General features: G+C 41.3%; 1 protein-coding gene across 2 annotated transcripts; it reads right to left on the bottom strand.

Annotated features, from left to right (window-relative positions):
• Positions 1–31,165: 31,165 nt before the first annotated feature.
• Positions 31,166–109,893, bottom strand: LOC148023070 (uncharacterized). Of its 2 annotated transcripts, XM_087696057.1 has the most exons (20): positions 109,618–109,893; positions 109,171–109,244; positions 108,598–108,681; positions 108,214–108,460; positions 108,014–108,094; positions 107,713–107,901; positions 107,212–107,592; positions 105,820–105,891; positions 105,294–105,641; positions 103,882–103,947; positions 103,724–103,771; positions 50,364–50,432; positions 50,085–50,252; positions 49,850–49,987; positions 37,633–37,701; positions 37,220–37,516; positions 33,923–34,078; positions 32,676–32,761; positions 32,451–32,562; positions 31,166–32,188 (listed from the first exon to the last, which is right to left on the bottom strand). In XM_087696057.1, exons 1-20 carry the CDS (start codon positions 109,774–109,776, stop codon positions 32,018–32,020), a joined length of 3,015 nt encoding a protein of 1,004 aa, XP_087552183.1. In that variant the 5' UTR covers positions 109,777–109,893; the 3' UTR covers positions 31,166–32,017. The 2 variants fall into 2 exon arrangements, with proteins under 2 accessions (XP_087552183.1, XP_087552184.1); XM_087696058.1 differs by lacking the exon at positions 108,598–108,681.
• Between the last annotated feature and the right edge of the window lie 34,286 nt (positions 109,894–144,179).

Raw genomic sequence — 144,179 nt, 5'->3', positions numbered from 1 at the left:
TTAGGACCAAACTCTCTAGGCTTGGGTCCAATATCCTGTGTTGTCATTTTGGATTCCAGCAAGTTGAATCGTGCGTCTTCTTCCTTCCTTCTCCTATCATGCATCTCCTTCAGAGAGCAAACATCCTCTGTATGGTTCTTCCGCAAACAGTAGGAACAGAAGGCTCCAGGAATGGTTGGTTTTCGTGTACATTCAGTGGCTAAATGGCCTGCTTGATGACACTTACCACACCAAGTATTTGATCGCATCACATCTCTTCCTGCTCCTGCAACGTTGGATATGCTAGCTGTATTCACTTTTAGCGTCTCTAGCTGCTCTGTAATCACATCCATCAACTCCTTTTTGATATTTGCAACTGAGTTGGATAAATAATCCTTCAAGCTTTCTCCTCTTGAGGCACTGGCAGGAGAGTTTTGAGGAGTCTCTGTAATCACTGCATAAACAGGTTGGGCTGGTGCAGAGGGATCTCTGTTCTAATTCTGATTCAGAGCTCCTGTTTGAACTGTTGGCTGTTGGCTCCAGTTGGTAGGGTTCCACTGTTGCTGCTGATTTCGCATTGGGGAAATTGGTTGGGACCATTGTTGTTGTGGTTGAACCATCATTTGAGGCATTGATTGTGGCCACTGTGGATTTGGTGCACTGTACTGTGATACTGGGGGCATCTGTTGGTAAGGGTAGGGGACAGTCCTTGGGACTGCGTTTGGTGGGTACATCATTCCTGGCATCAGAGGAGGTAGGACTCCTCTTCCTGGATTCATCGCTAATCTAGCTTCCACTTCATCGTACAGTCTTGCACCTTCTGTTGCAGCTTGCAGTGTGGCTGGTCTTTGCAGCTCTACAAACTTACGAACTTCTGGTTGTAATCCTCTGAGAAACACCCCCTTCTGAATGCCATCATCTAGATTATGGTTAGTCCATCTCTTCAGGATGGATTCCATTCGTGAGACATAAGCTTCTACTCTTTCTCCAGAGGACTGACTTAAATTCATAAATTCCTCTCACATCCGCTCTTCAAAACCTTCACGCCTGAATTTAGTGAGGAAGGCCAACTTCAGGTCTTTCCATGTGCCAAAAGTTCCTGATGCTTGTCTCTCATACCACTGAAATGCTGCGCCCTTGAAAGTGGCGGGGAATATTGCTAACCAATGCTCAAGGGTCTTGGCATTGTTAGCCACACATGCTACCATAAACTCTGCTACATGAAGATCGGGGTCTTCATTGTACTCTCCCTTAAAAATTGGAAATGGGGCTACATTCACTGGCCTATCATCAATATTTCTAGGACGGATCTGGCTTGGAAGTGGACCTCCAGCAGGAGGCGGAAGGGCTTGATGTGCCATTGGGACTTCTGTAAAGAGTTCCGCAAGGGTGTCAAAGGCGGCTTCTACTGCGAGCTCGTTCTCGGCTCAGATTTTTGCTTTCTCTCTTCTCACATACCTCTGGACTCGTTCTAACGCTTGCCTCTTTATTGCGTCATTCATCAGGGGGTTGGTTCCACTATGTTGTTAGTGCTCCACAGAGGGTTAACAGAAGGCTTCAGTCTCTGGAGGATTGTCTTGCCAACATTTCTTCCACTTCTTCCTTTTCAACGTCTCTGAATTCTACTTTCATGCCACTGCACAGAGGAAGGTATTCGGTTCTGAAGGTGTCAAAATGCATCCGTCTAAGCATTGTGGTGGTGCCATCATCATAGTAATGCCAGCTTCTGATAGTTTCAACAGTGTATATTGTGAAAAACACTCTGTCTACCAACTTCCAGTGGGTTGCTAATTAAACAAACAAAAGATTATCAGTACACCAAGCATCCCACGTATCTTGCTGTTGAGCATCCACGAACAAATTCCAACTCTTTTCCTTCTTGTCTCTGTGAACCTCCACAGACCAAGACTCCTGAAGCTTCTTCACAATCTCCCACTTGATGATGTCTGGAAACTTCTCAATGAATGCTAAATCTTCCATGTATGGTCATTCTCTCTGTTTCTGCTCTTCAGTTTGTTCCCAGTAGTTTGCCACCAAGATGCAAGTTTCTGCTGCTTCAACAGGAAGAGGAAACTGTCCACCACATAGAGCACGCATCATGATAGTGATATGTTTTCGCTATCGTGGGATAAACTTATTGTGGAAAGTGGCTCTGATTATGAGAAATTCCAACTCTTCAGTGGAAGAAGGAACTTTACAAACATCCATTGAATTCTTCTCTTCTTGGCAATGCCATTTCCTTCATTTTCAGCCTCTTCTGGTGCTTGTTGATGGCAAGATTCCCCGGCTGCGCACCAAAAACATGGAGCCCCAAGAGGAACACCAAGGAAAAGGGAATTCTCTTGCAAGAAAATCTATCTTGTAACATCAACAAGCTTGTTTATTAGGTTTTATATTATCACAATGAAGAAAAGAACACCAGGCACAACAAATCTTCATACAGCATCATGTAGATCTCCCACGGATTTGATAGAATCAACCATATTCTTCAATATCTTCATAAAATCCATCAATATAACAAAGAAAGCAAAGGAATACACCATCTTTGAATGGAAATACATCACATAGTATTCATCTTCAATATCTTCATAGTCTTCTCTCTCAATCTCTCATATACAATCACTCTGTTTTGGTAGAATTGGGTATCTCTGACTCTCTCTCTCTCTCTCTCTCTCTCTCTCTCTCTCTCTCTCTCTCTCTCTCTCTCTCTATCAATAATACATCATATCCTCACTACAATCTCTCAAAATCACTCTCAATAATCCTTCTTAGGTCATGGATACCTCTCCCAAGAGGTATGTCTGATATGAAGAGTCACCAGAGCCACTACAGTGTCTTTTCATAGCTCACTACTGTCACTTCACTCCAGTCTTCACTTCAGTCTTCAACAGCTACTTCTTTCACTTCTTTCAGCTCTTTTGCACTTGTATTCACCTCTTTCCAAGGCTAGAAAACTTTTCCAAGCTACACTCTCATCCATCAGAACACATACAGAAGCATACAGAACAGTCACAGAACAGTACCAGAACAGCTACAGTACAGAACAGAACAGAGACAGAAGCTCTACAGAAGACCTACAGAAGGTTACAGAAGGTCATCAAAACCTCATAACTCATACTCAAACCATTCCAAACTCTCAAAAACCATTCAATAAGCTTTCACAAGATCTCAATATTCATCAATCATCAATCCATCCCTCCTTACAGAAGACAATCAGAACAAAACAGAACAAAACAGAAGCTATACAGAAGGTATACAGAACCAATCAAAACCTCTCAGAACATCACAAAACCTCATATCTCTACTGATAAACATCATGAACTTCCAAAACACAATCAATATCATCCAAAACACTCTCAAACCACTTCCAAACCAATCAATCATCTCATAAAATCAACCATTCAGCTCTCAAAAACAACAAAAATCAGCCAAAAAATAAGTCATTTCAACACTCAACACTCTCATCTCTCTCTCTCTCATATTATAATATGGTGTCTAGTACATATATTCTCTCTTGTGAAGTTGTGTCTTGGTTCTTTTGATTCTCTTTGAGGAAAGGGATATCCTAGCCCATCCTCCCTTTGGCTAGGTGGTGTCCCTCTTTAGTTCTCTTAGTGAGGATTGAGATTGGATAGGTAAGAGGCAACCCATTCACCATTTCAGCCCTCACATAACACCTCCCTTGGTACACAAATTAGGTCCTCAAGTGTGGGGGACAGCACCTCCCAGTTCCACTAGCATGACGAGGTATTTTCATTGAGTCCGACAACCCATGCCTAACCATTGCCTTCGGAGGCCCCCATCACCCGCTCAATATACCCTCAATCTCCACAACCTCAACCATTTTGACATGCTTCTCTCCCATGTCCAATCCGCACAAAGGTTCCATCATTAACTCGCATAACCACCCTTCAATCATCCCAGACCTCATCAACAAAGTCTCGTAAGTGCCATGGGACTGGCACTTGACTAGGAGGGGGGTAATGTTAACCCTAGTGCAAGAGACAGAGAAAAAATGAAGCAAAAGAAAATTCAAAACTGTGGAGCAAAGCAGAAAAAGGTGGCCAGATAGAAGGATAACAAAAGGAAAGGCCAAAAGCACAAAGGCAACCTTTTAAGTTGAGGCAAAGGCAAGGGCACATTTTAAAATGTAAATGTGCCCCCAAATTTTTGTAAAAGAGCACTAGGCTCCCTCCTGTGCAAGTTGTAAAGAGTAGACATGCATAGGTGAAGGTATAATGTAAATAAAAGGGAATAGGAAAAGAAGACCTTGGCAAGATGGTTGGTCATGTAAAAAAGGGGATGGGTGCCCAAAGGGATGAGAGCATGTATAAAAGCCAAAAAGTGAATAGAGAAGCTCATTCTTAGTGTGTGGCAAAAGTGGCTCTTCTTCTTCTTCTTATTCTTCTTACTTGCTTATGCTTGAGAGAGGGAGTGTGAGGGTGTGAGGGAGTGAGTGTGTGGGGGTGAGGGACCGTGGTGGAGAAGCTCTCCATCTTCTTCTCTCTTCTTCTTCTATTCTCTTCTCTTCTCTTCTCTTGTCTTGCATACGCGGCTATGGAGCATGCAGCTTGAAGGTGGAGGATTGAGCTTGCTTGAGCTTGCATCACGAATCGTGGAGCTACTAGTGTGCTTGAGAGGGGAGGGTACTCGATCAAGCATTGAGGTAATCTCACCACACTTGTAGGCTTGAGAGTATGTATGGCGATGTGAGAGGTAGCCATTAGAATTCGGCTTGAAACACTTGAGCAATAAGCAATCCGTGGGTCTTGGCCTTCTTTGTCATCTTCTTCTTTTTTCTCTCCTGCTTCTTCTTTCTCTCCTCCTTCCTCTCCTCCCTCCTCTCCTCCTCCTCCCTCTTTGTCATCTTTGCGCCCGCTTGCTAGAGTCACCTCACCAACTACACCACTGTGGTTAATTGTGAATGCTACCACAATGTTGCCTATTAGACAATGTTGCCTTGGCCGGTGCCACTTTGCATTTATAATGCCATGCCTACCACCTATTTGTGTGCCTTCCACCACTAGCATCAAGCCACCACTTGACTTGCACCCCCTGCCAGTTGACGCCACTAGCATTGCCACTTAGAGATGCCTCCCCATAGGCCATATACTGCCTCTCCTTCTTCCTTCCTTCCATTACTCCTCCTCCTACTCCTCTACTCTCTTCCTCCCCACCACATCTCCTCCTCCCACCGGCCCCCACCATCCCCTCTCCGAAACCCACCAAACCACCCTCTCTCTTAAAACCACCCTCCCTCCTAAATCACCATCCCTCCCTTAGCCCCCATTTCCTCCCCCCACTATATCCCCCTGTTTAATCTCCTTTTCCCCCTTTCCCCTTTGTAACCCCCTTCTAAACCCCCATTTCTATGCAAACATCTTGTGCATTCATGCACCCCCCATAGATGCGTTGGAAGTGCCTGTTCCTACGCACGTTTGTATTTACCCCTTTTTGGCCTTTGTGATTGCTATTATTTGTACGTGGAATTTTCGTGCACAACTTGCATCATTTTTATAGATGTTGTTCATGTGGCAGTTGTTGTGTTGCATGTGTGTGTGGATTCGTCATCGCTATTCATGTGTAAGGATATGCATCTTGACTAGCCTATGCTACGAAGCCTGCATTCATGCATCATTAGCTTGGGTAGCTGCCATTAAATCCTATAATTCACATGCTCATTTTTAGAAAATTATTAAGCACATAAAATATAATTTAAAAACCTCAAAAATGAGAAAAAATAGAAAATAAAAAATTAAAGAAAAAACAATTTTTTCAAAACTAAAAAACCAAGCCTAAAGAAAAAAACAACAACAAAATTAAACTCATTTTATTTAAAAACAAAAAAATACTTTAAAAAATAAACCAAACCAAAAAATCAAACACAATCTAATCGATATTAAAAGCATAAAATTCTCTCAATTTAAGAAAAAACACAAAAAATTTCCACAAACACCTAACCACACTACATTTCTAAAAAAAGAGAAAGAAAAATACACAAAACAAACAAATAAACAAACAGATCCCATAAAAATACATATACAATGTGTTTGTCAAATTATACAAAAAAAAGTAGAAAATAGAAACAAATAACAAAAACCCCATATTTTTCCTTACATTATTATTTCATAGATTTTTTTGGTTGATCTTGTGATCTTCTTGATGATATAGTTGTCCATTGATCTTTTCCATTGTGCCTTTCAAATTAGGGTGCATTCACACACCCTATAGGTTCTAATTTTTACCTTTTTTCTTGCACATCTAAACACACTTTTAATTTCTAAAAATTAATCCTAATGATTATCTTATCCACGTGCATCCACATTCAATACACATTTAAAATATAAATTAAAAGGAACCAACTATTCAAATTGCACATGCTTTGTGCACTAAACAGATCTTTTTATTTTTTAATAAAATCAACCAGCTGCATCACTCATGCACACACTAGCAAAAAAGTGCTCCACACACCATTAATTGTAAAAATAAATTTCACATTTAGAGATTAGCCAAGTTTGAAGTTTGAGGTGCGTTTATGTACCATGCTGAACTAAATAAAAATTTATGGGTAATCAAGGAACCACCATTTTCTTTTCTAAGATTTATCACCTAATATAAAAATTCATTCCTTTGTAATATTTGATTCAAATCAACCCGACATTTAACTTTAATCCATCCACACTTCATATTTATCACCTAATTTATGAATGGGCTACAGGGGATTATGGGTGACATAGTCTTTCAATGAGTCTTTGTCATCATGTTCCCGTGATATCAAGGTGTTATGGTCTAATTGATATTTGGTCTTTTGATGGTTACGATTGAGTTATCAGGGGTACCATTTGTAGTTTCTTTTGTTTTTATTGCCTAGTACAGGGATAACAGTGCTTGATTGGATGCATATCATGAAGCTTTCAATCGCATATCTGTGTAGGTCATGTTGATTTTTTCTTAGGATGTGATGGTCTATGATATTATGTATAAGTAACTCCTTGGTGACAATCTTATCTATGTATTGTTGGCTCTTTTAAAAGCATATTTTGTGTCTATGGTGTGTGTGCTTTGTGATCATCTGAATGACACCCTAATCTTCTTACCTCTCACTTGCTCAGTATGTTTCCTTGGTTTCCAGGGATTACTCTAGATTTTTTCATTCAGATTTTATCCAAAAGGCTAATTTATCCACTTTTATAGGTCGCACCTTGCTGCTTGTTCCTCCAAATCTTTCTTTATGTGATACATTTCTCTCCTCATATGGCAAGTATGCAAATTCTATTGGTGATACTACTGTCACGATGACCCCTAGAGGGTTGGGTAAAGCTCCGTCTCTTCCCTACCATGGGGACTCCTTTCCAATAGCTCGTAATCTCTTGGCCAATGAGAAAATTATGAAGTTGCTATAAAAACAAACCAACAACACATTGGACTCAAATCAAGTTATCAATACTTTGGGTGTCTGTGTTTCCATGATTTTGGATCCCTTTTGGAAATAAGTTTGCCCATTTCTTCATGATACATTCATGCCAACCAAGATTCCTACAAACTACCTATCTAAGGAGTTATTCGTTGCTTCTAGAATGGTTCTTAGGGGTGTGACCATTTCATGTATTATCAGTAGTTTGCCCATAGGTTTGAAGTTGACTTTTCACTTCTTCAATCCAAACCTCAGATCATTCCTTCTCTTTTATTCCAACCACAATCTGATCCTCAAATTTCTATATTCAATTATTTCCCTTTCATCATAAACCATCCTTTTTCACAACCTACTCCTCCTGATCCTATGACTTGCCCTCTAGTCTTATCTACCTTTCCCCCATATTTGTTAACCCCATTCTTGTCTAATTTAGTTCCTATTTTTGATTCTCCATTATTATCTTTTTCATCCTTTTATGACCTTTTCTCTCCACCATTCCACCCCTTATTCCTTATTCCTCTTCCTCTATTCAATTTCCTTGTCCCTAATCCACCTTAGTTGGTTAATGGCTATTCAAGGTTTGATTCTCAAATTCCAAGACAAAGAGGTTGGAGCCAGAATGATTTGTTGACAGGTCCTCAAATTAATTGGCATGTTATTCTATGAGATTGGACAATTTCATGCAATGCCTATCATAACTATCTTTAGTTTGCAAATATATATTATCAATCAACAGAACCTTCAATGAGATTGACTGCTCACTTTACTTGGTATGTGGCTTCTATGCACAAATATTCCCATGCTAATGGAATGGCAATACCTAAGTTGTGTGTCAATCCAAATGTGGATATTGATATTCAACAGCTAGATATTTTGTATGATCATACTTACTTCTTCCACCCTACCAGATTTATTATCCTTGTGGAGCAAATGTGTTGTTTTCAATTCTTACAAAATCCTCCCAAGATTTTTGTGGATGAAAATCTATCCATAGATAGATTCAAACACCCATAAACTTTTAAGAGGGATCATCTTGATTGATGGATCTTTCAATATTATCCTTGTGGATCAAATGTGTTGTTTTCAATTCTTACAAAATCCTCCCAAGATTTTTGTGGATTTTGGCTGATGGCCACGTAGATGCAAATAACACCTTGACCTTTTTGGTTTAGAATGGTATCCGTAGCTATTGAGGTCTTACCTATCTATCTATCTCTGATAATCAACTCGTGCTGACCTCATCCTACAGGGATGAAAATATGTCTATAGATAGATTCAAACACCAACAAACTTTTAAGAGGGATAATCTTGATTGATGGATCTTTCAATGATTGTATCTTTTCGATGAGCTCTAATGGAAATCTCTCTTTTCTTTTTGGGGATGTCATTTAGATGTGTGTTCTGTTATTTATTGTATGAGTGTTTGTGGTAACATATAATGGGGTCATGGTTTGGGACTTTGAAGTTGATCATGATTGCTAGAATACCAGTTATGAATGGTTTGAGGTTTTGAATTATTACTGTGGCATTGGAGAACCTCTTATATCCTTTAATAGTTTGTTGGATTTTCTTTGCCTAAGTTAAGGATTGGTTAATGGTTAAGGTGATTTTTCTTTCATATATTTTCTTAGATCTAGGTTAACTTGAAGACTAGATGAAGTAGTAGTCTATTCGTGAGTGCTGGTTGTTGCAAATGAAGTCAAAGTGATTAGCTAGTATATTGAGATTTTATTCTCTTTTTCTAAGGTCATGTGACAAGGACGCTACCTAATAAAGTGTGGGGATATATTGAGGACTGAAATGATAGAATTTTTTGTTGTTTTTTGGGTGATGAATGATCGATTTGGTAATGGAATTAACGGTTTTGAATGTTGTTTGAAGTGTGATGGGATAGGTCGAATATTTTGATTAGCTCAGCTTCTTTAGTAGATTAGTCAGAGGGGCTGCAATCAAAGCATAATCTTTGATGAAAATTCTGTACAACCCTATCAACCCAAGAAAACTATGTATTTCTTTGACAGAAGTTGGTGTTGGACATTCTAGAACGTCTCTGACCTTAGCTGGATCTACTAAATTCCTTCTCTTGATACAATGAATCCTAGATATTCAATCTGTCACTTGAAAAATGCTCACTTCTTCTTCTTGGCATAAAGCTTGTGTGCTCTCATTATTTTGAGAACAATGAGAAGCTGGGGTTCATGATCCTTTCCCTGTTTTGAGTAGACTAGGGTATCGTCAAAGAAGACGAGTACGAAGTCATTAAGATAGGGCCTAAAGATATCCTGCATTAACTTGTTGAAGGTAGCAGGAGCATTCGTCAGCCCGAATGACATCACTAGGAATTCGAAGTGTCCATACCTTATACTGAATGCAGTCTTTAGAATATCTTCTTCTTTGATCCTTATTTGATAATATCCAGTGTTGAGATCTATCTTTGAGAAGATCTTTGCTCCTTGAAGATGGTCAAGTAATTCATCTATTCTTGGGATGGGGTATTTATTTTTTATGGTTGCTCGATTCAACCCTTTGTAGTCAATGCATAGGCGAAGTGTTCCATCTTTCTTCTTTTGGAACAATGCTGGAGCTTCCCATGGAGAACTGCTAGGATGGATGTAGCCTTGGTCTAACAGTTGCTTGCGTTGCTCTTTCAGTTTGATAGCTTCTAGGATGGACATCTTATACGGCCTCTTTATGACCGGTGCAGCTCCTGGCACAAGTTTGATTTTGTGGTCGACTTCCCTTTGGGGAGGAAGTTCCGTCAGATCTTCAGGAAATACGTTTGCGCATTCCTTTAATCATGAAGGTTCTTCTCCGAATTCCTGATTGTGATCTAGCTTATTCATTTTAATCAGATAGACATGTAGACCCTTTTGAACACCTTTTATTATCTGTGTTACTTTTGCCAACTATATTTTTGGCTTACCAGCCTCACCTTGAGTCGTGACTAGTTCCCCTTCAGAATTTTGGGAGGAGACTTGGCCCTTCCCACAGTGAATGTGGGCATCATTGGGTATTAGCCAATCCATTTCGAGTAAACATTCATGGACACCTAGGTTCATTACCCTGAATCTCACAGAAGTTGGCTTCCCACCCAATAGGAATTTCACCTTAGCAGTTTGCCTAGTACAAGTGACCTCAAACCATTTGCTAATTCCATAAGTAAAGTAGGTGCATCCATTGTGGCTATCCCTAATCTTTTTGCACAGATTGGTGAAATGAAGGAGTGTGTACTACCACAGTCAATCAAGGTTTTGAAGCTTTTACCTTGATCTTCTGATGGAGTTTGAATCACCGAGAATTGGCAATTTGGACCCTTCTTATGAAGAGTGGTGTGAACCATTGCCCTCTCAATGTTAGCATCCATGGATGGATCTTCTTCATTGTCCAGCTCCTTGTTGAAAACACTGGAGGTTCTCCCTCTGGCCATAACGGTAGTTCCTTGGCCATGAGGGGCTCTATTTTGACCTTGGAATTGCCCCTGGCGATGCCCTCTGCTAAGCTTGGGACACTCCCTCTTGAAGTGTTTGGGCTCGTTGCAATGGAAGCAATGTGGGTTGCGATCATTGCTTTGTGTTGGAACAAAGTTGTTGACAGCATTGGCCCTAGCTTTATTTCTTTGGCCCTGATTCTGACCCTGTGCTTCCTTAATCTGAGCCTTAGACATACCCTTATTCTGATCTCTGTAAGGCCAAATCTTGTTGTTCCTTGGTTTGGTCTGCACTTCCTGTATTATTGGAGCAGCTCGAATGAGTGCGTCTTGTAGGTCCATTGGGCGCATTGATTCTAATCGAGTGTTTATGATTGGATTCAACCCAACACAGAATTTTGACACTTGTTGTGTCATATCCATTGGAGGTACATACTTTAGGAGTGAAACGAACTTCGAATAATATGCTTCCAAGGATAATCCTAGCTCCTTCAAGTCATAGAATTCATTCATCTTTTGTGTGCGGTAAGCAGGTGGTAGATACCTCTCTCGCACAGCTTCCTTAAGCTTATCCCAAGTGACTGTCCCCTCCGAGATTGCTTGATCTCTAAACCACTATTTCCACCAAAGTCTCGCTTCGCCTGTAAGCTTAAGTTTGGCGAGCATGGCTTGGTTGGCAGGTGCAGTTCCTGCTGCCTCAAAATAGTCCTCCATGGACTCAATCTAGATCTCGACGTCAGCTTAAACAGTCCTTCCCTTGCTATCCAACTTGGGTGGCTTAATTTGTTTGAGAAGGAATTTCTTCTCTTGAACCACAGTTGGACTTAGTGCAGGAGTCGGATTTGAAACCTGCACTTGGAGTTGCGTCTGGACAATAAAATTCTTTATGTTAACATCTTATCATACGTTCCCATATTATGTTAATATGACTAGCACAGCCTTTTGCTAAGTGATTTAATCACTTAACACCACAGTTAACATTTATGATCAAGATAGACAATTGTAAAAAGTCTTATTTATTCATGAAAGCATAACCCCTTGAGTACACTTATTTTGGATAAGTAGGATAGGCTGATTGATACATCAGTTTGGGAAAAATAGGATTGTGTTACAATCGGCTACATGAACGGAATAATAATATGGAGTGGGGTCATGGATTTTCAAGAAACAGTAAGTCATAGGAAGCTTGGGGTATCCCTTCCTTTGATACATGTTCTTCTCATAGTGCCCTAACACCTTGATCCTGTCAGTAGAGATCACGCGGGTCATTTCTTCATAGACATACTTGTTCTGCTTGACTTGCCGACCGCTAACGTGCAAAGTTGCGTTTATGCAAGCTTCGACAAAGATGAACAGCTTCACGATCTTTAAATCCTCCATCCACTTGATTCTCTTCAAGTTGGTTTGAAGGTACATGAGTCGGTGGGCTGCTATGTAGTATATTCATGAGTCTCCCGTCCATCTCCGCTCCGCATACAGGGGCGAAGGATTATAGATGTAGTCCAGAATATCCATCATACCAAGCCTCTGGCAATAATTTGAAGCATGCATCGCAGTCATGAACATGACTTGGAACACCAAGAACTTGCTCCATGCTTCGTGACTCTGCAACCCAGCATCCATAAGTGAGTAAAGAAATGTTTTCAACAGAAAACACTACTCTATTCTACTCACCTTCCCCTGTTTATCTCCTTATTCCCTTTATTTTCCTCCGTTAAGTTCCCTTGTAATCCTTGGATCTCGTTGGTTTGCTCCGATACCAACTGTAACGTGTCTGCTCGTCCACTTGTGGGACACGTCTTAGCAGCCCATCGGGAAGAGAGTTTAGAAAGTGCCACCTGGCACTCGCAAGGAATGTCATAGGGTTTGTAGTCTAGGTCTTCATGAGTCTGCCGCGAGCGAAAGTATCCAGCCGTTCCCACTTAGGACCGGACCTAAAGTCAGGGTTTCTTTCCTATCAGCAAAGTCTCTAGAAAGTAGCTAGCGTCGAGCTCCAGATGAACCACTTTGCGTAGGAATAACAGAGTCGCAGCGGACTATGCTGCACTTGGTTCATGGAGAATGGAAAATGAGAGGGATGCGAAGCTCAACTTCTCTGCCCATAAGGCATAGTCCCATTCCGCTCCCCTAAAACAACATAAATCGGGATTCTAACTCTACTAACACTAGGTCTTCATAGTCTCATTATCATGTCTTTTGAGAAAAGTTCCCAGCTAACTAGGACCACCCTTCCGCAAGATAGACCCAAGTCTCATCCACTGCACTTTCCTCGGTTTCTAGCATTACAAAACTAATTGTCTTACCAACAAAATGCAATGGTATAAAGGTTACAATAATATTAAATAATAGTGTACATAAGCACATACAATAAGTTTTCACAATAACATTGAAAGTAATAAAACCCACATACCAAATGCACTTCACTAGAAAATTTTCACAATAAGAACCCAACAATACAATGTATAAAATAAATTTCCACAATAGCACCCGATGTAATAAAACTTGCACATCAAATGCACTTCGCTAGTAAATAAAAAAAGTATTGCATCTACATTACTCTAACTATTAATATATCTCCTCACATTAATTAAAAATACATTAGTTATATTCCATCTATCACTAGGCACAATGTAATTAGTATTATTGACGGCCCTCTAGAAAGCCTGTATAAAATACATAGGAAAATGACTATGTGTAAAGCCATTGTATTAATTAAGGTTTAAGGTGGATATTTATATATTATTCATCTTTAAATTATCATCATAAAATTCATATTATCCTCTTTCTTAATAGTCCAACTAATAACCTTATTTGCATACTTACAATTTACTAAACATCACTTTTTAACTTTCATTTTGAACTACAACCTATAATATATAAATTCCATTATCTTCAATATTTCTACCAAAGAAAGAACTTAATTAAATTTTTTTATCTATACTTAATTTATGTTAATACTTTAATAGTATCACTAATATTTACTAATTACTATTTCAACCCTTAACTATATTTAAGAAAGAAAGTACATAAAATGAAGTTCATTCTTAATAAAATTTAATGAGCAAATTTTGAATTCAATCTTTCTTCTAAATCACGCATTATTAAAAGTTATTGATTTTTCATTACTGCTATTTTAAAAAAAACATTTGATCATACTACATCAAGCCCTATTAACCAGACATTTCTTATACTGAATGTAGTTTCAGTACCAATTTTCATCTTTTCCATTTACTCTTAATATTTACTAATTACTATCCAAAAACAGCAAAAAACTATAATTTTTACAATTAAAATTCAATAACTTTAATTTCAAAAGTGCGTTTAAGTTAATATTTAGTAGATAAATCCATCATGACCTAATTTAACTCTATTTTTGGTCCTCATCCTTAATCTTTTACTAATACTCTTAATGATCACTAATTACATTAAAAATATTTTTAATACTAAAATACATATATATTTAAGTAGATTCATCTCCAACATATAAAACTTTATTTTTAGGTTCCTTTCAATGCATTCTAACTCTATTTTTATTTACTTCTCATCAACATTATACAAAACTCTTAATTTTTTCTAATTATGGCTTAAAAATATAGTTTTTACCTCAATTTCAACCATTTCTCTACCATTTCAATCATTCTAATGCAAGAACTTTAACTCTTATCTTCCATTTTACCTTAAGAGATCATAAAATGAATGCATACAACCATAAATCATACATTCTATTCCTTTCTTATTCACTTTTTAATGAAAACGTTTATACCTAATTAAGAAGATAATTAAGGATGTTCCATTATATTTGAGAGTGCTGGTGCTTGCTCCTCTTCTCTTTTCACTTTTAGCAATATTCAAAACCCTTAATCTTTCACTTCTTCCTCCAATAAGCACTAATCTCTCCTTAATCTTGCTAAAAATTTCTCTCTCTACACTCAAGAATCATGATTAAGAATGATATAAGGCTAAAGGAGATGTAAGAGAGGATCAAATGCAGCCAATCCATGCAAGAAAATGGGGTAACACCTACAACAAATAAGCAAGAAACCCCCAAAATAATGGTGCCTACTTTTCTTGTCTCTTTCTCTCTCTATAACTCCCCTCTTTTCACTTAACAACGCCCTAAATTCTTCATCTAAAGATACCCCGACTCTCAACTTCTAATTATTTAGTACAACCCAAATACGACTTTACAACCTTATTTTTAATTAAATTTTATGAAAAATAATGCATAATATAGAGCCAAAGCCCATCAGTTGTTTTGCCAAAAAATAGTGTAAAAATGGCACACAATAAGCAATTATCATTCCTCCCTCACTAGCTTGAGTGAGCTCCCACTTAAACTAAAAAAATGACAATTATTCAAGTCTTCAAAAACAACTTCAACAGCAACATCATGCAAGAAAGCTTCAATAGGTCATGTGAAAAAATAATTATTTTCCCTTGCAAACTGCGAGCGTCCCTGCGAGCACAGCTACATTTGCAACAATCATGCAAGGAACACAAAGGAAAAAAGTATATTCCAACAAATAATAATCTTTGCCTTTTATAATTAAGAACTAACTTAATGTGACAATAAAACCAATCCCTAAACCACTATGTCCACTCACGTGCATGACATTGCAATTCCCAAGCAAGAATCCAACAAAAAAGAAAACCATAAGAGCTGCTAAGAAACACAAAACCTCTCAAAGCAAAGAAATGCTACGCTACTCTCCTTCCAGATATCCATAACAAAGACTTTGCTTACTCTTGCAAGATCAACACTAGACCTCAACAAAACTGAAATATGACACTCCACAAGATAGAGTCTCTATGGTAGAACTGCTAACCCTCCATGAAAGTAGAGACAATGTGTCTAGCTACTAATTGGTTACAATATAGAATATAAGTATTAGTACGCCTCTATCTACTTTTATCAGAGTTTTTTTTTTTCAAAGACTTGTTTTTAGCCATGCTCAAAAGGTTCCACCCCAAAGAGATGCGAGGCATCAGACACAGGGCACTCGTCAAGGAAATCCCTATAGCTTACCAGGACCTCATAGGTGATGGATATCTTCTTTTGAGAGTTTTTTTTTCCTTTCTTGTCATGACTTTGGTTTTTTTTTTTTCAAGTCTTAATGTAGGGGGTTAAATATATGTAAGGGTTTTGTTTGTTTTTTTTTTTAAATAGTACTTACGTGGCCACTATTCAACATTGAATCTTCAAACATTTTAGCTCAACAACCCTCCTCAAGAAATTTAATTAGGAAAGCTATACTAACCAATCAGTTGACAATGAGGCTAATCTCACAAGGCTCAACAAAAGTAACTTAATCACAGACAAACTAGTCAAAATTTCATAGAGAGATGGTTTGTGACTCAGCAAACCCAAACAAGAAATGAAACAAATCCATATGGGATATACTCAAGTGAGTTTCTAGTTAGCCAGTTCAAAATGGAAAATATGCAGTCATGCATGAGTCAAGACTCCCCCCCTCTAGAGCTTAGCATTCATGAGTACAACATTCTTTATCATAACAAAACAAAACAACTAAAAAGAGAAAATGTAGTAACAAAAAACTCAAAAAAAAGAAAAAAGAAAAAGGAAACATTTGGTAATAATGCAACATAACTTTGTAGTGCCCACATGCAATTGAAAAGAAAACTTGCACTGAAAGGTAAACCCAAGCGTGCGTGCATCTAACTACTGAAGTAAGTGAAAGTTAACTAAGCTAATGTGTGAAAAACTAAAAACAAAAAATGAAACCTTACATTAAAAGTGAATCTTTTTTTAAAAAATATTTTGTTGTTATTTTGGTTTGGTTTTTGTTTAAAATTCATGTAAATCAGAACACAAACTAAGTAAACTAAGGAAACAAAGAATCTAAACAAAAAGCATCACAATCCCACAAATCCTCTAAAACAAAAAATAAACGTAACCCGAAATCATCTAAACTATCAACATAAAATCTATCAGGCAAATCACAACATACAAGATGATCTTGAAGAATCCCTAGCATCCTCACATCAAATATATCAGAAGCATCATCAACAGGCGCATCACTAGAATTCTCCATCGTCTCATGGAGGGGAGAATCGACTACCAAACTGTAAGGTAGTATATGTGCCACATGCAAATTTCCTAAGGTACTACCCTCAACCAAATCAATGTGAGCACAAATATAATCCCAGTATGGACAACTATCGTCCAACTCAAGATAAAGATAAGAGGGAGTAAAACGATAAACATCAACCTAATAATGAGTGAACTCCTGTTGCTCTCTATCCACCCTATATTGAGCGCACCATGCTTAGAAGAAAATAAACTAGCATAATCGTGGCGTTGATAAGTGTACCCAATAGCTTGCTGCATGGTAGTGGTACCATAATGCCAGAAATAAGTTTGACACTACCAACATAGTACTTGGGCGTGCACATAAAGATGCCGCTGACAAGGTCGACAACTAAACTGAGGATGATATTGTAAACAAAAGAGAACCACAAAAGATGTACCACAACATGCCTCACCTCTTAGAGCATACAAAAACCTGTTCTGCGTCTGAAAATGAGGAATGCTATGAGGCCCTGAATGCATAGGGTCAGGACTATCATCATCAAGATGAGGTCTAAGGGCATCCATCCACAAAATCTCCATACATGTATCTCATAAAGAATATTTTCCCCAATAAAAAAAACAAAAAAAACTAAAATAAGCAAGAAAAATATTTTAATAATTTATCTACACCATTCAACCCAAACTTCTTAACTAAGTCACAAGAGGTTTCAAATGAAGATCATTAACTCGAAAAGATTCATGCACTACGTCTAAGTCTTGAATTTCCACATAACCATTATCATAACCTCTTTAACTTGAAATGGACCAACCATTGAATACGAAGTTTCCCTAGAAATTTATAATAACGGCTATCATACTACTGAACTAAATCATTCTTCTGGAAAGCCTTAAGCTTCAAATGTCCATCATGCCAAGCTTTGCGTCGGTTATAACAAGCTTCAATACGTTGTAAAGCAAACATACAATCTTCATGAAGCTTAACTAACTTACGCAAGTGATTGGTAAGAGATTCCTGCTCTCCAAGGTGATTAGACAATGCAACACGCAAAGTGGAAACTTTCAACTCAATAGGAAATACAACATCAGTCCCATAAACCAAACTAAAAGGTGTATTATTAGTGGTCACCTTGTAGGCAGTCCGATATAGTCAGAGTGCCTCTAGCAAACGCTCATCCCAATCACACCTATTCTCAGCTACAGTCTTGGTTAGAATTGTGATCATGATTAGTAAATTCTATAGCACTGTTGGCTCGTGGATAATAAGGAGTAGACTTTTGATGTTTAATTTTATGAAGATTCATCAATTTCCTCGGGGAAGTTACTATATGTATATCCTCTACATCACGTGCGTTCAAGGCCTATTTATAAATATCCTAATCTGTGAATTTTTCTTGAATAAAACATAACCCTTTTTTATTCAATTTGTAAATAACCCCTTTATATTACACCCTTCTGTATGTAAACAATATATAAAAATGGTATTTTAAAAATACCTTATTTTGAACCCACATGATGCACACATATATTCATGAATAACTTACCCGAGTCAATTTCGAAACTAAATTATTCAAGAAAATGAGATCCACGATTGCTAACCAACTCTAGGGGACAGCCAAAGCGAGTAATAATATTCTCATAAAGGAATAGAGTGACATCCTTGCCTCGATTAGTTTTAAGCGCTTTAGCCTCTACCCATTTAGTTAGATAATTAGTACACACTAAAATATATCTATTAGAATGATACCGTGTAGGTGGATCAATTGGACCAACAAAATCTATACCCCATTTCTCAAAAGGTGCCAATGCCAATACAAGAGTTAATGGCATTGCAAAGTGCTTAGTCGGTCTCCTAGTACGTTGGCATTTATCACACTTTCTACAATGTTCATATGCATCCTTGTATAAAGTAGGCCACCAATAACTAGCAAACAATACTTTCTTTGCTGTCAAATCTCCTGCAAAATGACCACCACAAGGTCCATCATGTAATGCAGTTAAGATCCATGGTACCTCATCTTCTCGAACATACGTTTAGTAAATTTTCTCATGAGGAAAATACTTATATAAATAGCCTAACATCAAAACATAGGACTGTGACTCAATAAAATACGATGGCATTCATGCTTTGGTGCAATTGGTGGATATGTAGATGTGCTAAGAAAATTAGTAATATCAGCATACCATGGTATTGTGATAGAAAATTCAAACAATTGAGCATCAGGTAGGTCATCATCTACACCTTTCTCTGTATCATCAGTAATTAATTGAGACATATGGTTTGGACTCCACAAGGATTGGCCCCGCACAAGTAATTACTTCAAATCAAATTCTTGAAAAAGCAACATCCATCTGGTAACTTGGCCACTAAGTTTGGGTTTATTTAATAAATATTTTCATGCTTCATGATCCACATAAAAATAAACTTATTGCCCAAAAAATAATATCTAAACTTAGTAATAGCAAACACCATCGATAAACACTCCTTCTCAATTGTTGTATAATTTTTCTCATCATCACTTAAATTCTGACTAGCATAATAAATTGGATGATCTATATTCTTATCATTTGACACAGAACAACTCCCACTGTATCCATAGAAGCATCAACATGAATATGAAACTCTTTAGTCCAATCAGGTGAAACCAAAATTGGACCTTCAACCAACTTAGCTTTCAATTTCTCAAATGCAGCTTGGCATATTGAATCCCAATCATAAGGTTGATTCTTCTTAAGTAAAGCAGCTAGAGGCAAAGCTACCATTGCAAATGACTAAATAAAGCGTTCGATAAAAAATTAGATGGCCAAGAAACCCTCGTAATTGCTTCAAATTTTGTGGTGAAGGTAAATCAACAATTCGCTGTATTTTTTCCATATCCATTGCAATACCATCACCTGAAACTACATGGCCTAATAATATTCCACGTGATACTCCAAAAACACACTTATTAGGGTTTAAAGAAACACATGTACTCTCACAATGTTGGAATACCTCTTCCAATAGATCAACCATATTATCCTCATCACCACGCACACAAAAGTCATATAAGAAAACTTCCATCCATTTAATAAAAAAATCTTGAAAATTTGCCATCATTGCTCTTTGAAAAGCAGCTAGGGCATTACACAAACCAAATGGCATTACTTTATAGGCAAAGGTCTCCCACTCTGTAGTGAAAGTAGTTTTGGGTTGATCTTTAGGGTTAATTAGAATTCGATTATAGCCGCTAAAACCATCCATAAAATAATATAGTTGATGTCTTGCCACACGATCTAATAATTAATCGGAGAAAGGCAAATAAAAATTATCTTTACAAGTGTGCTTATTCAGTGTGCGATAATCCACACATATGCAAATTTTATTAGAATTTTTCTTAGGAACAATGACTATAGGTGAAACCCAGTCACTGTACGCAACATGATAGATAAAACCCACATCTTTTAATTTAGTAATTTCAGCATGTACTTTATCTACATAGTTAGGATTTATACATCGTTGACGCTAGCATATAGGTTTAACACCTGGTTCAATATCAATATAGTGTTGGCACAATTCAAGTTTCATGCCTTTCAAATCTGCATAGCTCCAAGAAAACACATGAGAAAATTTCTTTACAACATTCTGTAACTTCTCCAAAGCAACTCCTTGCAATTGATTGCCCAATAATAAAAATTTATTAGGTGTCACTTCAAAATGTGTTGTTTCAATTTTTGAATTCCACACATAAGCTGCTTGAACCCTATTAGGTTTAATAACTGGTAGATTGGTGGATCTCATCATGAGTATATGACATAGCTGATTACCCACTCCCACATTTTTCCCATCATTAACTTTAGATCGTGGATTGTGAGATGGCGATTTTCAAGATGTTTGATACACAAATAATGTACTGGAAGGTTCCTCTGGTGGAGAAAACTCAGTGATTTCAACCATATAATGATCCAGCACATCTTGCTTCCTCATTAACTCTTGCAAGTCCTTTGAATAATACCATGTACTTTTTTTAAAATTCTTACTTTGATCATGTAAACCTTGGAGATAATGTCGCAATATTTGATTATGAAACTCAATACATTTTTTATCCTGAAAAGCCCACATCCATCTCTTACATTTTAGCTTAAGTATCAACAAGTGAAGATTTTAATTTTCTTCTCCTTTTATGCGACAACCTAAATAGTGAATAATTCTCTTTAGCTCTATAATTTTTTTGGAGCCACTGGTTCATGCCATGGGAGGTGTAGTTCAATCCCATCACCATAAACTATGAAGTCCATAATCTTTTGGGTAGGATGTAGTAAAATCTTTCTCTTGCCATACTCGGCATTTACATGTGAAAATAAATTTCCCATCCTAGATCTCAAAGGCACTCCCCCTTTTGGATGATCTATTTGACGTAGTTGATGATAGAGCCAAGGGACATTTGTAGCCCCCTGGCCCTAGTAGACACTAGGACACTTTCACTTTTTCTCTCTACAGACAAGTTTTTACGAGATGTCGAGCTCGCCTCTACCTACAAAATACTGATGGTTGCATCCCTCATAGTTAATTGTTCTATCAATTGAAATTGTACTTGTTCTATATGTCTCTTCTCCTCCTGTAACACCTACTCGAAAAAGTTCTCAAACTTACAATCTCCTCTAGATAATTTATCTCCTTGCTATAATATAATTGTAAAGATTGAGCCAATTTATTATTCTTTAATGCTTCACACTCTGCACTAGCTTTATCTATTTGTAGTTGAGTGATTTTATTCAGCAATGGTTGTATGAGATCACTATCATCTGCTACCTCACTAGGACACTTTAACTTTTTCTCTCTGTAGACAAGTTTTTACGAGATGTTGAGCTCGCCTCTGCCTACAAAACATTGATGGTTGCATCCCTCATAGTTAATTTTTCTATCAATTGAAATTATACTTGTTCTATATGTCTCTTCTCCTCCTGTAACACCTGCTCGAAAAAATTCTCAAACTTACAATCTCCTCTAGATAATTTATCTCCTTGCTATAATATAATTGTAAAGATTGAGCCAATTTATTATTCTTTAATGCTTCACGCTCTGCACTAGCTTTATCTATTTGTAGTTGAGTGATTTTACTCAGCAATGGTTGTATGAGATCACTATCATCTGCTACCTCATCTTTATTACATAAAATTTCCTCCTCCAATGCATCCACTAAGTAAAACTCATTCCCTTGAGGCATCTCTATAGCTTTACTGTGATAACTGAGCTCATCCTCACACTTCTCTTTCCAATCTATCATGGTAACATAATAGGAGACAACTCCACCATAGGAAGAATCATCGTCATCTTCTTTACAAGATAGAGACTGGAAAGACCCACAACTCCCATTACCATGAGATTCTTGTATTCTTTTTCTCCAATAATGGAAGTAAAATTGTTGAATAGACAAAGGTAATTGGTCAAACCCAAATGGAATCTTATCCATCCCCAGAGAAGAAAAAGTAATAGGTAGGCTCTTTGTTTCCCTTTTCATTAACCTCCAACATTGGTGTAAATTCTTCAATGTCTGGTTCATCACTCATCTCCTCTATTCCATCCTCTGATTCTTCTTCATGCGTATTGACTCGATAATTAAACTCAAATAAGAAATCTTGAAAATGATTGTGCTCTTGTATTCCACTGACATTTAACCTTGGGCTCTCCCTCACTAAACTTCTAGCATCTAAACTAGTAATCCCCCATTCATCTCTAGCATTTTCCTCATCCACAGAAACTGCCAATAGATAAGATAAACCACTATCAAAGGTGGTCAACCAATTAGCTATATCACTATCACTATCATCTTCTGAAGAATAATGCACAGAATATTCCCCCATACCCAAGGGAATTTCCATATTCTTTTGATGCACCATATTGACTGTTGACTTATCCCTTGTCTTATCCCCGTCTAACGAGGCACGATGACGTAAATCTCTATATAACCAAGCATAGTTTTGCTTAGCCTTTGAGCTCTCATTAAATTCATCCTTTGTTCTAGGGCCTTCAAAACGATTCGTATTCGTGCTTTTCTCCATAGGTTCATGCAAAAACTCCCTAGCCACAACTTCAATTGTACCCTAATATCATGCTTGGGTCTTATCATTATGATGCCTTTGTGCTAGCTTTGGTTGCACCGTGCTTGCAACAACCAAGGTCTCCCCAAAAGAAGTGGATATGAAGTAGCTCCTTGGATAGGTCGCACTACCAAAAAATTAATGCTAAATTCCAATCCTACAATCACAGTTGGAATTTTACGTAAGAGACCTAAAGGAGTCACTTTTTGTTGATCAACTAATCGTAGAACACTACTTGTAATCTCCTTCTTATCATGCAACCCCAATTTAAGCATTATCTCTTCTATCATTAAATTCACTGCTGCTCTGCCATCCAACTGAGCCCCAAATATCATGTGCTTCATCACCTCCATGTCTACCATTGGAGGTCCGGGATCCAATAATAAATCAATGATTCTTATAGATAATCGAAAACACGTATTTTTAGTATCACTTCTTGCATTAGGCACAAGACAATCGTGGGATCGCTCCTTTTAGCCCTTCGTCGTACTAATCTATGATATATCTCTCTTCTACAAGTAGGAGCAATTTCAAGTAATTGTCTCAAATTAATAGACAAGTGTAAACTTTCCAGTTCATCCCATACATCAAAATATTTTCCTCTATCCTTGTCATTGTCTTTAGTCACTTTTGATCCTCTCAATCTTTGAGGAAATGGAGCCACTCATTCCTTTATCTTTGGAGAAATTAAAGGAATGGGAAAAACAAGTTGATCTTCTAAATTGGGTGGCGAATCTGTTGCATCTTTTTCTACATCATGATCTTCTAAATGTTTCAGTAAAGATGTTCCTTGTTCAAATGTCTTAGCCTTGGCACCAATAGTTTCATTCAGCCCCAAACCCTATTCATTCTCCAAAATAATTGCTGAATTTTATTGTGAATGCGTGATTGCCCCAATCATTACATTTGAGTTAAAAGTGACATGTTTTTTCTTCATTGGTCTCACCTCCAAATCCTCTACGATTTCTACTAAGCTTGTTGTTGAGTCAGCAATGCCTTTACCCTTTTCTTGTCTTTGTGAAGATGTACTTCCTCTTGGACAATCCTTTTCATAATGACCCTCACGGCCACACTTGGCACACAAAGGGGCATAATCCTTCCTCTTCTTCTCATTTGGGCAAAATCTAGCCACATGTCCAGGTTGTTCACATATCCAACAAACTACACTTGTTCCTGCATTATTTTTCCTTCTAAAATTAGGATTTCTATATGGTGAGGGCCTCCTCTCATTCTCTAAATATCCTCCTTGGCCTTGATTCCTTGGAACAAGAGATGTCCCTTGGTTCGGCATGCCTCTTGGCATAAATGGCCTATTAGGAGGTCCTATTGGATAAGTCACATTTTGACTATCCATATAATTATAATTTGTTTGCATTTGGGCTGCTTGCTATCGTAGATGAGTTTGCTTAACCCAACATTGATCCTCCACATGATTGTTTCTCAGACAATACCCACAAAAAAATTTCTCGGTTGATCAGGAAATACTCTACTTGGTGTGGGGCATTCTGTTGCTAAATGACCGAAACCATGGCATTTTTTGCACCAGGTATCAGACCTTGGTGGTGTGGGATTCCTTTGACCAGATACTCGAGTTGGTCCTCTTGTACTAGCAGGTTGGCTAACATTATAAACACCCTTCACATTGGGGTTCACTTCAGATAGAATCTCTTTCTTCATATCTACGAGGGATTTGGCTATCAACTCAGCCACCTTAAACTCATGTAAACTCCGTACTATAGATGCAGTTACTGTCGATGGTGGTGGATATATAGGCGGTACCAGATATGGATTTAATCTTGAATATGGCATTGATGATGGTGCTACGCCTACATTTGTCATGTAAGCAGCCTCTGAGGAGCTACAGGGGCTCCTACATATGGAGTACTAGCCATCATGGATGGTGACATATCTAAGGAAACTAATCTAGGGTTACTGTATAACCCCTTCCTCCTCAATTGTCCTAATTGTACTTCCTCCCACCATCGTGCTTCTGTATTTGCATCTACTAAATTAGCTGGTCGCTTTAGGCTCACATGTTCCCTCACAATTTCTCGCAATCCTTCAATAAATTTTCATTTTTGCATATCCTCTGAGGGAGCATTTTGTCTCATCATCCTAATTAATGTCTCCATCTTCTCAATGTAATGTTCCACAGTTTCCCTTGGATTCTATGCTAAATAGTCAAATTCCAATCCTAAAAGGTCTTGAAACCCTTGCCACCTAAACTTAGTTAAAAATGCCTCTCTTAAAACTATATAAGCTACCCTTGTGGTAGCAGGAAGGTTCCCATACCACAAAGCTGCTTCATCCTTCAAAGTTCGTGGAAATATATGAAGTTTTTGGTCATCATCTATGATCTCATTTGCTATGCATATAACCTCGAATCGCTGGATATGCATGTCAGGATCATCATCCCAATGACCAAAGTATTGCATGAAATTTGTAAGTTGCATAGGTGCTCTCACATCCATATAGAATATTCTTAAGACTTCCTCTAAATATTCAAAGATTGGAACTTGCTCTTTTGGGTCAGCAAATAATCTACTAAGACCCCAATATTCAGCAAAACTATCTATTTTGTTATCTTCTATCGTATGATCAACATGAGTGTCATATGTTCTATCTCCTACCATTACCGTGGAAGTGTTATCAAAACCCACAGAATCGTCGCTATATCTTCTTCTTTCTTCTTACTAGCAGTTGACCCCTTCTTCGAGCTACCCTTATTGGTACCACTTGTTCCCTCGAAACTTCCTGCTTGCCTCTCCCAATTGTAATTTGACTCAGTTCCAATAGAAGAAGTATTTTCAGTGACTTTTCCAATTTCTAATGACAAATCCAACCCACCTTGCAAGGTATTTTGCAGCTCAACGTTCAATTGTTCTAATTGCTCCACTATTCGCTCAGTTTTCTTTTTCGATCTTCTTCTAGCTCTCTCTTCCCGTTCTAACTTTTGGCTTTCACTCATTCACTTTGGTGTGCGATGATTTTACCTATCAAACACATCCTTTTATCAATCTCTACCATAAGAATCCCTATTTGTGTAAACTCAACTTCCAAAGAATGTCAGGTAGTTCCTTATCCTCAGCACCATAGGGTATGTCCTCTCACTAAGCTTTTCTACTAAACCTAAAATTTTAGCCACTTTTTGCACTTCTTTTGTATCAAACGTGACGTTAACTCCCTTCGTTATTACTACCACTGAGACACTTGAGCCCAGTCTATTCTCCTAAAAGTCTTATACGAATCTCTGGTAAACCAATCGTAATGGTGGTTCACACCAATGGCATTAAGTTGTATTTCATCGACTAACTTAAGGTGTGATGCTAAGAGGACAATTCCCTTTGCTTCATCTTGAAACATCCAATGCCAAGTACATATTTGCTCGACATCAACCCATAGTTGAAGTCCGAAATGCTTACCCCCATCCACCAAATCACTGTCCCGTGCCTTATTGATAATAATGCATTTTATATCCTTTAGTAATTCAGGAAAGAAACTATGCAAGAAAGCTTCATTGTATCGGTACATCAGAATCTTGTTAGGTTGGATCGAAAATTCATTGGGTAGGTCTCACAATCACAAGTTAAATCCCACTGCAAGGTTAAATAGGCGTAAGATTCTAATCCTAGGCTCTATAGCTTCTCCCCATCTCTCAGGGAAGACTCCTTATGTGTTGCTCCTGCCATACTTGTGGCAGGTTATTATGTGCCCCTTTCGGGATGTTGAACTTTTGAAGAGAATGTGATTTTCAAGTGATTGAAAGATCTATTAGATCTTTCCTCCCCATTTTTGTTCCTTGTTAATATCTTGTCTTTGACTTAAAATTTATTTCTTTTTTAGCTTATGTTCAGATTTAAAACTAGCCAAGACCACCCCTGCTTGCCTCTCTCAGCAAATGCACCAAAAATAACAGCCCTCTTGAAAGTCCCCAGCTACACAGTCAAAATGACTCTGTATTATATGTACAATTTGAAATGCTTATTTATGATAATTGGTAAGTTCTTATGATTATGGCTTCCTCTACCATCCATTTTTTAGTTTGCAAATCAAAAATTTATTAGTTATGATTATTTCTTAAATTGAAGAAAAGAACCAAAGGAGGATCAATATGAATTCAATGTGTAAACTTAACAACCCTCTATTGAGGTTTTAAATTACTCCTTTTAATAACAAAGAATACTATGGCATATGTGCTTTTGTATTCTCATTTAACTTTCTTAAAGCAATATTCACGTGGCAGCTAAGAGTAATTAAATGTATAATACATTTTCTTCATTTTCTCATTTCCATCAAGGTGGATGCACATATCTTGTCCACTTAACATTTGGCCTTAAAAATGATTTCATTTCCTAAGTTGTCATGTTTAACCCTCTATGGTATTATACAATTTTTCACAAAAGATGACTTCATTTCTCAAGTGTTGCTATATTTTTCACACTATGCTATTATAAGTTATCCTCTAATATGTTAAAATATTGAGGATGCATGCTAGGGTGGATCACTAATGAGCAAGTAGACAATCATAATGAGACATAAGTAATGACAAAGAAAAAGAACGGATATTATCCAAGCATAATGCAAGTACAACTGAATGAGAATGATGGATTAAATGTGTGGCGATGAGGGCCTTTTATAGACTTACAGTAGGTGGTATTCATAGGTTGAAAAAGGTGGAAAGGGACCATTGTATTCACTAACTATGGTTTTAATAAACCATGCATATATGACCTAGTCTAAGGCTTTATTGGCAATGTGATCCTTTGCCTTGTTGTTCATTACAAAGAGGCTATAGTGGATGTGATTGCACATTTCTCAACACCCCTCCTCAATCACAACCAAGAAAGACATTGAGTATACAAAGGCTGTCATGAGTAGAACCTTGCTAAGTGTAAACATGGAAAGAAACAACCATATAAAGCTAGAGGTTGTCACAAGGCCTCACCAAGTGTGCAAGGGTTACATGAGGAGTACAAGAGCTTATGGTAAGAACATTAGGCAAGTACATATTTAAAACCTAAAAAAGTATATCAAAAAAAGAGCTACAAAGGAGGGACTGGTGAGTCCTATCCTGTTGTTCTTGGGTGTCTTCTTCTTCTTTTTCTCCATTGTTGTCTTCATCTTCTTTGACTGTTGCAAGATATGCTCTTTAAGATCTTTTCCTAGAATGACAAAACTTCTTAATATGCCTAGTTTTCTTACAAAAATCACAAACTATGCTCTTCTTCCCTTTGTCCTTCACATAGAGGAGGTGTTTGTCTTCTCTTTGGATGCTTGCTTATCCCTTGCTCTTGATCTTCTTTTTCTCTTCAAGGAGAGAGACTTTGATATCCACAAGCTTCAGCTTTGCCATGTTAATTAATGTGGTGGACACATTATCATACTCAAGTGAAAGATTTTTGAAAAGTACTCCAATGCAAATGTCTTCATCCATCTTCAAGTTGATTCTTGCAAGTTGTGTCAACAAGCTTTTCATATGATTCAAATGAGTTGCAAGTGAGGTATTAATTTTCATGTCAAGCCTAAAATTTTCAATTAGTAAGCCATACTTGGAGGATTTTGAGTGAGCTCCAAAACAAGGTTTCTAATGGATCCCATGTTGCTTGAGAGGTTTCACAATCATCAACATGATGAATATATCTATCATTAAGTTCAAGCCTGATATTAGCTTGAGCCTTATCATCATTTTTATTCCATATTACTGAGAGTGCAGCTTCCCTTGGTTTCTTCTTTTGACCACTCATGGTTGACCACAAGCCTTTCTTTATCAAGATTAATTTGATCCTAGTTTGCCATGTGTGGAACCCGACTCCAATAAATCGACATGAGTATGAACCTTTGCCTATTTTGTTGGCAGGAGCAACAATAATTAACTGAGAATAAACCAACAAGAGAGTTGAAATTGAGTATATTAAGGGATACAAAAAAATTAGTGTTAACCAACACTAGGTAGTAGTAAGAGAGATTATGTAATTAAAGCACTTGATATTGATCTTGATGTTGAATCTTCTTCTTGGTAATTTGAAATGGTAGCTCTACTAGAAATGAGTGTAATAGCACATCAGAGAGTCTGTGGCATGATTGAGCCTAATGGGAGTGAGAGAGATGAGAGATATTTGAGCTTGAGCTCAAAGGCTATGGCTGCACTCTTTAGGGTTCTAATAAGCAATTGGTTTTTTTCTCTGTGCGACTTGATACAGCATTAATTCATTGTGATTTGTGGTGAGAAAGGAGCTCATACACAAGGCTTTGAAAGCCCTATGGTCGTCATCTCAGTATTAGTGTGTACGGACTGTGCAGGTTATATACAACATGAATGCAAGCGAAAACAAGTAGCGAGCTGCAAAATTTACAATGCTTGAGCAAAGAGACGACGATGTCAAATCGTGATGTGATAAGGAGCGCTTGGAGCAAAGAAAGAGTTCTCCAAAAGAGAGTACGGGCTGATAATACCTGGGAGGAAAGATTCAAGCCCTCTAATGAAGGTGGGTAGCTATGGAGGTCAGTGAGATTCATGGAAAAGTGGAGGAAGCCAAAAATTCAAACTGAAATGACCTAATTAGTGGCCTAATGACTCATTAGCATTAAAATCCACTCTCATACCATGTTAAAATGTTGAGGATGCATGCTAGGATGGATCAGTGATGAGCAAGTAGACAATCATAATGAGACATTAGTAATGACAAAGAAAAACAATTGATATTATCCAAGCATAATGCAAGTACAACTCAATGAGAATGATGAATCAAATGTGTGGGGATGATTGCCTTTTATAGACTTACAGTAGGTGGTATTGGTAAGTGAAAAAAGGTGGAAAGAGACCATGGTATTTACCTACTATGGTTTTAATAAACCATGCATACATGACCTAGTCTCAAGGCTTTATTTGCAATATGATCATTTGCCTTGATATTCATTACAAAGAGGCTGTAGTGGATATGATTGCACATTTCTCAACATAATAAACCAAAAAATGATTTACAGAACTAGATCAACCTTTCTTAAGAAATGACATTTCCTACTAAATGTGCACATAAGTTATGTACATAAAATTTAAGGTTATAATTTAACAAGAAAATTAGTGAAATGTCCTGGAGTATCACAAAATTTCAAAATGACCTTGATTTCCTAATGATTTATCATCATGACTTTAATATAAAAATCAAAACCTACACTTTGATTTTACTTCAGTATGAATTTATGAGAAAAAATACAAGGATCATCTTGGAAACAAGGGGATACTCTTAAGGACATTTTGTAGTTACCCCCAATTTTAAGCTCCCTCTTGAGCAATCACCAAGGACATCATGCAAATCTCTATAATTTCAATATGGGTATTTAAGTAGGCAAAAAGAGCTCCCTCTTAAGAAATCACAACTATAATGCATTGGGAGAGGTTGGACAATACCTCTTTACTTTGCATGGTCCTCCTAGCTTCAATCAATCTTCTTAACAAATGACATTTCCTAGAAAACGTGTATATAAGTCGTGCACATAAAATTTAAAGTTAAGCTTACCCCAAGATATAATTTAAGGAAAAATTAATGAAATGCCTCTGAATATCACAAAATTTCCCAAATGACCCTCATTTTCTCACAAATTGTCACACTAATTGTAATATAAAAATCAAGACCTACACTTTGATTTACTTATGAAAGCATGAATTCACAAGGAATCAATTTGGCACTAAGGAAAATACAAGGGCCATCTCAAAAACACGACAATAATCTAAGTTGCAAACAAAGCCTTGGAAGCTTCAACAATCTATGCAAGGTTCCTTGTTAATCAACACCAAGTGCATATTTCATAGAATACAAGCCATGCTCGCTTGAAACCTAACAAGAATATGTGATGTGAAGCCTCATATCCCAAATCACTAAATCGACGTTTGTTTGCGTGGTAGTGGTGGCCATGGTAACCATTTTTAAAATCCTTTTGCATTGCATTAAACATGTGATTGCACAAGTTAATTTACAACAAAACACAACATTCTGGACTTTCAAGTGATGCTATCCCTCCCTATTGGGCCTACTTCCGCTATGATAGGTGTCAATAAACAAAGCACCCCCGAAAAGTAGATCAACACATCTTCAATCAAAGATCACTTCTTTCCCATTTCTAAGTCCTTTTTTCAATTGCAAGCCAATCAAAGGACTTGCTTACGACTGATTTTTCACACTGCTATGCAACATCCTTTCAATAGTTTATTGAATCAAAAAATGTTACTAACATACCTACCCTAACAAAAGTCAAGATATTCCGACAAAGGTGAGTACTTATGAGGAAAAGGTTGGCAATGAAAAAAGCAAGGTGCCAATGGGGTTGTAGCTCAAGTGGTTTGAGTGTGTGGGTGTGTACATGGGTGTAAGTTCAAACTTGGGGTCACCCTTGTGACGTCACATCTTTCAAATTTTCAAGCCTCTCAGAAGAAAATGGCAAGGGAGCTTGCTCTTGTTATTTTGATCTTGTAGATAATCGGATCCTGCCTAGTGCCTTCCCCCCACGAGTGTTAAATTTTTTGCTACTTTCTGGGCTGTTGTATTACAACGGGCTCTTTTGATATAACTAAAAGTCAAGTAATGTCTTACTTCAAAGTGTTTTTTAAGCTCAAAGTTTTCTGTTTACGTGCTCAAGTTGCAATTTAGAAACCATGTCCCATCCCATTGTTGTAGAATGTCATACAGTGCAATTTCCAGGGAGCAAGTTAGGTGCCTGGCATCAGCCACCTAGCCTTGAAGAAACTTCCCGAGTCTGACAAACTAATTTTACAAGGACATCGTGTGGATGAGGAGCCCTGCATTGAAATGACCCAACCTTGGCAGTGGAGCAAAGGTAAGGTTATTGCACATTGAACTCACACTAGACTTCTCGGCTGAGCCTCTGAAGTTGGAGCAGTGTGGTTCGAAACCATGAAGATTTTACACCTGCACACTCGTGCACAGGCAGGAACAGTGTTTTCTTGTTCCTCTGCCATTTTGATATTTGATGCTGCAAGCCTTTGTACAATTTTCATGGTACTTCTCTGATACGTACTTCCAGACTGGTCTGTTAGTAGACAGCCGGACTTGTTTCACTTTTTCTTGACTATCTTGGGCTGAGTGGAGGGGCATGTAGGGGCAGGCAAGTCATTGCTGGGTGACAGTATTTGCCTAGAGTTAGTGCTCATTGCTTTGTTCTGATTATCCCAGGTTGGGCTAGTCGCTCTCAAAGGAAACCTCGGGCTTTCGACCTCTCCATCTTTCTGCTCACAGGAAAAAAGAACAAAACAACAGCACTTAGCTGAAACATTCTGAAATTGTCAGAACAGTCATGATTGTAGAAGATTCACATTGAAGATGTGTCTTCATCTGTGGCGTGTATGGAGAACGCATTACTCTCATTCTAGGTGCATCTGCATTTTTGAAGACATGCTAAATATTTTAGCTCACTCTCATGCAATCTCCTTTGCTTATGTGACTTATCAGTCTTTCTTTGTGCAGTTGGGGGGGAGAGTGATTTCCTACATTATATAATCTCTCAGCTGCGTGCATGGGAAGGAGCTGGCGAGGCATGCAATTCGTGGGTACGAACTCTGCTCGGTTTGGATTCAGCTTCTCCAATCTATGAGCACAGGACCTGCAGTGCAAGCATTTGTCCTGTCAGTTTTACATGTGTTTTTTAATTTAAAACCCTGTGGAAAAGTACAGAAGATTTTGAAGTGTTAAATTTTCAAGAAACAGGACCCTTACATGCATTTGAAACCTGGAAGGCCCTTTCCACTGAACATTGCAGTCTCTGCACGCTCAAGTTGCTGCTTTACATAGTTTTTCATCCTCTGTCCAACACAATGATACAGCCACAATACTGTTAGCTATGTCACTAATCACTTTATGCAACTGAAAACTCATTGTCACATTGTAGTCCCGATATCTTCATGCAGAGCATGCACACCCACCACCTGGAATTGTCAAATGACAACCTGAAAGTCACATCGCACCTGCACCCAGGCTGAAATATGTTTCTCCAGCTGTGGAGCACATCAAGAAACCTCAAGAGTGTTTCAACTCTGACAGTATGCCTCATGTTTTAGTGTCTTATGTTTAGGTAGATAATTGCTAAACAATAGGCTCACAAACATATAAAGAGCCAATAGCTTTAAAAATAAGCCGATAAAGATACAGGAGAAAGAGCCGATCGCTTGTGAAAGCTCACCAAGAAGCAAACTAAATACTGGGACACCTGCCTATAGCAATGGTGATAATTAAACTACAACGTTTGCTCCAACATCAAATGGTAAGGGGTCCTGCCTCAGCAGCTAGACAGATAGTTACAAAACAAATGCCGAAACCTAGACTTCACTCTGCAAAATTGATTATGGAGCTTCAACTCCCACCTAAAATGGCTTCAGGCTAGATAGCGAACCCCTGTATTCCTGCCAAACAACAAGAGGCCAGCTACACCTAGTTCTTACTTTGTCTCTTTCTCTGCATCTGAATGGAGCTTTCTATAAACTAAACTCACTGTAAGCGCGTATTGTATTGAATCGAATCATATTTGACTCATACAATTCAAGTATGATTCAAGTCCAAAGCCTCCAACACACGTGGCACTGACAAACCATGACATCTTTTAACCAACCTCACATGGTTCAAGGCCCAAATATTGTCAAATATGGTTCATCCATTTCATACATGTGTGATATGGCGCAAATATGATAAGTATGTTCAACCGACCACACAAGTATGATTGCGTGTACGTGCACACATACATTTACCCAAAAGGATTACCATTAAGATTGTAATTTGGCCATTTGAGAAAAATCCTAAACACTGGTTGACTGCGTCAAATGCTTCAAGTAAATTAGCTCTCCTTACATAAGCTTAATCATAATACAGTATGTGTACCCTTTTCTCAAATATGCAAGCTTAATCTATCACTCAAAAGAATAAAGGGAACAAATAGCAATACTCAACCAATTACTAATGAATGGCCCAACCTGAATTTCATCTTTTTCAGCTGTATTATCTTGTAGGTTACGAATCGTGTCATGGAGTTCCTTCAACTTCAGGGACAGAGGTAAGAAGTCTTCTGCCAACTTGTTGACAATTTCTGCATCTCCCTTAGGTTTGATTAAGTTCTCATGCAAAGCCTCCTGTAAAACCAAGCTGTCCATTGCTGTAAGTTGCAGCGCAAGAAAACATATTTATTTAAGCTAAAGGATAAAAAGAATGTCCAATCACATATTTTAAGCTCTCAAAAACAGCACTGCCGTTTGCATTGGCATTAAAAAATAAGAATGTCTAACAAGGACACCTGCGGAAATTCCAAGCTTTTTACATGTCAAGGCTCAAGAGACTGTCTGTGTTCCTTATACTCATTATTATAGGGGATGTAAGACCTGTTTTAAATATTTCAAATCCACAAGGATCACTAGTTCTCCTCTTTTGGGATGATTGTTGCCAGGAGACATTTTGTGTTTCATTCAGACACTCTGTAAGCAATCTGATCTTCACATCGGCCCGTTGATACTTTAAGCTTTTCAAACTGAATGATCATAAGGTGGTTCATAGTAAAACAAAGGGAAAACTAACTCACATCTGTACAGGTTAAGGTGTTCATTTCCAGACAGGCATACCCACATATGCCTACGCATGATCTGAGCTGCACAGGATCCTTAGGCACGATATCTTCCAAGCCAGGAAATGGGCAGCCACAGGGGAACCCCTGCGGAAGCCATATAGCGGCCGTATGGCTGCAGCAGGCACAGGCCATGCTGTCAGCACTAATGGCAATTGGCCGACAGGCATGAGCAGGCAGTTTTGGCTGTAGGTCAAGCAGGCAGAAGGACAATTCTTCCCTAGTCTATAAAAGCAGTTCTGGATAAGCCTCTTGCAGCACTTCACAGCAGCAAGGGCGTATTAACAGCAACTACAGTTGTGCCTGGTTCCACTACACGGAAGGTATATGTGTCCTAAGGTGGTTACAGAAGTGATGCAGCAGGTTTTCCAGCCTTGCTAGAGTTTAGAACAGCAGTCTACTGTTAGGATTGAAGCACCATTCACTCTCCTGTATCTCACATTCATTCCCACATTTTAGTGCTCCTGTGTAACAGATTTTGAGGGGAATAGATATTTTGAGGGTTATATCCAACTTTGTTTTTCTCACTCTTGTCAGAGTTTGCATACTTGGTAAGTACCTTAGAGTTGGTATCAGAACCAACTTGTGACATTCCAGTCAAGAGATGATCTGGTGAACACCAAACCTGCAAAGTTACGAGGCACTACAGAGGCTTTCCTTTGACCATCTTGTGACACACATTGGACTACATTTGGAGCAAAGAGGAGACATTCAAGGTGGAAGTCCAGATTATAGACATGGAAGCATCTTCCACTGCAAAGTGACCTATTTAGCTTAGAAGATTGATAGGATGTTCTTTCTCTACCATGGGTTATAGACATGATATTGCCCTTCTGCAAGCTACGATTGTGCATAAGACTGCAAATTGCTTAGTTGGTTTAGAATCACAAGATTGCTTCACCATACACCATTATTTTCAGAACTAAAGGCTACTGTGGCTCAACTAATGAAGCAGGCATTCCTGCCAAAAGAAAGACTAAAGATGACTCAAAAGCACCATCATAAGGAGCATATCTTCATGTCAAAGTTGGCATTCTTTTGCACAAGCAGACAGCCTTGGCTACAACACAGTTTCAAACAAAGAGGCTTATTTCTCATTTCCCATTTCATGCTTAGGTGGTTGGAGGATGCACGAAGATGCTGCTTCCACAAAGGAAAACTACAACATAACCAACATGAAATGTGCAAGGTCACTGTCACATAAAATCAGCTGCTGCCACCTCATTAGTTGGTCCAAGTAGTCGGACTTCAAGCCCCAGGGCCAGTCAAAAACCACTGGGAAGGATGGCCTAGAATGTAACCGGTCAGATGCAGGGGTTGCAGGCGCTCATGAATTCATCACATTTGCACCAGATTAACTCCACTGATAGCACTGCAGCCCAAAAGATATTTGTGGTCAGCATCACAGCCCACTCAGTATGGTTCAGTTCTCCAAATTTGGTCTAAATAGTTGCAGCAGTTTGTACCGTCATTCCAGACCATCAAAGCACCGCAGCCCTGGTGGTTGTTTCACTTCCATATTAAGATGTCTCCATTCCATTTCAGTTGCTGATTTCTTGTTATCAAGATCAATTCCACACTGAATATCACTTCCATCAGTTAGCAAGGTACTAACTGACCAAGCATTGTAGAATATATTTGGGTAAATTTGCTGTGACCCTTTGATAATCAGCTGAGCAAGTATGATTTCCACACGCAACACACTAGTTTGCATTGGGAACAATAAATCAGACTTGTGTATTTCCATCTGGTTTGTAATTGATGCAGCCAAACACAACAGGAAAGTACACTATGTTTGCAATGTAGCCTCTTGTCATGTTTGCTTTACTTTGCAATGTAGCCACTTCTCAGGTTTACTTTACAATAGATACATCTGTGCAGTGGGCATTTTGCACTTTGATTGGGCATGTGAATTCAGCAGAAGCAGAGTCCTGTGTTTGAGAAACACGACTCCATTTTTAGTCACACTTCCACTCTGGGCGTTTGTCCAGTAATGGACCCTATATGCATATTATAAATGGTCTCTCTGTACATAACTCTAACCATAGCCTGTACAAAATTCATGTTTAATTGATTCATGGTCTACATTTTTCCTGTAACTTGAGGTGAGAGTTCATTTGTCGTTTCTTTTGTCCATTCATGTGTTTCAACATCAGGAGGAAGTTAGGTCAGTGTGCATAAGTGCTTTATATTTTGCTTGGTGCAGAAGGCTGATAACTATCCGTGACCCGCTTGCCATGTGATCATGTTGCCCAAGCTATCAGGGTGCTGTCAGACATGTTCATCGTAAAGATCATGGTATGCAAAAGGTCATGACTATTTGAGATGAATCATGTTTATGAGCAGTAGAAGGCTATATTGTTGCTAGTCAAGGTATCTAAAAGTTGTATTTGAGGGTCAAGAACAGCAGAAGGCTGCATTTTCAGCTGAACATGCTTAAAGGCTGTGTGTTTGCTGCAGTAGCAAGTAAATTCCTTTGTTGGGATATACCTGTAGACAGAGTTTTTGTACAATTATTTGAGACCATTGCCTTGTTAGTTCACTGAACGTATGTGGTAATGGATATAGTCCATTGGATAGAAAAACAACCTACTCACTGTATACAACTGGGTCTAATCTGATATTACTTAAGAGAAAAGAATCGTGATCTCCTTGCCTCAAGCTCATATAATGTGTTATGGTTGTGCCCAGAGTTCTCTGCAACTGGCACCTGGCTTTCCGTCTTACTTTCTTGCCTGTGTTGATCATGTTCACTCACTGGGCTGCCTACTTGAACAGGCTGGTTGTTATCCAAACCTTCTATAACAGGAGGAGAAACTGAGCTGAGTAATTCTTGTGGATCTTTTTCTCCAGAGAGCATGCTTTGTTGTACTTCATAGCTTTTGACATCAGGAAGATTGTGCCCTGACAAAGTCAGTATACCAGTTCCAAGCATCTCCATGTCCTTGAGCAGCTGGCAAAGATAAGAACCATTTGTTAGAAGCTTTGTTAATATCTGACCGGTAAGTGCCAACAACCTCCACTTCTCAACTAGCTTGGGCTCAATGTCACAGAAATGAACATGTTTACCTTTGCTAACATCTCTTCATGCTTTTCAATCTTCTCAGCTGCTGATAAAATTCGAACTGGTGGTTCAACCTATATCCCAAGAAATAGTATCAGAGTGCATTGTGCAGACATGATCTTCAATTGTTTCTTCAAGAGCACAAATTTGGCAGGGCTGCTTGATTCAGAATTTTGCTGAATTGGAAACATGCAAGTACAGGAAGTTTATGACATAAACATGGAAGGGAAAATAACCATGTATAGAAAGCATGGTTTAGAATGCAAAGACTGTCCAGTCAAGGCAATCATTTAGCATGTGTACTTCTATTAGGCTCACCATGAAAATGAACATTGTTAATAAGTCCAACTCTCAAAATTTTCTTTTGGTTAGAGCCATTGTTTGTATTTTTTTAAACAAAAGATTAGGAGTTCCCTAGTTTGGAAGGAACTCCCCATTTAGCACAAGAAGGAATACTCAAAAAAATTAGAAGTTCCTGATCCTCAATAAGGTGAATTTGGTGACCAACAGACATGAAAGCCACAAAAACTGAATGAGTGATATTTGTCGTGCCAAGCAGTTTGTGATCCTCCATAGAATTTAGAGTGCCCTGAATCGTGTCCAGGCAAGAAAATAACCCAAAAGAAGTAAGGATCTGCATAGCACTCAAACCATCAAGAAGCTTCTTTACAAGGTACAATGAGGAAATCTAGCAGCTAGCTGCATAGAAAGATAATGCAAGAAGCCTTTAGTGCCTGCCATCCCAGTTGACATCCAAGGCACCTATAGTGGGGCAAAACAGCTGATGCTATGGGAAACTTAGTCAACAAGTCAGCAACCCATGAATGCACCCTTGTAGGTAACCCATGAAGGGTTACAAACAAAATCGGTTGCACATTTTACAGCTTTACATGACAAGCCAAATGGACAGCTTCCAATTAATCTTGCATATGCCCATTCTAATTTCTATGCACGTAAGTCAGACAGTCCCAACTACAACAGAAACTGAAAACCATTGACACCTACCCCATGTCTGAGCCCATCCCTACAGTTGATAACGGATCTTCCCAACATCACTCCGCTCTATGGGACTGGATCAATGTCCATACCAAGTCATTGTTTATCTTAGTTGGACATATTCTGTTCATGTTCATTTTCAATATCTATGCATGCTACCCAGATTTGGGAGAACTTTGCCAGCCTCTCTGAGGTCACAATTCCACCCACCATCTTGCCATGAAGATGTGGTTTCAGACTATGTTATTGTCGATTCAGATCCATCAAAGATCATATCATCTTGATGAATGAAATTTAAGATAGCTTCTTTGGGAAGGAGATTAGCTTGCAAGACATGCCAATCACCCTGCCGTGCCATCTTCCTTCTCTGATGTATGAGATCTTTTTTATTTCAGCTTGCTTGCTTCTCATCTTTCCCATAGTTTGCATTGGAAGTGTTGAGAAACCACTTCTTCAATTTACATACTTCACTTAGGGTTTCACAGTGACAACCCCAAAAAGGGCTGGTGTCCACATTTTGGCCACTTGTGGACGCCCACACACTGGTGCGCCACCCTAGACAGCTTAAGCCTATAAATAGGCAGTCACTTCATTCATTCTTCACCAACCCACCACTCTTCAGTCATTCCTTCACCCCTCTTTCTCCCTCATCAAACACCCTTCTCTTCTCTCATCAACCCCTTCCACTACCCTCACGCCCCTTCAAGAAGACATTATAGTTCGTGGCTCATGGCTGCCTTCACCCTTCCTCTTCTACTTCAAGTGCCCTGTTCCAGGATCAAGCTTTGTGTTTGGACCATCTTCCACCTAGCATCACCATCATCTACTTGGCGTCAACACCCTTCTCCTTCAAGCTCCACCTTCACCTACATTTTTCAGCCTGGAGGTCTTCTCCTTGCCTTGAGTCATCATCTCCAGCTTGGTGTCAACATCCTAGCCTCTGGCGACAATCTACATCACCAAGCGTCAATGATTTCATCACTCATCTATCACAAGGGCTGCTCGGACCTGCGTTTTTGCAGCCTCGCTCCTCCTCCATCACCTGGTGTCACTTGTGGGGCTGCTTGGACCTACGTTTTTGCAGCCTAGCCCCCCCTCCATCACCTGGTGTCACTCGTCTATCACAGGGGCTGCTGGGACTTGCATTTTTGCAACCTAGCTTCTCCTCCATCACCTGGCATCACTCATCTATCATAAAGGCTATTGGGACCTACGTTTTTGCAACCCAGATCATCTTCCATCATCTAGCATCATAATTATTCACTTGGCATCAGCATCAAGGCTACTCTCCCTACGTTTGACCACTCCGACACTCTGGGATTTGTGTTTTATTGCCAAGCTCACTCCCCGGTATCAGAGGACTACGGTTCGCTTCCACAACAGATGATGATCATCTTCCACATCTCTGACGGCATCAAAGAGCTATGGTTCGCTCCCTCAACAGCGGTCCTTCACCTTCTAGTGATTACTTTGATAGCCCACTACCCAGAAGACTGCATCATTTCGCTCCCTTTGCTGTGTAGATTTCCCACAGGTGCTGGCGCCTAATTCAAGCAGGACAATGCAGTTATCTTTTTAGCTTCGATTCCACTATATCAACTTTTCTTCTCATAGCATGATTCATTGCATCATGACTGTGTTCTTGTGTTTTTTAGTTTCTCTTCTCTCTATGTTTGTTGTACACACTATATTACTCCCCGCAAACCCTACTATCTCTTTACAGTCACTTATTTTGACATGGTATCAAAGCATACCTGTTGTTTTTAACAAGGAGGGCCTAAAGCAAGAGGACCCAACTTCTTGAAGTTCCTAATGGCATGTGGTGTAATCACCAATGCATTTGTTCTAAGGGCATCTTCGGACAGTAGGAAGAAGAAGAAGAGAGGCAAGATGAGAAGACAAATCCTAATCAGTTTCAACTTTCCAATGACATGTAGCACAATCACAACTGCAAATTTTTGCAATGACATCTTTCGGTGGTGGGGAGAAGAATGAAGAGAAGAAAACCAAGTCTAATCAATTTTGCACAAGGTTTGTGTCCTTATTTCTGAAAGGGCTAGCTTTTGAGAATCTATGCTATCACAAGCATCTACACCTTCATCAATTCTTTAAACAAAGGGAAGAAGATTTCCGCTGCCACACCTAATGAGGAGGATCTCTTAATCCATGAATTCAAGCAAGATAAGTTTCCTTTGGCCACCACTCAGCACAAGGCTAATCCTTCGCTTGTAACAATGCTAGTGCTCATATGATCCATCATTGGATCTAGCTACAGGTGTCAAAGTGCAGTGAATGCAGAATCATATGACTGGACTGAAAGAAAGAGAGGATGAAACCAGCCTTCCTTCTGTGGATGGGTGGTAATTCCCTAATTACAACTTAGTTACAGCACCAACATTTATTACAAAACTGAGAAAAGGAAATTAACTTACAATCTTGGACAATGGACACCCTGTTGGCCCTTGCGCCTTCAGTATTTATTTAACTTAATTGAAGAAGTTGATGTACGATGGGGTTCTCCCAATCTCTTTCGGTATTACAACTCCCCTGTCCAAAATGACCGACAAGTCTTCAATCTAATTTACCCCTTGATTTGAGTAGTCAATTGGCCTTCATCCACTTTCATGGAGATGGAAAATGCTCCAAATTCATTGATTTGCTAATCCCTCCACTTGAATTTGACTAAAAACAACTTCAGCCCTATTGAATCCAAGTCTTAGAGCTTCCAATTTCTGACACACTTCCCGAGGCTATTGCTAAACCCTAATTTCTGCTACAGATTAGGGTTTACAGCAGAGAAATCTGAAATTTCTCAGCCTCTGGTAATCTCAATGCTGTAATCTTCGAAGCAAGGTGTAGAAAGGCTAGGAGATGAGAGAGAATGCTGAGGAGAGAGAAAATTCAGACTTTCTTCACGAAGAACTGAAGAAAATCTGTCATTTACTATTGTTGCCCTGTCTCAACAGCTTGTAGATGCAAAGAACTAAAGAAAATCAATCTTTTAGTACTCCTACCCTATCTCAACAACCTGTAGATGCTGTCACCTGCTATTAATTGGCCTTCTCCTGCCCTTGCTTGCCTAAGAAGACCCTCCAATGGCTGCAAATTAGACCATCAACATCTCCTCCCTCTATCTTGCAAGCTGAATTGCTAAAATACCTCTCTCCAACCTCTAAAGACGTTTTTCAATCTTGCATGGGTATTTTTGACAAGTGGTAACATTCCCAAATGGTTTTTTTTAGCATTTTTCATAATTAAATATTAATTTTCTGTCTTTAAATATTAAAAATTAATCTAATAATTATTTCGATGCCCTAAAAAATAATCTGACTGGCCAATTATTAAATTGGCTTGGCAACTTCCATTCTTGAGTGTCTCTCCACCACCTTTGATCTTCAGATTGGCGTTAGGTACCATTAAACGCCACTTCTCTAGTGTCACCAAACTGACACTTATGGCCAAATGAATGATTTAGGCCAACAACTAACACCAAATACCACTAAGTACCTATACGACATAACTTATAGCAACTTTTTTCTTTGACATCCTATGATTTCCTTGGATCCCATGCTCGTAAATTTACTCTAACCCTAGTTACACCTCACATATGCAACATTTACTTAACCATGTGATTAAAAATTAATCCACATGTTAAGTGAGGTTTCAAAAATACATGTCCTCGTGACAAAGGAACACGGAGAGAAAAAAGAGATAGTAGAACATGGAAATCTGTAGTGAATGAATGTGAATAAGTAGACAAACATGTACAAAGGGCTATGGAAATATGCTAACCTAAGTCTCTCCACTTGCAAAAGCACAATCTGAATGATGTGTGACCCTCGAGCTGGGCAATATAAATAAGCAGCCAAGAAAACAATAAAATAATCAAGTCATTCAGCTTGAAACTGGCCAACAAGTTGCATGCACAAAAAATAATAAAATAATTTTAAAAACCATGACTGCTGCCTGCATGCTATGTGGCACCTGCCTGACTCCCCAAACTGCTCCAACACTGCCCATCATCCCCAAAATATTTGCAAACATGTTAGTGACTACGCGTACACAATCCAACCTACTTAGAAATGCATGAATTTGCCCTAAAAAAACTGTATAGTGCATGTGCCCATCCAAGTGATGATCAAATCTCTAACACCCCCTCTCAAATCTGAATGGAACATAAGGCTCGTGGATCTAGAGTTTTATCAAAGAATAGCCTAGGGAAAAGCCTTCGTAAACAAGTCTACCAAATTACCCTTCATCTTGTAGTACACCACATCAATAGTCTCATCCAAGTACACCACATCAATAATCTCATCCAAGATCTTCTGTCAAATAAAATGTCATTGAATCTCAATGTGCTTCAACCTAGCTTGGAATATGGGATTCTCTACCAAAGCAATGCAACTCTCATTGTTGTAATAAAGTGTAGTAGGAATTATCTAAGGACAGTCAAGCTCTCCTAACAACCTCTGAAACCATAGTCTCACATGTGGTAGAAGATGCCGCTCTATACTCTGCCTCTGTAGATGATAGGGCAACTATGAGCTACTTTCTACTACTCCAAGAGATAGCACCAACACCCAAAGTAAAGTAATAATTGGTTGTTGACCGCCAGCAATCAACATTTCCAATCTAGTCTGAATCTGTCTAGCTTTGTAGAACAAAGGTTAAATCTCTTGAACCTACTAAATAATAAATACCTAGGTCGAGGGTCCCTCTCAGGAATTGCAAAATCCACATAGCAACCTACCCATGAACCAACTTCAGTTCGCTCATGAACCCTACGAGCAAACAACAAGGAAGCACAAATCAATATGTTTTTCCCCTTTTGTTGAGAAGATTGACCTATCAATGCCTCCATATTGGAAGCATTCTCACCTTTGAGTTGTTTCTCCTAATCCAAGACCGCCAAAACCAACTCCTTCCACTTAAGGGTGTCTATCCACCCTCAAGCAATCAAGGAGTAAAATGCACAAAATCGGGGTGATCACTCCGAGATAAGAGTTATAGCCATGTCCTTTGAGGTAATCACCTTCCCTTCATTCTAGACCTACATCTACATTGGCCAAAGCTCATTTGCATGCTCCCACGTGGAAACAAATTTAGATAGGTTCAACATCTGCAAATATGCACCTCCAAAGACACTCAGATCATCACCGTCATCCGATTGTGCAACTGATCCAATTCCAACTGTATCTCCCAAGCAACAGTCACATACTCTATGTGGGCTATCATAGAGAAGGTGCAAGAGAAAAATAAAAACGATCAGATGGTGTTGAGAAACCACTTCTTCAACTTACACACTTCATTTAGGGTTTCGCAATGACAGTCCCAAAAAGGGCATGTCCACATTTTGGCCACTTTTTTCAATGGGCGCCCGCACAGTGGTACGCCACCCTGGACAACTTATGTCTATGAATAGACAGTCACTTCATTCATTCTTCACCACCCCACCACTCTTCAATCATTCTTCACCACCTTCTTCAGTCACCACCACCACTTCCTTCTCCCACCAACCCCTTCCACTGCCCTCACACCCCTTCAAGAGGACATTGCGGTTCGTGGCTCATGGCTACCTTCACCCTTCCTCTTTTGCTTCGAGCACCATGTTCCAACATCAGGCTTTGCGTTTGGAGGATCTTCCATCTAGCGTCACCATCATCTACTTGGTGTCAGCACCCTTTTCCATCAAGCTCCACCTTCACCTGCGTTTTTCAATGTGGAGATCTTCTCCTTGTCTGGCGTCAGCATCCTAGCCTCTAGAAACAATCTACATAACCGAGCATCAATGACTTCATCACTCATCTACCAGAGGGGTTGTTGGGACCTGCGTTTTTGCAACCTAGCTTCTCCTCCATCACCTAGTAGTACTCATTTGTTACAAAGGCTGCTCAAACCTGCATTTTTGCACCCCGCCTCATCTTCCATCATCTAGCGCTCCACCTTCACCTGCGTTTTTCAATCTGAAGGTCTTCTCCTTGCCTAGAGTCATCATCTCCAACTTAGTGTCAACATCCTAGCCTCTGGTAACAATCTACATCATCGAGAGTCAACGATTTCATCACTCATCTATCACAGGGACTGTTGGGACCTACGTTTTTGCAGCTTGGCTCCTCCTCCATCACCTGGTGTCACTCGTCTATCACAGGGGCTATTGGGACTTGCATTTTTGTAGCCTACCTTCTCCTCCATCACCTGGCATCACTCGTCTGTCACAGAGGCTACTAGGACCTACGTTTTAGCAGCCCAAATCATCTTCCATCATCCAACATCATCATTATCCACTTGGTGTCAACATCTAGGCTGCTCTCCCTACGTTTGACCACTCCGACACTCTAGGATTTGTTTTGTTGCCCACATTACTCCCCGACATTAGAGGACTATGGTTTGCTTCCTCAACAACTAATTATCATCTTCCACATCTCCGACGGCATCAGAGGACTGCAGTTCACTCCCTCAACAATTGTCCTTCACCTTCCAATGATTACTTCAAAAGCCCACTACCGGAAGGATTACGTTTCACTCCCTTCACTGTGTAAATTCCCACAAGTGTTGCCTTCAAATAGGGCAGTGCAGTTATCTTTTGGGCTTCGGCTCTGCTATATCAGCTTTTCTTCTCATAGCATGATTCAACACATCATCAACATGCTCTTCTTGTATTTCTAAGTTTCTCTTCTCTCAATGTTTGCCATACACACACTGTCACTCCCCGCAAACCCTACTGTCTCTCTGCATTATCGCTTATTTTGACATGGTATCAGAGCATACCTATTATTTTTTACAAATGGGGGCATTCAGTTTGTCCCAAGTGCATGTATCTTCGCCAACTCAACTTTCTTATCAAAAGAAAGCTTGGATAAATCACGCACTGAAGGATGGTCTATGGTGTCAATCACAAGCTCCGCCAAATCATATGACTCCAAGATGGCAAGCATCATTACCCACTAGATGCGGTAATTCTTTCCATCGAGCTTCTAATCTTGAGAAGAGCTAGTAACATGGGGACCTTATGGTCCATTATAGCCTCAAACTCCACGTCGAGCTCAAAAGACATTGTAACGTGAATAACTTGTACAAAACAAGGGGCAACCCCCTCTGACTCTAAAAATGTAGCTTGCTAATGCTTCCTCCACTCGTCCCAAACCTATTTCAACTACTGCTAGAGGTGATGAAAACTCAAAATCTACAGCAAAAGGCTGAAAATGCACCCATTTCTCCTTCACAAACAATAAAAACATGCAAAAAATCAGTAACTTTCTTGGTTTCCCACACTTCCATGCTCGTCTCAACCTTGCATCAACGCACAACCTTCCCACTCGCCTTCAAACATTGAAAATGCAGTTTTTTGTCACACTGAAATCTCCTCTTTTGGTCTACTCATGACCAATCAGCCCTTCTACGCTGCTCTGATACCATGTCAAACTGTAGCAAATGTGGAAATGTATGACCTTTCCTCATTTCCCACACTTCTCTACTCATCTCAGCCTTTGCTGCTGGCCTTCTATGAGGGAAGATGTCCAAAGGATGTGTTGCTAAAGAGTCCTCGTGCGACTCAAATATTGAGCAACAAGGCCTAGTTACTTAAGGGCTTGTCAAAACTGGTATGTTGTCCAAATCTCTGTCAATATCACCTCCTTCTGAGTAATACTAACTACTTTGTGAAGGTAGTACGTATGGGATGCATAAGATTGGCAATGCAACTAAGTGACCCTTTTAGGTTTTATTTTTTTCCTTTGGTCAACTTCTTTCATGAAGTTCCTATGCATACGCTGCAGTTTCTTGCTAACTTTTTTTTTTTTTTTTGGGCGGGGGGCGGGGCGGGGGGGGGGGGGGGGGGGGGGGGGGGGGCGGGGGCGGGGGGGGGCGGGGTTCTCTTAATTTTCAACTACTAGAAGGATAAATTTCATTTATTAAGGGGGAAGAGCCAAGAAGTTTACTAAAGATGCAGCTGACCACGATAGGCTAACATGGTTTGGGAATGCATCTCAAAATGATCACAATTTTGTTCTGGCCTTTCCAAGTGATTCTGAATCATAACTTTTTCTCCAATTTTTCACATCATCATGAGATGGCTCCTAACATGCTTTGATCTTGGACCAACTCTCAACATGCTTTGGTTTTGCCCCGACTCAGACACTTTATAGATCACCTATCTAACAACGTAACATACCAATTTACCACAAATTTTCTAAAATTGGTAGAGACATTCAGGCTAGCTCATTCTGGTTAGTTTGTAGCATGTGCAAGCCATTGGACTCTTTGGATTGATTTTACACCAAGCATTAGTCAGCATTCTTACTGGATGTGTTATCCATTATTTTTAATTATAAGCCTTTTGCATTAACACACACACACACACACTCTCTCTCTCTCTCTCTCTCTCTCTCTCTCCCCCCCCGTGAAGAAGTTTAAATTAATATATAGAAATATTTGCATCAAGCCTTCTAGCCAACCAAGCACAATTTGGCAACTCAGCATTTTTGTGGTAAATTTCATTGGCTGACAGTTTTAAAGAGTCCTCTAGTTTCACAAAAGCCCAATCCAACCACGATGATGAGTACTAAAAAGTAGGGAAGGGAGAATGCCTCCGAAGCTGGTCCTCCAAGGTCAACCAAATCAGCCTCTAACCTGAGGCACCCAGAAGTACTGAGGAATATGGCAGAAAGAATAAACCCTAGACTATAACCTGGAATAACAATAACTTGAATAGTCTTCAAGCCCAATATTGCCATCCAATTGAATTTATCTCTTTGCATGTGCTTGTCAAGCCAATCGAGCAACCCAGATGTGACCACAACTCTGCTTGTAAGAAATTAGCTTCCTTTTTGGAATTAGGAGGGCACCAAACAGTGAAGTAAAAAATCTTGTGCCATAAGGCAATCAAGTGGGTAAGAAGAAAAGACTTTGAAGTTCTGAATGGTTGTGTCAAATTCAAAACATTCCACCATGAGGCCTAAAAAGTAGTGCACCCATGTGAACTGCCAATATCCTCAAGAAAAGACCTGGAAATGTCTGTCCAAGGACGATGTTGAACACATAAAGATTGCGAGAGGGCAAACCAAATGGCCATCATCTGAATTTTGACATCCAACAAGGCAGCACCTCCCAACCATTTTGGCATAGTAACATGTTGTCACAATATCCACACTTAACCCAACCAATGTCCTTGCCTTTTCCATAGCATAAAGCAAATTGGCTGCACTAATTCTTGAAATGACTTTTGTGTCCAAGGAAGCAAAGGCAAGAAATATGAGATCGTCTTAATCATGATTGTTTGTGCAACTTTCAATCGCACATGTAAAGGCCAACCCTAGAATTTCCAATACATAAATTTATCATGAATACGTGAAGACATGCAATCAAACAAAGCAAGAGGAGCGACATCCACCCCAATGGAATAATCCAAGTGTTGAGTTGTCTCTCCTCGAGAAACAACCCCTTCTTGCCAACCCAAAGCATGCAAATCGCTCTCTATACAATTCATTAGTGTGGATTTCTATGCATTGTTATACAAGCTCGAGGCGAGACCAAATAGGCTTTAAACAATCATTTGCCCCATCCAAATTGGACCTCTCAGCCTTAAGAACATAAATGAATCATTGGCAAGAGATTGCCCCAAAAGTTTAGTTTAGCTCCACTTGGAAGAGCTAGTCCAATAATCTCACTAACAATAGACAACTTATCCGACAAGGAGAGCATCAGACGAGTCACTAATGCAAATAGCAAGGGACTAAGGAGCATCCCTGATGAAGGGAATGAGATAGAGCAACCTCTTTAGTCACTCCCCCATTTAGCACTATGCGTTCCACTACATTAGTGTTGACGGTATCTATAAGAGAGGTCATTCTAGGACCAAAACCCACGGTAGACATTAATCATAGAACAAAGGACCAGCCAACACAATCAAAGGCCTTTTCAATATCCAATTGAATCATAGCAACTTCCTCTCCAAATGCTGTGTGTGCACATGTGAACATGTGCATATGCGCACATGCATATGCATGTATGTGTTAGGACATACATTTTTTGGAGCTATCCTCATTCTTAGGAGCTTAACTTCTTCTCTCAGACTTGTTTCCATCTTTTGGACCTGGCAGTTGTTTTAGGTCTTTGGGTCTGTTCTAGTTAAATTGAAGTTTATGCCACTTTCCTTACTTGGGTGCAGTTTCGGACACTGTGGACACATATGGAACTTCACAACTTGGCTACCTTTAAGGCTATTGTTCCTGATGGGTAAACTTACTTAAAACCTCTATATCAATGTCTTTCTAACAGCCTTCTCAGCCAAAAATTGGATGGACCTCAATGTGATCTTTTTCATTAGTGCTTTTGAGCTTTTTCAGCTGTACTATTTGTCCAACAAACAAAGAAATATGTGTATAAGCAAAATGGACTTCAAGATGTCCACAAACAAGTGCATGGCCTTTATGTATTGTCCTCTAGAATGAATGCAGACAGTATCAACCAGTGCCCCGGTAACATTCAAGTACTTCCAAATCATTCTTACATGTATTTGCTGGGGTGGGCTATGAGATTGGTGCCAAGGTCCTAAAGTAGGGAGTCTAATGATGACTCTAGGGTGCTTGAAGACTATTAACTGAACACCAGAAAAGCCTGGTTATACGTGTGTAGTAGCTGGATACTAAACTCTGGCATTGCATTGCACCATGGTAGTTTGTACAAGCTTTACAAAATGATGGTCAGAATATGCTGGAAATTCATAATGCTTCACCAAAATGGTTGTTGCTAGTTGCACAGAAGATGCACTCTTTTTTAAGGCCATCAAGAAACGTACAGGGCTTCATAGAGTCACTTATATGCACATTTACTAATCCAATCAGCAGCCCTTTTCCATTCTGGTCCTGTATTTATCAGCACTAAAAACCCCTGGGAATTTTATTTGGCATTGACAAAGCATCACATGATTTTCTTTGTCACTTCATGTGGAGACAACATGAGGGTTGTTTCCATACCTGTTACCATCTCCTGCCCTCTAGCAAAGTGCCATGATTTGTAAACTCTGTAAGAGAGAACTTCTTTACTGGACAATGATTTTGGTGGAAGATGACCATGGTGATGGCATTGGCATTGACAATGGAGATCGCAGTGTGCTGAAATGGTGGGGTTGGTGATGGTGATGGCTTGAAGGTGTAATCATGACTGCGACGGCACTGTGAGAAAGAATAACAATGTCACAGAGCCAAGTCCCAGAACTGTGAAGCCAACCTGCTTTGCCAATGTTGATGCATCAGGAGATGAATGTGTTTCAAGTGTTTGCTCCTTGCTCCTCCTCTTTTTTAGCTCTAATATAGAAGCCCTTAAGGCTTGTAAACCAGCAGCATCAGCTTTTGTAGCCAGTAAGGCCTGTATCATGCAGGAGCACAAGTAAGAAAAGTCAATATACGACAATGAAATTAGCTCAAACACTATACTTGCCAAGCACTGCTCCTATTAGATGCACCTCCATTTGTAAAAGCGTATCAGCATACTCCATCATTCGATCTGCATGCTCATTAATAGCTGCTTTCATTTCATCAAGTCCTTGTGATGATTCTTGCACAGTTGCAGCTGGTTGTGTGAAATTCTCTAACCTTTTACTTATCAAAACATTCAGATCACTTCGCTCTTCCTATACCATAGCAATTATCCAAAGGTTCCACATGAAAAAGAATTCAGAATGAGTGAATACTTTCTAGATTAGAAGAAGAGAAGGTGAAGCAATATATTGCTCTATACTTACCAAGTTCTTCATTTTGTCATTCAGATTATCCATTTCAAGCATCATAGTTTTGTACATCTCTTGAAAAACCTGGTTCAAGAGACAAGCCAACAAGTAATTGAGTATTTCAAAAAGAACAGGAACAGGAGACAGAAAAGAGAAACCCAGTTCTCAAGTTAACCATGTAACAATCAAAAATTCTGCAGGAGATATGTCGACAAGAATTCCTTTTAGTAAGCTAATAAAAATATATTTCTAGACTCGAAATATGTGAATGAAACAATAGAATGCTTATTCAAAAAACCATTTATTACTTGATGTTAACATTCATATGGATCGTAAATTTTAAAGGAACCGTCACCTAGCAGTGTAGTTTGAGACAAAGCAACTTTTCTGGCTCAACTTCTTGTCAAAATGAGCACTTCTATTTGGCAGCATATGGTTCCATAGCCAAAGGCACTCATCCAATGCTATGCAGTAGGAGCAACACAGTGATGCCAATGGAAATCAAAGAGTGCAAGAGAGAAAATATGAACTTGGGTTATGAACATAAACTGTTCCCCTGTCACAAAGTGTTGTGCTTCCCATGCTAGTAGAAGGCAACCCACCTAACAGTGCTTTTAGTTTAGCATCTGGAAAATAGGTAAGTAGAAAAAGTTCCAGGCTCATATATTGCAGGGACGACCCCTACCCACTCCATTACAGCAAAGCACGTATCACTGAAATGGCAGACGAATCTCGCTACAGATGTCTCCATGTGTTGATTCCAAAAGCACTTATCACTGAAATGGCAAACAAATCTCGCTACAGACGTCTCCATGTGTTGATTCCAAAAGCCAATTGGATGTCATTGGAAATGCCAAGCTTTCTCATGAAGAAGGTCACTTGCTGTTTGTGAAAGAGCGCTTCACTCTTCACTCCAGATAAGTATTCTCTCAAGAGTTGCAATAGCAGTCTTCCAGGCTGTGTTTTATGATTCTCACCAGCAAAGCCTCAACAATTTTGAGGACAATTGAAACCAGCCTTCCTCCTCAGATAGGGTGGTAAATAACTTGATTAAGCACTATTTATAGCAATTAACAAATTCACAAAACTAAAATGCACACTTAACCATATAATCTTGGACATTGGACACCTTATTGGCCCCAAAACTGGCACCTCTTTCAGTACTTATTTAGCTTAATTGAAGAAGAAGTCGATGTATAATGAGATTCTCCCAATCCCTTTCCGTATTCCAACTTCCCTTGATGTCCAAAATGACTAGTAAGTCTTCAATCTGATTTGCCCCTTGATTCGGGCAGTCAATTGGCATTCACCTGCTTTGATGGAGATGGAAAATGCCCCAAATTCATTAATTTGTTGGTCCCTCCACTTGAATTTGACTAAAAACAGCTTCAATCCTATTGAATCCAAGTCTTGGAGCTTCCAATTTCTGGCACGCTTCCCAAGGTTGCTGCTAAACCCTAATTTCTACTACAGATTAGGGTTTACAACAGAGAAATCTGAAATTCCTCAACCTCTAGTAATCTCAATGTTGTAATCTTTGGAGCAAGGCTATAGAAAGGCTAGGAGATGAGAAAGAATGCTGAGCAGAGAGAAAATTCACCCTTTCTTTGTGACGAACTAAAGAAAATCTGTCATTTACCGTTGTTGCCCTGTCATCTCAATAGCTTGTAGATGCAAAGAACTGAAGAAAATCCATCGTTTACTGCTACCGCCCCATCTCAACAGCCTGTAGATGTTGTTACCTGCTATTGATTAGTCTTCTCCTACCCCTGGCTGCCTCAGAAGGTCCTCCAATTGCTGCAAATCAGACCAGCAACATCTCTTCCCTCTCTCTTGCAGGCAGAATACACTAAAATGCCTCTCTCCAACCTCTAAAGACGCTTTTCAGTCTTGCATGGGCATTTTTGACAAGTGACAACTTCCCAAATGGTTTCTCCAGCATTATCAATAATTAAATATTAATTTTCAATCTTTAAATACTGAAAATTAATCTAATAATTATTTCAGTGCCCTGAAAAATAATTTAGCTGGCCAATTATTAAATTGGCTTGGCAACTTCCATTGTTGAGTGTCTCTGCACCATCTTTGACCATCAGATTGGCGTTAGGTACCATTAAACGCTACTTCTCTAGTGTCACCAACTGACACTTATGGCCAAATGAATGATTTAGGCCAACAACTAGCACCAGATACCACCAAGTACCCCTGTGGCATAACTTATAGCAACTTTTGCCATTGACATCCCGTGATTTCCTCGGGTCCCAAGCTCGTAAATTTACTCTAACCCCAGTTGCACCTCACATGTTCAACATTTACTTAACCATGTGATTAAAAATTAATCAACATGACCTTTGAAAGGGCCAAACACAATAGCCTAGAGCAGCCATCAAGCTAAATTAGCTGTGTTTTAGCAGTTGGACAAGTCTGCGCAATTGAGATGATGACATGGTAGCAAGCTAGAGCTATGTTTGGCACAAGAACAACAATATGGACCAGCTGAGCAGCAATTTGGCATCATCTAGAACAGCCAAAAAGTAGCGATCCATTTTGAGGCAAGGTAACAGCATGCAGCAGCAGATACATTGGCTGGGGCAGCAGGGTCGATCACTAGGACAGCAATAACAACATTCCAACTGTAGTAAGGTTAGGGATAAAGAACATAGGGTGCAGTAGCATGGTGATCATTGAAGCCTATGCATGTTTCTTTGCACAACTAGAATAGCTTGCAAGCAAAATAAACGCTGAATCTTGATCACACCAGCATGTGAATTTATTCCTACCTCTAGGCATGACAAACATTGCATTAGTAGTTCGAGAAACAACAAGACCTTGGGATTTATAATTGTGAAGGTTAGAATGTGGAAACCTTCAATTTAATAGCCAAAAGATTAGTTAGAACATGAGAAGAGAGTTTGAACTTTGGGCCAAATTTTTGGGCCTCCTATTAATATTTCAGTATCAAAAAATCAGCATGGCATTTTTGTATGTCAGATAGAAAAGTAGGGAATTGCCTTTTCAAGCTGTTCCTTCCCATTTGAATTGCAATCTGGACAGCCATTCTAGGCTGTATGCAAGCTGGGAGAGGCCATTCAAATGTAGAAGAGGAGATTCCTGGCTATGAAGGGCTGAGGAACAACATCATAACTTGCAATTCAACCATCATGTTATCAGGGAATGAATCATGATCAGCTAAACAGCATCATGCCAAATGGGACAACATCGATTTGCTGATTTGGATGAGATTAGGTTTTTGTGACACTCTCTCCTCTTCTTTGACATTGATTTGCTAATTTGGATCAAATCATGGTGGAGGTGAATTGGGTGGTCGGCCTCTATTGACTCCAAAGACAACATCAAAGGACAAAAGTCAAGAATCTCTCTTAACAAAAGTACTCAAATCAACACCAAAGAAAACAAAACAAGGTTGCCTATATCACTTTTTCTTGCATTGAGGGCTCAATCCAAACTTTAAGCAGTTCAAAATTTCAGATTTACAAGTTTCCTTATTTTTAGGAGATGTAGCCGCTACAGGGTAGCAAGTATTGCTGCAGAGACTGCAGGTAGCAAACCGTCTCTTTTAATTCCAAATATATATTCAACCTGGAAATGCATATATTTTAGCATACTCTTCCCTCATAAACGCTACAAAGCTCCAAAACTCGCTGTAGGGTGGTCAATCCTGCTGCAGATACTGCAAGATTGCAAGTAGTGAACCACCTCTTTTAATTCAAGATCTGTATATCAGCGTTAAAAACATGTATTTAAGCATACTCCTCTCTCATAAAACACTGCAAGGCTTCAAATCCTGTCATACGGCTGCCACTACAAAATTACAAATATCCCTACAGAAATTGCACACCAATCCCTCAAACATTGAAATTCTCATTTTCCTTTTCTTGCTGATGAGAAACCTCTAATGCATGACATACACTATCAACAACAAAGATAGAAACAACCTTCTTGCTATCTCTCTCCCCAATAACAACATCTCAAACAAAAGACTACACTCAACATGCTTCCTATAGCATGAGAAAGGGAAAGAGAAGTTGAAAGCAAACCCTCATTGTCATAGTCAGAGAATAGAGAAATTGCAACAGCAGATTTCATCCCACAACTCTATTCTTCAACACATCGCCATCAAGCTCTGAAACCACACAAGCTTTAATCACCTGTTACAAGTCTTTCTCTCCTTACATTGTGTTTTTTACTCTTCTCACATCTCCCATGTTTTTCCTCTTCACAAAGGTTCCTTTCCCTTGCCAAATGGCAAACATGCCATTGAAAACTTAAAATTCCGCTCAAGGTCATAAATACCACAGCAAGACCACAAATCCTATCAAGAGGACCGCACTTTTTGCAGCAGGAATGCACTTCAAAAACTAAGTGGAAAAAACACATGGCAAACATGCGGGTTACCACTTGAGACTTTATCACCAAGAGGTAATACTTTTTACAGTTACTTTTCTTATTTACTTATATAAATATTTTATTTTTCTTTTCTTTTGTTGCTATTGCTTCTTACCCCCTAAGTTCTCTTGGAATAAGCCAAGATCTTTGCATGGCCAAAAAAGGCAGCCATTGGAACAAATTGGACTAATGGTTTGTCTGAGCCTTAGGACCGGTTCCATATTGAATGGGCAATGAAGAATAGAATGCCAATGGTTTGGGACTGTGTGCTTAGCCATTGGAGATGGTGCAAGACAATGAGTCTGGCCAAGACAGAAGATGCACGTGTGAGAATGCTCACGGAATAAAAGTCACCGTAGCTGAGCCACATTACACTTTTTGATATGGTCACAATGATAAAAGTTGCTCAGAACAACTTGAGGAATCCAGGGGTCACCATCCCTAAAATTTAGGAAGTTACTATTTTTGGACCCCAGAATCTGTTCACGTCATTATCTTCGTTTTTGCACGAAGATTAATTGTTCGGTTTGTGCCGAGGTCAAATTTTGCACCGATCATGGAGAATTTTAAACCAGAAGGTTTAAACGGGAAATTTGTTACATGTATGCGATGTGGCACAAATTCCCAAAAGAGAGAGAGAGAGAGAGAGAGAGAGAAAGAGAGAGAGAGAGAGTATTATAAAAAACGTAATAGGCAAAAGGGGCAGATGGGAAGAATAAAGTTTTGAGAAGCTGAGAGCAGATTGCTGCAAGAAAATCAGTCATAGAGAGTGCTTCTACGTCTCTGACTCAAGTACGAAGGTAGAGCTTGCTCCCTTTGATCAACTCTCTCTCTATTCTCAAAGGAAATGCTTCGCATGATGGGCTGATTCCATCGAAGGACATGATGAACAATAAGAACAGTGAATTCTGCACATGTTGGACAGTAAGAATAGTGTGTTGGACAATAAGAACATTGACTTTGGACATGCTGGATAATAAGAACAATGAATTCAGAGATCTGCAGACTACAATTCTGCACAGGAATCATTGAGTTTTGGTCGCAGAAAATGCTTTCCTAAAAGGGATGTTGATCTGGACATGTTGTATTGTTCTTGTGCAGCTGAGATTTACTCAAAAGAGATGAAAACCAACTATTCACAAGTTATGTATTTTGGAACATTATCGTTTTTATAATTTTCCATCTTTTAATTGATAAAGACATACCGAGAGGAGCACCAATCTTCGAGGCCAATCTGGTGTTGAGCGAGAAAGTGAGGTCTCTGCTTATGTGTGTGTGTGTGTGTGTAAAGACCAAGTATTAATTGAAGGAACTACTGCTTTATGTGAGTCATAGACCGGTTTTAGACTTCCATCCATTAACATGACTATCGTTGTAGGAAAGCATTGAAAAGGCAAACGAATGGCATTTACACTACTTGTCCAATTTGTCCACATGCGGTGACATGTCCACAGTTAAGCATTTTCACACACCATGATTAGCCTACCCCCCTCGTTTGAAACACAAAGTGTGAACAAACCTTTATTTGAAAATCCAAACCACATCTAGCAAAGACATGATTTAACCTCCAAAATCTCGTCAATCAAGGCACCTAGGCACAAAACTCCTCATAACTTTTGGTCTGTAACTTAAATTGTTGAGCTTTTGATTCCAAACTACAACTTGTCAAAACACATCAGAATCAAATTCCAAAGATTTCAGGCCCAAAAAACCTCTGCACAGTCTGCAATCCCAAACATTAAACTTCTAGAGCACATATCTTTGGTGGGATCTTCACTAGGTGTGAAAGTACACTTTCAGCATGTTGTCCATCATTTGAGACCCTCCGATTAACACCAAATTTCAGAATACCAAAACTGTCCAAAACTACTAACCATAACAATCTATTCCATGACTTGTATATATACTACTAGCAGCATCCGTATTTACATGATTTTGCAAATATATTTCTTAAGATGAAACCCGTTCATTCTTCTTTTATGAACTGTCTCATCTATTGAGCTAAAACTGCATTAGTTTGACTCAAACAACTCCAAAACACACTTAATTAATGAAGAAACCATTTTTTTTAATGTGATCCTAGAGAATTATTGTGTCCCACATGCAGAACCCTAATTTGGGTGCCCCAAACTTTCTATAAATAGACATGCATCCCACCACTTTCAGTAATCATTTACTTCATTATTCATTGTGTTCACTGTCTTTGAGTTACCCTAACTCTAACTGTGTTCTGTGTTTATCCGTCTCTATCTTGTCGTACAAATTGGTTTTGTGTCTTCTACATTTAGAGCATTTCTTCACATGGTTTGATCGAAAAGCTCATCCATAAAAGCAAAAACAACAAAAGGGTCAGATGACTTTGAACACATTCACACCACTACTCCAGTCTCCATGGCCAAACATAGACAAAAATAACCAAGAGTAGGCCTCCCAGCTTGCTTCTGCCCGATTTGACATGGCTGGAGAACCATCGGACTACCATGGAGTCCACAAACCATATCAGATTTTTGCCACTAAGTATGATCTTATTCTTATGCATAGGGTCAATAAGAGATTGAAGGTAAGCATGAGTTTTCTCCTTTAGATTCAATGCATAGCACTAACGATCTTGCAGGACCATTGAAATCAACACTACAGCTTGGCTGTCCACAAGTAGAACCTAGCTCGGATTTTCCACAGTACATCTTTTCTCCAATGCCAAGTACGAACCCCATTATTTCATATTCTATACCAACTAAATTTGTATTTTCTATTGGTTCGGGGGATCCTCATCAAGAATGAACTCTTCAAAACAACCTTTGGTTTCTGAGTAAGGAGAAAGACATGTATTTATTTATGAACTCGAAAATAGGTTAGAAGTTGAAAGAAAAACTTGTTAATATTCATTCCCTTCCTTTTTTTTTCAAATGATTTTATCTCTCATGGTCAATTTGGAGTAGGTGCAGCTTCATCTAATGCATTTAATGGACAAAAGGAACCACCCATGTTTCCCACAACAATATCCATCACAAATCCATTTGGGCTCCCACCCATCCCTCCCTCATTTTCCGTTGTACCTTCCTTTCCGCTTCCATTAACTGCATCCCATAATCCACCACACATCACAATGGGGGATTCTACACATTTAGGCACAGCCTTTAAGAGCTATATACAGGTTTCCAAGTGGTTTACCTATCACAGAGACTCGACCTTCCACACACACTCTATTGAGTTATCCCTCTGGAAGTACATCCCAAACATACTCAAGTGTGGATCATTTGGTACCACAGTTTGCCTCTATGGCATTACCTACTAAACCATCCGGTCATTATGTTGTGCCCCAGCCGACATTTAGACAGGGCTATCATGTTCCACTGCCTCCAGCTCCACCTATGATATCATATGGACCTATATCCGTTTTGGTACCTCTACAACAATCAGTACTCATTAAACATCAGCAACCAATTTCTGCTTATCCACCTTTTCCCCTTCCTCCTCCTTATCCACCACCATGATCATAACCCACTTCTCTTTACAGACATCTCATGGTTCTAGCTCCTCATTTTCCAAGCATGCTTCAACATTTCGACTTAGCATCCAAGTGTTGGCCACACTTGATTGATCGCTATGCGACTCGAGATAGGACCCGTCGCATCAATTTGGATCATGAGCTCCAAAACTTTAAAATCGCAGACAAGGATGACTTCAAAGTCAAGTTGATTAAGTATCGATGTCTCCTCGTTGAATTCTCAACCACTGGGGCTCGTAAGTCCTCCAACGATCTGGTTACCCTGTTCCTTAACAAGCTGCCAAGAAAATATTTCCATTTTGTGCAACAAGTGATTTCACAACCTTAGATGCCCACATTTTATAAGTTCGAGTGTCAGCTATTGCATTACACACAGTTGTTCAATCAACTTCATAACATCTCCTTGATAGAGGGGGCTCTAGTTGCATCTTCTCAAAGGGGACGACAAGGCAAGGGTAAAACAAACTCGAATCAAAATCAAAATCCTAATCCAAACAAGGCTAGTGAATCCCAAGAAACCACTCAATCTACTCTTAAACCACGATGGCAGAATTTACCTAAGATAAATAGGTATTGTCAATACTGTCAAAACATCTCCTTGATAGAGGGGGCTCTAGTTGCATCTTCTCAGAGGGGACAACAGGGCAAGGGTAAAACAAACTCGAATTAAAATCGAAATCCTAATCCAAACAAGGCTAGTGAATCCCAAGAAACCACTCAATCTACTCTTAAACCATGATGGCAGAATTTACCTAAGATGAATAGGTATTGTCAATATTGTCAAAAGGATAGCCATTATGACAACAAGTGTTGACCTAAGGTACGAGGCATATAGCCGAATCCAAGAATCAGACCACTGCACCCTAGTCGAGTAACCCCTAACAGGGCAAGCAGGGCGGTAGCAACCCCCAGCACGGGTATTGGTGAGACCAAACCCACACTGCCACTCGTCCACCATCACACTCGATGAACTTTTAACTCCACAGGGTTTGTTTGACTGGTCAATAAAGACCCACATCGTCTCCTTAAAGACATCGAATGCAAGTCTCATTCACATCTGCGAGTTGCCTCCTAATTAGATAGCTGCAGAGGCCCACTCATCACAACCGAGAACCTCTGCACCTATTTGGCTTGTGGACAGTGAAGCTACCCATCACATGACTTCTATAGCGGACATCTTCATTTCCCGAGCCCCTACAACTAGGAGTGTTTGCGTAGGAAACAACTCCTATGTCAAGATTCAAGCCTAGGGTCATATCATATCTAAGATCCAGATCTTGCTTCGTTGGATAATGTCTATCATAACTGAAGGGGAGAGCGTGCGCAATGGAGTGCGAGATCGAGGCATGAGCTGCAGAGCTAAGTTAGAGAGAGTGAATGAATGCAAAGATAGGTGTATCAAATCGTAATGGTACACAAAGAAATAAAAGAATGTATTTATATGTTAGGGTACAATAAGGATGTGTTCACACTGGTAAGACTATTTATACAGAGACAAAGGGACTTTACACCCAACAACCTCCCACTTAGAGACCCGAAGTGGTACCTTTAAGCTAACCAACTCCCACTAAACGAATGCAATGCGCATGCTGAGCCTTTGCAAGACACTTAGTAAGAACATCTGCAGGGTTATCTTGGGTTTTGACCTTAGTCAGTGTGACAAGACCATCATCCAAGACCTGTCGAATAAAGTGATACCGAACATCTATGTGTTTGGTACGTGCATGGAACATGGCATTCTTAGCCAGACATACTGCACTCTGGCTATCACAACCAAGCACTGGAGTACATGAAGAAAAACCAAATTCCTTGACCAGACGGCCAAGCCAAATAGCTTCCTTAGAAGCTTCTGTGGCTGAAATATATTCAACCTCTGTAGTACTCAGTGCTACAATTTTCTACAATCTTGAACACCAAGAGATAGCCCCACCAGCCAAAGTAAAAACATACCCACTGGTAGATTTCCTAGTGTCAAGATCTCCTGCTATGTCTGAATCACAAAATCCCTGCAACTCTAGTGTACCCTTTCCATAGCATATACACTTTTCTTGTGTACCTTTCAAGTATCTGAAGATACATTTCACTGCTTCCAATGTGGCTTGCTAGGGTTAGACATAAATCTACTAATAACTCCCGATGCATGAGCAATGTCAGGGCGAGTTGCAACCATGGCATACATCAAAGATCTACAAGCCGATGCATAAGGTATACCCTTCATGGTACTAGCAGCTGCATCATCCTTAGGGCAATCAGATTTGCTAAGCTTTGTATGTGGCGATAAAGGCACACCAAGAGGCTTAATATTAGATGGCTCAAAGTAAGTATTACGTTTGTATCAGATCTGTCTTCTGCTGATGAACAACTCTGTTACAGGAAAACAAGCTCGAGAGACCTCTCTCTCTCCTCCCGACCACCCTTAGGAAGTTCTCCTAGTGCCACCCCATCGTGATCCATCTCCCACCCTTTTAAGTATTATGAAAGGATCAAAATACCTGGGTGACAGCTTTAGACATCGTCCCGTGTTCATGGTTTTAGTTTGTTCAGGCACTTAAGATAGACCAATTCCCCTTCTTCAAAGGAGATGTCTCTTCGGTGAGGATCTGCATAAGCTCTAGCTCAATTTTGAGCTTGCTTAATATTTTCTTGAGCAAATTTTAACATACTATTCATATCCTCCAGAAAATCAATTGCTGCCTGAACCTTTTCCTTATGCAATCCTACTGCATGAGGAGCTCTGGGCTAAAACCCATACATTAGCATAAATTGACTATATCCAGTGGAAGAGTGCTTGGCACTATTATATGCAAACTCTGCTATCGGTAAATACTCTTCCAAATTAGTTTGCCTTTTACTTACATATGCTCTCAACATATCTTCAAGGATTTGGTTAACCCTTTTAGTTTGCCCATTTTTTTGCGGGTGCTCCGCCGTGCTCATGCTAAGTTTAGTATCCAATTTCCTAAATACAGCACGCCAAAATTGACTATTAAATTTTCTATCCCGATCAGAAACTATATTTGTCGAAAGGCCATACAGTCGATATATGTTCTCTATAAACAATCTAGCCAATTCTGGTGTTTTGATATCAGTTAAAGTTGGAATAAACTTAGCCATTTTGGTTAACCTATCCACTATCACCCACACAGAGTCGTGCCCCCTTTGTGTCCTGGGTAATGCCACAATTAAGTCCATGGAGATACTCTCCCATTTTCCCAAAGGAATCTCTAATGGGTGGAGAAGTCCTCCCATTTTCAATCTTTCAACTTTATTAACCTGGCATTTATTACATTTGACCACATAGTCAAGGACGTCTTATTCATTCCAAGCCAATAGAACTGCCTTTTAATAAGACTATAAGTCTTATTAACTCCTGGATGTCTCGCACTGGGGGTATCATGACACTCAAGGAGTATCTGGCGCCTTATTTCTTCATCTTTCGGGACACATACCCTACCCTTGTAGAGTAAATAACCATTATCAATGGTAAAATTCTTCCACTTGAATCCCATTTGAGCAACCCCTGATGCTCCATTTTCTTGTTGAACATCCTCAGATGTTCCTTCCTCAATGGAGGCTTTTCCATTTGGATCCCCATTTTCTATTGCTTCCCATATGTTGGAATATGCCGAATCAACCTAGCATTTCCCTTTTAAGGATTCAAGTAAATCGGAAGTGAACTAAGTAAAACTCCATTCATTTATGATGGGCATTCTGCTGAGTGCATCAGCCACTATATTATACTTTCCTTTTCTATACCTTATCTTATAGTCGAGCTCTTGGAGGAGTTCGGCCCATCTAGCTTTACGCCCTTATAGATCCGGTTGGTCATTAAGCCACTTAATGCTTTCATGATCCGACAATATCAAAAGTTCGGCACCGTACAAATAGTGCCTCCATTTCTTCATTGCATGTACTATTGCATACAGCTCCCTCTCATAAACAGAATAATTTCATTTTGCACGGTCTAATTTCTTACTTTCGAAAGCAACTGGTCAACCTTCTTGTAATAAGACCGCACCAACTGCCCTATTACTGGCATCAGCTTCAACCACGAATGGTTTATTGGGATCCACAATTAATAGTACTGGAGCTGTAGCAATAGCTACCTTAAGTTTTTGAAAACTCTCATTTTGGTCTGTTCCCCAATTAAAACTCTTCCCTTTCCCTTTAAGTTGGTCCGTCATTGGAACAGCTATCTTGGCATAATCTCAAATGAATCTACGATAAAATCCAGATAAACCTAGGGAGATCTGCAACTCTTCTAGGTTTCTTGGAGATGACCATTCAATAATTGCCCTTACTTTTTCTAGATCCATCTTGATTCCCTCTTTCGAAATAATATGCCCCAAATATTTGACCTCTTGTGCGAAGAATTCACGTTTAGTTTTCTTCGCATAAAGGGAATGGGTTCTTAACAATTGGAATACTAACCGTAAGTGTTCCAAATGTTTTTCTCTTGATTCACTAAAGATCAAGATATCATCCAAGAAGACTACTACAAAGTGTCCTAGATAGGGCCATAACACACTATTCATCAGCTTCATAAAAGTAGCTGGTGCATTAGTGAGGCCAAAAGGCATCACCAAAAAATCATAATGCCCGTATCTAGTACGAAATGCCGTCTTAGGAACATCCTGGGCCTTAATTCTTACTTGGTGATAGCCTGATCTTAAATCAATCTTTGTGAAAAAATTTGCCCCTTGTGATTGATCAAAAAGATCTTCCATTCTAGGCATAGGAAATTTATTCTTCACCGTTATTTTATTAAGTGTTCTATAATCAATACAAAGTCACATAGAACCATCTTTTTTCTTCACCAATAAAATTGGCGAAGCCCAAGGTGAATTGTTAGGTTGTATAAACCCTTTATCAAGGTAATCCTTAATTTGTCTTTCGACTTCTTGGTGTTGTGTTTCACTTAGCTTATAAGGTGGTTTAAAAAGAGGGTGTGTATCCCTATCTATGTCAATTGGGTGATTTACATCACCCCTATCTGGTGGAAGGCCACTTGGTAAATCAAAAGAAAACACATCTTTGAATTCATCTATTCCTTTCAATTTAAGGATTATCTCACGATACTCCTCGAGATATGTCAGCAAAGGTCTTCCCTTTTGTCTGACAAAATCCCAATCTTTCCAATTTCTTTCCATTTCATTTTCAGCAATGAATTCTTTCAAAAAGACGGATTCAAATTGAGCCCAAGATTCACGTATTTTATTTACCTCCTTTAAAGTTCTCCACCATTTATATGCTTTTGGCCCCAAGGTTAGACTGGCCTCCAACGCTTGGAGATGTGGTGGAGTATTCTTTAATTTGTGTAAATCTTCCCATTTTTGTAGGAAATTAAAGATAGTATCTTTACTTCTGTCTTTTTCCTCCCCATGAAACTAAGGGGGTTTCATATCTTTTAACATTGGGTTATCCCTCAGCTTTTGGTGGGATTCCCTAAAGTCTCGCATAGTCACATCTAGATCTTTCGATAAAGATGGAATATCTGAGGTCTCTATCTTACCTTTACTTGTTTCTAATAATAAGGCTAATTGGGATTTTATTTCAGTGAGTGCTTGAGTTAGCAACTCCATTTGAACCCCCTGTACTTGCACACGAGCAGTTAGATCATCAAATTGTTCTCGTGTAGCAAAAAATTCTTCCCATTGTTCTTCTTGTATTTCCGTTTCATGGGGATCCACCATAGGGTGGTCCCCACAACTAGAGCCTTCGGTTACCCCCTCTTTCTCTTTCCCCTCCATTAATACACCAGAATTTAGAAAGCAAATATAAGAAATTTGCATACAAAGAAGAGGTACTTCCTTGATTACAGAGGGGCACGAAGAACAGTGAAGCTTTTCTCAAATCTGCGCTAATTGTGTGCAGATTACGCGATAATAAAGCCTGTCAGGCAAGAATATTGGGTAAGGATGTGATTAAACACCCCTCCCCCCGGGCCAAGGTCACATGGGAACAATCTATGACCAAAGTTGTAACTGGAAGCAGGATTTCGCCCGACTTGCACTGTCCCAACGGACTTCACCTGACTTGCGCCCTCCCACCGTACTCGCCAACACGGAAGCGTCAGATGCTTCCACGCGCCAACACGGAAGCGTTTAAAGACGGTTCCACGCGCCAACACGCAAGCATCTGAAGACGGGACCTGTTCACGCTTCAGCAGGAATTTCGAAGCGCCTGAAGACGAGGACGAAACCCTTTCGATAAGACGTGGCCCGACGACTCTGATACCAGTATTGGATGACTCAAAGTAAGTATTACATTTGTATCAAATCTGTCTTCTGATGATGAACAACTCTGTTACGAGAAAACAAGCTCGAGAGACCTCTCTCTCTCCTCCCGACCACGCTTAGGAAGTTCTCCCAGTGCCATCCCGTCGTGACCCATCTACCAGCTATCATTACCTGGTGAGTTCTACTATTTTAGTATTACTCACTCCTAAGCTCCCCTTAACCCCGTACGGACACCCAAAGCCCCCGGACAGTCATCCCTCGTGCTTGTCTCCCCATATGTTACATTTATTAATGTAACACTTAGCATCAGCCATATTAAACCTATCAAGTACTTTGTTGATGTACTTGTCCTCTAAGAGAAACAACAAATGCTACCCTCTGTCTCTTTTAATGCGCATGCCCAAAATGTGTTTAGCTACCCCCAAATCTTTCATAAAGAAGGCTGAACTCAGCTCCCTTTTAAGAGCATTCAAAATACTCTTATGCTGTCGTGCAATCAGCATGTCATCCACATATAAAACCAACACAATAAGGCTTCCATCATCAACCTTTTTAGTGTATAAGCAGTGCTCTACATGATTGCGTTTAAATCCATAGCTGAGCATAAAGGTATCAAATTTTTTGTACCGTTGTCTAGGGGCTTGTTTCAACCCATATAAGCTGTGTTTCAGCTTACAAACCAAATGCTCTTTTCCTAGAATAACAAATGCTTTTGGTTGCTTCATGTACAGCTCTTCATCCAAGTCACCATGAAGAAAAACAGTCTTCACATCCTTCTAATCCAACTCTAAATCCAAGGATGCAGTGAGAGCAAACAAAACACGGAGTATAGTCATCTTCACCACTGGTGAAAAGACCTCCTGGAAGTCTTATGCCTTCCTTCTGTGTATAGCTCTTAGCAACCAACCATGCCTTGTACTTGGGCTTCCCATCAATACATTTCACTTTGTAAACCCATTTATGTTGGGTATCTCACACGCCTTACTTACGCCTACGCTCATATGGGAGTGTGCGGGTGATCACTAGGACACTGGGGCACTTTTTACTCTCGGTAGGAGAGGTTTTTTCCCCCAGATTATGTGTACTATTTTGTATGTGCTTGTGGTGCACACTTACGGGCACTTACTGCGTTCGGGTGTGAACAGCCCCTTATAACCCTAAGGTATAAGGGTTATCATTTGTACTTTCAGCTAACACTCAATTCTGTACTATTGCATTGGGTATCGTGCTCAACTCTGTCTCTCACTCTCACACTGTCTACTGCACTTCAGCTGCACCTCGATCCTCTCCCATCTGACATTTGGTATCAGAGCTGGTCAGCAGCTCTGCACAACTCCCGAGGATTCTGCACAGCTCCCGAGGACTCAGCCGCCGTCGCTAGTCAGCTCAGGTTTGGGCTTGCATCTGTCTGCCCTGTGCAGACTCGTCAGTCAGCCCATCTCCTTCCTGTAGCAGCGCCGCCAGGAGCCCCGCCAGATTGGCGCCTCTGTGCCCTAGCGCCAACTCGTCAGACAGCGCCACCAGCTGCCTGCGCCGCCTGGACCTGGAGCTGAAGCCGCCTTGTCTGTCACGAGCCCTGCTCCTGCGTGTGCCAGTTCGTGACCAGCGCCGCCCTGTCTGCGAGAAGCTCCACCTGACGCGCCTCCTGTACTTGCAGACGCCGTCGCCACCTAACGCGCCACCTGACGCCGCCTCCTGACGCCGCCCTGTCACGTCCTTGCCAGCTGACGCCCTGTCCCGCCATCTGACGCCCTGTCCCGCCACTGGTACCCTGTCCCGCCACCTGTCTCCTAACACGCCACCAATGCCCTGACGTGCCGCCTGTGTCCTGACGCGCCATCCTGTACCCTGTACCTGTGCGTCAGTCCGACTGTACCCAGCAGTCATTACCTCGGGAATCGTGCCCGTCGTCAACACGCAGAGGTAACATTCTGCACTTTTCTTTTACACAGGAGTTCGTGCAACAGGTTCGGGTTCAGCATTGGGAAACATGCTGAACAGCAGGTTCAGTTTTCAGCATTGGGAAACGTGCTGTGTCAGTCTGTGACACATTGAATGCACATTTTGGGGCTTTTGTAACAGACATTTGTGACAGAAATTTTGGGCAGAAAATTTTGGGGCTTTTGATGTTTTAGTGCTGCTGAGCACTAATTGCACCTTGGGAAGCGTGCATCAGTGACAGTTTTTTTTTGACAGAGTACCCTTTGCACATTAATTGCAGACTTGTGTTTGCTGCAATTTCTGGAAATTTGCAGATTTCCAGCCCGTACTGCATTGACATTGCTCTATTGCCTTTTGGGAAATAATGGCAAATCAGGGAGGAGATGTATTCACCTATGTGTCCAAGGAAGACCGATTGGATGGGAACAATTATTCCCTTTGGTCTTTCATGATGAAGAATGTATTAGTGGCCAAAAATTTGTGGGATTATGTCAGTGGAGAGGAAGCACGACCGGGAGTTGTGGCTCCCGCTACTCCTCCTCCAGGAGGACGTGCAAGAGGGCAACCTCAGCCCCCTCCACCTCAGCCCGCTCAGCCACTTCCCCCAAGAACTGCAGCTCAGAAAGCTTGGGATACACGGGATGCACAGGCTATGTCGCTGATTGCATTGGCAGTTCAGCGTTCTATCATTCCTCATATTCGTTCAGCAGCTTCTTCACAAGAAGCTTGGTTGACATTGGAGCAGATGTTTGCAGGAAAGAATGAGACTCGCATCTCTTTCTTGAAGAAAGAGCTAGAGACTCTAAAGATGAATGAGGGTGATTCTATGCAGGATCATCTCAACAAAATTCAGGACTTGCGGGAGCAACTCATGAATGTGGATGAGTACTACTCAGATGCGCAGCTGATTTCTACGACATTGAATTCACTGCCTCCCTCTTACTTGGCTTTTCATACTGCCTTGAACCTCACTATGAGGATTCCGAAAGAGCCCATCACTTTCATTCAGCTTGTCAGTTTGCTTCTAGAGGAGGAGCAAACTAGACGGAACAGTGGTGTGGATGGTATAGCCTCTGAGCAGGCTTTTATGTCAAGGCAGAAGGGTAAAAACAGCCAAGGGAAAAATGCTTCGCAGAGTTCTGGTAGTAGTAGCACTTCACAGACAAGTCAGAAACAGGGGGGCACGCAAGCCAAGAAAGGAAAATGCCATTACTGCAAGAAGCCTGGCCACTATATCACTGAGTGCAGGAAGCGCATCGCCAAAGAGAAGAAGGAGTCAGGGATGTCTGTTTCTGCAGCTCCTTCCACTGCTAGCGAGTCCGCGTCCTTTGTTGCAGCCAGGGACTATTGTTTTTACACTTGCAGTTATGATGTCTCTTGGGCTGATAGAGCATTTAGCTCTACAGAGGATGCTGACACTTGGTTCTTTGACAGTGGTGCTTCACGGCATATCACATCTCGTAGAGATTTGTTTGCTTCTCTTGGTGCACCTCCCGTTGGGAAGTCTGTTCAGTGTGCTAATAATGCATCATACCCTGTTCGTGGTATTGGGGAGATTCAGCTTACAGCCATTGATGGCTCTATTCTCCGCCTACAGGATGCTTTGTATGTGCCTGGCATTAAGAAGAATCTGCTTTCCATTTCTTCTATGGCACGTTGTGGTTTGCAGGTCACCTTTGATGATGACCGTTGCATGGTCCGTGACAAGGAACACATGACATTGGTCTTGACAGGTTCTCTGTGTCATGGGTTATATGAGTTGGATGCTCTTTCGGTAGATCAGTCTGCATATTTGACATCCACTCTTACTCCTGCTATGTTAGAGGCAGAGTTATGGCATGCTCGTTTGGGGCATGTAAACTATGGCAGCTTGATGCTATTACAGCGTACTCAGATGTTGGATGGATTACCTCTCTTGGAGAGACCTCCTGAGCATTTATGCGAGGGTTGCATTTTGGGGAAAATGCATCGTTTCTCTTTTCCCCGTGATGTTGCTTTTAGAGCAACAGCCAGATTGCAGCTTGTGCATTCGGATGTTTGTGGGCCCATGCAGACACAGTCATTGGGTGGTTGTTACTATTTTGTAACATTTATTGATGACTTTACACGTTTTTGCTGGGTCTACTGCTTGAAAAAGAAGTCAGAAGTGTATGATGCATTTTTGGCTTTCAGTGCACTTGTGGAAACTCAGTCTGGTTGCAAGATTAAGACTCTCCGTTCGGACCGAGGGGGGGAATACATGTTCTCTATGCTGAATTCTTATTTGCAGCAGAAGGGCATTATCCATCAGTACACTACTGCATATACTCTACAGCAGAATGGGGTAGCAGAGAGGAAAAATCGGTCACTCATGGAGATGGCCAGATGTATGCTGAAGGCAAAGAGTTTGCCTCATAGTTTTTGGATGGAAGCCGTCATGTGCGCTTGCCACATTTTGAACAGATGCCCTACCAAGGCCTTGAAAACCGTCACACCTTTTGAGGCTTGGCACAGCCGCAAACCTTCTGTTGGCCACTTCCGTACTTTTGGGTGTCTTGCATAAGCCCATATTCCACAGGTACTTCGAAAGAAGTTGGACAACAAGGCTGTAAAATGCATCTTTATGGGATATAGCAGCGAAAGCAAAGGCTACAGACTCTATGATCCCGTGACCAAGAAGGTTTTTGTCAGCAGGGATGTTGTATTTGATGAAAAATCAGAATTATCCTTGGCTGGTTTTGATACATATCAGGCTGCCCGTGATGTCTTTGAAGGGCTGCTGCCCATCACATTTGGTGATTCAGCTGGTACTTCAGCAAATGAACCTAATGTTCAGCCAACTGCTCCTTTGGAACATGCAGTAAATCAGCACATTGCTGAAACTGAAATTCAGCAGGAACTTGTACACAGTCAGGAAGCAAGACAGGTGCCTAGATGGTACACGCAGACTATGAGAGATAGTCATTTGGAAACACCCTTGGCTGGTCGTACTCGAAGGCAAACTCGACTGCATGATTCAGCACATTCCATGGAGTTTGTTATGGCAGCATGTACTCATGATAATGAGGAGCCTGAATGTTTTGAGGATGCACGACATAGTGTGCATTGGATGGCAACCATGCAAGCTGAATTGGATTCTATTCATAAGAATCATACTTGGGATTTGGTGTCTTTGCCAGTTGGCAAGCGTGCCATTGGTACGAAATGGGTCTACAAATTGAAAAGGAATGCAGATGGATCCATAGATAAGTACAAGGCACGGCTGGTAGCTAAAGGCTACGCACAGAAAAAGGGCATTGACTATGAGGAGACCTTTGCTCCTACCTCCCGTATGACGACCATTCGGTCTATGATTGCCTTGGCTGCACATTTTGGTTGGAAAGTGCATCAGCTGGATATAAAGACTGCATTCTTACATGGGGAACTTCAGGAAGAAGTGTATGTACAGCAGCCCATTGGTTTTGCAGTTGAAGGCTCAGAAAATTTAGTATGCAAGCTGAAAAAAGCTCTATATGGTTTGAAACAAGCTCCACGAGCTTGGTACGCAAAGATAGATGCTTTCTTGCTTAGTCAGGGGTTTGTAAACAGCCCATCTGAGTCTACCCTTTATGTACATAAAGAGGGGGGATCCATGCTGATTTTGTGTCTATATGTAGATGACCTTTTGCTCACTGGAACACATGCTGATCAGATTTCAGCATTCAAAAATAATTTACAGCAAACTTTTGACATGTCTGACTTGGGTATTTTGCACTATTACTTGGGCATCCAGTTTGTACATGATGCTAGAGGCATTGGATTATGTCAGTCAAGGTACATTGGGCAATTTCTTGAGAAGTTTGGCTTACAGGATTGCAAGCCAGTTTGTACACCCATGGAACCTGGGCTCAAACTGTCATTACATGATGACAGTGATTTGTTTGATATCCATACTTATGCTCCAGCAGTGGGATGTCTCATCTATCTATGCCACACTCGGCCAGACATACAGTTTGCCGTTTCAGTTTTGAGCAGGTACATGCATCAGCCTCGTATGTCGCATTGGCAAGCTGTGAAGCGTGTGTTTCGTTACTTGCAGGGTACTAGAGCTCTTGGATTGCTTTATGCCAAGGGGGAACCACTGCAGTTACATGCTTACAGTGACTCTGATTGGGCTGGTGATTTTGATACTCATCACTCCACTAGTGGCAATTGTTTCTTTCTTGGCTCGTCATGCATTTCTTGGCTTAGCAAGAAACAATCCACTGTTGCCACGTCGTCATGTGAAGCTAAGTACAAGGCAGCCTTCACTACTGCAGTTGAGTGCGTATGGCTTAGACGCTTACTTGCTGATTTGGATGTATCTGTTACGGAGCCTACTCCTTTATATACTGACAGTCAGAGTGCCATTGCAGTGGCACGGAACCCTGTGTTTCATGCTCGCACGAAACACATAGAGATTCACTACCACTTTGTCAGAGAGAGGCTACATGCAGGTGATATCAGCCTTGTCTACTGTCCTACCACCAGCAATGTGGCAGACATCTTCACCAAAGCTCTTCCACGAGACAAATTTGAAGCATTTCGCGATGCTTTGAATTTGACGCCCTTTGGTGGCGGATGATCCTTGTACACTTGATCACTCTTCACTCCAGGGGGGTTTGTTGGGTATCTCACACGCCTTACTTACGCCTACGCTCATATGGGAGTGTGCGGATGATCACTAGGACACTGGGGCACTTTTTACTCTCGGTAGGAGAGGTTTTTTCCCCCAGATTATGTGTACTATTTTGTATGTGCTTGTGGTGCACACTTACGGGCACTTACTGCGTTCGGGTGTGAACAGCCCCTTATAACCCTAAGGTATAAGGGTTATCATTTGTACTTTCAGCTAACACTCAATTCTGTACTATTGCATTGGGTATCGTGCTCAACTCTGTCTCTCACTCTCACACTGTCTACTGCACTTCAGCTGCACCTCGATCCTCTCCCATCTGACAATTTATTTGAAATAGCTTTCCTATCCTTGGGAAAAGGTATAAGCTACCATGTGTTATTTGCATATAAAGACTTCATCTCTTCCTGCATAGCAAGCTCCCACTTTCTCTTGTTTTCACATGACTGTGCCTCTGTGGCTGTCTTCTGACATGTGTAGACATTCTTACCCAATGATCTATATTATTAGGCAATGGGCCTACATCCTAAGGAATGTGCACATCATCACCAAGTGGCTGATTTTCAACATTTTCTTGCTGTTGTAATCTGTTTTCAGCATATTCTTTTTGCTATCCTATTTCATCCTATGCATCTATTTGCTGTCCATGATCTTCTGATTGTAGCACAATAGGTTGCTGCCCATTTTCAGCACCAAAGGGACAAATCTTTCAGCTAATGCCTGCTGAATGGCTGGCTGTTCATGCTGAAATTTGACCTTCTTTTTGTCAAGATCACCATCTGTAGCATTTTTCAGTAACTTTGCCTCATTAAATACTACGTCTCGACTACGTGCAATCTTCCTGCCTTGAGGAAGCCAAACTCTATAACCCATCTCTCCCTCATCTCCATATCCCATGAAGATGCCCTTGATGGATTTCATGTCTAGTTTGTTCCTCTGTTCTACAGGTACATGCACAAAGGCATCACAATCAAGGACACACTGTCGTGCCGCTACGCGCACACCGTGTAAAAAAAATCTAGAGTGGTTTTCTTATTGATTTAGAGAGCCAATGCCATTTTAGACATTAGTGTTAGTGTTCATGGTTCAAAAATACTAGATTTTAGACAATTTTTGATATTTTAGATATTATCTCTTGTAAAAATCCGTAAAACTATAAACAACTTCTAAATTAGGATGACATGTAAAAGAAAGCATGTAGCTTTCAGCCAATTTGAGAGGATTTTATGTAAAAAGAGAGATTGACGAAATCGCGCAACGCACGATCGTTGTTTTCAGGCAGTGAACAACACTCCCAAGGGGGAGATGAAGAAGGAGTGATCTGGCAGAATTCTAGCCACGTATGTTGATATTTTACCCCCCTTTCAGAGCCAATGGAAGCACCAGATTGGCGATCTGAGCAGCATAGAGGAAGGTATTATTTTATACACGTTTTTGTCTATTAGAGTTATATCTTCTCATAATGCTGAAAGAAACTGATAGGCTTCATCTCTGTTAGTATTCTTCTACATTTTCTAATTCTTTTTGGGAGTATTCTTCTACGTCTTCAATTTCTTCGAACCCCTTCTCTTCCGTCTACTCCTCTCCCTGAATCTACCTTCACCTTGTTGTCTCTTACCCCCGTGGTGGACTTTCAACACCAAACGCACCAACACCGTGTTAGGGGAAGTTTATGCTATCATCAAAGGTGAATTCCAGAAAATATTTGGACTGATTTGGGGCCGATATCTTCAGCCATATTTAGAGAATTAGCTACAGCATTGTTCTTTTAATTCATTTCTTGCTCTACAGAAGACATCTTGTCAAAATATACAAGTATTATGTGCCCCTATGGCATAGCAATGTTTGTAGATCATTCATAGATGCTTTGAGTTGAATTAAGAGGAGTTTTTTCTCTTATTTCTTGGCTGTGGTAACTTATTCTTATCACGAACTCAATTTGAAGCTCTCTTAAAGCAAGTCTCTTTGCCCTACAAGCCTTATAATTGACTCATAAGCTTTTGCCCCTTACAGTCTACATTGAATGTAATTATGCAAAGTTGATTCATGCTATGGTATCATGTATGAATGATGAGATGCAGAGTTGTTTGTGATACATGACAGCATATTGTACTTGATTTTATAATTGGTGATTGCTCTTACAGTCAAGAAAACAAGCTTGATTTGAGTTAGAACTTATCAGATAATACTCTTGTGATCTTTGCTAAGAACATGCAGTTGGAAGCTCTATCAACATCTTCAAAAACTTGGCTTGAAACCTTCAACCCTTCTCTTATCTCTACCATCTCCGGAATCTAAGCTCTTGAACCCACATACATTCTTCTCTCTCAAATCCCTGTGATTGACCGTGAAGTACCTCTTGAACCTTTAAACATTCACTGTAATCTACTTATCTCTTGAAGACGCATCTCCATCTATCTTATCCAGTTTCTTGCCAAACCCCTATGGTGACCTTCAACCCTACACACTACGACAATACAAATGGTCATATGAAGCAAGTTTGTCAAACCAAACCTCTTCAGGAATGCCATTTTCCAATGCACAATTAGGAGAGCAATTGCATACATGAACTACGGTTTTAAGAGCCTCTCCCCAAAACTGATGTGGGAGATTAGCTGTGGACAGCATGCATATGACTCTCTCACAAAGTGTGCAATTAAATCTTTCAGCCACGCCATTTGATGCAAGATTATAAGGGGCTGTCAACTCCCTCTTAATGACATGCATCTCACAAAACTTGTTAAATTCATTTGAAACATACTCACCCCCATTATTTGTTCTTATGGCTTTCAACTTTGTTGGAAAAAGGTAGCCAGCTATGAAGAGAGAGAGGAGAGACAATGACAGCAAGAGAGTGAGCTGAAGCAAAAAGAAAATAGTGTACTTGCTTGAATGAAAGATAGAGTGAAAGTACAACTTATGTTTAATGTCAAGGGTTGACCTAACCAGCCTTTCACCAACTAACTAGAGTTAGATTTATTTTACTCTAGAGCCTAGTGTCACTATTTTAAGTTTCTAAGACACTAGGTATACACACCTTACAATGACACTTTAATAAGTGTCCACATCACACAAATTACATTGGGCGTTGCCAATAGAATCGGCAAATTCTAACACCCCTTAATGTATAGAGTGGGAGCAGTTGGACTATTTTTGAACCCTTTGCTAGCCAAATAAGCATCACTTTTGGAGTACCATGCACCCCATTTTGTACCAATGGCCTTCTTGCCAAGTGGTAAATCCACAAGATCCCATGTAGAGTTAGTGGCAATAGAGTCTAACTCATCCTGCATGGCCTGCATCCAATGTACATCTTGCTGAGCTTCGTCCAAGTAAGTAGGCTCATCATCATCCAATAGTGAGCTCATAAACACATGCTCATCACAATCATCTACTTCCGTAAAATCAATCAAATGTGCCCCCCTTGCATCATTTGCTGCATTTCTGGCAACCCTTCTAGTGCGTTGTATAGGAGCATCCATTTTACTCTCCTAGAGAGTCTGTAACAGTCATCTTGGGACTGTTTTGGCTGCATTTACAGCAACCCTTTCATGTTGTACTGCTTCTTCCACTGCATGTGACAAACCATCATCGATACCCTGCTGTTCGGGAGCATATGGTGCAGCAACAGCTTTCTGTATTAAGTCTGTCCTGCCATTTACACGAGGCATAGACTCCAAAGTAAGTGGCTAAAGACCCTCAAAGACATCACCGATGTCATGGGTGGCTGGCATTTGAAACTGATCATGTGAAAATGCAGCACTTTCAGTAAATAGGACATCTCTACTGACAAAGACTTTCTTCATGCATGGATCATACAAGCGATAGCCCTTGCTCTCCAAACTGTAGCCAATAAATATGCATTTTACAGCCTTGTCATCAAGCTTCCCACGAAGCTTTTTCGGAGCATGTGCATAGGCTATGCAACCAAACACCCGAAAGTAGCCTACTTTGGGTTTCTTGCCATGCCAAGCTTTGAACGGTGTGATAGTCTTCAATGCCTTAGTGGGTGCACGATTCAACACATGATTTGCACACTAAAGGCCTTCTAGCCAAATTTGTGAGGTAGCCCCTTGCTTTTTAGCATACAACGAGTCATCTCTGTAAGAGTCCAATTCTTCCTTTCAGCAACACCATTTTGCTGAGGATTCATTCTAACAGTGGCTTGATGCATAATGCCATGATCAAGCGAATATGTCTCAAAAGCACGAGACATGTACTTCCCCCTCCCTCTATCTATGCGAAGTGTCTGCACTTTTAAGTCAGTTTCAGCTTCAAGCTTTGCAACAAGATGTTTGAAATGCATGAACACATTGGATTTTGCCTTCAGCCCATACACCCATGTATACCGAGAGTAGTCATCAATAAATGTAACAAAGTACTAATGACCTCCAAGTGCACGTGTCCTCATGGGACCACAAACATCAGAGTGAATAAGCTGCATTTTTCGGACAGCACGCACTGCACTATCCTTTTTGAAGGCAAACCTATGCATCTTGCCCAAAATACATCCCTCACATACATGAGGAGGTGGAGTCTCCACTAGAGACAATGCATCTATCATATGACACCTCTGAAGGGTCATCAAACTCCCAAAGCTCATGTGTCCATAGCGGGCATGCCATAGCTCCACATTTTGCATAGCGAGCAAAAGAGTAGTGACTGCTAAAGCATCATGAGACTGTCTATCATATGTATCCAACAAAAATAGACCCTTATGCAGGGTGTCGAACAACCTAAGTACATAATCTATCTCTTTGTCTCTAATAATGCATTTGTCATCCTCAAAGATGACTTGAAAGCCATGCTTATTAAAAGCAGAGATAGACAACAAGTTCTTTGTAATGCCAAGTACAAACAAGACATCTAGAAGCATGAAATCACAACCATTCTGCAGCAGTAATAGTGACTGTCCCAATACCACATACATCATAACTGCTGTAGTTTGCACATGTAACACGCTTCCCAACAGGGGCTGAATGCAAAGAGGTAAACAAACACTTCCTGGAAGTGATGTGCTTTGACGCCCCACTGTCAAAATACCATGTTTGCTGCGTTTCAGCAGCATTAAATGCTGAATCATCCATTGAAGAATCATAACTGCATGTGAGAAATGCATAGTCCTCCTCTACAAAGTTGGTTGAAGTATCATCATCAATAGATTTGCTAGCTGATGTTTCTTGGACAACCAATCCGGAGTTCTTTTTCTTGTCTTTGGCCAATCTCTTTCCACATTCATCGATATAGCAACCGGGCTTCTTGCAATAATAGCATTTCCCCTTCTTTTTAATCTTTTCTATGTCTTGGACAACCTTATTTGATGGCTGTCCAGCATCACCCTTTTGCTGATTTTTTAGATTTTGCTTGACTTTTCCTTTGCCTTTGAACTTGGAAAGCATAGCCATATCACCTGAACACAATGCCACATTCTTCCGAGTTTGTTCCTCTTGCAGCAAGAGGCCTTCCAACTCCACAAATGTAAGGCACTACTGCTCCCCCTCAAAGACAATATCAAAGAGGTGTGGAAACCAAGATATGACTCTGGAAGAGAGTTCAGTGTGATGTTTACCCATTCAGCATCCTAAATGACCTCATCAACATTGAGTAGCTGCTCACGCAAATCCTGTATGTAAGGTGCTTTGTCATGCTATCACCTTCATCCAAGGTCACATTGGCCAACTCTCTACAGAGATAGGATATCCTGGCCTCATTGCGTGCTGCAAACATACACTTGAGTACATCCCATACTGATTTTGAGGTCTTACAGGACCGAATGTGTGGAATAATTGCCCTTTTCACTAACAAGGCAATCAAAGAAAGTGCCTGTGCATCTTTTGAGTCCCATTTCCTCTGATCTTTGATAGGAGGGAGAGGAGGGGCAATAGCAGTAGCAACACCAATACCACCACCACCACCACCAGCAACCTGTCCTCGAGCGTTATGCTGAGGTGTCTGAGATGCAAGACCTCCTGGTCGCTGCAAATCACATGTAACATAGTCCCACAAGTCCTTCGCCACAAGAAGATTACGGACCATAAAACTCCACAGTGGATAGTTTGAGCCATCAAGTTTGTCCTCCTAAGTGAGGACACCAAGGATGTTGTTCTGATCATTATTCCCTTGACGTGCCATGTTGTCAATGATAGACAAAAATTTGCAGCCAAATACTTCAATGTTGAAGTATAGAGTATACTCCTCAGAGTACCAAAATCCCCCACTGGATTAAGAAACAAGTACCAAACTATCACTCATATGCCAAAGTGTGCACAATGCCACCCAAATCAGCACTCAGACAATAAATTGCAGCACTATATTGTTGTGCCACACTCACCTCGAAATGTGTGCCCACAAAAGTACAACATACAGCAACTTAATGCTGATTCTTACCAAAATTTACTGAATTTTTTCAAAATTCTCTGCCCAATCTGACTGTAACAGCAATTAAATGATGTTGTATTGCTTGTTGCTTGCCTTGGAGTGCGTGTCAGGCAAAAGCCCCAAATTTCTTTCTAAAATTTCAAAAAAATTGAAGAAATTTGTACCTTACAACTAAAATTTCTGCAGAAATGCTGCCTCGAGATGCGTGTCAATAGTGAACAGCAGCTGAAATCTACCTTGTGATACGTGTCAAATCCAAAAAACTTAAAAGCCCCAAATTTTCTTGAGCCAATGTGGAAGAAATCGCGCAATGTCTATGAGTTTGGTAACAATTTGCGCAAAGGGCCTCCAATCGGGCAAAAGCCACAAATTTTTTGTGGGAATGTCCAAGAAATTGAGAAATTTCTTCGAATTGGTTATCAATTTGAACTCCATTAGCAAAAATTAGCAAAAGCCCCAAAATTTTGGGCAACACGAGCTGAGATTCGAGAAGAGATGGCTGAAATAGACTAGAAATTCCAAAAATTTCGAAAAAACCCCAAATCTGAAAATTAGGATTTTTGCACTTTTTAGGGTTTGCAAAAATTGGCGGGCAGGACTGAGAAAATGACGGGTAGAGCTGAGAATATGGCAGGCAGAGCTGAAAACAGCAGCAGCTCTTCCAAAACAGCAGCTCCTTGGGATACGTGTGGGACTGCGCGACTGCGTGCAGGGCTGCGCACAGGCTGAAAACAGCAGATCTGGAGTTTGATGACTGGGCTGGACAGATCTAGAGCAAATGGACAAATTTGGAGCTGATGGCTGAACTGGACAGATCTGCAGTAGACAAGAGAGGGCTCAGCTACAGCTCCTCCTCCACTTCAGTAGCACCTCACAGCAGCTGAAAACTCTTCCTCGAGCTGAGAACCAAGTTTGGCAGCAGTAGGACCTTGGGCGGGACGGCACTAGCTGACGGTGGCTGAACAGAATCCGCGATAGGAGCTGCTCTGATACCAAATGTTGGAAATTGGCAGCCACCTATGGAGAGAGGGAGGAGAGACAATGACAACAAGAGAGTGAGCTGAAGCAAAAAGAAAAGAGTGTACTTGCTTGAATGAAAGATAGAGTGAAAGTACAACTTATGCCGCACAAATTACATTGGGCGCTGCCGATAGAATCAGCAAATTCTAACAAACTTAAGTCCTTTTTGTGTGGTAACAAAAGCATGAAACTTTTTAAAAGCATCCAACACTTCCTTTTTGCTTTTAAGTACATACACCCATGACTTTCTACTGAAATCATCAATGAAAGTAACAAAGTAGCATGCACCCCCATACGAATTAATAGACATAGTGCACACATCAGAGTGTACTAAGTCAAGAGCATTAGACTTCTTAACGACACTAGAGTAATAAGGAGACTTCACATGTTTTTCATATAAGCAATCATTACAAAATTCGAGACCAGAGCCTTTTACATCAAATCTCCCTAAAGAGGAGAGAACCTGAAGACCTTTCTAGCTCATATGACCAAGTCTTTTGTGCCAAAGCTCCATCTGTAAATGGGCTTCAACCACAGCCAAGAACTTGCCAGGTAATGCTTTACAATGCAAGTAATATAAAGTCCCCCTTTTGCTGGATGTCTTAAGACATCAAATACCTTCCTCACATGTGCCAAATGATCCTATAATGATTTTGTATAGATAGGTATCTTATCAAAATAATAGCACAAAGTGAAAGAATAAAGGATGCAAAAGTCTTGTTCATGAGATTTTGAAAGATAGAAAGGGTGTTGTTCAACCCAAAGGATATAACTAAACAATGATAAAAGCCACGATCTATCTTGGAAGCAATCTTAACTTCATCACCATGTGTCATGTGAATCTAATGATAGCCAGATCATAAGTCTATTTTGGTGAAATACTCAGCATAGAGCCCTTATGGACCTTCCAAGATCCACCACCAAAGGTAGTAAAAAACCTTTTAGTATCAAGCTACCTAACTGATAGTAGACTTTTCTTTATGTCAGGTACAAATCTGATGTCTTGCAAAATCAGCTCTTGGCCATTTTCAAGAGCCAAGTGAATAGTGCCGACACCCTCTATCTCAGATACATAGTTATTACCCAAGTAAACCCTGCCTAGGCAACCTGCAATGTATTCAAAAAATGACTCCAAAGAGGGGGTAACATGAAAAGAGGCACCGTTGTCCACTATCCATGATTGTGACTGCCCATCATGGGCTGAAAGTAAGGCATCAATTACCTCCTTTTTAGTGATGTGCATATCACCTATTGCTGCCATAATATCTACATCATTACATGAGGCTACAACAAGTATCTCTTCAGTGTCAAGAAGCTCTTCAATCAGCACACTAGATGCAACATTTGCCTTTGCAACTTCTTTTGAGGAAGAGCTGTCATCATCTTTCTTATCATCCTTCTTTTTCTTACCCTACTGTTTCTTTCTTTCTTACTCTTTCTTAAAGTACCGGCAATCGGGCTTTTTATGCCCTTTACGCCCACACTAATAGCATGTGACATCCTGTTGTTTGCCCTTGGTTTTGCTTCTGCTTTTTCCTTTACTGGTTGCACTACCCCTCTTTTCAGACATGCCTCTTACATGGTAAGCTGAGCCATTGTTTTCACCACTAGACTTTATTCCGGTTTCTTCATTAAGGATTGAACCACTAATACTATCAAAAGTCAAAGCAAGGTTTTTGCTAAGTGACACAACCAAAGATTCCCACCTGTCAGGCAAAGTCATCAATAAGAAAATAGCTTTCAATTTATCATCAAAAGCCACCAAAACCAAAGTCCTACAACTAACTCAAAAACCCTCTGAAAGCACTCAAATGCTCAGATGCTAGCTTAGACTCATCCAACTCCATGTTCACAAGTTTACGCATAAGATGCACTTGATTCATAGGAGTTGTATTTTCATAAGTGTCCTTAAGCTTTTTCCATATAGCATAACCTTTATCAAGACGCTTGATGTCTATAAGTACATCATCAGACACTACCATCTTAATGTATGCAATGGCCTTCTTATTAAGTCTAGCCCAATCCACATCTGTCATAGCTGCAGGCTTAGTCTCCAAGAGAGCATCTTCACAGTCCTTGAGAAACAAAATGCATTGCATCCTATCCTTCCACAAGTCAAAGCCAGTACCATCAAACCTCTTGATTTCAAAGAGGGATTTAGTGTCACTACTGCTAGAAGCATTTGCAGCCATTTTTCAGCAATACACCAGAAATTCAATGCTGCAATTTATGATAGCAAAAATGAGCTGAATATTCAGCTGATTTCAGCCCAAATTTTCAGCAAATAATAGTAAGAATCAGTCCAAGTATGTGTACAGCAATAGAACGACTGACTTTCAATAGTATGACTGCAATTTCAACATACACTAAATGCATACATCACTGCCAGGTAACTCCCACTTCAGCAATATCACCAAAAATACATCTACAACAATCCCAGATCCACAAATGATCACTAAGACTGCTGCAACATGAATAATCAGCAATACATCAACTCAATGGGAGCTGTCCAACATGTGTACTGCATACGTATGTGCTCGTATCAACTTCTGATACACAAAACACCAAGAAATTTCTGCAATTTCTCCAAAATCGCACAAGCAGGAGATAAAAATGCTCAAATCACTCTGCTTATAACCACAATATTGCTTCAGCAATATTCCCAAAGTGCATTTCATGCATTAACTTTGCCAAAATCCATAGATTTCAGCAAAAGCCCCAAAATTTCACTATCAAATCTGCCCCAATTGCATTAATACATGTTCCCGAAAGCAAAAAACTGGCAAATTTAGCAAAATTTCACAAAATTTTGCAAAAGCCCCAAAACTTCCGGGTCCAAGTGTACACGAATGTCAGCCAATCTGACTCAACTGAACAAAATTTCACCAATACAGCAAAAGCCCCAAATTTTATGGATCCAATGTTGAGAATTTTCACTCAAATGAGTAAAATTTCAGCAAATTTGGCGAAATCCCCAATTCAAACAAGCACAATGTCTACAATTTCTGACACAGATGCCTCAATTTTGCATGAATAGCACTCAATCTGAAAAGCCCCAAATTTCTAGACATAAATATGCACAAATCTGAACTCTGTGCTTGCGCACGCGAACCCCCGTCAGGCCAAGGGGAAATTCAAAGAGAATTTTGAAGAAAAACGAATTCGTGACATTTAAAAAAATGACACATCACCCGCTGATGGTCGCACTGGCCTGGTTGCTGGTATGTTGCGTCTGGCTGCGTGCGCCTTCTGGCGCCTGGTCGTTGTCACCAGGTTGTCGCGCTGGACACGAAGTCCAGTGCCATCTCTGTTGTCACACAAGTCACACCACGACTCCATGCAGGTGTCGCTTGCACATTGGTTCCCATGCTGGACTCGTCCCATCAGCTGATTTCATTGGCGCCTAGTTTACATCTTGGCCACAACTCTCTTTATGAGTTGTTGCATCAAGGGATGGTTAAGGGCCTTCCATGCTTAAAACTATCTCAAGAGGTCTATAAAGCATGCTAGCTAAGCAAGCAATATCGTACACCCTTTCCTCAACAATCTATCACTCGTAATGGTGAACCCCTTAGACTCATTTGTGTAGATCTTTGTGGTCCCGCATCCACTATCACCTTAAATGACGCACTGTACTTCTTTTTGATAGTGGATGATTTCTCTAGATACATTTGGGTGTACTTCCTAAATCACAAGTCAAATGCCTTCGCTTATTTTAGTGCTTAGGTGCTGCTAGTTCATAACCAGATTGGTCGTCATGTGGGTACTATGAGGAGTGATTCTGGTGGTGAGTTTACCTCCCACAATTTTTCTAAGTTTCTACAGGGGCAGGGCATTACACGCCAACTCACCTCTACCAACTCCCCTGCACAAAGTGGAGCCAGAGTGTAGAAACCACAATCCTGAATATGGCATGTTGTATGCTATTCACAAGAGAGCTCCCTGAGTGCCTTTGGGTTGAGGCTGTTAACACTTCAATGTACATCCTTAACCGATGTCCAATTGTAGCGATCCCTAAAAAGACTCTGTACGAGGCATTTTTTGACTCTCAACCTATTATTTCTCACTTCAGAGTTTTCGATAGTCATGCTTATACACACTCCTGATGATAAGATGGGAAAGCTTACCCCTAGAGCAGATCTCTTAATCTTTGTGGATTATTCTTCCAAAGCAAAAGCCTATGGACTTCGATATTGGTGGATCATCCTCGTCACAAGCTGGTCATTAAAAAAAATGTGATTTTTAGGACCAAGCTAAAAGCTGATGGTACTTTAGACAAATACAAGGCTTGCCTTGTAATGCAAGGTTTCAAGAAAAAGCACGCCATTGACTACGAAGAAACCTTTGCACCTACCGCTCAATTGACATCATTTCGTCTGTCAGTTGCACTTGCCACTCACCACAATTAGCCGATCTATCAAATGGACATCAAATGTGCCTTTTTAAATGGTTATTTGGAGAAGAAAGTCTATGTGGAGCAATCTCCCGGTTTTTCTTTTGCTAACCAGACTAATAAGGTATTTCACTTGCAAAAAGCTCTTTATGGATTGAAGCAAGTGTTGGTACCACAAGATGGACAAGTTCTTACGAACTCATGGATACCATTCTATCCCCTATGATCCAAATCTATATGTGCGCACCACTAGTGCAAAGGTCAACTGTATCCTGTTGTACGTTGATATATTACTCATTGGCTCAGATTCTACAGCTATTGCAAATATCAAGGAAAAACTTTGATCTACAATCGAGATGAGAGACTTGGGTTTGTTGTCTTTTTTCTTGGAGATGGAGATTATTAGATCTGAGGGAAATATCTTTCTATCACAGTAGAAATACACCCTACAACTGGTGGAACAATATTGCATTGATCAAACACGGCCAATAGCCACGTCTCTTGATCCCACTATCCATCTATATAAGGATACCTTTAGTCAGTCTTTTGATGCTCATACCCATCGTTCTGTTATAGGAAAATTACTTTGGTTGATTCATACTAGGCCAAATCTTGCATACTCAGTTTGCTTAGTCAATATTTTAATGCACCTAGAATGTCTCATTGGATTGCTTGTCTTCATGTATTAAGATATTTAAGGTATATCTATAATTATGGACTAACTTATAGTCATGGTTTATGCTTGCAAGGCTACACTGATTCTAACTAGGAAAGAGATCCTGACACTCGGCTTTCCCATGGAGACTACCTCTACACTTTGGACACGGCACCCATCTCTTAGACTAGTCATAAGTAGAAGACCGTGGCAGCTTCCACAGCCAAGGCAGAGTATCGGACTCTCTTCGATGGTACTACAAAGGCCATCTATCTAAGGAACTTGCTGGCCGTACTTCAATTTCCTTGCAAGTCACCTACAATTGTCTACTGCAACAACCAGAGTGTCATTGCCCTTGCGGACAATCCTATCATCACCCCTAGGACATAGCACATGGCGGTTCATTTCCATTTCACCAGAAAGTAAGTTGAGCTAGGCACTATTCGCCTAGAGTTTCTACCGTCCAATGACAATTTTGCAGATATTTTAACCAAAGCAGTCAACAGTCGATTCTGCAATACCTTCTACCACAGATCAACTTGGATATACCCTTCTCTATTTTCTCCAATTGACGAGACGAGAGTATTTCTCTTACTTCTTCTTCTAGTTTGAGAGGGGGTTGTTTCCTTCTCTTCATAGTAACAAAGATTATGCTTACAGTTTTTCACCTTCAGACATTTATTTATCATATATTGTATATTATGGACATTTATAACTTCATCTGCACCGTCAATATGACATGACTGTAAAAGGACACTTGGACAAGTGAACAATTTCCCTGCGAAAGCACTGTCCAAGTAGCATCATTACATTGCATTCTACATGAGCATGAAAACTTGCACCTCCCTTTGCATTACCCTATGCATTGGCATTCTGTTCATGTAAACATGCATCTGTGCACATTTATCATTTTTCAATTACCCTTGGAGTGGTCGACTTCGAATCCACCATACTCATCACGTTGCACATAGCAGCCTCTACTCACAGTTTTTTCTATATTTGCACACTGGCTTTGCTTGTCTTGCTTGCTCCCACGTCGTATTGACTCTCTCTCTCTCTATATTCTCCATATGATTGACACATACTGACCCCCTTAGAAATTCCTAGGCAATTATTTTAATAGTGTGTGGCATTGTTTTGCTTGCTCTCTGAAGGTCGTGGAGCTATTTATCCTTATTTTCTATCCTTTGGAAAGGGCCCTAGGCAACCAACGTGCACCCTTGGTCTAATGCCTTGGTCTCTTTGGGGTGATCACTTCCACTCCTTGGTAAGATAGCAATCGCCTCTGTAGTCTTGGTAGATCACTAGACCACCGACATGCACCCCTTGCCCAATGCCCTGGCTACTTTAGGGTGAGGCACCTTGGGAAGTGAAAAAACATAGAAGAAAAAAAAGATTGCCGCCCACTGTTACGAGTAAGACAGTTGATGTATCCAATAAGCCACCCACTTTTGTGGCTAACTATATGGTTGTACCTGCTATTCCCAATGTTAGGAAATATGTATTAGATGAATTGGTCAAAGATATGTGGGATCTTTAGTTGAAAGTCGCAAAATTGGATGAGAAAGGACAAGAGAAAAGGGGACGAGTAGCAGCCCCTAAACAAGGGAAAAGATATATGTGATGTGATAATTTGCAGCATGAAAGAAAGGATTGTGTTGATTATCAAGAGGCCTTGGCATGACAACTCATCGTTTAGAAAGATGGCAAGATCCATGCACAAGAAACGGGATTGCCTCTTGCTTTGAATTTTGGAAAGAGAGGTATGCAAAAGTTGTTGGAAGACTTAGCTATCCGAAATGCTTATGCGGATATACATGCTTCTACTTTTGGTCTGCAATTGGATAGAATGCATGGCCAAGTGATGGTTGGTTCGAAGGCTACAATATGGGCATATGCTTTGCGTACAGCTGAAAAAAAAGAAAGTTATTGATAGTGAAATGTCTCATGCAGAGCAAGACATTCGTGACATAACTGGTTGGGAATCACTGGTAGATGCATATTTAGCAAAAGGGCAAAATACAGGTGTACTTATGGAAGAGAAACAAAAGAGAGATGAAGATAATACAAGGATATCTAAGAGAGTGACAAGAAGTGTGGATCAGCCTAAAGCTACATATCAAACACCTCTTGAGCACACTATGGAAAAGGTTGGGCAGAAGCAGAAACAAGATAGCAAGCAAGAGGACAAACAGTTAGAATATAAGTTGCAGTTTGATATTGAGAAGACAGCCACGGATACCTTGGAAGATCCTGTAGTGGAAGAGTCAACCATTGCATCTGTAGATTTTCTTAATGCATTTGAAGAGGTTTATGAAGCTCATGTTTTACTCGAGGCAAGGACTCGGAGGGAGATTGATGAATATTTGATACACATGATTTGCAAGATACAGTTATCGTTTCTGAGACAGTTCATGAGATCGGGGATATGCCTTTAGAGGATGTTAGATGTGATGCGCCACAAATAGAGAATGTTTCGAATGCTTTGTCAGAGGCCTTAATAGGTAATTCAAAGATACTTCAAGATTAAGACTACTTCACAATTTTTTGTGAGGGTCAGCATGCGTTGGATGCAAGTGAGGCTCAATTTATATTTGATGTGGTACACAATTATCAATATAAGTAAATTTTCATGTGTTGGACTTTGAAAGAGTAGGCAGGTTGCTATGTATTTGTTGATGGTGTGTATTTTGAGCATGTATATGGAGGTTCCACAGTTCTCTAGTATATGATGTGCACCCAAGGCCTTATGACCCTAAAGGGGGTACTAGGTGTGATTCAAAAGTCGTACAGATACTGAGTATTTTGATCTATAATCCAAGGGGATGCCTTCTTATATATAAGCGACAAGTTGACGCTGTGGGTATTTGACCCAGATGGTGCATCACTAGCACATACTGAAGAATGTGCAAGTTCAGAGGGGGTGAATGTCGTGCCGCTACATAGACACAATGTGAAAAACCCTAGAGTGCATCATCATTCGACTTTCTTATTGATCTAGAGAGTCAATGCCATATTAGTCATTAGTAACAGTGTCCATAGTATGAATAGATCCAAAATACAAGATTTTTGGACAAGTTTAGCCTATTTTTGATATTTTGGATATTATTTCTTGTAAATATTTAAAAAAATGTGTAGAAAACTTCTAAAATAGGGTGACCTGCAAAAAGCAAGTTGCTCTTTCAACCTGTTTTGAAGATCTCATGCAAAAAGAAGGGCTTTCAAAATCGCACGGAACACAATCGCAGTCTACAAGCAACACTCCGAACTGGGAGAATAAGAAAAAGAGATCTGGGAGAATTCTGAGCAAGTGTCATGTAGTTTTACCCCCCTTTTTGAGCCAACGGAACCATCACATCTACCGTCTAAGCAACAGAGAAGAAGCTTGTGTTTGGTACGTATTTTTTATCTACCAAGGAGCTCCAAGAGATCTAATGCTTCGAGATTGCTTCCGAGTAGTCCCAGACAAGGATTTTGTTTATCTTCTCAAATTCTATCAATATATAGTGCTTTGATTCACTGAGCTTTGTCTTTATCTTGTGTACCTCTTGTCTATTCTTTTCCTTCTCTTCTATCTCATATTCTCTACTTCCTTCTCTCTCTAATCCCTGATGGATACGACCTTTCAACTAAAACCTCTCTGACAGCATCAAAGTGTGGTGTGCCTACTAGGACTTTAAATATAGTGACACTAGACTCAAGAGTTAAGTTAATCAAACTCTAGTTAGGGTGTGGGAGTGTGGTTAGGTCAACCTTAGACCTTAGTTGTACTTGGATTGATCCACCATATCTTTATACTTGTTCGCCATCATTAGTCCCAAGGGGTGTTTAGAGCATATATTATGGAAGTGAGAAGGGAGCACATTTAGGACCACCCAAGTTTCTTCCTCCCAAGATTTTCCCCCTCAGCTTGTATACACACTCTACTCTTGTTCATCTATGGTTATTTTCTTTTCTTTTGTTCTACTTCATTTTCATAATCTTTGATAGTAGAACTATGAGATTCGTCTTGCTCCTCTATTGCTACTTGTATTCTTGCTTTGTCCTCTTGCCACTATTTCCACTACTAACCTCAATCAAGTATGACTCTTGTCCAAGGATGAAGGGTTGGTGTGTATTTGTTACCATGTTTCCACAGCACAGAGGAGCGGAAAATGGAAAAAATGGAAATAGCAAAAAAGGCGCAGGATAAAAGCAGAAAAAGGCGCCTTGACCGGGAGCCAGTCCCTGAAAAATTCAAATGTTCGGGCACGACCCTCAGGAAGCTTCGATGTCGGCCCGAGGCAACAAAAGAATTAAAATGCGGAAGCGCCCCCCGAATCTTTGTAAAAAAGTGCCAAGCTCGCTCCTGTGCAAAGTGTACGCATTAGTTGGGAATAGGATAAACTAGAATGGTGGGAAATGGGGAAAAAGGGCCTAGGCTACGGCCGGCAATGTAAAAGAGGGAAAAGGGGATGACCGCCCAAAAAGGATTTAAGGCTTTGTATATAAAGTTGAAAAGTGAATGAGAAGCTCATTCTTTGGTGTGTGGCAAAAAGAGTCTTCTTATTCCTCTCTTCTTCTCTCCTTCTTGCTTGTGTGTGCTCTTGAGAGAGGGAGTGTGAAAGTGTGAGGGAGTGAGTGTGTGTGAAAGTGAGGGATCAAGAGGGTGAAGCTCTTCACCATCTCCTCTTCTTCTCTTCTCTTCTCTTCTCTTCTCTTCTCTTCTCTTCTCTTGCGCGCGCGGCTATGGAGGATGAAGCTTGGAGATGGAGGAGGTTTGAGGATGCTTGAGCTAGCATCAAGAATCACGGAGCTACCGGAGTGCAAGAGAGAGGAGGGTACTCGATCGGACATCAAGGTAAGCTCACTAAACTCGTAGGGTCGAAGGCGCGTCGGCTAGGTGAGAGATAGCCATTAGAGCTCGCTTGAAACGCTTGAAAGAATAAGCGGTCCGAGGGTCTTGGCGGTTGAGTGAAAGCTCCCACATTTTGGTTCCGTTGCCGGGACCAACGGATTCAAGCTTGAGCACTTGCGCGCCTCATATCGAGCATCGAAGTAGGGTACTCATCCCCGAAACGGAGCTTGAGATAGGTAGGAAGTTGGGTGTTTAATCTTCAAGACAAGTAAGTATTTTGGGATATTTTGGTTATTTGATGATTGGAAAGCATGGAGGATCTATTTCGGTTTTTTGCCTTCGATCTTCGTTGCATTTAGCGTAGGTTAGAGTTAGGAAATCGAACCGGAAAAGGGTAGGGTTTACTGTTTCAAAACAGGGCAAAACAGGGAAAAATAGTGCAAAATGCGCAAAATGCTCTTTAATGAGGCCTAAGATCGACAAAAGAGCGATCGGGGGCGTCAATGCCGCATTTGGGAAGGCATATAAGAGCCAGGAGGCCAACAGAGAGCTCATTTGTGCCATTTCAGTGTGTGAGAGAGAGAGAGAGAGAGAACCCCAGCCCGTGTGATTCGATCGCATCACCGACGCACTTACCGACCCGTTCAGGTATACAAACCTCTTCCTCTACTCCCCTAGATAGGATCTGAAAGTGCATGACCATGGCGCCGGCCTACATTGGGTGAAACAATCGAATTCGCATTCGCGCGGGTTACGTGCGCCGCGTTCGGCCCGGTCCGAGTAGCCTCTCCTGGGCCGAGTCCCAGAATCGGTCCTCGGCCCTCGTCACTCGGCCCACTTGGCCAAAACCCTAGTCGGCCCTCGGCCCGTCCGAGGCAACTGTCCGAGTCAACTCACTCGGCCGTCCGAGTCAAAGCTCTTTGCCACGTGGCACATCCGGCCCTCGGCCCGTCCGAGCGACCCATCCGAGTCTCGAATTCGGCACTCGGCCACACCCGGGATTCGGCCCTCGGCCAAGCGCTGTTCGACCCGTCCGAATTACCCTGTCCGAACCTACCATTCGGCCCGTCCGAATAAAAATCGTCCAAGTCAAACCCGGAAATTCGGCCCTCGACCCCGTGCCTCGGCCCGTCCGAGTGACCGACTCGGACCCTGCAATTCGGACCAGTTGGTCCGAGTGCAACTTTTTGTCAAATCTGTCAAAAGTTTGACCCGACCCGGCAAATACGCATTAGCGCAACTTGTCGAAACCCTTCGGGCGCTCAGAACTTGATTCTGGCACACGCGATAAGAGAAATTGTAGTACACAGCCGCTTAGCAGCTAGCAGTAGACAGTTGAGGGACCCAAGGACTCGGACGCGAGCCGCTGAACCGTAAAACCTGATCGACAGAAAGCGAACAAGGCAACATACAAGGAAACCCTAAACCCTGACTAAACGGCCGGAAAATGGACCTACAAGCCTACCAGGCCCGAAACGAGCGAGAGTGAGTAAGACGCCGAGGAATTGCTTGCGGCACTCACATTGAATTTCCGTACTTGAAGTACACTTAAGAAAGTTGAAAGCCTGATTGGGCACAAGTGCACGAGAAACAACACTCTCACCGAGTGACCATAAATTGAGATTTGTATTCAATAATCAAAGGAACTCGCTCAGATAAATCGCTTAAGGAACCCACTAGTAGGAGAAGATCCCAAGACTTAGACAGGTGCCTGAGTGCCCTACTAGTAGGACCTGGAGAAGACACGAAGACACGGAAAGCAACAAGATAGAGGATTGGACGCTGCCGGAGCTGCTTGGATTTATTGACAACCTCGTGGAGCTAGAAGCAGAAACAATGTCGGAATCAAGAGGCAACGAGGAGAGGACCAATTAGACTTAGGAGAATTTGCAACCTCAGTCCAGGAACTGGTCCACAACTACGATCTACTCACTAGGACCGTGATCCAGGGCAGACCTGTAGAGGAAGTGGTAGCAAACCTGGAAAAAGAGAGAAGAGCAATCAAGAGAGCGCTAGAAGGCATCATTGCCTACAACCATAAGCAAAGGGCTAGAAGGCTACAGCAAGACGTAGATATGTACGAGGCTAGACGAGTGCTGGACCTAGCTAGAGCGGCCAAATCTGGACCGAATATAGAGAGGGAACGGACAGCAGAGGCTGACATGACATTGAGCGAACTGGTAGCAAAGCGACTCTTGGACAACATGTCCGTTGAACAGAGCGCTACTGCCCTAGCCACCGTACTACTATCGAGATTGGGAGTCACGCAAGGGGCTAAAGGGCAAGCTAGAATCCCCATCGTAGCAAAACAACTAGCAAGATACGAACCTGACAGTGACCCGTACAGCTTCACAGAGCAGTTCGAGCAAGTATGTGAGGCAAACGGTCTTACTGACCCTGCGCAGCGAGCTCAAGCTTTCGGCCTGTGCTTAGGCGATAAGGGGAGGACCTGGTATTCTAGTCTAGATGACGCAGAACGTACGAACTTTATTCGCCTTAAGGGCCTCTTTATCAAGAGGTTTTCGGAGGCAAGGTATTCGGATAACCTCATCGTTAGGTTGATGAATATCAGTCAAAGGGAGAAGGAGGACGTTAGGGATTACGTCACTCAGGTGCGTAGCCTCTACAAGAGAATCCCTGCCAATGAGTGACCTACCGAGAGGGCAGTGTCTATAGTGTTCATGAACGGGACTCAGAGTGAGGAGCTCTACAAGGCTTTGGCCAGTAACTCCACCTTGCAACGAGACATGCTAGCTAGAGTTTTCGAGGAGGCAATATGCGTAGATGATCAACTCAGGGAACGCAGCATGAGGACTACCAACCGAGAAAGTGCAAGCCAGAGGGACCCTGGGAGATCAACTACTTCGGGGGAAAAAGCAACTACTAGTGTGCAGGATAAGGGAAAGAGTGTAGACCACGACCAGGGGATGGCAGAAATGAGAATGGAGATTGCACGGTTGCAAGAGCTCGTGAAGAAGCATGTGAGATCTCATGTACAATGTATATACTGCGGCGGCAATCACCTCCCAGTTGAGTGCTAAGATCCTAGATCTCAGCCGTGCTTAAATTGCGGTAGATTCGGGCATGATGCAATGCATTGCAGAATGCCGAGAAGATTCCCATACGCACAGCAGTACAACCCTCCATACTTAGGTAATAGGCCACCTAATTTCTTTGGGAGGGAAGCCCAGTTAGCTCTTCCAGCACCGACTGACTCAAGACCTGCCGTGCCTAGACTGGAGATGAACCCAACTGGTATACCCAGACTACCAGGGCCTTTTGTAACCCACCCATCTAGCGATGCTCCTGTTCACTTTGTGGAGGAGCCTAATAAGGAAGAAACATATGTCAACCCGTACATATCCTATAACGAGGAGGGCAACCCAGTCCTGATGGACCATCGGCCGGTGCCGATGATGGCTTTAGGAAGAGGAAAAGGCAGAGGCTTTGGAGGGCCATGCCAAAATCCAGTCACATACTGGACTTGCGGCCACCTAGGCCACATTTCATCACGATGCCCCGAACGGGAACAAGCTAACAAGGACAAAGCGGATCTCCGATGCACAGAGTGTGGAATCACACATCTGTTTCCTGACTGTCCTAGGCGGAAATCATCAACCAACTCTGCCAACATGCCATCGGTGCCTTTGGGGCTCTTTGGAGTGGAAACCTTTGGTAGTGAGGATACACCCATCCCACTACATGTTATGACGCGAGCTCAAACAAAACAGGCAGGCACCTCCTTGCCAGGGCCAAGTAACCTTGACGCAACCTCAATAGGAGAAAAAAGCCAGAGGAGACGGAAAAAGAGAGCCGATGCAAAGATAACTCTTAAAACCGAGGAAGCGACTACGTTAGTAACGGGAAAGAAGGTCACAGATGCAGAGGCGGAGACCTCAGCTCCTAAGACAGCCGAGCTAGGAAGTGCCAAGGTAGGGGAATATCCCCATCCCAAACGGACAGCCGAGCTAGGAAGTGCCAAGGTAGGGGAATATCCCCATCCCAAACGGCAGCTCGAGGCTATAGCTAAGGTCAAGGAGTGGGTCAAGGACACCCAAAAGCACCTCACGGATGCTGAACCCATATTAAAAGATCCTATTGACGATTTCTCCAGCGTGAGCACACCAATCTCACCTTCAAGACCAAAAGCTGCGAGCATAACTGCACCACTGGGGGCAACTCAGCAACAAGGCCAGGGGGAAACTTGCCAGGGCAGACAAAATGCATGGCCTAGAAATGCTAGCCTCAGGGGAAGACAAGAGCCCAGTAGCCTCCTCACAACCTTGTTGTCTACTCCAGTAACTCTAAGCTTAGAAGATCTGCTTAGGCAAAATCATTCCTTGTGGCAGGAGTTAAAAGACTTGATGGAGGGACACACAGGACTTGCGGATGCTAATCCGCAAGATCATGATGCAGTTACATAGATCCCAAGTCTAACTCTACACTCAAATCCTAAGTCTTTGCACATCAATGCTTTTTGGGAAGGCACTGAAATGCACGCAGTTTTGCCCGTCCTAGCCTTGGGAGACATGACGCGAAAAGGAATTGTAGACACAGGCGCAGGTGTTAGCGTACTAAACCATGCAGTCTTAGAGGCATGGGGAAACCCTCCTGTAGAGACTGCCAGGTTTAACGTCACGTTAGCAAATGGAATGAAGGTAAGACCATTCGGGGTCTTAAAGAATTGGCCAGTAAAGATTGCCGGTGTGCAATTTTCAGTAAACTTCATTGTCATGAAGGGAGTGGATTACGACATACTATTAGGCCGACCTTAAAGGTCGAGGAATGCGCGTGTCGTTGAGGACTGGGGCAATGGTTTGATTTTCCTAGGGAACAGAACTAGTGCAGTAAGGGTAGAGATACACACTTGGAAGACGACCCCTGTTGACCTAGATGCCATCTCAGCTATGCTGAAAGGCAATACTCAACCGACCAAACCCTATGGATCACTCACTAAATATATTCCTTGCCCTGAGGATGAGAGGGATTGGATGCACGTTTTGGCAACCATTGACCTACCATTCTCGGACGAGGAAGAATTATATCGGCAGGCTACTAGAGCCGCAACCATGCCAATTGAGGAGCCACTTGTGCCACTCTGCATGATGGCAGGAAGCTCACTCAACCCAAGCAAACCAGCCTCGTTCCATATCCCCAGCAACAAACTAGAGCTTCAGGAAATCGTAGAATATCTGACCAATAAACTAAAAGGCAACCTAGCTGCTAACTTAAAACCTCTACGTGATCTATTAGCTAAGCCAGAATGGAAATGGACCAAGGTCCACGACCTGAATTTGTTATATAACTGGGCTTTATCTACTGATGACACGGAGACTGGAGAGGAAAGCTTAGGTGATGATGAGCAGTCAGAAGGACAGGACTCTGATGATGAGGAGTATGAGGATTGTCGCTCTATGGGAGAGCCAATTGAGGAGCCACTTGTGCCACTCTGCATGATGGCAGGAAGCTCACTCAACCCAAGCAAACCAGCCTCGTTCCATATCCCCAGCAACAAACTAGAGCTTCAGGAAATCGTAGAATATCTGACCAATAAACTAAAAGGCAACCTAGCTGCTAACTTAAAACCTCTACGTGATCTATTAGCTAAGCCAGAATGGAAATGGACCAAGGTCCACGGCCTGAATTTGTTATATAACTGGGCTTTAGTTACTGATGACACGGAGACTGGAGAGGAAAGCTTAGGTGATGATGAGCAGTCAGAAGGACAGGACTCTGATGATGAGGAGTATGAGGACTGTCGCTCTATGGGAGAGGAGAGTGAAGAAGAGATAGATACAATAGAGTACGACACGGAAGGAAAAGCGAGAACAAATCAGGGCAGACTCGAGGCCTAGGAGAGGAAGGACCAGTCAGAACGAAAACGGAGTCATTACGCGCAAGCCAAAGTAGCACGACCATGGGTAATCCCAGTGCTCAAGACGGATGCACCTACTGAACTACGACCCCCTGGGGAAACACCTTCCTCAAGTGAGGGATGCAAGTTTAACTCAGAGTCGAAAGTCAGCACTGAGAGTGATCCCAAGATACCACAACCTTCTAAGGTCAAACGCACCAAGGGAGACTTGCCAGTCCACCTAAGGCGCAGGAGACTAAAAGAGGAGGCCAGAAAGCAAGCAAGGGACTCAGAAGCATAAGGCAAAAGAAACCGCAGGATCTACCCAAACGGTTTACAAAATTTAAAAAGGGTGACAGAGTGGTGATTTTGCTAGGTGCGAAAAGACAAGGCCAAACTAGTGAACCAATCGAGGGACCCGCCAAAGTCAAGGAAGTTAACTTGGCTGGGGAAGGTGAAAAGCCAAGACCTGTGTTCATTGCAAATGACTTGACTGAGGATGAGGAGACCAAACTTGTTGCCCTCTTGCAAAAGTACATTGACGTATTTGCCTGGACATTGGATGAACTTAAGGGAGTCGACCCTAGGGTTGTGACTCATAATATCCCAATGGTCCCTGATGCAGTGCCAACGAAACAACGACCTTACCCCATGAATCCCAAACACGCCCATGCAGTAAAGAGGAGATTGATAAACTCATGAGGGCAGGATTCATATATGAGATCGAGCACACGGACTGGGTATCACCTATCGTGATTGTCATGAAGAAAAATGGAAAAATTCGAGTGTGCGTGAACTACAAGAAAGTGAATGCCGCTACAAAGAGGGATAACTATCCTTTACCCTACACCGAGCACATGCTTGAGAGGGTAGCAGGTAAAGAAGCATACAGTTTTCTAGATGGTTTCTCGGGCTATAATCAAGTGCAAGTGCACCCCGACGACAGGCACAAGACTGCCTTTGCCACGGAATGGGGTGTATTCGCCTACATTGTCATGCCTTTTGGGCTAATGAACGCACCTACAACTTTTCAACGCCTAATGTGCACTATCTTTAAGGACATGCTTAGGCGCGAACTGGAAGTGTTTGTAGACGACTTATGCTTACACTTTAGTTGGGCCGAACACTTAGAGAAATTGAGAGCTGTCTTTGAAAGGTGTAGGTTGTACCACCTCTCGTTGAACCCCTTAAAGTGCCAGTTTTGGGTGAAACACGGATGCATCTTAGGGCACGTAGTGTCAAGAAAGGCATTGCCACTGACTTTTCTAAAGTCAGAGTCATTGTTGACTTACCGCCACCCGATAACTACAAGGGAGTTCAGTGCTTCTTAGGACACACTGGATATTATCGACGCTTTGTACTAAATTACGCACTAATTGCTAGACCATTGTACAAGTTGTTGATAGTGTTCGAGTGGACTGCGGAATGCCGGCGCGCATATGAGGCGTTGAAAAAGGCGCTTACGACTGCACCAATCTTACGAGCCCCAAACTGGAACATAACGTTTCATGTACACATAGACGCCTCTAAGTTCGCTATTGGAGCCATGCTATGCCAGCCTGGTAAACATAACCTAGATTACCCGGTCAGTTTTGCCAGCAGGCAGCTCACAGAGACCGAGATGAACTATTCCACGACAGAAAGGGAGGGGTTGGCCATGGTATTCGCGGTAAAGAAATTTAGGCATTACCTATTGGCCACTCCCTTTGTCTTCTTTGTTGACCATCAAGCCTTGCTATATCTTGTGAACAACCCTTGCGCTACGGGACACATAGCTAGATGGTTACTCCTGCGCTCTCCACCCTAGGCCCAAACCCACCAAGAGTGCTCACAAGGCCAAGGAGTCCAAGCTTAAATGGGTGCCAAAACGGCAAAACCACATCCGGGTAGACCACCCAAACGTGATCCTAAACGCCAAAATAATTAGCCATCACGGCCTAAGAGGCAGTCTAGACGCTATCGACGTAGACACACAACCACGCCGCGATGGATCCCCAAAGATCTCTTGCGAGCACAAGGATACTACGAGGGAAACCCCTGGATTTGGGTGCCTAAAAACGGCCAGTTAAAAAGCTCATCTACAAGCAATCTCACCCCAGTGAGGGAGGCTTGTACACGTGGTGCCCAGGGCATAGTCAGCAAACCATTGCCAGCTGTAGCTAGTAAGCCCCAACTCATCTATCGACCAAAGCAAACGCCACAAGCCTTAAACTTACCTAATCCAGAGAGCTTAAAAACCCCTATGACTGCTCACTCAGAACCCAGCACAACTCCCATGCCCCCAGAGCTTCCTACAGCACCTCAAAGTGCTTCGGAGTGCAAAGCCCAACCTGTGACACCAATGAGGGAGTCACCACTATCCAGTCCAGTTGCACCATCCCCACCAGCACGTCTTAAACCTTCCTACGCGATACGACCTTTCCTCTCCTTGGCTAAAGACCTCGCCGCGACTTCTGGGGATGACTTAATAACCTGCATCAAGATGTTGGACAAAACTTTCACTACATTCGCTAGAAGTTATGAGAGGCTAGACCTAGGTCTTCTTGACAAAACACTTGCTTCGGATGTTCGTGCATTACCATGCACTTGGGAAAAATACGAACTTATAACCACTAAATTCCCCAAAATTGCTGCCGAACTGATAGCAAACGACGAAGTCTCAAAGGAGCAAGCTGCCCTCAGAAGACTAATCACTTCATATCGTAAGCCTCCTTGTTTTGTTCCTGAACACGAGTTGCAAGAGCTCACGCAGATAGCAAGCTCGCCTTCCACGTTCTTGCAACAGTGGTTTGCTTTGAGAATCCAATGGGAGAAAAAAGGTTGCCGGATAATGACCAATGCTGAGCAACGCAGGGCAGTTAAAACCATCGAATATGACCCTACTTATGTGGCACCTATCTCGTTTAGGGTTTTGGCCATCACCCGCAACCAGCATTTAGACGACCATGTGCTCGCTCACCCCTACATTGACCAATTCCTCACGGAAGAGGAATTACATGTTGCCAGCCGCCTTAATACTGGAGATCTCTTTCACGATGTCTTGACCTACATCTCCCAAGTCTCCATCCAACCGTCTGCTCTTGATTGTCATGCTCAACTGGAATACAATTCAAAATTCTACACGTGGCTTCTTCACACGTAACTCCTACCCCAACAAGCCCAAAGCCCCTCACCTTTTAACCCCCAATCCTAGGAAGGATTCTTTTCTAAGCCGGAAGGGGAGGGGGTATGTGGGTATGTGGTGAAGGTGAAAGGAATCAGATAGAAAATGAATAAAAAGGGGGTACAGTAAAGTAAAGGTAGTGAAAAGCGTAAGCATATAGTATGAAAAAATGGCTTTCTAAAAAAATTCATTCAAGAGTTTTTATTCTCACATAAACAGCAAAGTGATATGTGGAAAATGCTAACGAAAGTTACGAATTATGGCAGGAGCAGAAAATGTCACAGCAAGACCGCGCCCATCGACTCCCGTTCACAGACGAGGAAAGGGAGCAATATCGCATCCATCTAGAGAACCGCACCTTCGGCCAGCTCAAGTTCCGAACCATCCACAACATCGAAGTCGTGGTGGCCAAGGAGGAAGCAACCAAGAGGGTAGTGGAACAATGCAACCTTACAAAGTATATTGAAAAATTCTCGCAAGAGCCGGATCACCTAAAATGCGTAGAATTCCTCAGAACATACAACCCGGAAGGTGGCATTGTAACAGTGGGCCGAGGAGAGGGTGCAAAGCAGATGCAAGTCCGGTTGGATCCAACCTTGGTGGCGAAGGCTTTGGGATTGGTACCAAGGACAGAAAGGAGACAAAAAAGGGATGTTTATGCCTTGCTGAAAATGAAGAAGGAAGAGGTGCTCACGAACGACGGCATAAGCATCCAGGACATCCCTAACACAGAAGCCAGGTTGCAGGCCAAGTTGGTGCACGTGCTCTTCTCCAGCCAACGTTACAATTCCTTAATGCATCGAATTAGCGTGCCAGTGCTGGAGAATGTAGCAGCCCGCACCCTAGATGAGGTAGATTGGAATGGTTACGTGCGGAAAACGATTGATCAGGCGGCCAAAGCGCTAGCCCTAGGAAGTGCACCAACAGGAGGAGAATCTCCGGCTTCTAAAGTTACGGAAAGGAAGAAAACCTCCTCCAAGGCCTCCTTCATCGGGTACGAAGGAGTCCTGACTCCACTCATCCAAGAGGCAGTAAAGCACAGGAGACGGAGGAGGGAAAAGGAGAAACGCCGGAGAGGTCGCCTCCTCACCAAGACAAAGACAGGTCCACCGACAGAACGGAAACAGAAGAAGAAGGGGAGGGACAGACTAGCAAAAAGACAATCAGGACAACGAAGAAGAAGGCGACGCAGAGGAAGAAGAAGCATGACGAAGGCAGGAAGAAGGAAAGGAAAGACTTGGAAAGGGTGAAAAAGGAATCCCTGAAAGAAGCAAAGGAGAGAGAGAGAGAACAAAGAGACAGGAGGAGGAGAGGGAAAAAGAGGAGTTACAGAAACCAAAGGAGGCGTCAAAACAAGAAGCAGAAGAGGAGAAAAGGAGGGAAAAAGAAAAGTACAGAAAGGGAAAAAGGAGCAGCAGAAAAAAAGGGAGGAGGAAAGGAAGAGAAAAGCGGATGAGGAAGAGGAGAAGCTACGAAGAAAGGAGGAAGAGAACCTGGCGGAGACCACCCGCCGGTCCATTGAACAACAGTACCAAGCAGATGAACTAAGGAACCTGAGCCCACGCAGAGAAGAGGAGCCAAGGTCTAGCACACAGGTGCCAAAGTTTGTGCCACCTCCAGTCCCTGAAGGCAAGGGCAAGGCCCCGCTCCATCCTATCCCTACCCTCCTGGTGTCTTCCGCGGAGCTCACCACCATCACCCCCAGCATCCCGACTAGTGCAGATGTGTCAAACTTCGTGGCGTGGATGCAGTATTTCATCAACAAGGAGATGGGCCAGGGGCAGAGCACGGAGACTACGGCCACAGGACAGAAGAGGCCAGCCACGGATGCGGAGTCCAGGCAAGAGCCCAAAAAGCAAAAAGTCAAAGCCTCAACCTCGCCCATTCACACAACGATGACGCCATTGGCTAATTACGACGAATACGTCGCCGAGCTACTCTCCCAATTGGAGAGAGCGAAGGAGGAACGCAAGATAGCCGTGGCTGAGTTGGCAGCCGAGAAGGAAACAGTGGCCGCCTTCCAGCTGGATAAGACAATAATGATAGCCTTGCAGCAGCGGGAGATTGCAAATCTGAGACAAGAACTGAAGGCTAGGGATGAGAGGGAGGAACACTGGAGGCAGCTGCTCGAAAACGAGACTCAAGAGTTAGTAAACATGCAAAGAGAGCACAAGCTCCTAATAGTGCAATACCAGGAGCTTGCTGCAAAATCTGCTCAGATTGATGCACTCGTAGTGGAGCTGAATGCCAGGGATGAAGAAAGAAAACGAGGCATGGAGGAGCAGCAGGAGGAACTCAAGCGCCTGACAGATCAGTTGACCTCTGAAAGAGGAGAACAAGAGAGGCTAGTCAGGGAACTAGAGGACTATGAGCAGAAAATCATGATGCTAACCTTAAGACAGGAAGAGGGCTTGGAAGTAATGAACAAAAGGGCAGAGGAGTGGACTATGCACAACGAAAAGAGGGTGAAGACACTGGCGCGGCGCCTTGCTCTGACAGAAAAGGAGAAAATCATCGCGGAGAGCAAGGCGGAGGCAGCCCAAGTGGCCTTCAGCACTCAATAGAAGGCCTTCCTCGACACCATCCTGGACGCCACGCACGCAGCGTAAGGAGAGCCACTGGAGGCAATGCAAAGAAAGCTCGGCATGGCAAAAAGAGCCCTACACGCTGGACTGCAGATGCCACCATTGCCTGCGGAGGTTAGGCTGAGTTTGGATGAACAGCGAAAATACCTAATGCTGGCCGGCCTAACCCCCCAGGAGATAGACGCCCTCAGATTCGAGGAAGAAGCAACACACGCAGAACGGCAGGGGGAAGAAGCAGAGCTGGAAATCGATGTGAATCGATTCAGGGAAGACGTAGTCCCACAACCCCCCTCGCCGCAGGCCCAAGACCCGCCACAAGGGAACCCAGCTGCAAAAAGAAAAGCCATCTCTAAAGAAAGACGCAAAAAGCTGGTGGAGGAGGCCAGACAAAAACTGAGAGCCAAGCCAGCCGTGCTACCGTCCGCACCTCTCCCTCCATGCCCAGATGATCTTCCCGCAGGATTCCACGCAGAACTGGTGGTGTGGGAGGTACAGGAACTAGGAAAGGATCCATTCCCCTTCAGTTTCCTCCTACCCAACAGTCTGCGGAGGGTCCTGCCGCTCAAAGTGATGGACGAGGTAATCGCGGTCGGTGGCCGGTTGGGGAAAAAATGGCTGGAAGAGCAGGAAAAGACCCCAACCTCTTGGGGCACAGAAGCGGCCGACTACTGGTAAGATAAGGTTTTTGAAATCCCCCACACTATACAAAACTACAAGAGCCAACCCCTGTGGAGGAGGCGAGTATGCGACATAAGCATGCTCGCCTGGATGGCGTTTTGTAATACCCTGCCATTCGAGCGGAACGACCCTACCTACATGGCGTATCCTCGAAGGGTAGGGGTAGATTTTGATGCCACCCTCCACGGACGGTATGACTTTCCCATTATTTATAACTCCACTGTAGTATCCTTTGAGCACGCTCTTCTTTTTACCGCAAAAAGCCTAGACGAGTCTATGATGCGCTTCCTTGCGGACTTCTCCTCATGTCCTGACCCCGCTTTTATAACCACTTATAATTACCTTAGGTTACTTAGGCTACTTCTTAAGCAGGACCCGACTCCACAAGAACACGGCCTGCCTCCCCTATTCTTTGACCCTAACGCTATAGATAACTGCGCCATGGCTCGTCTCATGATGAGGGCTAATCTCCTTCCCTCTTTTTGCCTAGCCCTCCTAGAAGACATGAACGACAGCCAATTCACTAGATGCGACCACCCCTTCCTCTCCACCACCTCCCTTCATGTACGCATGAATCTGAAAGATTACATGCAAAATCGCCAGTTTTTAAGCAAGTTTATCCGACCCCCTTCTCCTCATTCCGATCAAGACAATTAGGCCTATATATCATTTCAAAAAAATTTTAAAAAAAATAGAGAAGAAGCACCACAATCACTGCACCTAGGGTTCTCCCTAGCCCCCTCCCCTACTTCACGCTTAGGGCACATCAAGGGCAGGACTTTCAGACCTGTCACCCTACGACTCGCACCGCACCTCCAACAAAGCACGAACTGGGTCCTCAAGTGTAGGACGTTACCAAGGACTTACCCAAGGTTAGACCCATCTCCCAGTTCCACTGCCACGAGCACCACACACTACACGGCGAGCAGACACACCCCTTAGGGAGTGCACAACTTTTCTTGCAGGTTATGTTTGACTCTCAAGAAATGGCTACCCGCAGAAGATCACCCACAGCACCCCTTAATGACCCAAACTTCTTTTCATACGTCGGCCTCCAACCATCTGCCTGCTGATGGCCACCATGATCGAACCAAGTCAAGGTAGAACTGCCATTGGCATAGATCTTGGAACCTCATCGTCCAAAGATCCATGCCCAACGCCTCAAGATCCACGGATCGCTTATTGATTCCACAAGCCTGAAGACCTTCAACTCAAAACTGAAGACTTTCAACTCAAAGACAAGGATCTTCAATCAAAGCCACGGGTTTTCAAGACAAACAGCGTTCGGGGAGTTTCTCCAGAATAAATCCCTCCAATATCATCCTCCTAAGGGATTGCTTATTGCTTCAAGCGTTTCTAGTACTCAAAAGACGACCGACCGGCTACATAAGGGGCGCCACAACAGTGTGAAAGATACCGAGTACCTTCATGGAGCCTAAAGCACGCCGGAATCTTTCCTGGTCATCGTCCCCAACCTCCATCACCTATCATTCCCCCAACCACCCACCTACCTGTTCCGCCCAGCAGCCGACCTAACTAGCCACTACGTCCCACCGCAGTGCCATGGGACTAGCACTTGGCTAGGAGGGGGGTAATGTTACCATGTTTCCACAGCACAGAGGAGCGGAAAATGGAAAAAATGGAAATAGCAAAAAATGCGTAGGATAAAAGCAGAAAAAGGCGCCTTGACCGGGAGCAAGTCCCTGAAAAATTCAAATGTTCGGGCACGACCCTCAGGAAGCTTCGGTGTCGGCCCGAGGCAACAAAAGAATTAAAATGCGGAAGCACCCCCCGAATCTTTGTAAGAGAGAGGAGGGTACTCGATCGGGCATCAAGGTAAGCTCACTACACTCGTAGGATCGAAGGCGCGTCGGCTAGGTGAGAGATAGCTATTAGAGCTCGCTTGAAACGCTTGAAAGAATAAGCGGTCCGAGGGTCTTGGCGGTTGAGTGAAAGCTCCCACAGTGTTGTGCCATAGGCCTCACGGTGATAATGTTCTAGACTTGATAGAATTCAAGTTCAGAACGATGTCGCCCTCTCATCCTTAATCTGATCTGAAGGATGGAAAGGGACCTTTTCTTAAAAGCAATTTAAGTAGATCCAAAGAGAAACAGCAGTTGATCAAAGTTGAAGGAAGGATAACAAGCAACAAGAATCATATAGCTGATGACATTGGTGAAGAGTGGCAGTTTTTGAGTTGCTCTCTGTTAGCTGCCCTATACATTCACATGAAGCAGGCTGTCTACACCTACCACTTTAAAAGAGGAGTTTTCGTTAAACTTTGCCAGTCTATCTTCTCTAATCATGTTAGCAATGTAGTGTGGAATGTCCATCTCACAGTAGTCATAGGTGCAGGAAGTTGTGTTAAAATAGCTGCAAAGTTTGGCAGTTAGAGATGCAGTAACTTTCGACCCACTTTGGGTGAGAGTGGTCAGAAAAAAAATTTATCCTGTTAATGTAGAGACCAGTATTGCAACACTTGCAAGTTGCAACACTTGCAAGTTGCAACACTCAAGGCTACACAAGGTATTCCTTTGTGAAGAATGATCTGAGTCAAGTGATTCATGTGCAACCACCTCTTAGCTACCATTTAACATATGCGTCCTTGTTCGCAAAGTTGCCAATACAAATACTAGTCAGCAAATAACATGCTAAGCTGCCAATCATAACCGTCCTAGGTAAACAGCTGTAGTCATGTCAGATTTCGGTCTAGCAAAGGTCAAATTTAACTGCAAGTAACATGCTAAGCTGCCAACCATAACTATCCTAGGTAAACAGCTGCAGGATTTCAGTCTAGCAAAGGTCAAATTTAACTGCATGCAATATTCTCACCACTGACTCAGCTTAGCATGTTGTTTATAAGAGCTGCTAGATTGTGTCCATGAAAAATGTAGCAGCTAGCTTCTCCACACAGTGTTACTGCAGGAAGAAGTTTCCTAAGGAGTCAGGCAATCATTTTTTGTCCTCACTTTGCTTTTGTCCTCGCATATACAACAAGAGTAAGATTACGCATGCAAAGAAGGTCACAAGCACCAACTTGAAAAATTATTCCTTGCTTGCCTTTCAAATCAAAGTTCAGGGTACCTCAGAATTGATGCTTCCACCAGCAGGTACAGGAGGGTTCTCAGCTCTCTAAAGTACAAAAGTCTACCGATCAGTATGTTTGGACCACCAAAGATTCTCTATATTTGAACTTAAAAAAGAGTATGAACAATAAAATCACCCAAAATATTATTCACAACCTGTCGATGAATAGTCTCATGTAGCTGTTGTACTTCTTCCCGATCAGCTTTTCTGGATAGAATTTCCTGGCACAATGGAAGTATTGTGTTCAGTGTTCTTAAAAACATAAAAACCAGCTTTCATCATCTTTCCATAAGAGGGACAAAAACTGAAGAGCAAGCAAAGTGCAATGACTGATCTCTCTGTGCATAAAAACACAGATATCAATAGACATCAATTTCACTTTGTCATGCCATGAGGATTGTTAGAGTGGAATTGCACCTGCGACCTTCTCTGTAATCACCCAGATCATGCTCAAAGAAACAAGATAGGTTATTGTATTGGACTGGCTCACAATGCTGGGAAGCAAAATGCTCTATTGATACAGTATTTGATTTGGGTATTGGGACTCTTACGGGTACAGGGCTTTGGAGTCTGCTAAAAGGTAGAACCAAAAAGCTCAAAAACTAGAAGAGAAAACCCCACTAAAGCTGGAGGACTAAGTATCTCTAAAACTGCTAGGTTTTTGCTGCAGACATGAGCATTCCCATCCTGAGGTTTGCAGCTTGAAGAACACTTAAACATTGCACATAAAGGATAGGAGTCCATAAAAATAGAATCGCTGGGCAGGAAAGTCAACCCACTGCCAGTGACAGGCACATGCTATATCTCAAGTGACAGAGGATGCAATGACTGCTGCTCCACTAGCTCAGCCATGCTTTACTAGTCATCTAATATCTCATACCGAACAAATTCTCAAAATTGACAGAACATCCAGCTGTAAATTCGAATTTTCTGCATCACATGCCAACTTTTACATCAATCCACTTGCAAAAGAAGAAACTCATATTTATTTCTGAATAGTCTAAACCTTACAGTTATGCTGGCATTTTATATTGGCAGACAGCAAAAACACAGTCCGACTCAAACATTTCACAGTCACGTTTATCTTCCTGCTGCTTGTGAGTCAAGAATCAGAACTGCTTGTAGTTGCAATTAGCTGCTTGTGAGTCAAGAATATCAAAACTGCTCATAAATGCCATTAACTAACACGTTTAACAGAATGTTGTTCTCATAACAAATATGGAAGCCAAAAAAAGACAAAAGAGCTTCACATTTGGATAAAAGCTTTTGAATTCCACATTACTCTTACTTGTGAGATGTTTGGGATTGTGAGTCGTGATACCTATAACACTTATCTTCAAGCAAACAAAGTTTGGGTGACAAATTGCACATCCGAAGCCCAAAACCACCCACGCCCATCCCCACGGAAAAAAAATGAAAAAATAAACATGCATTGGCAAAAAAGGGTTTATAAATAGTGAGGAAAGAAAGCAGAATCAATGTATGAAACATACGTTCGCTAAGCATACAAAGATGATGGTGAGGGAGCTCCTCAACAGCAAACTGTGATTCGAGCACTCTAGCTTACCTGAAGTTTTTGAAGTGCAATTTGGAATGTAACATTGTTTGACTTCATTTTCTGCAATTCACTTGCTAAGGGACTGTCCTCTTGCAGGGCGTTCTGGGGTGTTAGCCCCTCATCTTGTTGACTAGACCCTGACCTGACTTGTGGTGCAACATTTATTTCAGTGTGCACCTTTGCCTCATGCTTCTGTTCATGGACTTCCTCACCTGATGATGTCTCCATAAGCACACCATCTGATTTGTAGGCCACTAGAGACACCAGACCATGGGGCTCTGCTTGCTCCAGGAGAGTCACCTGAATTTGTAATCCATCTAGGTCTTTGCGATCTGCTTTACCTGCCAGTTGAGTTGCCTGGAAATGTTATACAAAGGTATGACAAGGTCAAAACTTCAGGCAGATTAATCCAAGTGAATCAAATAAGCTATATAGGGCCTTTCACAGCCTTAAACCCACACTAGCATTTGTATCAGAACCATGATTGGGAATAAAACGTGATCCATTAATCTGCTGAAAGCAAGCCATCACTCACCAAACCAATGATCTCCTTCTCCATATTTTTAAGGCGTCCGTCAAGCAAGTCTACCTCGACAGATTTTTTCACCTTATCAAAAACAAATGTCACATGATAGTCTACATCAGCAGAATAACCATGAAAGCATGTTCCCTGTTAGACTTTTTTGGGGGTGTGGCTGCATTAAAAACCAACAGGTGAGGCCATCAACTGGCATGTAGATGCTTCAGGAAATGCTAAAATATCTGTGCAATATGTGTTCAGCATCTCAACCTCAAGTACTAGCATCTCATTAAAGTTTTAAGATGATCTGTATGCATTGCCTAAGGCCTCATAAAAGCATGATCCTGCTCAATTTCCTTTTCAACTAACTGGAGAAGTCCTCACTTATTTATTTGCAGCTTTATGCTCTTATGCTTGCTCATTCTGATGTATTACCACACTCTCTTTGACATTACGAGTTTAAGCTTTTCCTTGCATGCACTGGAAATGAGCTAGGAACTGCTACTAAAGTTGTAAGAAGGGTGAGATCTTCTTTCTGAAGCCTTGCAATAAAGATAGATAGTTTAGACATGGAAGCAACGATTGATCCAGTGGATTTTTAGTAAAGGATTTTTAGTGAAGGATCGATTGAGGAACAAAGTCCAGATGTGTACTGCTAAGGGCAACCAAAGCTCTGCGAAAAGGCTCAGAAGCTTGGCAGGGCAGTGAGGTGTTGTGTCATCATCTGTATATCATGGTGAGGCTTTGGCATCATCTCAGTTCAATATAATTATCCCAATAGATGCAGGTAATCCCACCCAAATGAACACCTAATGATAAGCAGGCAAAAAACCATGAGCCTACCCAAACAGACACCTGATGTTAATGAACCACAGAGAAGGACTGTTGAGATGGGGCCAATTAGCCGCCCTAGTAGTTTTAAGACATACAAAAACCCATATTTGGCTTTCAAGCCTTTGACAAGCTTCAGATTTCATGCCCACAGTTTATTGTCCAATGAACTCATCTACAAATAGTGTCATCCTTTGACTTATCTATACAAGACGAGACAGTATCGACTGAAATGGCTTCTGAGTGGCCCACTTATCTGCCATCTGATTGAATCCCCACAGTTTATTGTCCAATGAACTCATCTACAATGAATTTTCTATGTCTAAGCAAGTCAGCCAAAATAGAGGACTTACCTATACAAGACAAGATGAGTACCAGTCTCAACTGAAACGGTTTCTGAGTGACCTGTGTATCTGTCATCGGATTGAATCCCCACCTCCATTCAACTACTAGCTCACTAAGAGGTGGAAGTGGCCATTGATAGTAGCAATGCATGAATTTTGGGGTCCTGAATTGCATGCAACACAATCTGCCACCTGCTTTTTGTTAACTGAAACTGCAATAAATTAATCTTACTTTTTGTTCCAACAATGCACTAAGAGAGCTTCTTCTGGAGTTTGATGCCATTTCAATCTGAGAGCCCGTATCAATTTGTACATTTTGATCCTCAATCTTCTTATCTTGGGAATTTAAGTTAAGTGCTGTATGACTTGTTGCTGATTGGTTAGTTGTGGTTGCTTGTTGGTTAGCTGGGGGTTGACCAAGTGCCAATTCAGTGCTTGCTGATTGATTGGTTGCCAATTCATGTGATGTTGATTGAGTAGTTGCTGTTTGAGTTGAAGGTGGATTAATTGCCGGTTGGGTACCCGCTGATGAGACCCTCCTTGAATTACCAGATGCCAACAACCTCACTTGTTGCTTGAGCTCATCAAAAGCTGCTTTCATTTTATCAATACCCTGTACACACAGTCAATCATTGGCAACCAGGTAGATTTCCAGTTGAATCTGTTAATCTCCTCTATTCACCAACCTAGCTGTATTTTGTTTCCTTGCTTTCAAATCTCTAAAATATATTACCTCTTTAGCTTGTGATGTCACTCGCATAAGCTGATCGACAATGTCATGATCAGCTTTCCTCTGTAAGCGACTTTTGATCTCCATTAAGGCTTGACCCATATCTGAGTCCACCACTGCATGTTCATGTGATGGTTCGCTTGCTACAGACATATCTAATATTGGCAGCATCTCAATATCGGACCGCAAATTCTGAAATATTGTAAAATTCTTCCATGTCATCTTCTTTATCTGTTGTTAACATAATAACTCCCAAAGCATCTACTAGGTAAAGCACAATGTTCATAAATTATAAAACAAGTACCCTGCATATCTTTTGAAGGGCCTCAATATCTGATGAATGCGCTTTTGTTGTGCCTTGCATGGACGCCTTAAGCTCCTTAATCTGTAGTTCACGAGTTTCATGGCAAGCAGTGCAAAGACTAAGTGAACAGACAGCAGTTTAAAAAGGCCCGTGAGTAGCATAAAAGTCTTCTAACAATCCCAGTACTAAGGAATCCTCACTTGATCCTCCAGTTTGCTGATCCTATCATTCTGATCATCAAACTTTGACTGTAAACTCTCCATTCTTTCCTTGACTGTTGCATCAGCTTGTGGATCCCAATCGCTGGAACTCAACCCGCCATCCTTTAGGCCAGGAGTTTTTTCTTCTATTGCAGTGAGCCGAGATGGAAGGGAATGTAAAACCGAAAGATCAACACCTTGGAGCCCTGATACAACCTCACTGCACTGCTTATTGACATCATCCATCCTGCAAACAAGAAACTGAACTTGTATTCCAGCCTACTAGCCTGTTTAAATTTGTTGAAAAGCAACCAATTGCCACATGGTCTTAAAAGGATCAACAGACAGGAATCTCATGAAAAGATTTGTTGGTTTAAAATTTACGCTTTAAGTTTGTCCTCAATAAGCTTGAGCAAGTTTTTTTGCTCGGCTTCCTTCTCTGCCTTTGAACCTTCAGATATTTTTTGACTGCAGTAACATAGGACAAATTGTGACCATTGTTGAAACAATGGTGCAACCTTTAACAGAATCTATGTAATCTAGTGAGGGAACATTGAATAGCAAGCACTCATCAATTTTCTTATACAGGAGGTCAGACATATCTGAAAATAGCATGCAAAGTAAAATTTTTCCTCAATTGTCCTCGACTAAAATCAGTAAAATCTGTCATGGAACATTAAATAGCAAGCATCTATCCATTTTCTTACTCGGGACGTCGAGTTTATCTGAAATTCACATGCAAAGAAATAGCTGTGATCAATTTTGCTCTACTAAAGGGCATGCACACTGCACATTTGCTTGGCAGACGTGAGGATATTCTCAGCAACCAAACGTTATAGGCTTATTACTTAAGGCAAAGATAATTTGATAAATCGATGCAAATTTTAGCTGAAGGACCTATGTGAGTTTGAAACGTCAACAAAAAATTTCACATTGATTTGGTCCAGGAATAAGTACCTTAGATGCTCAAACTCATCTTTGAGAAAAGCTGCGCATCTTCCTTGCTCCTCTGCTTTCTCGATTCTAGAAGCCTGGGAGACAAAACAGAATCATAACGGGGATTTAATAAGGAACCACATGGTCTGAAATGCCTCGTCCTCATGTGCGGTGTTTCGCCATCAGTTGGATTACAATTCTTGCCACACTCATGACAGAAGAATCGAGGCAAAAGCTGGACGCTTCTTATACTGGCAGACTTGAACCCAGGGTACACGAGTAGATGCACAAAGACTCCCTTTTCTTGCAGAGTCAAGTCACAAGGTTAGCTGGAAGCCAGGCAAGATGGACATTGTTTTCGGCTTTCCAAAACCGAGCATTTCAAGACGGAGGACGGTGTGCTAGGAGAAAGGATAGAATAGATAGGTAGACATAAGGGAAACAAATAGGCAGAAAGATAGGCGTTACCTGAAGCGTCAGGCGAGAGCAGATAGAGCGAAGGAGGAACTGGAGCTTGGCCATAACGGGCACCTGCTGAAGCGCGATGAGCTCCTGGATGATGTCCTCATCCGCATCTTCGCACGCCCTGCCCTGTGCCGTAGCCAATACCTCCGCTGCGGCAGCCATTTTCCAGAATCGAAGCGGAGCCGGAGGGAGAGAGGCGATGGCGGGCCGTGCACATGGACGGGGAAAGAGAGAGTGTGGCACGAAAGGAAAGATCGAAACGTCATAGAGAGGGTTTTCAAAAGTTAACTCCATTTGTCCAAAAACTTAAGGTAGCCTGGCATTGACACATGGCACGTAGCGAAAGGTGCTCAGATTCTAGAAATGAAAAAGAGTAGACCGTCACGGTGACGAGGCTTAGAGTAGGTATTTGGTGGACCCTTCTTGTTGAGAGCGTGATAGAAGGGCCCAAACCACATCAAGTCAACATACCAAACGGAGTACATTCACTTTGTAAATGCTAATCAATCAAAATATAACTTTAGATGTTGAGTATCCGCAGTTCTTTACATCTTGTTTACTTGTTAAATAGGTAAACTCTTTGCGCACTTTTGGACAAGGAATTTCCCGTGCCCAGCTTGTAAAGTGATGGACGAGAGTACACTTTTTGCATTTGCAACCAATCAAAAAAATAAGAAACATATTACTTTTTATTTTTTCCCAAAATGTACCCTTTAGGTGTATAAAGGCTTTGTGCGTATACCTGCTCCTAGTTTCCAAAATTGCAGGCCCATACTCTCGACAGGGGTTGGGTGTCTATCATTTGGTGTGTAACCTGCCTTAGGCACAACATTGCCTTTAAATGAGCCAAAGTAAGTCACGAAATGATTTGTCTTGCAAGGAAGTGAAACCCAAGCTTTGAACTTATCTACTTGCAATGCTCAACTCACATTCAAATCAGGCTATAACACTATTGGCAAATGAGCCAAAGTTATTAACTTGTTCTTCCATTTTATGGGCCAAGCAATCCATTTAACTAACATCTATGTACTTAAAGAGTAAAGCATCTTTGTAGGATCCATTGAACACATGAGCAACGAGTAAGGCATCTCTATAGAATCTATGTAATTGAAGATCACTTTTTGGTGATGATGAACAGTAATGGAGACAGCCCAAAAAACCCTCATTAAAAGTGTGAATATCATGAGCTACTATTTTTATTTAAATTTTTATTAAATCAGCTAACTTGTCATCTCAACAATGCATTGTATGATGGTTACTTCTATGTACTTGAAGATCACTTTTTGGTGATGATGAATAGTAACGGAGACAACCCAAAAAGCCCTCATTAAAAGTGTGAATATCGTGAGCTAGTATTTTTATTTAAAAATTCATTAAATCGGCTAACTTGTTGAATAGTAATGGAGACAACCCAAAAAACCCTCATTAAAAGTGTGAATATCATGAGCTAATATTTTTATTTAACATTTTACTAAATCAGCTAACTTGTCATCTCAACAATGCATTGTATGTTGATTTCTCATGAATAAGAGGCGATCAATATTTATTTACACGTTCAAGGTTTGCAACCTCATGTGTACAATGTATTGGCAAGCCATGAATGCATATAGTACCTTGCCTAAAGACGCTCCTTCAGCTTTCAAATTATTATAATGAATATTTAACAAAATACTAATAATTGATTTTACATGTAAGACTTTACCATTGAATGCTCATACATGTAAAAGTCTTAAGCACAAAGCAAAAACCCTTGGATGAAAATGATTATTTGGTTGGAGCTTAGATCTCCAAAGTTAAGAAGGTTCATAGTAACGTGAGCATACATGGACCGTGGTTTAAGAGTTAATGAACTTATTAAAATGCTAGTCATGACTTTAGAATTGAGGTGAGTATCCTTAAAAAAGAATGGTACTCCCTTAACTTTGTCAAGTTTTGTTGTTGTGATCTTCCATTTGTAGACCTACACAACATTGACCTCTCTCTTCTCACTCCAAATTTGGTGCTTTACATAATTGATTACATATTAATTAATAATCATTAATATGTTAATTAATTATTAATAAAATATAAATAACCAAATTTCAATTAATGTATTATATATATTATGCATTTGTTATTAATTGTTAATTTGAGAGAGAAAATAATTATAATTATAATTATAATTTATCAATATAGTTTATGAGTTGTCAATTTTGTGTGATGTTATTAACTCAATGTGTGAGAATAATATACATGCCATGATAGGCTCAATGTGAATAGGAATCACCATTGAATGTGTTTGTCTATAAGGAACTTTGACAGATGGTCATTAGGTTTCGTTGGAGATATAGTTTAATGTTGGTCGTTCGCTCCGTATACATTAGTGAGTGCCACATCCTCATATATCGCAATTTTATGCATTCAACATTGTATTAATCTAAGTTTCCAAAGCTTTCAAAGTTCAAATTATGTTTCTTATATTAACCTCTCAAACCCTAGTGCGAAGCACCATGAGAACCTCAACACAAAGCACCGAGAGAATCTACGCATGAAGCGCCTAGTGTTCAATCAAAAAGAATAGAGAGAGAGAGTATGTATATGTGTGTTCAATTTTGTGTGTGTGTGTGTGTGTGTGTGTAAATATAACCCCTACTCACGCTTCAAGAAAAAGCCCTCTTTATTTCTTAAATACCAAACTTCTCCTCCTTGTGGCGAATAGGCTTGGGAACCTTGTGGTTGGTTTGGGATCCCCAAGGCAAAGCTCTAAATAATATATAGAATAGTTACTTGAGGTCTTTGCCTTGAATGCTTTACTTGTATAATTTTATCGTGAATAAAATTTTTCTCGATTATTAAGGTTTTGTGATTGTTTTCTTTATGGATATACTTGTTTTGAATAACTCAAAAGAGGAACATAAGAAGAATCTTAGAATGATGTTTGACTTACTATATAAAAATGATTTGTATGCAAATTATTTCAAAATCAAATTGAGTACTTGATGCACATAGTTTCTACTAAAGGAATAATTATAGATCCAAAGCAAGTTCAAGCCATAAAAGATTGGCATATCCCTAAGAGTATGTATGAAGTTAGATTTTCTTGGATTACTAGGTTTCTACTAAAAGCTTATTTAAAACTTTCTATTACTCACTTTATCATTGACTATGTTGTTGGCGTAGAAAAATGTTGCTCTCCAATGAGATCCTAGTCAACAGAAATCTTTTGACACCTTGAAATACATTTTGATCCATGCACCTATACTTTAATTGCTAGTTTTTTAAAGTCTTTCCTTTTAATAGTGATTGATACTAGCAAGTCAGGCATAGCTAATTTTAATGCAAAACAATCTTCCTATTGCCTATGAAAGTCAAAAACTTATAAAACTATAGTACATGCATTGAATTTTTGGAGGCATTATGTTATGGGATCCGAAGTCCTTATCAAAACAAACTAATACATCATCAAACATTTATTGAATCAATCAATTATCTCTGACCATCATATCAAATGGGCCTCCTTCATTCAAAATTTTCACCCAATGATCCAATCACAACTTGGATATGCTAATGTGATTATTACAGATGCATTAAGTCATAGATACACTAAAAACAGTGCATCATGTCATCTACTTGGTTTTGATCGATTTCAAAATGTGTACTAGAATCATATTCCTACTATTCAAGTTCAAACTTTTGATGCTCTAATTCCCATATATGTGACAAATTCTAATTTTCCTATTGTTTGGCAAAGATTTCAAAATACTAATACCATTACTTTTATCATTAGAAAAATGCATAATCCTTACAACTATCAATATTGAGAACTTTTCCATCTTATTCATGTACTTTTGAACTCTAAAGATGTAGGAAAGGAAATGCTCCTCAATAGAGCTTTCAAGTAAGCACCAAAATGCAATGTTGACTACATAGCACAAAGAACACATCTAACCCTTCAAAACGTGAGGATAATTACAACTTTTAGCAAGGATACTCTCATTGAACCTCAAGGGAAAGGTAAGGAGAAAGCCCCTAACTTGAAAGAGACACCTAGTGAGGGAAGCAAAGATATTCTTGAGAAGTCACTTAGGGCACATGACCAAGAGAGGATACCACTTCTCACAGCCACATCTTAGGTAGAAAATCAAGTTGATAATGTTAGTGATACTAGCATGGCCTCTAAAACTCCCAAATTCAATTGACAAAAGACTCCTTGAAAGCAAAGGAAAAGGCCCAAAGCTTATAAACAAGAATGCTAATAAAGATCTAGCATAAAGCAATAATGGGTCCCAAAGTCCTTCAGCATACTAAAGGGTATGCATGAAATCTTTGTGGTAATAGTTACCTAAAATGCTTGTAGTGTCAAGATTGTGGGAGAGAAGGAAGGAGTCTCACTTGTAGCTTTCTTGCTTGCACAATGGGGGAATACACACACAGGTGGAGGCTGAAAACAGTTTTCCTCTTCTTAGTTGTGTAAGCCAAAAGAACTCTAGTACAAAAGAAATAGAAGATCCCTATATGTGGGTCTCAAACAAAACTCAACTAACTAAGGTGGCATACTAACTGAGCCACGAACTAGAGTAGATAAGGATAGCTGTCATCTAGCTATTATTCATGGGCGGTGTACCAACCGCATCTGCAGCTAACAAGTCGGTGATATAAATGCACAACGGTCACCCTGGCATATCACGAGTGGAGCTCGATATCTCAACATGTAGCACCACCTTTGTTAGATTATACAAGGCCCCAAACTCCCCCTCAATGAAGAAGGACCAAAGCTAAATAAAGAGATAAACTACATCAACCAATAACTAGTGGCCATCAACCTTCAAAATTCAAACACATTCTTGCATCTCATCATTCTGCCCCTCTAAGACTTTGTACTGCTCCATCAAAACAACTCCAGTGTTGTAGGTCAACTAAACTACCACATGTAGGATGATCAAAGACATCCAAAAAGGAACCTAGAACTGGCTAATCATCATCATTGCTAGGGTGATGGGTTCCTCGAATATTTTTTGTTTTGCCTTTGCCCATAAATGCTTTCGGAGTAGCCTAAAAAGTTGGAATAGGGATCAAAGTGACTGGATTGGACTAGATGTGGAAGGTACCAAAATGCGAACCAAAAGTCAAGGCTATGCAAACTTGGGCCACTGACCCTATTGAAGAAATAGTATTCAAAGCTAAAGTCATGTTTGCAGTAATCATGAAAGTAGCCAAGTCACCCATTTGCTCAAGAATTTCATGTTGTGACTTTGCATTAGTATCCCAATCATCTTTGTCAAAGGGAAGGGGAGGGAGTGCAATGTAAGGATCCTATAGACCTATCCAAAAATGACACACCACCTCATCCTAATCTTCCCTGAATATGTTCCAAGAATGACAGTTGTAGTGTCTTTAGAGAACTAGGATTAATGGGCACCAATTCATCTTCCACTTCCACACCGGCCAGCTAGGCGCACATGATTATGTCCTTTTTCTTGACTTGAGCAAGTTGATTCTGAATAATATCTACAAAATCCAATTGAGTAGCTTGATAGGCAAAAAGCCATTGCCATTGTTCCCAAGCCTCATCTTGCTTTACGACAAACTTGCTCTCACAAAGTGACATTCTCTTGCCACACTGCTACCACTTCTACTCGCAACACATCCACCTCCCAATAGACCATAACACAAGGCCCAAGATCAACAACAAGGTAGGCCACATAATGCTAGGTATAATCCAAATCAAACTCCTTAAAGAAAGTTACAAATGGGCCAACACCAAGAAGAAAGCAAGGTGAGTCAAGGTTTGGGCAAGAGTAATGGTGGCTCTAGATGCCCTAGTAACAATTCGAGAAGCCAAATCACATGTTGTGTCTCTATCAAATCCAGTGAGACAAGATTCTCTGTAATGCCCTAAAGTTAGGTCGAGACTACTGCTTAGCCCCTATAATCAAAAGTTGCACCTGCACCTCCAACACTCCTAGATGGAAATGGAGCCTCCAAATGAGTAGGCTCTAAACCATGTTGAGGCTATTAAGAACCAAGTGGCAAAAACAAGAAAGTGCTAAACACATATCATCTACATTAACTTTACTGTGAAGAGCTAGTTTGCCACTCACTTGCATTCATGTAACATCCACTCCTACAACACCTCTATCTAGCTTAGGTGAAGATTGAACACCTCTTGCTTCACCTTTTATGCCTCCAATATACCATTAAGCTAGTATTCACCCAACACTTTTGGGCCAAACAATGCATCCATCTGAGGGATGGTTAGTACTATGGGAGGCTCCCTATCACCACTAGAGGGCAACATCAAGCTCTTGGATGCATTGCACATTGAATTCATAATGAGCCTTACCAAGTTGCATAACATTACCCTAATGAATTCATAATGAGCCTTGCCAAGTTGCACCAAAGTGGCCTAATGAAGCTATGCAATGATGGACTCACCCTTAGGATGTACTAGCATTGTGCTCGAAGGCAAAGAGGGACAAATTGCTTCTAAGCAATCCAGTAGCACAAGTGATGCCTTGTCAAAGCCACCATGTTGAACACCATGGTAGCACAAAGGAACTTGCAAAGAAGGAACAAGTGAGAAAGGAGACTAAAGGGCAAGAAGAGAGGGGGAACACAAAGAAATAATATAAAAATGAGCCCAAATGCAAAAGAAAATTTCATTTGTATGATGTTGGGCCAACGATCAAGGCTCAAAAAGTTGCACCGATGCATGCTCACCATGTTAGTCACTTGCCCCATGATGCATCATGATTATTTTTGGCATTCTTAGGCATCATACCATTGCTAGAAGGAAGTGCCACCCAAAATAATAAGGATATTAATGACTACCATGTAGGCCATAAGTCCACCATTGGAACCATCCGAACCTAGATACCCATGATCATTAGGTCTATGCTACTAGGGGATCCATTTATAGAGGGAAGAGGAGAAGAGTCTAAAGCTCTTTAGAATCATTTGATAAGGGGAAAAACAAATTAGTTATCTGTAAAATAATGCCATAGTCAAAACCCATTAACCATATGAGGAGGAAGATTACATTGAAGATCAATGAGGTAAAAGGCATTGGATCCAATATTGTGGAAAACCCAAAATGAGCCACTCCATAGGAATTTAAGTTTTCTTGGAAGTTTTCCCATCCGAGTATGAAAAACTAGGAACCCTATTTGAAAAGCCACTTCTTAGACATGTGATTAGTATGGTACTTCTATCATAACTACACCTCAAACAAAAATAAGAACTTTGGATCCAATCTTCATCTAGCTGGGCCAACACTTCCAAATGAAAAGGTAGGATTCCTCTAGAAGTAGCCAATCCAAGACCACAATCCACATGTTAGGCACCAAGATTTCTAAAGGAGTGATGGCTTCCATGCCAAAATTCAATTTATATAGAGAAAGACCAATAGCTACTTTATTGTTTGGTAGGCCCACAACATGGCCAGAAGTTTGTTGTCCTAATCCTTTCAATGATGCTCCACCAACTTGGTCAAAAATTTGCTCAAGGTTTTATTAGTTGATTCTGCCAATTCATTGGCCTATCAATAGTAAGGGGAGGATTTCTTGTGGATCATCATGAAGAAAGTAGTCAACTACTATATCATTGTATCAATGAATTGACTACCCAGTTCACTCACCAACTCCACCAAATAGCCAAACCGAGTTAGTATATCCTCAAGCAGATAGGAGGCTACAAAATTGGATGAATTATCATTTAAATCCCATGCTTGCACCCACTTCATATAATAATTTGTAGTATAGTTGTCAAAATGTAGATGTTCTTAGTGCAAGCTGCCACCAACTTGATTAGACCAATGAAATCAAGGCCCCACTTTTAAAATGGCCTAACAGAAGAATTTGGTGAAGAGGTGGCCTATCTCGGGCTAGAGGCTACATCTTATAGATTAAAGATTTATGCAAATATTGAAAATAGCTAGCAGACAGGTGAAGATCACAATCTTCATGCCATTTTGTAGTGCTCATAGAAGGCATAGAGCCTTTATCCTATCCTTTTAGTTTCTGAGCATCATAGGCCTAAGCAAGGAGACACTCTACCGGCCGCTAGTGCCCTTTTTGCATGTAGAAAAAGCATTGCCTTCAAGCGGAGAAGGGAACATTGACCCCGCCATCTCAACCTCATCCTCATCCTCCACATCCCATACTGAGAGATAGATATTCTTGTTGAGTATAAGTGACTGCCAAGGCCTACATTGTCAATGGTCCCAAAGCACTCTAATTGGCAAGCAAGTTTCCTTGTGTTTTGGTGTGCAATCAAGACCTCAATAGTGTGGGGAATTGTTTTGCAAATCTCGCACTAGTGTTGATTTAGGCCACAATGGGCTATCAAATGGTCTAATTTATTGCACTTGGTATATTACAATGAATTTTTTTAGAGATTTACACGTGTCCTCTAAGGATTTACAGCCCTTGTCCTTCCTCTTGGACTTTTTGGGCTTCTTCCTTGCATCCTCCTCATCACTATTCCTATCCCTCTCAAATTCTGAATTCAAATCCACTAAGAAAGGTCATTATGATCCGAACTGTGACCTTTCTTAGTGGACTTGCTTGACTTCTTCCCTTTGCCTTTCTAATGTTTTGAAAGCACCAATTTCACTGACGGATTACTACACAAAATGATTCAAATCATGGGATGCTAAATCCTCCATTGTTAAAGCTCCATGGATGTCCCTTTGGAGCCCTTGTTAACACACATGCAATGGAGTGTTGGGGGTAAAGGCGCCTCTACTTGGCCGCCTATGTATTGCTACACTGACAGTACCCGCCCACTGCGCACTGCAGGTGGCGGACGCCCATCACCATCACTTTATTCTTTATTCTTTTAGTGACAGTTTGAATAAAGGAAGGCCCGGTCACACGTTGTGACTGTTGGAGTTCCCATTTGTGTCTCTCTCTCTCTTCTTGCTCTTGCTCTCCGCCTTAGCTCACTTCCAAGAAAGCTTCGATCCTTCTCACCTTTCAATTGGTATCAGAGCGAGGCTTCCCAACTTCCCGAGATTGGTTCTGGCATTCTTAGCTTCCATTCAAATACCTACAACATTGGATCTCCTTCCCAACAGCCATAGCCAACCTTCCCAAGCTCTCGTCACTCCCTGGCTTCCCAAGCACCTTCCCGACCTATTGAGGCACCCTCAGGGCATTGCTACAAAGATATTGAAGTGTTCTTTTAGTGTTTTTCTTCGGCTCTCAGGTTGCAGTCAAACAAGGCAGCCATAGCTCAAACCCTTGGAGCTTGGATCTTGCTCCCTCTTGCATTTGGGCACTTGAGGCTTGTTGTGGGCCTCCCTGGGCACCCCCCGGAGCCTCCAACCACTACCATTGAGGCCACGTGGATGCACACGAGTAGAAGAAGGGATCAAAAAATTTGCACCATTTTTTTGGTTGTTCTGGACAACACACTATAGTAGCTCACCTACTCCTCATTGATGGCTATGTCATGCTTCTTCGAGCTTGGCGATAGTCTTTAACTTCAGTTGAAACCTCCTTGATCATTGCCATCAATTTTGGGTCTAATCGGTACATTCCCAAGACTGTTTACAACAGTCCCACAGTCATGTTATGCAGAAGTAACATTGGTATCTAACACTATGCTTGTTTGGGCACTTCTACCCAACCGATTTGGTACTTCTTGATGCCCGATTGATTGGGGGATGCAAGGCTCATGTTATGCCATCATTTTTGGACAGACTTTCTTACTGAAAATACTCAGGTTGAACAGTAAATCACTATTGTATCACAATGGGCTAAAGCCTATTATCTCATGTTTGGTTATGCCTATTGGTTTCGGGCTATGTCTTTGGGATATGCAATGAAGTATTGACCTTCAGGGTACGACATCGAGCTTGTCTTTGGTTCAGATCTTTATTTGCACTTGCGCTCGGCTTTGGAATGCATTTAATGCTCCGTCTTGGATTTACGTATGACATGTATGTTATCTATGTCTGATCGGTCTTGACATGCTTGGCCTATGCCACTACTACATGCTAGTTACATTGTTTGGAGCCGATTGCTACTAGTGCCTTGTCTTGGCTTGCATTTGGCTTCCCAGAACTTACTTGGGATACTTCTTGGCTTGCCATAGTTGTATTTGGGATACACTTGATGTCTATGGATGCTCTACTTGGAGGCTACAGAGCCTATATGCTCATGATGTCTTATTGATGTCTGGTCTTGGATCTTTCATCACTGGTACTCTCATATGCCTTTCTTGAGCTTCTTGGCTTGATCCATACGGCTTTTGTGCTAGTGGGATCATTGTTGGATGTTTGACAGACATTGAGCAGGTGGTTTATGCTATTAAGCTTTGAGTCTTTTGACACTCGGATCTTCTTCACTTGGATGTTGCATGGTTGATATGCTGTGGTCCGTATACATGTACTTGGGTTGATTCGAGCTTCACACTCCCTGAGCATACACCTCTTTGTGTCAGGTCTTGCTAATGTTGTGTACACTTTGCCCTATTACACATGGGATGTGCCGGCTTACTGACAGATTCGTTTGACATGCTTGGGTGTTTGCTCAATGTCCGTATGACTGTTATATGCTGATTTATGCCCGATTGATGCTAGTTATGCTTTGACAGTCCATGGTTGACTTGGTGCATTGATCTTGCCTACAGTTTGCTCTCATTGTACCTAGCTGTAATTTATTACAGCAAGCAGTTATGTATGGACTGATGTGGAATTTTCATGCTGAATCATCGTGATTTTATGTACTTTTGATGGTACTTGGTGGGCAGCATCATTAGCTATCAGCACTATTTTGGATTGCATTATGGGTTCTTCTTCCACTGATAGTGCTATCTTCAACGTCATTAAGCTTGATGGTACGAATTATGCCTATTGGAAGAGCCAACTTTGGCAGGTATTGGTGCAAAAATCATAGATAAAGCCACTAAGGATGCATGGCGAGCAGCCTGAAACTATGACTGATGACGAATGGGATGAGCTTGATGAGTTATGCAAGTCCACCCTCATCTTGTCTCTCACTGAACAGGTGCATTACAATGTGGTTGAGGAAGCACAGAGTGCTTGGCAGCTTTGGGATAAGATAAAAAATCTCTCTGAAAAGAAAAGTCCAGCCAATCAGATGTATTGGTTGAAGCAACTTATGGACATGCGCATGAAGGAGAACATGACGATGTCTGCTCACTTGAGCCAATTCCATGGTATTCTCAAGAACTTGACTTCGCAAGGTATTACCTTTAATGACGAGGTTACTCCATTGTTTTTTCTTGGGACTCTAAGTGAGTCATGGGATGTATTCCGCACTACCTTATGTGCTCTTGCTACTATTTTAAACTTGCCTAATGTAGAGAGTGCTCTTTTACAGGAAGAGATCAACCGTAAGAACTTGGATGTCTCTCGTGTGTCGCATGCTTTGATTGTTAGTGGCAAAGATGGTAATGGCAAGAATGACCATGGGAATGGCCATGGTAGAGACTCGCATAAGTCTAGGTCTAAGTCACGTGGTAAGTCGCGTAGCAAGTCTTGTGAAAGAAATGCTAATGTGATATGTCATCATTGCGACAAAAAGGGTCATATACACCCACAGTGTCATGAGTTACGCAATGAGAAGTGCAAAGAGAAAGGGAAAGACAAAGTACAAGAAAAGTCCTCTGATCATAGCATTATGCCTGCGAAATCCAATGTGAAAATCAAGGAGATAAACATCATGCAGACTGATAACTCCGATGAGGAGTACATACTTGCAGCTAGTTCTTGTGATGCTACATCATTCATTGATGTTCACTCTATGTATGCACAGTGCTAGATTTTGGATTCTAGTGCTTCATTTCATGTTACACCATGCCGTGAGTGGTTCCACTCCTACCGCACTACCTCTGGTTCAGTTCGCTTCGGTGATGACAAGTCACTTGCTATTGTTGGCATTGGGGATGTACGGCTGCAGTTCTCTATTGGCAGTACTTTTTTGTTACAAGATGTACGTCATGTACCTGCGCTTACACGCAGTCTCATGTCTACAGGGCAGCTTGATGATATTGGGTTTCATGTTTCATTTGGGGATTCTGCCTGGAAGATCACCCGTGGAAGACTTGTGCTTGCTAGAGGTGCCAAAGTTGGCAGCCTCTATCCTCTTGTAGTTGATGGGTCCTCTGTTGACCATGTTTTGTCAGTGTGTTCCATCCCACGTATATCTCTTTGGCATGCCTGTTTGGGCCATATGTCCTTGAAGGGAATGAAAATGCTTTCTAGTTTGCAGTACTTACCATCCCTTGACTACACATGTTTTGATTCGTGTGAGCATTGTCTTTATGGCAGACAGACTAGGAATACACATAAGAAGTTTGGTAGGACAGGCATGAGTGAGCCCTTGGCATTGGTACATTCGGATGTCTGTGGGCCCATGCCCTATCAGTCTATGGGTGGTGCAAAGTATTTTGTGACATTCATTGACGATTTTTCACGTAAAATCTGGGCTTACCCCATTAAGCTTAAGTCCGATGTCTTGGCTGTATTTCAAAGATGGCTTGCATTTGTTGAAAATCCGAATGGGCATAGGCTGAAATGCCTTAGGACTGACAATGGGGGAGAATATGTGTCACGTTCTTTTGAGCAACTATGTGATGAGAGGGGTATTAAGCATCAATTGACTGCCCCCTATACCCCACCCTAGAATGGTTTGGCTGAGCGGATGAATATAACCATCTAGGAGCATGTACATAGTATGCTTAGCCATGCAGGCTTACTATAGAGCTTTTGGACTGAGGCAATCAGTACAGCTGTGCATGTCATAAATAGATCACCTTCTAGTGGTTTGGATTTCTAGGTTGCAGAGGAGGTATGGACCGGGAAACCTCCATCTTATGCGCATCTACGTGTCTTTGGATGTGAGGCATTTTGCTATGTGCTCAAAGACAAGCGTACTAAGTTGGATCCAAAGAATGTCAAATGCATTTTCCTTGGCTATGGGGATGCAGGCAAGATGGGTTACCGCCTCTAGGATCCATAAGCACGAAAAGTCATCCGCAGCCATGATGTAGTCTTCCATGAAGATAAGATGCATAGACAGCCCGATAAGGTGGTAGAGATACGTAGGGTTATATTCCAGGAGGAGCCACGTGCTCCTGCACAGCCAGTTGGACAGCTTGCAGCAGCAGTTGGTACACATGGCCAGGGTATTGGACTAGCCGTAGAGCCTACCGTGAGACGGTCTATTAGAGATAGATGTCCAGCTGATACATTTGAGCCCTCGATGCATTGTGTATTGGTTACAGATGCATGCGAGCCTCTCATCTATGATGAGGCTATGCACAAGGGTGACAGTCACTCTTGGGAGAGGGCTATGCAATCTGAGATAGACTCCCTGCACAAGAATATGACTTGGGATCTGGTCGCACTGCCTCAGGGCAAGAAGGCTTTGCCATGCAATGGGTGTACAAGCTAAAAAGTACCCCTGGAAACCCCAAGCCGACTTATAAGGCAAGACTTGTCACTAAGGGTTTTAAATAGAAGCATGGAATTGACTTTGATGAAGTCGTTTCTCCTGTGGTCAAGATGACCACCCTACGCTTGGTTTTGGCCTTGGTCTTGCATCTTGACTTGGACTTGTACAATATGGATGTCAAGACTACATTCTTGCATGGGGATTTGCATGATGAAATATACATGGAGGAGCAGACTAAAGGCTTTGCAGAACCCGGCAGGAAGCACCTAGTGTGCAAGTTGAAGAAAAGTCTTTATGGCTTGAAGCAGGCACCTAGGGAGTGGTATCATAAGTTTGATGCCTTTATACAGTCATAGGGCTATAGCAGAAGTGCTATGGATCCATGTCTTTACACGAAGAAAGCCCGTGATGGCTCATTGCTTATTTTGGTACTTTATGTGGATGATATGCTGCTAGCAGGGAAATTCATGATGAGTTGGATGCTCTTAAATCTCAGCTGAAGAAGAACTTTGAGATGAAGGATTTGGGATAGGCCTCTCACATTCTTGGTATGCGCATTAAGCACAACAAGCATCAAGGACTACTCTACCTCTCACACAGGGAGTACATTCATAAAGTCCTTGAGCATTTCCACATGCAGGACATAAAGCCTATTGGCTATCCATTACCTTCTTATGTGAAGGTTTCACAGGCCGATTGTCTACAGGCGGATGAGCAGAGGGCCGAGATGGTCAAGATCCCTTATGCATCAACCGTGGGCAGTTTGATGTATGCCATGATAGCCACTCGTCCAAATATTGCCTTTCCAGTTGGTGTTGTGGCACGCTATATGGCTACACTTAGCAAAAAGCATTGGGATGTCGTAAAGGATATCATGAGATACCTGAAGGGTACAGCAGATATGTGTATTTGCTATGGCAGCCAGGATACAAGAGTTGTGGGCTACACAGACTCCGATTATTCAGGACATGCAGATAGTAGGAAATCCACTTCTGGCTATGTCTTTACCTATGCTGGAGGTACTATTTCTTGGATGTCCAGGGTTTAGAAGTGTATGGCTCTCTCTACCACTGAGGCCGAGTATGTTGCAGCCACTGAAGCTTGCAAGGAGGCCATATGGTTGGGCTGTTTAGTTCATGACCTTGGGATTGATACTATACCTACATTGCATTCCGATTCTATGAGTGTTATTCAGCTAGCCAAGAATCCTGTCTTCCATGCGAAGACGAAACACATTGAGGTGAGGTATCACTTCATACGTGGGGTCATGGAGGACAAGTCTATTGACCTTGTCAATATCTCCACTAACAAAAATCCTGCAGATCTGCTCACGAAAAGCCTCGGTACTGAGCGCTTTGCCTTCCTTAGGAGATTGATGGATGAGATGACGTTTTTCCTTGTCTTGTTGTACATGTGTACATTGTACTGTCTTTTCTTTTTCTTTTCACTCCTCACTAGGGCAGATTCACCTATAAGTGGGAGGTTGTTGGGGGTAAAGGCGCCTTTGCATAGCTGGCCTGTATATTACTACACTGACAGTACCCGCCACTACACACTGCAGGTGGCGGGCGCCCATCACCGTCACTTTATTCTTTATTCTTTTAGTGACATTTTGAATAAAGGAAGGCCCAATCACACATTGTGACTCTTGGAGTTCCCATTTGTGTCTCTCTCTCTTCTTGCTCTTGCTCTCCGCGCCATAGCTCACTTCCAAGCGAGCTTTGATCCTTCTCACCTTTCATGGAGCATTTCTCTCATTGACTTATTAGCCAGAGTGCTAACTCTACCCAATAGCACATGAAATTGGGCAATGTAATTCTAAACATTAGAATCTCCTTGGTTCATCTTGTGCAAATGGTCCAACTTTTATGTATCAGTCCTATCCTACTGAAACCATTTTTGCAAATATCGCCTTCATTGCTACATATGTAGGCCACTCTTACTCCTTTGCTAGCTAGGCCACCATCTTTTTTGGAATACATGATTCAAGCACCACCTCTTGATGGATTGGATCATTTTGATTTGGAAAATCAATGTCATAAGCCACCTTGAATTATTGAATAAAGGCATCTAGATCTTATGACTCCGATCCCTTGAAATCAAGAAAATCAACCTTGGGTGCCATCAAATATGGCAGAAGACATGGATAGAAGGAACGATCCAAAACCACCAAGGCGAAGAATTAATTGGCTAATTTTACTTGTGTTTGAGGGGGTGATAGATGGAACTAATGGAGATCCCCAAACTAGAGGAAGTGATCACAACCACTCAGGGTGAGGGGATGCCAAAATCCCATCCTCATTTGGCTCCTCATCACTATGGGAAGTAAATAAGCTAGGAACCTTCGAAGTGCGATGAACCCACCTTGGCTCACACCACAAGTGCTGCCCAAACACAAGGGGAGTGGGGGTGACACAAACCATGAGAACACATATGCATACAAACTCACAACAAAGGGGAGGATCATCATGGTCACCAAGTGTAATCGGGATCAAATATACCTAAAGAATGTAGAAATCCATAATATCCAAACCCGAATTGAAGAATATATACTTAAAATTCATCATTTCATTGCATAAAAAGAATAGAATTAGATCAAAATACAGTAAAAAACAAGAATAGTTGTTCATGAGCATTGCATTGAATTGTATTGTGTATCACTTAGAATACATTAGAATTAGTATACATTGGATTGAATACATCAATTGGTTACATATTGCTTAATTGGCAAATAGCTATAAATATGACTCATGACTCTTGACTTCTCAAAATGCAACTCCTAACTCCTCGGTTGTCCAGTGCCCAACAGGGGACAAAGCCAACTTGAAAAATGTTGGTATACTAATGGAGCCTTGATGGCCAAGCTTGGAAATCAACTAATGGCTATCTCAAAGGAGAAACAAGCCATCTAGTGATCATAAGGGGACCCAATGTATGGAGTTACTTGGACTAATCCTAAAGTATCCATTGCTTGATAAAATCATTATAGAGAAAGAATTGGATGTTGCTAGTAGACTTGGGCAAAAAATGGTACTACTTGACTATTAACCCTCAACTCACAATGGAGCAAGCATCCCAAGAAGTGAAAGTGTCTGCAAATGATATGCAACAAAAAAAAATTATTATGTGTCATCATGTAGGAATTCTCTTCTTTAAAGATTTTGATGAATGGGAAATGAGGGTGAAGATCACTCCCCATGCAAATTGTAGTTATTACTTTGAGAAATATTGTGTCTAAGACGCCACAAGTGTGGACTAGATGCCCAAAAGTGTAGGAACCCTAAAACTTTTGTGTAAAAGTGATAAGAGTTAATGAAAATGGCTATTTATTTGTGTGTAAACTTGTGGTTTTTATACTTGCAAAATATTTTATTGCAAGGGAGAGGGTGAGGTTGAGGGTGAGAGTGAGGGACATTGAATGAGAAGCTTTTGCACCTTTCTCTCCTTCTTAATATAGTCTCTTGGAACAACTCAAGTGATCGTAAGAGTGTGAAAGGGAATGCAAGGAAGCGAGGGATATGGCAAGGAAAGTTTTCTTCATCTCTCCTCATCTCCTTGAGCAATCCTTGGTGGTTTATGCAAGCACAAAAATGATACAAGTGAGAAGATAAGCAAGCAGGCTTATGTGGAGTGACTTTGTCAATGTGTTGCAACTACCATGTGGTAAGTGTTGATAAGCATACTCACTACAACTACCTCGTCAATCTATCATTCATAGTTTAGTTCATTGTATACAGTGCACATGTGAGTAGGCTAGGTGTGAGATATAACCATGACTTTGTGAGTCAAACCCTTGAAACAATAAGGGTGTATCTATGGACCCATCTTTCATGTGTGAACGCTACTTTTTGTTTCTATTGTTGGAACATGAGGACACTATGACTACAAAGTTGCTTGCATGCCTTGCATCATGGATTAGGAGGAATACCCATGTGCCAACTATAAGACATGTGCAGATTGTATTTTGTATCTCATTGAGCAAAATGTCTTTTTTTAAAAAGTGGAACTTGTCTTTTTTCTAATGACATAGATGAAAGTAAAGTGTGCATCTTGAAAAACTAGGAATGAAAATATTTTTTTTATAGATGCCCATGTATTAGAAAAAGAAAAGTTTATTACTTTATGTTTCTTATTTCCTTTACACTACATTAAAGGCACCTTTTTCAGTATGATGAAGAGATATTTCATCAGTAGGGGGAATAAGAGTGAAACACCTCTTTGCACATGTATGAGGGGCTACCCAAGGAAACAAGAGAAAGAGAGAAGAGGGGATTATCTGGATGTCTCACAGCACAAGAACATGCCTCTAAGCTTAAGCTCTAATATTTAGAAACTTGTTATTATTAATAAATTTTAAAGTGTATAGGTGTGCATGCAATAAGTATAAGTAAACATAGGTAGCTAGGCATAAGTGATCTTTAACCCCCAACAACATCCCACTTAAAGGAAGATGTGATTGAGTGTGGAGAAAATGATTAAAAAATCCAAGTCCAAAAGAAGGCAAGCACTTGATTTTCCACAAGGCTACTTGCTAGGATATGAAACACTATTGCTACTTTATGCAAAAGATGGACTTGTACATTGAATATAGTAGCAGTGAGCCTCTTCCAACAATCCTCCTAATTATTCACTTTTTTTTGCATGAAAATGTAGACTTTCTTATTTCTTTGAACTTGGATTTCTTATATTTGTAGATGGCATTGAGTCTCTTCAACTGAGAGCTACATCAAACCTTTAGCTTTCAATCACGTAGCCATTCTTAAAACCATGATCTTTTGTGTTATTACAGCTTCAACATTCTAAGGTCTCTTTCTCTTTTTCTTGTTCCATCTATGAATCTCCCTGCACCCTTTTGTCACTTACCCCTGTAGTAGACCTTCAACCTTACATGCTCCAATAATTTTTTGAATCCTACATATGCTCTTTCTATGTGTTATAATTGCATTGTTGATCTTGTGACTATGCTAGTAGGTTTGTGGTAGATGAGGGGCATAGTGCTTGCATGAGAGGACGTAGCTAACCAAGTTGGAGGTCAAACTTTGAGAACTAAAACCACCAGTGTAGTTTGTAGGTTTCTTCTCGAGGATGTATTTTGTAGGTATGGATGTGTTGAGAAGGTTGTTTAGATAAAGGAGAGCTTGATGTAATGAAGATAGAGACTTCTTCCCTAGACTGGGGATTGAATTGGCATTAATATCAATATATAATCCAAATGGAAATGGTAAAAGTGAAAGAGGACATCCTCCCATTATCAAAGCTATAGCAGAGACATGCAGAGGTAGAGTAGGAGAGTGATCGTGCTTGCTTCCTTATGCTTTATGGGCTAATTGGACCACACACAGTATACATGCTAGCATAGCTTATGTATAGACAAAAGTCGATTATGCCTATAGAGACAGTGGCTACTAAATGGAGTTTTTTCCATGGGAGGAAGAAATGAGTAGGGAAGGGCTCATAACTCTTAAAATCCAAAATTTAGAAAGATGACCTAAAGACATATAGATTGTAGTGTAGAGATTGAAGAGGTTATACTTCACAACAAAGAGAGGTTTGATAGAAGACATTGGTTGACAACAACAGCCATTAAAGAAGGTGAATGGGTACTAGTATATGATAGCACTCTCAGTAATTAGCATTGTACCATCAAGAAGGTTTCCAAAAGATGGTTTGGACCATATGTCATGAAGTAGGCTTATGATAATGCAGCATATTCTCTATATGAATTGGATGGAATAAATATGAAAATACATATTACAAGCAAAAGGATCATATTGTTCAAAATAAGTGATTCTAACACCTATGAGGAGGAGGAGCTAATCTACACAATAAAGCATTGAAGAGGATGAGGATGATGATCTTATGGAAGTTCAAGAAGGCCAGCCTATAGAAGAGTAGAGTAGTTTGTTATCATCCATGGAAGGCCAAATTATGACCCATGGGGCCTTTCTAGATATACAATGATTCTCTTCCCCCATGGTAGGAAAGGGGTAGCTACAGTGAAAGAACGATCTATGTAGCATGGGTCTCCTGAAAGCGTAACATGTGGGTGATGAGAGCCCCTAACTTTGATATAGTAGTAGTGGTCAAAAACTGGTGAAGTGGCCCCTGTAAAGGGATATCAAAGTCAACCCATATGTCTGCATATGTTGGGCATGTCATAATCATGTGGTCATCTTATTCTACACTCTGTAGTCCACACAACTTGCATAACCTCGACTCTATTGCATGTCCACTCCATGCACCTGTCTCGATCAATAAAGTGTGTGATCAAGTTCGAAGTCGTGCAATACTCCGTCTAAATACCACTAAGAGCAGGTTGGCTATGTATGGATGCATGTGTGCCTCTGGCTACATGTAGGATTCCCAACATGAAGGATAGATATGCATATTGTAATAAGCAAGTTTTCCATTTGCTCCCTTTCTTTGATGTTTTGCTTGATACGCTTGTAAGAGGTCTGATTGAAATGTGTCCATGTATATATCTTCGAATGCCATGTTTAGATATCTATCCACTCCCCACCCTTTAAACCATTTTTGCATATCCAATACCCATCATGTTGAAAGCACTTTAATTTTCCATGTTTTCTGTAGGCATGTGCTAGCATCCCATGCCCATTTGGGGATCCTACTATCATCCATTTGACGTACTCGGGTGGCATATCTTAGTACTCAGATCATAGCATGTACCATAATTGGCCAATGGCCAATTTTCAAAATCATAAATACATATGGTGTGGTGCTTTTGATGCCCAAATGTCTACAAATAAAAGCTTTTTGCAGCTTCTCAATGTTGTTCCATGTAGATGAGGAGATGCTCCTCCCCCACACTTCCACTCCATAAAATATCGTCTGTAGAACATATGCATAAAAAATCATACATCGTATTTTCTAGCATTTAGTATATGTATCTTTGCAGTCATTTTCAAAGTGATAATACTTGGGGTGGCACACGCCAAATGATGTACAAGTCTAGAGTGAGTGGATGTTGTGACACTTCAAGTCTATGGGTTGAAACCTTATAGGATCTCTATTTCTAGTGGAATTTCCTATGTATGTCTATAGGATGTGTTTGTCAATGTCTAAGGGAGTTGTACTTAATCTACTAATGTATCTCTATGGCAAAGGCATCACTGTCAATCCAATTGCGGTTCCGGTAGTAAATAATGTATTTCTAAATTGATAGATGCTTGCTTTGATTCTCGCATGAGATACATTAGGCCCATGCTATGATGTACGAGAATAGGTCATGGGAAGGGATAAGCCTCTTCTCACATATTCAAAAGATGGAGTTTTCAAAATGCATGTATCAAGGAAGTTAATTGCACTTAGTTGCGTATGGCTTATTTGTTGATAGAGCAATCGGTCAGGGGTTATGAATAGCATAATCATAAAAAGAATGACATTAAGAATTGCGCATGCAAGTATTAAGAAAATTTTGCATAGAATCGCTCTTTGATCCCAAGGGGGAGAGCGAATATGTGATGGAATTGTTATCACGTATATTCTTGTATTGTTTGGGAAAAATACAATTAGTTATCTTGGTTGATTGAACAACACCCTAAATGTTTTTCTTTCAATCAACTGATTGTTGCATTGTAATTTGGATAAATATTCCAAGGCTAGTGTTGATGACAAGTTGCCATGGGAAAAAAGGGCTGATTGCTTTGATTATGCTTGATTCTTAATAAATGTAGTAGGATCTAATTAGAAAACTAAAGCTATCAAGGGAAGCGGGTGGACGAAATCCCCGATGGGTCTGTCCTATGGCAAGGTGGTCCCAAAGAACTGGGAGGCTTCTCACAAGGATTTATCACCATTCGACTTTAGGTATTGTTAAGTTAGAACCTGATTCATGCCGTTTTAGGGGACCGAAATGGGACTATGCCTTATGGCAGAGAGGTTGAGCGATCGCATCCCTCTCGTTTCCCATTCTCTTTGAACCAAGTGTGGTATGGATCTGCTTTGGATTGGGTATCTCTGTGTAAAGTAGGATGTCCAAAACCTGACGCTAAAATGTTGTTAGGAGACCTTGGCCCTAAGAACCTAGATTTCAGGTCGATCCTAGTGGGTTTGGTCGTGAACGTTCCTTTGTGAGGCAGGCTCGAAAACCCTAGGCGATAAACCCCGGAACATTTCTTGGGAGTGCCGGGTGGCAATGCTTAGATTCGTTTCTCGATGGACCACTAAAATGTGCTTGGACAGCCGATAGGCAGGCATGTTACAAAAAATCCACACAATCATTTTGCATAAGCTTTTAGCATCATAACATCCACTTGGACTCTCATAAATGTGAATACTTGTCTCCCTCATAAGCATGTATTCAAGTCATTTTCCTCCTTCTAGATTGTACCATATCATAAGTTCATGTAGCTCACATAGCATATATTCATATGGATCCTAATGCATGAGATCATAGACTCTCCTAGATCAAATGGTAGAGATAACCCATCAAACATATCATTGCTTGCAAATCCCCTTGCATCATAAGAAAGCTTTGAGTATTTCAACATCCCTTTTACAATATGCTCAAACTCTTCCTAACCATATAACATATTCATATTTGTTCCATCAACATGTACATAAAAGTATACTTCCCTTAGTCTATCATCCATGTTTGTATACCCATCAACATATGTAGAAATGTAGGTGAAGTGGATTCACCCCCTTTAGCTTTGGAGCCATCATTATGTATCCATGGATAGTCCAACTACATGGCATAGATCTCTTATGATATACTAATAGGGTAACATCTTGAAGAGCACCTTCTTTAGTGGCTTACACATATTAAATAACATCTAAAATCTCCACAGCTACATCCTCAATCTTACCATCTATATCTTCTATATCCTCATTCAAAATATCATATGTATTCTCTATTTAATTATTATCTTGCACATCCTTAGACAATCTGTATGACTTCCATATCATTAGCATCTTGAAAAGAACTTTGCATCCATGTATCATTAGCAAACTTAGCCTAAACATTTGTAGAAATCACATTTACATAATGCAAGTCACATACATCTTTAGCACAAGAATAACATCCCAAGGAGCTAGTGGAAAATCCCCAAGGGTATCATGCACAATCTTTACTTCATCATGTTGTAAAGCATTCTCACAACCAAACTAGCAAGGATGTTCCCGACTCTAATACCATGTGAGTTTTTGGTATCCACATGTTCACGAGCTTGAGAATGCATTATGAAGGATGGTATATTAAAGTGCTCATGTTGCGTGGATTAGAAAAAGAATGTGTGTGTGGAGAGAAATCATATAGCAAGACACAATTTCAATGCAAAGTAGAATGTTCTTCACACTAATAGAGTAAAGATTGAGCCCATAGTTATAATGTGCGATAGAGCCTCTTTTATAGGAAAGACAAGTTTCTTTAGCTTACATCATAGGTGATCTTATAGTCACATGGGAAACTAGCACCTCACATAAGTGTAATTATATCCCTCACATGGGTCCAACATATCTCCCCTTTTACACAAATAAAGGAGGATTCAGATGAATGTGTCACTTCCAAAAGATACATGTGAGCTTCTACCAATAGTTTGAAAGGTAGAGGAGAAAATAAGGTAGAGTGTTCTAGGGGACAATATTCAAATCTAGAAGCTGGCCTATTATTTCTCGAGGGAGTATGATAGGAAAGGTGACGGTTGTGAAAGCCAGTCACCATAGAGCAAGTGGTAGCTACTAGGCCATCAAGAATATTAACCTCACACAGACTTGATGAGGCACAATAACAATACCTCTAGCATTCTCATCTCATCATGTGTAGGCTAAGGGATTAGATGTTGTATTACAAGTTGTTTTTAATATATAGTGGAGTTTATTGTGTACTTTAAGTTAGCTTCTTTGGGAAGCATTTAGAAAATCTAGCACAATCATATCTGTCAAAGGGAAGATTAAGGGTGGCTTACTTAACAAGGGAGGAAAAAATGAGATACATCAGAAGCAACAACAATCCTCTTTTTGATCCAATGACCCGTCACCTCTTATTGTATAGTTTTCCTATGGTGAGAATAGAATAGAAACTTTTGAATTTTTTCTTAGAAGTCTATGCTAATATTACAAATTGCATGGGATCAAACCCGATATGTGGATTTACATCACAACTCATGCAATTGCTTGGTGAAAATCTGCACATTGCAAACAATGCTCTCTAAATTGTCATGGCACAATCTGAAAGGCATGCTCAGTTTGTGCCAAGACATTATGTTCCAATGTTATGCTCCAACATTACTTCTTGTGGTTAACACTCATCATCAATCCATCCATCCCTCTAAATGCAATTACTTCCCTTTAAATCCCAGGTGCTTCACAAAATTGTTAAACTCATCAGTGATATATTCTCCAACATTATTAGTTTTAAGGCACTTAAGCTTCTTTCTAGATTGATTTTTTGCAAGTACCAAAAATTTCAAAAACCAAGAAAAAGACATATTTTCTACCTATAGTAAAAGCCCACACTTTTCTAGTTGCATCATTAATGAATGTGATGCAATAGGATTTCCCACTATAGACTTTATAGGCATAGACCCATAGATAGTAGTTCACTCCTTTTTCATACAAGTTTTTGAACATGCATGCTATAACGTACCCAATGCTTGATTGTGAAAGGTAATATTTGGTCGTTGTCCATGGTATATCCCAGTTTCCATCATCCGCACTCCATAAGAATGATTAGACTTTGGTCAGCTAGGTGGTCTATCTCACTATGAAGTGCTTGTTGTTGACCTACAAGGATCAACTTGAATGTTCCTATAAGACTTAACCATCTCTAATGGTATTATAGCACTCTATCCAACGATCATATTTTCACCATACAAGACTAGAGCCCCCTAGTTACCCCCATCACAACTTTCTTTAGGCCCCCCACTAGCTCAACACACCGCACCACCAACCCTTGAACCCCACCACATGCCTTGCAGTCCACCACATTAGGTCTTCACATCTACCCTACTAGAATCACCACCCCCACTAGCCACCAACTATATTGCCCAATAACCCACCACATTAGACCACCATGCCACCTCCACCTTTAGCTTCTCCTCTTTCTTCTCCTCTTCTATAGCTTCCTCTACCTTCTCTTCTTCGTTCTCCTCTTCCTTTGGCATTCTTCAAGATTGGTACATTTTCACAATCTTGGGCCACAAATCTAATGTTTGATCTCCAATCTCTTTATCTATGGATTCCTTGGATTTATCAAAATTTTCACAAGCCTCGGATGCACCCTTCTTTTCTTCTTTGTCGAATGGCTTCTTGAATTAGGTACTACCTTGCTGAAAGGGAGCGACGCATCGAAGGTTGGACTCGAGAGCTTTGGCAGAAGAGCAAGAGCAAGAAAGGGAGAGACTAGAAATAGGAACTCCAACAGTCACAATGTGTGACTGGGCCTTCCTTTATTCAAACTGTCACTAAAAGAATAAAGAATAAAGTGACGGTGATGGGCACCCACCACTTGCAGTGTGCAGTGGCGGTGACTGTCAGTGTAGTAATACACGGGCGGTTAAGCGGAGGCGCCTTTATCCCCAACAACCTCCCACTTAAAGGCGAATTTGCCCTAGTGAGGAGTGAAAAGAAAAAAAGAAAAAAGACAGTACAACATGTACACATGTACAATAGGATGAGGAAAGACGTCATCTCATCCCACGCCCATCAACCTCCTGAGGAAGGCAAAGTGCTCTGTAGAGAGGCTTTTCATGAGCAGATCTGCAGGATTCTGATCATTCAAGTTCTTGAAAAGATCAACAGACTTGTCCTCAACGACCCCACGTATGAAGTGATACCTCACCTCAATGTGTTTCGTCTTCGCATGGAAGACAGGATTCTTGGCTAACTGAATAGCACTCATAGAATCCGAATGTAGTGTAGGGATAGCATCAATACCAAGGTCAACAAACTAAACGACCCAACCAAATGGCCTCCTTGCAAGCCTCTGTGGCTACAACATACTTGGCCTCTGTAGTAGAAAGGGTCGTGCATTTCTGCACCCTAGACATCCAAGAAACATCACCTCCAACATAAGTGAATACATAGCCGAAAGTGGACTTCCTACTATCTGCATGTCCTGCATAATTAGACTCCTGTATCCTGGCTACCATAGCATATGCACATATCTGTAGTGCCCTTCAGGTACCTCATGATACCCTTCACGACATCCCAATGCTTCTTGCTAGGTGTACCCGTATAGTGTGCCACAACACCAATTGCAAAGGCAATATCTGGACGAGTGGCTATCATGGCATACATAAGACTTCCCACTGCGGATGCATAGGGAATCTTGGCCATCTCGGCCCTCTGCTCATCTGTCTGCGGACAATCAGCCTGTGATACCTTCACATAAGAAGGCAATGGACAACCAATAGGCTTTACATCCTGCATGCAGAAGCGCTTAAGGACTTTATGAATGTACTCCCTCTATGACAAGTAGAGGAGTCCCTGATGCCTGTCGTGTCTAATGCGCATACCAAGTATATGAGCGGCATGTCCCAGATCTTTCATCTCAAAGCTCTTCTTGAGCTGAGCCTTAAGAGCATCTAGCTCATCATGAGCTTTCCCTACTATCAGCATATCATCCACATAGAGTACCAAAATCAATAAAGAACCATCACAGGCTTTCTTCGTGTAAAGACACGGATCATAGCACTCCGGCTGTAGCCATGCGATTGCATAAAGGCATCAAACTTATGATACCACTCCCTAGTGCATGTTTCAAGCCATAAAGACTTTTCTTCAATTTGCACACTAGGTGCTCCCTGCCAGGTTCTACAAAGCCCTTAGGCTGCTCCATATAAATCTCATCATGCAAGTCCCCATGTAAGAAAGCCATCTTGACATCCATCTGGTATAAATCCAAGTCAAGCTGAGCAACCAAAGCCAAGACTAAGCGCAGGGTGGTCATCTTAACCATAGGAGAAAAGACCTCATCAAAGTCTATACCATGCTCCCTCTTAAAACCCTTTGCTACCAATCTAGCCTTGTATGCCGGCTTGGGGTGTCTAGGGGTACTTTTTAGCTTATACACCCACTTGCATGGCAAAGCCTTCTTGCCCGTAGGCAAGGAAACCAAATCCCAAGTGTCATTCTTATGCAAGGAGTCTATCTCAGACTGCATAGCCCTCTCCTAGGAGTGATTGTCACCCCTGTGCATAGCCTCATCATAAGTGAAAGCCTCTCCTGCATCTGTAACCAAGACATAATGCATCGAGGGCTGAAATCTATCTAGTGGATGTTTGTCTCTCGTAGACCGTCTCACGGTAGGCTCTGTTGTCTGCCCAGCTGCCTGTCCAGCGTCCTGACCATGAGCATCTACTGATGCTGTAGGCTGTCCAACTGGCTCTGTGGGAGCTATCGGCTCCTCCTGAAATATGGCCCTGCGGATCTCAACAACTCTCTCAGGCTGCCTATGCATCTTGTCTTCATGGAAGATTACATCATGACTGCAGATGACTTTTCGCACCTGCGGATCCTAGAGACGGTAACCCATCTCGCCTGCATCCCCATAACCAAGGAAAATGCATTTGACACTCTTGGGATCCAGCTTACTTCTCTTGTCCCTGGGCACATGGCAAAATGCCTCACATCCAAATACACGGAGATGCGCATAAGAGGGAGGTTTTCCAGTCCATACCTCCTCTGCATCCTAGAAATCCAAACCACTAGAAGGTGATCTGTTTATGACATGCATAGCTATACTAACTGCCTCAACCTAAAAGCTCTATGGTAGGCCTGCATGACTAAGCATACTGCGTACACGCTCCTAGATGGTTCTATTCAAACCATTCGGGGGAGGGGGGTGTAGGGGGCGGTCAACTAATGCTTAATACCCCTCTCATCACATAACTGCTCAAAAGCACGTGAGACATACTCACCCCCATTATCTGTCCTTAGGCATTTTAGCCTATACCCAGACTGGTTCTCAACCAATGCAAGCCATCTATGAAACACAGCCAAGACATCGGATTTCAGCTTAATGGGATAAGCCCAAACTTTCTGTGAAAAATCATCTATAAACGTAACAAAATACTTTGCACCACCCATAGACTAACTGACAAGGCATGGGCCCACAGACATCCGAATGTACCAATGCTAAGGGCTCACTTATGCGTAGCCTACCATACTTTTTATGCGTAGACCTATTCTACCTGCCATAAAGACAATGCTCACACGAATCAAAACATGCATAATCAAGGGGTGGTAAGTATTGCAAACCACAAAGTATTTTCATTCCCTTCAAAGACATATGGCCCAAACGGGCATACCAAAGAGATACATGTGGGATAGAACCCATAGACAAAACATGATCAAGGGAAGAAGCTGATACAATCAAGGGATAGAGGCTGCCAGCCTTGGCACCTCGCGCAATCACAAGTCTGCCACGAGTGATCTTCCATGCAGAGTCTCCAAAACATACATGATATCCTGCGTCATCAAGCTGTCCAGGTGACATGAGACTGCATGCAAAGTAGGTACATGATGTACATCCTGCATAACAAAACTGTTGCTAGAAGGAAACTGCATCCTAACATCACCAATGCCCACAATATCAAGAGAGCTATCATCACCCAAGCGCACAGAACCCGAAATAGTACGGTATTAATGAAACCACTCTCGACAAGGTGTCACATGAAAGGACGCACCTGAGTCCAAGAGCCAACACTATGCATATATAGAGTGTATCTCTGTCATCTGCAAAGACTAGAAAAAGCTGCTAGGATATAATCATCATCATCAACATCCTCAGGCTGCATAACATTGATCTCTTTAATTTTAACACTGGACTTTGCAGGTACTATGCTGCGATCAGAAGACTTATCCTGCACTTTGTCTTTTCCTTTATCTTTGCACCTTTCATTGCAGAATTCATGGCATTGTGGCCTAATATGGCCCTTTTTCCCACAATGGTGACAAGTAACATTTGCATTCCTACCATGGAATTTGCTACGTGACTTCCCACGAGACTTAGACCGAGATTTCTGAGAATCCCGTCCATGGCCACTACCACTGCCATGCTTTCCATATCCATCATTCCTGCCTCTAACTGTCATAGCATGCGACACACGAGAGGCATCCAAATTCTTACGGTTAACCTCTTCTTGCAACATAAGAGCACTCTCAACATCAGATAATTTCAAGGTAGCAGTAGAGGCACATAATGCAGTGCGGAATACATCCCATGACTCATTAAGAGTACCAAGAAAGAAAAGAGGAGTGACATCCTTTGCAAAAGTGATGTCCTGCGAAGTCAAGTTCTTGAGTATAGCATGGAACTGGCTCAAGTGAGCAGACATAGTCACATTCTCCTTCATGCGCAAATCCATAAGCTGCTTCAGCCAATACATCTGACTCGCTAGACTTTTCTTGTCATAGCGATTTTTGATCTTTTCCCACAACTTCCATGCACTCTATTCTTCCTCAAAGGCATTATAATGAACTTGTTCTATGAGAGACAATACAATAGTGGACTTGCATAACTCATCAAGCTCAAGTCATTCCTCATCTAGCATAGTTGCAGGCGGATGTCCGCTTAACCTCAAAGGTTTGATCTGTGATTTTTGCACCAACACCTGCCAAATCTGGCTCTTCCAATAAGAGTAATTCGTACCATCAAGCTTAGTGATGTTGAAAATAGCATGATCAGTGCACGAACTCGCCATAATGCAAGCTCAAAGACTGTAGACAGTTCAAAACTACTTGCTGTTTACTGCAGAAAATGACCAAAAAATCACGAAAATCAAGGGAAAATGGCGAGGAAAGTGGAACCAAAGCTGCTGCCCGCCAAGTACTTGTAAAAGTATATCATTTCAAAGCATTTCAGCATGAAAAATCCATGTCAGTCCATACATATATGCTTGCTATAATAAATTTCAGATTTCAGTAAAAGAGAGCTAACAGTGCCAAAATCGGATCCCAAGGCAATCAGATATTGCCAAGACCAAAGCCGAATCATGTGGGCATAGCATAAGCATATGATGGTCGATATTCATGAATCCAACATCCAAGTATGTCATACAAACATCTTCCAGTGAGTAAGCATACCCCCCATTCAACGGGGCAAAGTGTTCCTACCACTACCAAACTTGACACAAGTAGGTGTCAGTTCACAAAGATGCGGATCCAAAACTGAGACTCAGCTCATAAGTATACAGTGAACCAAGACATACGATGTATCATCCCAAAAGGTAAGAAGTCCCAAAGTCTCAAGTGTCTGTAACTGCTCAATCGCATGTAACGGCTCAATGCATAAAAGTACCGCCTGCTCAATGTCTGATAAGCATTCAAGAATGCTCCCACTGGCACAAAAGTCGTATGTACGAGCTCAAGAGCTCAAGCCAAGGCAAGACACAGTTCCAATGACATACATCAATAGTACATCCTGAACATGTAGGCGGTAGAGCATCCGTATGTAGCATCCGTAAGCATGTAAGATATCAAATACATCCCAATCCAAACTCTGACAAGCCAAGTAGCATCCAAGACTACTCCAAATAATCCAAAATGCATCCAAGTTGGAGCTTCAATGAGCACTCAAGCTCAACATATGCATAGGGTAATCAACCGTGACATGAGCATCAAGCCGTAGGCAACAGGTATGCATAAACCCAAGAAGCATCACTGTCAAAGCATATACCAATGTCAATAAGTGCAGGCTGAAATAAGCTCAAGCTTCCAAAAAGCATCCGAATTCAATGAAAAGTTCAAAGTTTTCCCTCGATGATCAATACATCATAGCATAACCCAAGACATACATCCGGAACCAATAGGCATATGTCAAAGCATGAAAGATAGCTTCAGTCCAAGAGTATTCAGCATGCATTTATGTTATAAACTGTGTATTTACAGCCCCAAAATCATAGTATTACATGTAGCTTCAATCCCCCAATCAATCGGGATGCAATAGGCATCAAACCGGTTATGTAGTCATGCCAAACAAGCATAGGCATACAAATACATGATGTCTCACACATGAAATCTATTGCAAACGATTTTATCATCAAAATTTGGCAAATTCGACATCACCATCGCATTCGGAGCGTACCAAAAACCCAACTTAGACTCTTACCTTGCCTGAATCGGGTTCTGAATGCCCTAGATATGACAAAAAGTGTGATTTTTGGGCCAGATTTTGAAACAGGCGCAAAAAAAACGTGAGCTAGCTGGGGGGTCTGTTGTCCCACGTGTCAAAAATGGGGCCCAAAGGGTGCACAAATGAGGGCCAAAGAAGGCCTACACCAAGCCTTGATAGGCTGGAAGCAAGATCCAGGTGAAGGAAGCTCCAAGAGGTGTGAGCTATGGCTGCCCACAACTTGTTTATAGCCTATGACACTTGAGAACTGAAGTAAACCCTAAAGAAAATGATCAAATACATCTGATGTAATGCCCTGAAGGTGCCCAACAATGCCAAGAAGGTGCTCGGGAAGCCAGGGAGTGACGAGAGCTCGAAGGAGTCGGATATGGCTACCGGGAAGGAGACCCAATGAGAGTAGGGAGTCGATGGGATGCTGAGAATGCCACGAACCAAGCTCGAGAGTCAAAAAGCAAAGCTCTCACACCAATTGAAAGGGAGCGACGGATCGAAGGTTGGACTCGAGAGCTATGGCGGGAGAGCAAGAGCAAGAAAGGGAGAGGCTAGAAATGGGAACTCCAACAGCCACAATGTGTGATCGGGCCTTCCTTTATTCAAACTGTCACTAAAAGAATAAAGAATAAAGTGACAATGATGAGCACCCGCCACCTGCAGTGTGCAGTGGTGGCGGTGACTGTCAGTGTAGTAATACACGGGCGGCTAGGCGGAGGCGCATTTACCCCCAACACTTGCTAACTTGTCCATGCATATTAAGGTGTTGATGCAAATTCCTCAAGAAGTAGAGTGTTAGTTTGTGGGGATTGACTCTTGAATTGAGCACTTGTCTATGTGTGTTTAATGAAGGCCTGCTTGGGTGGGAAATTTCATCATCTTAAAAGCTATGAAAGTATCATGTTTGCAATCATTGTGTGGTTAGAACTATAGCATTGACTAGAGAGGAGGAAATAATTATACCATTGGCATATCTACATCTCAAAAGAAATCCTAGTCAATGCTCTCAGTTATCTTGCCGAATGAGTTTTAGAAGCAAATCAAACAACCCTCATTGATACCATCTGATGCAAAAATAAATCCATTTAGAGGTGCCTTGTACTCAATATTAGGCAAATGCAATAAAACTTTGGCCCAAGCTAAATAGCTCCTATGAATTAGCAGTGCATAAAGTACATGGCATTATGGCAACCCACACAAAATAGTTGCAAGAACTTACTATAAGCCATGGAAGAACCACCAACAAACTAGTCTTAAATCCTACATTAGTCCCACATGGGTGTCCAAGGTGCTACTAAATGGGCAAGGCTACTACCATGGTAATCACTTCATATGGATCCCAAAACAAGAGTTTTATGCTCATTGACATCGACCAACAAAGTTTTGTAGAGTGTAGCCAAAATGAAACCAATTAGTTTGTAAGCCTAACATCCATGACACCATAATTCTGCCTAAATGCGCTATCTAGCTATACGGACCCAAGGCTACCCAAAGCATAGCTACCACTCCACCTCTCGCATGCAAAAATAAAATGCTTGAATCACAACCACTCAAAAAGAAATAAACTTCAAAACCCATGCATGATGAGGAAAAGCCTATGACTAGGAAGCCCACTCAACCTAAAAGCAAAAATGAGGTTATGATTAAGAACGAATTAGTGATCATTGATACAGTGCCTTGGATAAGTATCATAAGACCATGAAGACCAAGGCTAGATTAAAGCCATATTTCATTTGTTGATCAATTTATCGAATGACCACAAAATTGGCTGGTAAGATTAATCTTCCAATAGCATATTGTTTTGCTCAACTTGACAACACGTTCGAAACACTAGCTCATGTATACAAAATGATTGACCCAAGAATTGTCAACAAGAAAATGATAGAGTTTGTCTCCAATTGGAAGACCACTTAGGAGGATAGCAAGCACATCTTTTGCAAGAGTGAAGAAATTTAGAAAAGCATTCTCACGACACTTCCTTAGAAAAGTGCTAATACTATGCATCTTATCTCAAGTTGAGCTCTCGTCACAACGGCAAATGACCCAATCAAAGTGGCTAAAATCCAATAAATAGTGCAAATCACAACATCTATTGTTTGAGGGTTTTTAGCTGATGCTCTTTATCAGCTTCTAAGAAAAGGTCAAAAATTTCATTGGGAAAGGAAGCATCAGAAAGCAATGACAAAATTGAAGCAACTCTTAAAATTTGCTCCTACATTGAGAAAGGTTGACTATTCACATGGAAAGCCTATCATTATTAATGTTGATACAAGCCCAATCGGGGTTGGATGGCAGTTGCGCAAGATGATGAGGAAGGACAAAGATATGCAATTCGCTTTGGTGCTAAAGTATTGATTGAACGACAGAGAAGATATCCACATGTTAAAAGAGAATTATGGAGAATTGTGACAGCCCTTAAATGTGATAATGAGTATTTTATGGGTGCTCTTATAGTCATTGAGACCGATTGTTTGCGGTATTGGGTATGATTCCTAGTTGTGCTACTCCAGACATTGCTATGCTCCGCTGGATTTTGCATACATCAAATCTTTGAACCCTGAATTCCAGCATAGTGCAGGAAGAGATAACCCAGTGGCAGACATGTTATCTCGAGCATGTTATGAGAATGAAGATGGGATGATGGATGAGGAGGAAGAAGATGACTTTCTTATGTCTTAAAATGATGTTGCAAGAGTGAATTTAGTAATGCAAGGTGTTGCTACAGCATTAACAGAAGCTTGGACAACAAAGAGAAGACACTTTAGATGTTTTGTATCTTATGTAGAAGTGTTTTTGGAAGACAAATATACAGGAGAGTGGCTGAGAATTGGTCAATATCTCAGTACATTAACAAAGAGAGATGAATGGTTAGATGAGGAATTTAAGAAAATCAAGAGGAAAGCGTATGGGTTTTTTTTAAAAGATGGATACTTATGGAAACATGCTAAAAATAAACAGAGTATGCCATTGCGAGTTTTGAGTGACACAGCTTCACAAATAAAAGTAATGCAAGAATTTCATGAAAGCTTATGAGCTGGTCATAGAGGCGTTTGGGGGTACTTTTACAAATATCAAAGAAAGATATTGGTGGCAGGGTATGTATAAGGATGTTGCTCACTTTGTGGAAACATGTATGACATGTCAAATGCATTCATCTGTGAGACATCGGGATGGATTGCAACCCACATATCCATTGTCTCTTCATTTTAAGTGGGTGGTGGATTTGGTCACAATGCCTACAGGTCTTTGGCAAATGAGGTATCTTGTGCTTGCTCATGAAGACTTGACTAATCAAGTGGAAGGAAAAGCTTTACGTACTAAGATAACAAATGATGTGTGTACTTTTCTCTTAGAAGAGATATTTTGTCAGTATGGCTGTGTGGGAAAAATTACAGCAGATAGGGGTGAGTTGGATGCAGATGAAGCTCATGATTTCTTTGCACGGTTGGGGATAATGCTTGCTTTGACTTCAGCCTATAACCCTGAAGGAAATGGAAAAAGTGAAAGAGGTCACCCACCTATTATGAAGGCATAGGCAAAAGCATATGGAGAGAAGGTAAAAGAGTGGCCATGATTGCTCCCTTATGCTTTGTGGGCCAACAGAACAACTCATAGTGCTGTTACAATATATATGCCTGCAAAATTGATATGTGGTCAAAAACCTATCATGCTGATAGAAGAGATGACAGTCACATGGAGCGTGCTACCTTGGGAGGAGAAGTTGAATTGAGAGGAGTTGTTGGCCTTACGCATAAGACAATTGGAAAGAAAGTCAGAAGACATAGAGGCAACAACTGCAAAGTTAAGAGCAGCAAGGATACAGAATAAGAAACGGTTTGACAAAAGACATAGACTGAGACCAAGAACCATACAAGATGGGGATTGGGTATTGGTTTGTGATAGCAGTTTAGATAACTAGCATAGTGCCATGCGTAAAGTTTCCAAAAGATGGTTTGGACCCTATGTGGTAAGACAGGTGTTTGATAATGCTACTTATGCATTAAATGAGTTGGATGGGACAATCATCAAACTTTTGGCAGGGAAAAGAATCAAATTATTCAAAAGGCAAGAATCTA

The sequence above is a fragment of the Lygodium microphyllum genome, chromosome 16 (genome assembly GCF_053477565.2).
Source record: "Lygodium microphyllum isolate KBCC chromosome 16, Lygodium_microphyllum_v1.1.10, whole genome shotgun sequence".
NCBI lineage: Eukaryota > Viridiplantae > Streptophyta > Polypodiopsida > Schizaeales > Lygodiaceae > Lygodium > Lygodium microphyllum.
The sequence above is the reverse complement of the archived record's forward strand: the minus strand, read 5'-3'. Positions and strand labels throughout refer to the sequence as shown.

Coding starts and splice junctions, on each gene's coding strand:
- LOC148023070 (XM_087696057.1), bottom strand. CDS start 109,776: ATGGCTGCCGCAGCGGAGGTATTGGCTACGGCACAGGGCAGGGCGTGC. Junction 105,892..107,211: donor GTGCATTGTTGGAACAAAAA/GTAAGATTAATT, acceptor GTTTTTGATAAG/GTGAAAAAATCTGTCGAGGT. Junction 103,772..103,881: donor ATGAGACTATTCATCGACAG/GTTGTGAATAAT, acceptor TTTGTACTTTAG/AGAGCTGAGAACCCTCCTGT.